This window comes from Pteropus medius, unplaced genomic scaffold (genome assembly GCF_902729225.1).
Source record: "Pteropus medius unplaced genomic scaffold, Ma_sr-lr_union100, whole genome shotgun sequence".
In the NCBI taxonomy this organism is placed as follows: Eukaryota; Metazoa; Chordata; class Mammalia; order Chiroptera; family Pteropodidae; genus Pteropus; species Pteropus medius.
In genome coordinates, this window is record NW_024342469.1 from 7,244,343 (window position 1) to 7,348,502 (window position 104,160).

Genomic DNA, 104,160 nt, shown 5'->3' on the forward strand with positions numbered 1-104,160 from the left:
TCCCCCTTTTTTTCAATTACAGTTGACATTCAATATTATTTTGTATTAGTTTCAGGTGAACAATGAATATTCTTTTTTTCTTTAAAAATATTTTTATTAAAATATAGCTAACATACAGTATTATTTTAATTCCAAGTGTACACCATAGTTATTCAACAAGGTGAATATTCTTAACACTACTGAATTGTACACTAAAAGATGGTTAAAATATTTAAAAGAAGGAACACTGACCTGGTGGGCAGGGTGGGGAATGGAGAATCTGAGCGTTGCCAACATTTCAGGCAACGTATTTAATGTCTCCTTAAATATAAAAATGGGAATAGAAATACTCATCACCCCAACATAGTAGGGGTGATGAGTAACACGGGGCCTGCAGCACCTCAAGTGACAGCACAGAACTATGAAAATTCCATGTTATGTTATTTTAAAAAGTCACATGACTTAAACATGTCTGGCTTGACTACACATGAGACTAGCTAACGTATACTGAGTGTGTACCACGTACTGGACATTTTACACAATATTAATTCCCCTAATCCTCACAACAACAATCCCATGAGGTCTGTCGTATTGCTGTCCCCCAGTTACAGAAGAAACTGAGGCAAAGGTTAAGTAACTGGCCCAGAGCCACCACATCAGTAAGTTGTGTAGTCGATTTGAACCTAGAGCTCACGCTGCTGGGAAGAAATAGTTTACAGGGATCCTAAGTAGCCTGCACCCTGACCTCATTCACCTTTCCTCTCTATTAAACACTAGACCATAAGCTTCTTGGGCATTTTGGCTCATTCACTGCTGTGTCCCCAGGGCCAGCAGTGTTTGATACACAGAGGTGGTGGTGGCAACCTGTAACCCAACTCACAGTCAAAACAGATTGGAACACAAAGACCCAGTAAGTCACTATTTCACTTCCAGACCCACTACCCTTCTTTGTGCGGGGAGGCGCCCCTGGGCCACAACCCACCCCAGTCCTACACTGCAAAGGCGGGTCTGCCGATCACCCTGAGTGGCTGAGGAGAAGCACAAGCCATTATGTAAGGCTCCTCCTCCTGCTTTCTCTCTTGCAGTTAAAAACAGCACCCTCCACCCGGTTGGCAAGCCTTCTGCCTCAGTTATCCTTCATTCTTCTCTTCTGCCAGCCTCAGCCAACTGGTCGCCAAGTCTCACTGCTGTACATGCTGTGTTTATGGGCGGCCACCCCACCACCTCAGTCCCTCGGTCTCATGTGGCCGGATTCACTGTCTCTAGTATCTCTCACCGGTTTATTCTCCACACTATCACTGCCATGATCCGTCTCCCACGTCATTCCCCCACTCACAAAGCTGTGATAGTCCCCTCACTATCAGATGTCACAACCTCAGTAGAGTATTCAATGTCCTTCCATACCTGGCCCCACTCAGCTCCAGCCATCTGCCTTACAGGTACGCCATTCTAGCCACACCAGACTCAAGTTTCCAGACTACAAAGTACAGCTTTCACCTCCACACTTGCTTGTTCTTGTCCAGCTGCCCAGTGAGCTTCTATTTTTCATTTGAGGTCTGCCTTTTTCTATAGCTACCTATGATTCTCCCTACCATCACCTACCCAAGGCAGCTAGGTTCTCATCTGTCTCTGAGCTCTGTACCTGGCCCTAACACAGAGCTGCCCACACTGGTGTTACTTCCCACTGATCTCTGCGTTAGATCGAGTCCCTTGATAAGCCACATCATTCATCTCTATCCCAGAGCCTACAGGAATGCCAGGAGTACACAGAGCTAAATGGCACTCACCAAGTACCACTCCAAGTGCTGCGTGTGCACTGTCTCATTTGATTCTCATAATAGCCTGAAGAGGTAGGTACTATTATCTCCATTTTACAAATGAAGAAAGAGGCTTGGAAAGGTTTAGTGATCTGCCCTAAATCCCACAGCTATTAGCAACAGGACCAGACAACGTCCTCTGACATCTGTACACTATACTTTGCTTTACAGATTGTGTTGTAACAGTGTAGTTATGTTGTGGGGAACGTGATCTGACCCACAAGATAACTAAATGCACTGAGGAATGAGCTGGCCTGGAACCGAAACGTTTTTCCTAACATTTTCATGTGTAAAATGCTCTATTTGAAATAAGATGGTGATAACAATCCTGTTCTGGAGGGCCTTGAAACACAATAAGGGAACATACTTCTGTTAATATGTCTATGGTTCCTCCACTGATTTCCAATGAAGGGTCTCCCTCTCTTGGTCCCCTGAATTGGAAATGAAACCTATAGGTACAAGGGTCTACCTACCTGAGGCTTCTTACTGCATCTGTGAGGTGGGGGTGGGAGAGAGTGGGAGTGTGTACAGAAGGCACCTCTGTCTTCTTTTCCTTGGAATTAGGATGGAGAGGATCCTAAATGATCCCCCCCAGTTTGCTGTGGAGGAAGACCAGGCCCTTTTCCAGCTGTCTCTCCCGGGCCTCAGGATCCTCTAGCTTCTGATTTTTCCGGAACTCACGACGGATGGAGGCAAGGTAGAAGTCCCGATCAGTGTAGCGAAGCTCTCGGCCTTGGCGCAGCAGAGCCCGGTAGAGACTCAGCACCGCCTCTCGGCTCCATGGGGCCATGGGGGACTGGCAGGGGCCGGGTGTCAAGCTATAAGCAGAAGGGAAAAAAAAAAAGAAGCTAGAATCAGAATTAGTGACAAAAGGGCCTATAAAGACTATCTAAAATTCTTATTCTAGGTCTCAGAGACCCCAGCCTCTTCATCGCCCCCCTTTCGAGAAAGTACAAGGGCCAGGGCTTAGAAGCTGTACTGCCTGGGCTTCGTTCCCACTTGCCTGCCATAATGACTTTGGGCAAAGTACTTATCCCTCTAAGCATCAGCTCCCTCACTTGTAAAATGGAGATATTCAGTTAACATTACCTACTACACAGGGTTATTTTGAGAACTGTGTGAGATGATGCACGTAAAGCACCTAAAACAGAATTTCCCCACAAGGGGTGGTCTAGAGTGGCTGACAGACAAAGACTCTCAGCCATATTCGAATCCTGGCAGCACCACTAATGAGCTGATTACCTTGGGCAAGTTTCTTAACCCCTCGGTGCTTACCTCAGTTTCTCATCTGTAAAATGAGGATTAAAACTGTATTCTGCTCATATGGTTGGCATAAGGATTAAATGAGTTAATGTATATGAACATGTTTAGAACAGCACTTGGCACATACTAAGCACTCTATCTGGAATAGGGCTTATTAGTGCCACCTAGCACGGTTTGTAAGTGCTCAATAAATATTAAATTTAGTTCCACATAAACTGCTACCATCCTCCTTTAGTAACAATAAACGCTTACACAAGTACAGAACCTACAAAGTGGTCAAGGCTCGTAAGAACAATACTGAACACTGTTTACAATATACCACGCAAGTCCCACATAACAACTCATCTCATTCCGTCGAAAATCTCAGTGCCATCATTAGCCCCCCTTTGGGAAGTCACTTGCCCATGTCACACAACTGTAAAGGAGGGCTGAACTCCTGACCCCAATTTTGACTGCCTCTGTAAGAATAGATACCACTTGCTGGGGCCTTACCATGTGTACGGCCACTTCTGGGTGCTCTACAAACTTTCCCAGCACAGCGCCTGTCAAATACCAGGAACTCAAAAAATAAGCTGAATGAAAAAGCGAATCCTCACGTCCTATCTGGAAGAAAAGATCACTCCGGTTTCAGAAATAAAGGAATGAGACTAAGTAGGGTAGGTACTGGACTGGTAAAGTGATCTGTACTGTGGGCCCGAAGTCAGCTAGTCATCAGCCTCTGGCCTTGCTAACTTCCTGTGCGAACTTGAGCAAGCCACTGTCCCTGTCCCTTTTTCCTCAATTGTATTACAGCTCCGCTCGGCCCCAAGGGCCTCCCGGAGTAGGAGAGATAAATCCGGAAAATTAACAGAAAAAGTGCTTTATGAGGTAGGAGGCGACTGTCACGCGAGGGCTGTTACTACAAGGTCTCTCGGTGAGTTGGCGGCTGAGCCCCGACGGGTCCCCAATTCCTCCCTGGACCCTGGGGGAGGCCGGGCCGAGTCGCGGTGGAGAGACCCCGAGCCTGGGACAGGTCAGCTCGGGGGCCCCGGGAGGCCTCTGGAGTCTGGGGCGGAGTCACGGAGCGGCCTTGCAAGAAAACGTCCAGGGTGGACTAGGGTGAGACCCCCGGCGGCCAGGCCGGTAGTTCCGGCCGGGAGCCCCGGGTCGGATGGCAGGCGCCGGCCGTAGCCCGGAGAGGAGGCTCAGTGAGCCCCAGCCCCCGGCCACAGGCCCTTATTCCTCCCCTCACTCACCCACGGACTGCGCGCTACCACTTCTTCGGATTCGCCTCTCGCCGGGTACCTATCCCGGGGTCACCCATCAACATGGCCCCTTCACTTCCGGGACATGACCTTGTGCGCGGAGTTAAGAGGAGGGACTGAAGGGAGCATGGAGGCGAGCGGAGGCGGGAGGACTTCCGGCCAAGGCCTCTCTTGGGGCGGGGCTACTAGCTTCGTGGGGCCACGCCCCCTCGAGCGGGCCCTGCCCACAGTCCTGAGCCCCGCCTCCGCAGTGACGTCACCTAGGAATGGTCCTTAAGAGAGCGTTCCGGCCCCGCCCCCTGGAGGGCTGAGGTGAGGTGAACACAAACCCGGAGAGTACGAGAACGCGGAGCGGGGCGTCGGCTGCCAGACCCGTGGCGGGGGGTCAAGCCAGACACCCTAGTCTGCTGATCTCGGGCTGGCGCCATGGGGTACCTGGGGTAACACTAACACTAGTAATATTCCCCACCGTGACTTTTCAAAACTCTTCCAAGCCCATTTTCTCAGATAGCTTTCTTTTCATTCTTTCATGCTGTTCCCGGTTCCCAAGCCTCTTGGCTTTTGGCAAACTCCTATTCTTCAAGGTCCACCCAAAATGTCGCCTCCTGAAGTCTTTTCCAGTCTCTTCCTTGCCCTTCATCCAACAAACTTAGGTGCCTCCTTTGGGCCCCACAGAAATATCTGCAAAGTGTTAAGACTCTTAAGCCAGTCGAAGATAAAACGTATTTATTGGCACCTGTTATTCGCCAGACACTGCTTTTAAATTTGTATACTGGTTTCTCTGTCTCTCACCAGATTTGAGGGCAGGAGCCATGTCTTACTGAGGCTGTAAGGTCCCCTCCCCCCTGCTCCTCACCGGGTGCCCAGCGTTGAGTGAAGCTAAGTAACATTGGGCTTTGGAGTCAGGCACAGTTGGCTCCCAATTTTAGTTCCACCACCTGAGGACAGCTGCCCTCTGGCAAGTTTCCTAATCTCTCTCAGTCTGGGACTGTTGTGAGGATTAAAATGTACCTAGCAAGAGTAGTGGGGATTTATGGAGTAGTCGCCCATCCATTCTACAAATCCTTGGATGCGACAAATCCTTGAAGGGCTCTAATGTGCAAAGCACTGCCATGGGCATTGCAGGGAACAGAGATCAAGTCTTAGTCTTCTGGTGGCTCTACCCCCAAATACTTCCAGGATCTGACCATTCCTCTCCTCACTGTCACCTCCCTGGTCTGAGCCCCTATCTGATTTTTTAGATGAGAAAAACAAGACCGAGAGAGGCTGGATAATTTCTCTAAGACATTGAGCTAGACAGCGGAGAAGCTTGCAGTGGAATCGGAGTGTATCTAACTCCAAAATGAAATGCGTTCCTGTCACTCTTCTAGGCTGCCCTACTTTGCTCTTTAAAGAAATAATTTCGTGACCCAAAAAAATCTAAATGGCGACATTTCTAGCCGGAAGCCCCGGTGACCTTTCGTATCCCTCTTGACCCTGCTGTTCTATAAAATATTATTTTTAGGAAGAAAGGAGGGAGGTCCCTTGGGGATCTGCCCTTCAGGTCAGCTCCCCCAGACTCTTCTTGCTTTCCAGGGTTTTCTCTTTACTTCCGGAATCACAAGGCTCCTCCTGCTTCCAATGCTTCAGTGGCAACGGGGGACAGAGGAGGAAAGGGCACTGGGGCAGGCATCTGGCTCCCACATGGATCAGCGGAGACTTTGTAGGCCCAGACCCCAGCAAAGGGCAGTGACCCAAAGCTCAAGGCTCTGCCGGGTTTGTCAAGACCAGGGGCCTTCTGGGATCTCTCTGATCGATGCTGCAGTTTTGACGTAATCCCTGGTCTCACATGTGGATGATGGCAATGGCTTCAAGGGTAAGAGGGAAGTACTTGTTCAACAGAACAGTGACTCATACATAGTAGGCATTAAATTATGGAGTTAATTAATTCATTAACATTTTCCAGAAAGATAGAGGGCTTGGGAGAAATGGATCATTTCCCCTGAGTCAGGCTGGTCAAGTCCAGTCTAATTTGAAAGGGGTCGTGGTAAGCTTAGGGTGAATGATTTAAGCTTTGGGTGCCTCGGTTTCTTCATCTGTGAATTACACAAAAATGGACAAAACATTTTTGCTGAATGACCCATGAGAACCAATACATCGTTCCCAATGTATTAACCAAGTAGTCAGTCACTCGTTCACTATTTCGCAAGCACCTAGTATGAGCCAGGACTAGAGGCAGAAATGGAGAAATAAAACACACAGTTCCTGTCCTCAAGAAGACCAGAGTCGAGGGAGGGGACAGACAAGTACACAGATAGGTTCTAGGAGAGAAGCCTTCGCAGGTGCTGTGGGAACCAGAAGAGCCTGTGACCCAGTGTAGGGCGGTGGGCACCACCCGGCTTTAGCACCGGCGTGGAGGCGCCAGGGTGAGACATGAGGCTGGACAGGCGAGCATCCTGAGGTAGCCCAGGGAGGAAGCGATAGCCAGCAAGGAGTGCTTCAGGCTAACGCACCGGCACCGTTAGTCTGGAGTCAGTCCTAGGTTTGAATTCCAGCTCTGCTTCCCGATGGCTGGAGGCTGGAGAACCTTCAACAAGGTTCTCAACCTCGCTGGGCCTTGGTTTCCATACTTGGAAATGGGGATTCATTAAAGTACCTAAGCAATCAGGCCTTGAAGTAGACTCATGCTCACTAACATGGAGGAGAGATAAGCAAGTCAAGTGGATTTCTGCAATGAGAATTATAACGATGGCTGAGGTCTTAGGGAGCTCACCAGGTGATGGAACAGGAGCAGGAGTAGTCTAAGCAGAGGATGGGGTCATGGCCCATTGAAGACTTCAAAGACTGGAGCCCAGAGAATTCAAGAAAAGAGGCCCATGAGGAGACTGGTGAGAAAGGCAGGGCCCAGCAGACCACAGCGGGGAATTTGGCCCTGATCCAACAGCAGCGGGAAGTCCCCGCTGTGATCAGACGTGCATCTTGGAAAGAGAAGCCAGACCGCTTTATAGGGACTAGACTGGCGAGCTGAGACTTGCAGGAGATCAGTCCCCGGGCCACTGCAGTATCCCTTGAGAGAGTCATCAGTGGACAGTAAGAGCTAAGACTCATTGAGCTCTTTATATGTGCCAGCACTCGCATATACCAGCCCCTGCCATCGCAGCCCTGTGAGGACAAGGATTGAAGAGTAAATGGGAAGTGGGAAGGAGACAGTGATTTTGCTGAGAAGAGAGAGGGCGAGATGAGAGGATATTTCGAGGGGAAAATAGTTTGAGGGATTGTGTTGGGTTGGGGTGGCTGGGGTTTGGGGATTGACTGGTACTTGTTCTAGCCCTGGGGAGGGGAAGGAAGGCGCCATCCCATGAGTGAGGTCACAGAAGAGATGGAGGGGAGAGTGAGAGAGTGGGCCAGGTGCCCCTTTATCTGTGAGGGAGAAGGGCAGGGAGGCCTGAGGCTGCCCTCCAGAAGGCAGAGAGGGCGAGTGCCCTGCGGTCTGCATTTTACCAGTCTCGTCCCCTTTACTTTGCCCAGTAGGATGCCCTATAAAATTGAGCCCCTCTATAAATGTTTGTTGCCCTGAATTAGAGGGAAATTGCTACCAGGTGACAAGACAGAAAGCTCAGTCCAGCCCACCTCCACCTCCCCAGCCCTCCCTGGGGAGGCCCCAAGTGGAATGAGAGTACAGACCCTATAATTACCCAGCTGATGGAGAAGTTGGCTGTAACCGGATCAGCCAAGCACTGGGATGTAAGCCGGCCAGGGATCTGGAAATCATTCTCAGAGGGAGGCGCCTCCCTCATAATGGGGCTTGCCGTAATCAGATGTATCGATCTTGTATTTGCCAGACTAAAATCTGATATCCCTGGACAGGCGTGAGATTTCAAGTGAGTGAAATCTTTGCTGCCCACGTCGTGCCAGGGGATGTTGAAAAGGAAGAAGGGAATGTAAGCTTGTTTGTTGAATACCCTTCCTTTGCCAGACAGCAGGAGTTGGGAGCCAAGGATTAGCAGATGTGCAGGCTCAGATGCCAGCATCTCCACTTCCCACCTGTGCAACCTCTGTGAGTTTCAGACTTAGAAGCGTAGGAAGGCTGAGCACAGTGCCCAGCCCAGAGTAATCGCTCAGTGACCGTTACTTGGTTTCCTCTCGCATTCTCTATCCTCATTGATTCCTACTACGATCCTGTGACGGCTGGGTATCAATGTACCCATTTTACAGATGAGGCAGCACCGTTCAGGCTGATAACAGCCTCCACCTCTTCATCCTCAAGGGACAAACTGGAGGACTACATGCTGGACTGGACCAAGAAGTGTTTTTCTTGCTCCATAAAGAGCTTTGTAAGTCCCAAACAATTAGGGGAAAAAAAAAACAGTTTTCAAGGCTCGCTTAGATGTTCAGAAGATCTGGCAGCGCTGGACTCTCCAACTATGCTGGGGAACAGCCACCACTTTTGGACAGAGCGCGAGCTCCCCAGCTCACCCCAGACCCCACCACCCCCTATTGTTTTATCCATGGGTTCTCGCTCCTTTCCATTACCTGTTGGGCTTCTGTAGTCTGCTGAGTCTGTCAGGTCTCGTGAGGGTTTCTCATCCTACACGGGAAGGAAAAGGAATCGAAGAGAAAGCCTGTCTGCTCACCAGAGTCACAATGAGTACGCTCTGTGACATATCGTCTCAGCTCCCATCACAAAGCACTGAACTTTAAAATATAGAAAGAAAACTAAAATAGCATAGCTCATGTTGGACTTGGACTCAAGTTCAAGGTAAAAACCGCCATAGCTCAGGAAAAACACTGAAGCCGAAGCCCTTGGTGCGATGCAGCCTGGGAGCTGGACTCTTGAGGGGGTGCTGGAACCTGCAGGGCTCCCAACCCATCTGCTTGAAGTTCCAGAAGAAAATAATGCAGGGATAAAGAGATGAGAGCTGACAATATTCCGGCCAAGGAGAAAGTGTTACAGGAAGCAAATGTAGGTATGGTGGGCTTAGGGTCCCTGGGCTTAGGGTCACGATGTAACGAATGGCAGCTGTCACGGCTGTTAGAGACCTGAGAGTTTATCCAGCTCAACCCCTCCCTGCCGGCCCCAGCTCATACACAGGCACACACACACTCCTGCTCAGAGAGAAAAAAGACCGGTCAAATTGTACTTTTTAAAATTTTTGTATCTTTGGTATATTCATCCGGACTTCACTTTTTGGTATAAGGAGTGAGAGAAGGATTGTAATCAGTCTTTTTTTTTCTAAATGGCTGTTGGATTTTTATGAAATAATCCTTTCTCCCAAAGCCACGTGAAGCCACTTTTACCACATATAATACCATGAAAAGCCACTTTTATCAAATACTGTATTTGAGGATCCCATCTTCGGGTCTTCAAAATATTGTGACTACTTTGAATTTGCTGACTTCTGGGTCAGTGTGACCACCCCCAAGGCACAGCTCTGAAAGGGTTACTTAGTTCATGGGTCAGAGCTCTGTCCCAAGGAGCCACTAAACCAGGTACTGGAAGCTGGTCTCTCGTGGCTGCTTCTCTATGCACCTGCTGCATTCACCCCCTTTCCAACTCTCTTCCTCTGATCGACCCAGCTCACCTCTTCAAACCGGGCCATGTCACGGACAGTGCTGACCACCTGGCAGGTGAATTTGCTGCCTTTGAGTCAGGTGTCTGTTCCAGTCCAAGGAGATGGCACAAGGTAGCATGATAGGGTGGCAGGGTGACTTAGCACTGTAGGTGATGGGGAGCCATAGACTATTTTAAAGTTGGGTAGTGATAGGATCAGAAGCAGCAGGTAGAGGCAGGGCTGCTGGGTGTGGTTGTTCACGTTGCACGCTGCACAAGGGCACCACAGCCAAGGGGCACCTTTCACATCACAGACTTTGTGGAGTTGTATGTTTCTTCTGACATTTCTGTGGTGGAAGGCAGAGCATGGCCTTGTTCTCATGAAACCGATACATTATGGAAATTTTCTAATAGGTGGAAGTAAAATGTCTTGAGGAAGAGGCGCCCCTGCCAACTTGCACAAAGGCCTGTATGGGCTTGGGCAGCCCCATAGGGGGTTGGTTGATGGGTTGGGGACGATGGGTTGGTTGGAGGAGAGGAGGAGGGACAAGGAAAAGCAAGGATTTCTGCATTTCCAGGTCAGGATCTGGCGTGCCTGACAACCAGTAATGAAGATAAGATATGGTCCAGAAGATGAGCAGAGCTGGGAAGGCCCCTGAGTGTGGTTTAGATGACAAGTTGTGATGTCTGTTCGTGTTCTTTGTCCTTCGAATCTTAAAACTTGATCCACCGATGCCCTCGTGCTCAGTTGCTAGCATAATAGCCTTCTCTCCCCTGGGCGTCCCGGCACCCCACAGGCCAGGTGCGGGCTGGAGAATGCAAGGAGCCCTCTCCTCTCCCACGGGCTCCGCAGTGGGAAAGCCATCTTCATGGCCTTCCCATGTTGGGTGGTCAGAGGAGGGATCGCCTAGTGAGCCAGAAGAGCGGGCAACAGGAAATAGGCCTAAGGCCCCTCTTATCAGATCAGCGAGGCAGAACCCAAAACTGTCTCTGACGTCGCTCAGTAACTTCTAAAGGTGTGGATGACACTGCCTGGCACAGCCTGCTACTGATGCACGAGCGGGTGAGCCTCTGCCCTCGGCGAGATGGAGGGGGTGAGTGGACCCCGGCGATGAAAGGTGGCTGCCCTGGTCTGGCAGGGCGCAGCGGTCTTTGGGACCCAACTGTTTGGGGACACGCTGGCGGGGTGGATATCCACATCTATTGCTACCACTAATAACACAGGTTGGAGGCCTGGGGACAAGTTGCCCAAGGAAGGGTGAGCTATTATGTGCACGTCATGTCAGTACCACGCAGCAGGATTCAGTGAGCGCTGCTGGTCCCTGGGCAGAGTGGCGGGGACACGAAACTGAGGAAGACACGCCCTGGCGACAAGACAGATGCGCCCGAAGTGCGCTCCGTCCGTGCTCACCTCAAAGCGCTGCCACCTCCCGTGCAGATTCGAGAAACTTCATTTCTTCATCCATCTGTAAAAGCGGAGAAGAGAACGTGCCCCTTTCCTCTGCGTGCCCTCAACACTTCGATGTTCCCCTGGCATCGCAGTCATCATTTCGTGTGTTTTCTGGGCTTGGTTTTCTTTTCTAACTAGAATTTTCCGTGATTCTAATTCTTGTCCATTTGCTTTTCCAATCTGCGGCATGCGTTTGTACAAGCTGCCTCAAGTCCGCTGTGGCACTCAGTGAGAAGAAAGACAGAGGGAGGAAAGGAGATGTGGGAAGCGCGGCTGCCGGTGGCCGACGTGCCTCGCCCTCCACGAGGAGGCAGTGCAGCACCGTGAGAAGGGTGGCGGAGACTCTGGTCCTAAATCCTGCCTGGGAGCTGTGTGCATTTGAGCAATTTCTCCCCTTAATCCCTCTAAATCCTAGTCTCCCCACCTCCAATCTCCCAGGCTGGAAAAGTGGGAGGAACCTCCCTTTCTCCCCAAATACCATTAAATTCCACAGGAGACAAGCTGAGCCTCCAATAACTACTACCATCTACCGTATAGGATTACAGGAGGTAATGTGTGCAAAGTGCCCAGCATGTACACAGTAGATGCTCAACAGTTGTGTATCCCTACTCCTGTGCTTCTTAACTTGGGTGATTTTGCACCCCAGGGGACATTTAGTAATGTCTGGAGACATGGCTGACTGCCACGCTTGGGGGAGCGGATGCTACTGGCTTCTAGTGGGTAGAGGCCAGGGATGCTGTTAAGCACCCTACGATGCATAGTACAGCCCCCCACCAAAGAATCATCTGGCCCCAACATCAGTAGCACCGAGGTAACCTCTAAGGGTATTGACGACACCGCCTGCCAGAGCCTGTCCTACTCTCAATCCATTTTGAGCTCCTAGGGGGCAGAAAATGTCTCGTCTGTTTCTACATCTTCCTCAGGCCTGTTGCCCAGTAGACAGTCAGTAATTGAGTGTAGGATTGAGTTGAAAGGCAAGTAGTGGCAAAAGGGGTGGCATGGATATGGTGGGTGGGACAGGTGCATGTCAGAACAGAAGGACTAATTGTCACCAGTTGGGGTCACGTGCTTAGCTGCATCAGCATGCGCGCTTCCTGAGAGACGAACTCTATTTACAAAAAACAAAATTGCTTCCTAAGCATCCTAATCAGATTGCTTTAAGTGCTGGCAATCAAGGGGACCCTTTAAGAGCTTTATAGAACTGAGCACCCCCAGAGCCTCTGCCCCAAGAAGTGGTCACGGTGAACTGGTAAACTGGAATTAGGAAATTCTCTGTCTCCTACAAATCACAAGAATGTTGTGTCTTCTTCCTACCGTCACCAACTGTATATAAAGTGCTTGGCACCTTCTGGGTGCCCAGGAGACATCAGCCCCTGCTGTCCACCAGCACTGTGGTTGCTCATTCCCGTCTGTCCTCAGCTTCCCTACACAGAGCCTGCACAGCCATACCACGGGGGACCAAGGCAAGTTCAAGCGCCCACTCCCACCATCTCTGAGACTCGCCTTAGAAAATATCCAGAACGTCCTCTTCCCAGGACAATGCCAGTATCCATGGGTCTCCAAGGAAGCCTCCGGGAAGCCCCCCACGTTCCAGGGCCCCAGGTGTCACCACGGCATAAGTCCAAAGTCAGCTCCACGGGAGAGAGATGACCATTGCTGGAGCCTGCCGTCCTCACCTGCCCCAGAGGGTTGGTGACAGGACCCGTGCTGTAAATCCAGGTCTAGCCCAACCCTGTTCTGCCATCAAATGGCTGTGTGACCTTAGGACATGACGGGTGCAGGGAGGAAACAACTGAGGCGGGCACGTTGGTCTCGATGCCCCAAGAGCACAGCTGTAGGAGAATTGCTCCCCTCGCGGCAGAGGCACCAAGGCCTTCATCTGGATCCCCAGGGAGCTTCCCGCCCGACTGGGGAGGATGGGTGTTGCCATTCCCATTCCCGCTTCTCCTTCCCCGGATGCCAGTCCAGTCCAGTACCTTCCCTTTCCAAGCACGTTTCCACCGGTGGGGGGGAAGGATGCCCCCTGGTGCTGGTGGAGGTAACTGCACCCCCTCCATACCAGCCCTCGGGTTGTGGGGAAGGTTGATACTCCATTGACCCAGCACTCGATAGTGAGGGTGGCTTGAGCAAGACCACAACCACTCACTCGCACCCCTCCATACCCCACCCCAGAGCACCCCAAATCAGTCACACACGCAAACCCTGCAGACTTTGTAGCTGTTTTTATTATTAATATTATCTTCTCCTTTAAGCATCCCTTTAAGGGTGAAATGAAATCCAACCATTTACAGAGAAAATGATTTCAGAATGTACATATTGATTTTCCCTTACAAAAAAAATAATACTATTATTATTGGTGTCCTTAAATTATACATTTCCCAGGGCCCTGCCTTCTGCTTGGGCAAGTCCTGTCTCCCACCTCAACTGTCACTTTGCCCCCAAAGCTCTCCCACGCCTGCCCCTGGGAACCGATGTGACCCGTGGGTAAGCTGGGCCTCCTTGAGTCTACAGGTCATAAGGCTGGTGTTCCCAGGAAAAGGAATCTGGATATGGTGACAGGGCCAGTGGTGCACCAGCATTCACATTCACAGTTTGGTTTACCTTCATATTGGGGGAGTGGCTCAGGGCTTCCATGCCCCCCCCCAAATTCCCAGTGTATGGTGTGATTATGTGAAACTCTTCAACTCCGTGCCTTGGCCCCCCCCACACCTCTGATAGCTGTCATCTCCACCCAATGGCCAGGCCTCCACTTGTCAGTGACCATGAACATGCCCTCCTGGGTGTGGGGCTTGGCAGGTCTGAGCTCCTGCCTTCTTCCTTCCCCCGCCCCTGAGCTGGTGAACTGGAGGCCAGCTTGGGAAGCAGCAGGAGGGTGCCAGGGGCATGAGGTAAGGAAGCCAGCAAGGACGGAGGCCCTGGGCTGGGCTCAGGCACAATTCAGGACCCCTCAGAGACTGCCCATCCAGGGATGAACAGTGGTGGCTGACCTCTTGAGCCACTTCTCAGCCCCAACAGGGACCAGAGAGGGGGGTTGCTATAACTCCAAGGGTGGGGTTCCCTTGGGGCACCCTCTAGACAGAGAATGGGGGCAATAGAGCGCCCTCAGCCTGCTTCATGCCTGCCCACCAGAGGCTGCTCCTCAGCCAGCTCCCCAGACAATGCCCACACCAGGCATTTGCCCAGACAGAGCTTGTGGCAAAGGGGACACCCTCCTCTTCTGGCCCATCAGGAGACACCCAGAGAAAGTCCCTGCTGAAGGCTGAAGGGCACAAGGTAGAAGGATATGTCTGGGAGGTAGTGGGCTCTCAGCTGTACAGCCCTCAGGTCAGGATTCTCATCCTTTGGACTGAAAGACAGACAGACAGATGGACCCCGCATCCCCATGAACCTTGCTTTCCAGGCTCCCCAAGGGCTTCCTGCCTCAGTCATTTTGGGGACGTGCAGAAGGTGTGGCCACAGGCTCTAGGTCCTGGGGAATGGGAGGCCTGGGCCCTGCTCCCACATCCACACACAAGCATCTATGTACAGGGACACAATGACACAGACATGTACAAGTACACACAAGCATGCACACATGCCCATAAATACACACACACGCACAAACATGTACCATTCTATAGGCAGCCTCTGCATCCTGGCATCACTGGGTGAGCATCCAATAGGGCCTCAGGGAGTGGGTATCTCACCCTTTGCATAACTGCAGGGTCTCACTGCACCCCAGCCCTGGGCTGGCAGAGAGCGGGCCAGAACAGGTTGTTTTCCAGCAGCTCCAAAGATGAGCGCAGGATCCTACAACTGCAACAGTCATTTCTACCATCTCTCCCTCCCCCTATGCCAGAGATGCTCCTCCTTGTCCCTGTACCCACCCTCTCTTTCTTCCTTTAATAAGAGAACTCCCGAGCTGGGCACGTGGCAGCTCAGCTTCCCTTGAGTTGCTTATGGCCATGTGACCAAGTCCTGGCTAGCAAGATACGATCAGAATGACTGTGTTATCTCTGGCTCATGCCCTTAACAGAAAAGGGTGTGTGCTCGCTTGCCCTTCGCTGCTTCCCCTAGGCTTGGATGCACATGTGATGGTGGGAGCTGGAGCAACCACTCTAACCAGAATTGGAAAGTGTGTAAGAGGAAAGCAGAGCTGCCCTACGCGATCCAGACCATCTCCCTCGAGACAATTAAGTTAGTAACAAGCTGTGTCTTGCTCAAACCACTGTATTCCGGGATCTCAATTACAGCAGCTTAAAATACATCTACTCTAATGAATACATCTCCTGCCCCCATGAGGCAAACTAAAAGGAATGAGATGACATACAACTGGCCCTAAAGTCCCTCTTGGGCTCAGGGCAGCCTTGTGTCCCCTTCCTGGCCCCTAGCCAGTACCAAAGAAGGGCACAAGGGTAACTCCACCTGAGACCATGGAGAGCTGGGGTTGTGGATCCCAGAGGGAAGGGGTGACGGGGTGCCCCCAGGTCTGACTACTAGGATGACCGATGGTTCCATCCCACCCTGAGAACTGGGCTCCTGGCCTTGCGGGGACTGAGTGGGCAGCCCACAAGATAGCAATATAAAAAGAAGGAAAATCAAGGCCAGGTTCAGAACTAAAAGGAAGACTCCCCAGGCTTCATTGGGCCCCCCACCTATGTCAGCTCAGGCGGGTCTGAGGAGCACAGGTATCCTGTGGGGCAGGTGAGTGGAGCTCTCAGCTTCCTCTGGCCCAGCACTTCTGAGGACACTGTGCTTCCTCCCAGCTGGATGCTGTTTTTCATTGCCTCCTATCTTAGTGTCCCCTCTTCCTCCTGGACCCAAAAGTATCTATTTACAGAGCCCCTGGACCTTGGCATGCCCCTTCCCGCTGCAGGTCCAAACCCCAGGAGGCCAATCAGTAGGCTTCTCCCCAGGGGGCCCCCAGCTCCCCATGGCCACTCTCTGGGGGTTCCTGCAGCTCCCTTCCCCACCCTGCCCGCCCCCCCCCTGCTACCCAGTAACCATCATGCACTCTCGCTGGCACCTCCTGGCCACAGCACTCATGGTGGGCGGAGGGGGCCAGGCTCCCCTCTCCTGACCAGGAAGGATATTTCTTGAGCTCACAGGCCTGACCCCACGATTCACAAAAGTTTGAGTGGGCAGGACTCCCCCACCCACCTACTCCTGGTCCTCTTAAGAACCCCCAGAGGGCAGAAGGAGGCAGGAAGGTAAGAGAAGGGGGCAGCCGCCCTGCGCTCTGCCGCTGGCCCTGTAAGATCACGCCGCCTCAGCCTTCCACCACCTCCAACTTGGCCCTGGTGGGTGGCCTCCCCTCAAGACCTTTGTTCCGCCGCCCACCTTCCGCCGTGCTCTTGGGCTCCTGGTAAGGGTTGTCCAGCAGGTAGCGGAACTGGTCGTAGTTCTGGAGCAGGTACTTAGGGGCATACATGTGTTCGCTGGGGTCGGCCGGCGGGTACTCCTGCTGTGTGCCGTCGAACCAGCCCCCGGTGCGGATCAAGCTCCGGATGTAGTTGAGGTCCCGCTTGTCCTCATAGTCACCCCAGCGGGGGAAGTCGCCATTCTGGGCGGACACGAGCTTGAAGTAGATGCCCTCGGGCGTGAAGCACCAGGAGCAGTGCCAGCCGGCGAAGTGCAGGGGGCTGCCCAGGGACCACTGCACCAGGATGTGGCCGGTGCGGTTCTCGTAGTGCCGGAAGTTGGGCATGGTGTAGTACTGGCGGCGGCGCAGGCGGATGCCGTCCAGCCCGTACACCGACTGCAGCATGTCCACCGTGCAGCCCGACACCACCTCCAGGGTGCCCGGCTGCTTCCAGAAGAAGCCGTAGAGCGACTTGCGCATGTGGAAGGCGAAGGGCTCGGTCCAGCCGTCGTAGAGCTTGAGGAAGAGCACGCCGTCGCGCGCGGGGATCTCGTCGGCGTCGTCGATGATGAAGACGTCGTCGGGCCGCAGGTTGCGCAGCCGCGCCACGCCGTCCTGCGTCAGGAAGGTGCGCAGGTAGTCGTCGGCGATCCAGCCGTCCTGCCGCCCGCCGGGGGGAAAGTGGTCCAGGAAGACGTAAAGCACCTTGTGCCGGATGTACTCGAACGTGCCGTTGGTCAGCATCTCCCGGAACTTGAGCGGCCGCGGCTCCCCGTAGGCCGTGAAGTTGGACTCGCACACCACGAAGGCGTCCACCACGTCGCCCAGCTCGTGGAAGCGCACGTCCAGCAAGTCGAACTCGTGGTTGATGTTGATGGCATTGATGACCCGCCGCGGCACCTCCCTGGGCACCAGGCGTTCCTTGGTGGGCAGGTTGGAGTACTGCACCACGGTGGGCACGCCGCAGCTGGGCCCGTGCCAGCCCGGGAGGCACACGCACTCCACCCACTTGCGCCGGGCGCCCCGGCCTCCGGAGCGCTCACGGTTGCTCAGCAGGTGCCGGGACGGGCCCCTGGCGGATGAGCCGTCGCCTGCATCTGCCTTCTCCTCTGGCCGCCCGGATGGGGGCTTCTCCAGCATCTTGGTACCTGGTTTGAAGCAGACACCACCTGCTTTGGTGCGGACGAAATACTCGGTGGTGTCCTCGGGCAACACAAAGTCCATCCGGTGGAGTTCTTCGGTGGCCTTGCTTGGTGACAGTGGCTGGAGCAGGGGCGAGTGGGAATAGAGTGGGGTACGCAACAGGTCGGGGCTCCCAGGCTCCGGGCTAGCCTGGGGGGTGACGGGGGCATTGTTCCAGAAGAAGCTGGACACGAGGTTAGGACTGAGGGAGGCCAGTTCTCGGGGGAAGGTGACATAGGACAGGGTCTTAAAGAAGTGCAGGAAGGAGATGAGGCACAGGCCGGCCATACAGAACATGAGAAAGAGCTTGTAGCGTCTCATCTTTATCCTGCAGGAAAGAGAGAGAGAGAGCAGAGTCAGGAGCCTGCATTCCTGCGTGAGGTGAGTCTGAGGCCCTTCTAGGACCTGAGAAGTCCTTTGCCGCCACCATGTTTGTGAACGTCCTGGCCAGTTGCTGGTGGCCCTGCATGAAGTCACCTCCTGCCCCATAGGAGCCAAGCCTCTGAGTCCAACTTGCTGTACCCAGTACCCCTGGAAGCTCCACCATCAAGGAAACTCCCCTCCTTGCTTAGAACCACCCATAGCCTTTCCCCGCAGAGACCGAGTCACCACACATTCCGCCTCTGCAGCCAGCTCCTCCACCTGGCCCACCCAATCCCGACCATACCAGCTGCATTGCTAGGCTTTGCTCCAGGAACAAAAAACATCTTGGGAAAAGCTCAACTTTGCAGTGCAGAACCTGCCCCAGGGGCTTAGAAGCTCCAAGGGATGGGGAGAGCAGGCTACAGATGTGAGGTCCCTTTCCGGTACTGCCCAGAGCGCTGTTCTTGTTCGTTCGTTTCTTCTTTCTGTCTACCTTTTTTGTGTATAGGGACACAAGATTTACGGATCTTTTGACTACGTTTTCACCGAAAAAATTCAATGAAAAAAATTTACAGGTCTCAAGAAATGACATTTAATTCTAACATAAAAAATAAAACTAAAAGTTTCCCTATTACCCTAAGCTTTGCACTTGACTGATCCAGGCGTAAACAGTTTGATCTGTTTGAGGTGTATCACTGGTTTTATATGCAATTTTTCTGTTCTTGGTTTAATACTTTTCATAAATATTATATTGGACACTAAGTCCAATCAAATTGTTTTTCTCAATCAATGCTAGATTAAAGAAATTTTCAGATTAGTAGAAATAAATCTACCATTTCTTTTTAAATCCCACACAATATTCCATGGTTATTTTGAATGGATCACTGTATTCATGAGTGATTCATGAATATAACCATTCTCTATTTTCTTACACGGTCTAATTTATCGGTTCATTTATGGCTGTGGAAAGCCTCACATTTTTTAAAAACAATTTAAATAGACTTTCTGTTTTAGGTAATTTGTAGTTTATCAGAAAAGTTGCAAAGACAGTACAAAGGGTTCCCTTGCACACCTCTCCCAGTCTCCCCCACTGTTCACGTCTTACATCACCATGGTACACTTGTCACAACTAGAAGCTGAAGTGGGCACATCACTATTCATCAAACTCCACGCTTTATTTGGATGCGCCGTTTGTCTCATGCGTGAACCTGTGCAGCAAGAGAGAGCAGTCTGACTGTAACCATTCTGCTCAGTTTGCCTTTGAGCGGAGGGAGGCAGATAGGCAGGCCAGGAAATTAGACCCATTTGGCTGAGTCGGACCAGTGACTTGCTTGGGGTCACCCACCAAGTCACAGGAAGAGCCGAGACGGAGACCTGGCATCTGGCATCTGGTGTCTTCGATTCCCTTTCCATGGATCCCTGTGAGTGGGGTACTGTTCTTCCACCCGGAACATTCTTTCCCTTAAATGTGCCTTCCTGGGGCTTCTCTTTACTTCTCTGGGTCATTTGAGTGCCCTCCTTCCATACTCTCCCTTTTCATTTCTAACTCTCAAGACAGCACGATACGGTGGAGAGATATATTCTTGGCTTCAAACTACTGCGAACTTAAGCAAGGCTCCTCACCATTCTGAACCCATTTCTATACGTGTGAAATGGGTACGGAGTTCTTGGTGTGCAGTGGGTGCTCAATAAACTTTCATCTGCTTCAGTGCTCAAGGCTGCAAGGCTCCAACCTACATGGTCGGAAGGCACAGAATCATGTTTGATCTAGAACAAATTTTAAGGGCCATTTCCTCCAACCCTTTCATTTTATAAAGGAGGAAATCAAGGGGCTTCAGGGACCTGCTCAAAGTTACAAAGCTGGGCCGTGAACCTGAGCGGCTTGCTACGTGCCCTTCCTGGCCTCACCTTGGCGAGGAGTCCTGAGCAAGCTAGCCAACAGCAGTTGTGTCACCAGCTCAGCCGGCTAGGGTGGTACTAATGCTATCAGGTCCAAGACGTTCTACGACTTTCAGTTCAAATGCCTGACCCTCCTGGAGCCTGCCCACAGGTGGCTATGCACAGCTGACTGCAGGCAGGCATGACAATCAGGAGTGGAGACCTGACCTCTGCTGAATGTCAGCTGTCCCAGGGCACAGGTGGGGCTGGTCTCCACTTGCATTTGGGAAGGTGGGAGAGAGAATCTGCTCCTTGGCAGCATTTTGAAGTGGGTCTTCTGGGCTCCACAGCGGATTCCAGCCCTGCTCTGGCAAAGCGAGACCAGGCAGACAGGCCAGCAAGGTGAGTGGAGGGGCCATAGGGCGAGGCCCTATAAAGGCAGGCGGGTAAGAATTGTTGCCATAGCAGGGGCCAGGCATAAGGCAATTGCAAACTGAGGTCAGCACGGCAGAAGCCTCCAGAGTGACCCACCTGAGGATTTCAGGCCCTGGTAAGGCAGCCCTGATTCCTCCGGCAGAACGTCTTTCCCTACTGGAACGTGTATCTGTGGGGCGCACTCCAAGCTTTGCCCTGGTTGGACTCAACTGGCCTGTGAGCTGCGGAGGGCAGGGCAGGACCAGGCCTGACGCTCAGACTAAATCCCCTGGCAGCAGCTGACAAAAGCCTTAGCAGGTAATGGAAACTCAAGGAGGTGAGTAAACATGCTGCTTGGCTCAAAGGGGCCCCTGTGACCCCGCTGTGGTCACAATGACGCAGTTGCCCCAGCCAGGCTGGCTTTCAGAATCTGGTTACATCCAGCCAGGTGTGCCCTTTGGAGGACAGACTCGCCAAGGCTTGAGAACTCCCTCTGACCCACTGGGGCATGAGGCCCCTTCATAAGGCCCCAGCCTGGCTTGCTGCTGAGAATTATGGAACTGAGCATGTGTCCCTCATCACTTGGGCTGCTAGGAAGCTCAAAAGTACATGGCGATTAGCACAGAATGAGTCAGTGCCTCACAAACCACATTTTCTGGGACACCTTCACTCATGGCCGCTGGTATTTTTTTTAAACTCATCTTCTTGGCCCGATTGCTTTTTATCTTATCTTCGCACATTTTGATAAGTGCTTCAAATAGACTTTTTGACTGAGAGGTATATAAATAGAAAACTGAATAAATAAGCATTGGCACGTGGGGTCTTATTTAAGTCTCGACCATTCTGGGAGGTCGTTATTACTGTTCCATTTTACAGATGGGGAAATCGAGGCTCAGAAAGATGATGAGACTTTTCCCAAAGGACGTTAAGAAGGCGGCCAGGTCAAGACTTGAATGTAAGTTCTGTTCCCGAGCCAGCCCGTCTCCCTCCTTACAGCTGAGACCCTTCCTAGCGCGGGTGGCCTGGCTATGAGCTAAAGCCCTAGAACCAAGTTGGGCCCCAGCTACCGGCATTCCTACCTCCATTATAAAGCTTCATGGAGAAACCGTCAGGTGGAACCACAAAGCTGACAGTCACTGACACAACCCAGCTACTTCCCTGAGCACATTACATGCATGACCTCACTCGAATCCTCCCAACATGAGGCAGGTACCGTTGTTACGCCCATTTCACAGATGAGGAGACTGAGGCCAGAGAGATGATGTAACTTGCCCAGTGTCACACAATTTGTAAGGGTCGGACTCAGCTCTGTGGGGTCAGTAGTGAGAGTTCATCCAGTGGTAAAGCTGTCCTGAGCCCCTTCCATCTGCCAAGTTCAACCTAAGTGGGGTGATGGGGCCCTACGAAGTGTCCAATGGTGACCAGTGAAGACAACTCGGTGGATGGAACAGCCACCATCACAGTTGACCCACACAACACCTTGCAGGGTGCTCACCCAGCCTTCATCTGCCATCACTCAGCAGCTACTTCTCGAAAGCCTGCTGTGTGCCAGGTGCTTTGCTAGGCCCGAGGAGCACAGGGGACCAGGCAGCAAGAAGCCCCGCCCCTGGGGAGTGTGCGTGGGGCGAGCGGGGCGAGGAATTGCGATACACTACACTGAACGAGCTGAGTAATATTGTACATTAGGAAGAGTCGTGTTCTGGGGAAAAATAAAGCAGGGTGAAGGAGAGGAGGGAGGCGGGGTGATGAACAGGGTGGTCGGGGCAGGCCTCGCTGAGAAACCTGAGACTTGAAGATGAGGGTGCAGGGGGAGAAGGTTCTAGCCAGAAGGAACAGCTGGCGCTCGGGAGGAATGATCTGCTGTGAGGGGAACTGCAGGGACGGCCAGGAGGGAGGTGGATGGGCCCGGATCGTGCAGGACCTGGGGCTGCGGCTGGAAATTCAGCTTCCACAGGAGGGTCCTGAGAAGAGGGACATGATCTGCCTCCGGTCTGAACAGGCTCACTTGGACTGCTCTGTTGAGACGAGATTGTTGCCTCAAGGGCAGAGCAGGCAAGAGACGGCGGGGGTGACTTTAAACCAGGGTGAGGAGGGTGTAGAAAGTGGTCAGATTCTGCTGGATTTGCTGACGACCTGGATGTAAAGTGTGAATGAAGAGTCAAATTTAGCAGCTCCACGACCTAGAATGCTGGAATAGCCTCTGACTGGGGCAGAGGCCGCCCCTAATAGCCTTCATGGAGATAGTTAACTGGCAGAGCTGGGCCTTGAGGCAGGCTCTGTCTCTGCAGGTCCTCATCTAACCACTGCTTCTCTCCCTGCAGACATGAACACTGAGGCTGAGTGGGCAAGGTCACAGCTGGCTAATGTCAGAGCCTGGCCATTGACCTTGGTCTGGCTGAGAATGAAGGGCATGGTCAAGGTCACAGTTGGCTAATGTCAGAGCCTGGCCATTGACCTTGGTCTCTGGATCCAAATCTCATGTCCTGACCATAGTAGGTTCAATCTAGAAGCTTCATAGTATGGATGGGGGTAGAGTGAGCAATGCTTTGGATCTGAGATCCCCCTGTGGGTTCTGGGAGTAGGACCTGGGGGAGCACTGTCCAGCCCAACACTCCCCACCCACAACTCCAGCTTCCCAAGATGCATTAGCTTGAGCTACAAGAACTCAAGACCCCGGGAGAGCACAGTAGTTAGGACCTGCCTGGAAAAGCAAGTTTAGTTGAGGAAGGACCTGGGGTCTCCCCAAGGCCCCGGCAGGCAACTCTCTGAAGACAAAGCCCATGTCTGGGTCCCTCCTGCTACCGTGGGTGATTCTGAGGCTGCTCAGAGGCCACACTTAGGCTCTTACTCAGGTCAATAAATTTCATCGAGTATTTTGGTGTCTGTCTGGTGCCAGGGCCCCCCTTGAAACTTCAGGCCAGACCCCATACTGAGCACTCCCAACCCTCTTCTTGACTGCTGGCATGAAACACTGTGGCCACCGTGAACCTGAGCCTCAGGGTCACTTGGCCTCCTTGAGTCTCAGCACCATCTATAAAATGGAATATAATCATTCTCTGCCCACTTCCAATGAGTCACTGAACCAGAGAGACCAGTCCACAAGAGAGAACTTTTGGGGGGCAGATGTAGTGGAACAAAGGCTTGGAGGTGAGCCCTGGCAGGGCCTGAGCCCCGGTGGGTGCTGTCCTGTCTCAGAGCAGAGAGGAACAGAGTGTGTGTGTGGGTGGCAGGGGGGGCTCAGCAAGCAGAGTCTGAAGCAGAGTCCAAGCAGAGCCTGAGCCTTATGGGGGATAGGCTGGGAAATGACGCCCAGCTCCCTGGGGCTCCAGGAAAAGGGAAGAACTGTGAGGCTCTCTGGAGGGACTCCCTACAGGGACTCCCACAGATTCCATGAGTTGCACCAAGCCCCAAGGGCCTGTGTCTCCTGTCTGAGTGGTGGGAGATGGGAAAGGTGCTTCCTAGTGGCCAGATAATCATGAATGAGGGAGGCTGAGGCTGACCTGACCCAGCATGGCAGCAGGACCAGCCCACCCTGAGCCTCCTCTCCCTGTGCTGACTAGCCCCTCGGCCAGTCATGGCCATACCCAGCCCCGAAGGTCCTAGCTGGGCAGGTTTTCTTCCTTCCCTCGCTCTCCCCACTTCTCCCTTCTCTTCTTTATGCCCTTTATCCTTGGGCTCTGCTTGGAAGGCTGATGGAGTGAGGGAGGGAAGCAGATGACCTAAGCCCTAAAACCCAGCCATGACCTCAGGGTTGGGGCTCAGGCTGAATCCAGTGGGGGCTCCTGGCCAGAGAGAAGACAGGTGCTCCCTGGGGGCTGCCAAGCTGTGTCTGTGGAGCTGACCAGGCGGGCAGCAGCCTCCGAGGTGCCGAGAACCCTGACAGCTGTCACTGGGTGATGGGAGGCTCCCGTGGAGCTCTCCGTGGTCCTGAGTTCTCTTGCGCTGACCAGGGTCCTAGCTCCACCCTGGGAGCGCCCTCCAGAGGCCTCACCCTGGCCCCTGCCAGCCTCTTCTGTGGTTCAGCGGCTCATGTCCTCACGGTCACTTTCCCTGTCCACCACCCTCTGGCCCCCTTCCTCGCTTGCCTCGTGACACTGATCCCTGTTGTCCTCAGTTCTGCGACAGCATTAGGGCACTCAACTCCTCCGACTGAGAGAAGGGGCCACCTGTAGTGTCTGTGTCCAGCAGAGAATAGGTCCAACACCTAGTAGATGCTCAGGGTACTCTTGGAATGTCAATTGGGGGAAATCGTGGAGGTCACCCATCCACCCCCAGTCTCCACTCCTGGGCGGGAATCTGCTCATCTAAAACCCCCAACCTCGGAGCACCTTCAGATGGACCCTCACCATCTCTGCAAGGGTTTGTTTGCTTGAAAGGGCATCTTGACTTTGAGCTGAAGTCGACCTCCCAGTGCTTACCTTCCACCCCATCTTAGTTCTGCCTATCTCTGTGAAGAAGGTAGGAGGTGCATCTTTGCAGACAACTCTGCCGGGCCCAGAGGCTCCTGAGACACAGGGTAGGCCAGTGGTTATGATGCTGGATCTGGACACTGCCTCTGACCTTAGCAAGTTCCTCCACCCCTCCATGCCTCAGTTCCCCCTCTCCATAAAACATAGCTATGACAGTCCCTGTCTCTTTGGGTTCTTGTGCAAATCAAATCCATGCCAAGGGCTTATAACCAGGCCTAAGCATATAGCAGGTGCTCAGTAAATACTGGCCTCCAGTATTGTTAGAAGTCAGGAGGATTTGGTTTGAATCCCAGTGCTGTAACTTACTAGCTGTGTGGACTTAAGCAATGACTTAGCCTCTCTGAGCCTCAGTCTTTAGATGTAGAAGGAAGACGTCATCCTGTCCCTTGCAGGCCTGTGAGAGATCTGCAAGAGCTGAGGAGTCAGAGCATCCTGCATTGAGCATGGCACTTGGTAGATGCTCTAAAAATACCTGTTCTTTTCCTTCCGTTTGGGTTTCCTGCCAGATGAGAAACACAGATGACCTGACCGAACACACCAGGCCTGGCTCCTGGCCGACTTTGTTGAACTGGGCCAGTTGTGGGAATATTTACCACTGACTGGCACCCGCCACCCTCCAGCTGACTCATCAGGCTTCTGAACCTGAGACCAGAAGGCTTCGGACTCCTCTCCCAGGGTCAGAAAGGCCCTCGAGTAAGAAGACTATCCAAACCTTTGCCCCATGTTCAATTCTTAGTGCTGCTCATTCCAAACCCTCTGGGCTGCTGGAAATTCTCCTTCTGCTGGCCTGAATCAGCCTTCCTGGAGCTTCTGCTATTGCTTCCGGGTCCTTCCTTGGGGTTACGCAGAGCAAGTCAGCATCTCAGGGATCAGAAGACAGCAGCCGTGACTTCTATACTCCCCCTAGCTCTGGCACTAAATAAGCATCCTTCCAGTGTGAGGTTCCATGATCCCACACGGAGAGACGGGCAGAGGAGGCGGCTAAGAACATGGCAGATTCTGGAGTTCTGGCAAGATGCAATGACACGACACTGTGTTTATTTCTTCACTTCTCATCGTTTTATTCGTTCCTTCAGCTCATATCCGTCAGTCTGGGCTCCGAAGGTCAAGTCTACATGCAGGGGTCACTCCACAGCCAGCACGTTATCGAGGCTACTGAGAGACATTTACTGAGACCTTGCTGGTTGCCAGGCACTGCTGCTGTTGCAAGGGCTGAAGAGAAATTAGGGGCCCATTCGTGGGGCCAGCTGGAGGAACAGACACATGTCTCCATTCGGTAGTCGAGGAAACGGAGGCTTCGAGAGCTTAGGCCATTAGCTTAATGGACTAGTGGGAAGGAAACAGATGGAAACCAAGACCAACCCTGCCCCCAGGCACCCTGCACTTGCTGATGGGTAGACCAGAGGCCCAGCAGAACTGTAGATTCTGGGGTCCTGCCCCAGGCTAAACACGAATGGCCTGGCTGAGGGAGAGTCTAATGTATCAGGACCCCTAGCCCCCAGGAATTCTGTGCCCCCTGCAATCCCCAGAGGAAGGGAGTCGGCTTGAAGGAGCAGCCCTGGTCAAGGACTCCATCTATTCCAGGTGACCAGAGTTCTGGCAAACCCTGTTCGCCGTGAGGCAGGTGGCACAGCCGCTGTTGCTCCCAGCCACAGACAAGGGAACCAAAGCTCAGAGGAGAGAGGCAGAGCTACACTGGGGGCCAGTCCTTGGACCAGCCAGGCAGTGCTGGAGGAAGACAGGGCACCCGTGCCATCGGAATATCCCACTGGCCTGGGCATGAGGGTCTGAGCCCCACTCACTCTGCTGGCTCAGCCCCAGGGTGGGAGCTGGCTGAATGCTCGGCCCATTGCCCAAGGCCAGAAGCTCTTTCCATGGAAAACCCCACCCCTCCCCCATTCCACAAGCCCCTGGGCGCCTTGGCCCTCTCCCTCCACCAAACCCCTCCCCACTTCACCTGATGCTAGCTCCTGCCAGTTGCCCGAGAATTTTCCCACAGGCGGTGAGAATGTGCCCGAGAAAGTTGGTTCCCAAGGCTGGGATGTGCCCTCAATCCCTGGGGCCTCCTCTTTCCCCACTGGTCACTGGCCCCTAGAGGCCCGGAGGCAGTGGAGATACAGAACATTTCCACCATCCTAGAATGTTCTATGGGCAGCACTAGAAGCTAAATAGGTCAGTCATCCTCAGACACTGGCCAAAGGGGTGACTGTGCTCAGAAGCCTGCAGTGGCTCCATCCAGCACTGAGGCTCAGGGCTGTTATGACCCCAGCATCTCTCCCCCGCCTTGCCTTATTCATGTTACTGTTATGGTCACTATCTTATGCTTAAACGTGTGCCATCTGTGGACTGCGGGTGTCAGGAGGACCTATGTTGGGAACCCCCAGTGTGGTACAGCAACGTGGGGGGTCCTGAGTCTGGTGAGGGGCACATGGGGTGGCAAGGACACTCTCCAAATCTCAGGGGCTGCTTACGCAGAAGCCTAGTCACCCCATCCCTGTCACCACCCTCTTGGGTCAGCAATCCTGGTGCACCTATGCCCTCTAGCTTGGCAGGGCCGGGAAGGGCTGGAGAGCAGTGGGCCTGGAACTTTCCTTCCCGGAGACAACACCTCCATCATCTCCGCCTTCTTCATGGCCGCTGGCACTCACTGAGTGCCCCTGGATGCCAGACACTGTGTGTATCTGCCTGAGACCCAGCTGGCAGTGGCAACCACACACTGGGGGTCCTCATCGAGGATTTCAGGCACAAGGTCTAGGCCGGGGCCTTCAGCCTTGCCCAGGGCAAGGGCCCCTCTCACAGGAGACTGTGGGCTTGCCTGGGCCTGCCTTTGCAGATGCCCTGGAGCCTCCCCTCTCTACTTGTGACTGTGAGCCCTCCGTACTCCCCACCCCCGCCCCCCGTGGTGCTCCATGAGGCCGGGCTGCAGTGACATCTCACAAACCCCAGAGTTCTTCCCTGAAATGCCGAGGGAACCCAGAGCCCTTTCCCATCACACCAGCTCCAACAGACACAAATCACCCTGGATGGGGTCCCATGTTGTGTCTCCATAGCTTGAAGCGGGGTGGGGAGGCAAGGTGGTCATGCCTAAAAAAACCAGAAAGCTCTGAGGTGAGGCCTGGACTTCAGGAAGCTCTGGAGGCCTGAAGCCTCTCAGGATACGTGGCTCCTGCTCCACCCTGCAGACACCTGCCCCGGGCTGCCCCTTGCCCATCTGTACAGCCATCTTGCCTACGCCCTCCAACTCCTCAGCTTCTATCCACCTCCTGCCTCACTGTTCTTCCCCCAGCCCTGCTGGCCTGGAACTCAGAGGAGAGGGAGGGTCCCACACCACCTGCGCCCACCACCCCAGGGGTTTCCGTTGACTTCCGGTTTGTCTGGTCCTGGCTGCATGGCTGGCGGGCACCCCAACCCCGAGCCCACATGGGGGAAAGGAAAAGGGCACACGTCAGAGCCGCCCTCGGCAGCGTGCACTGCTTGCTTCAGCTCCCTTCTCTAATTTTACTCTCAAATCAGCCTCCAAATGGCCTGGAGTCCGAAGGGCCCGGCTCACCCTGTAAATGGCGGTGTGTGTCCCACCCTGCCCTGGGGCTTCCCGCTCCCCACCACTCCACCCTGCCGCAGTCCCCACCTGGCCACTCCCTGGGTCCCTCCAGGCCCACTCTTCCCTCTCCTGACCTGGTACCTGCCTCGGGCCTCCTGGGGTAGCACACCACAGGTGAGGCAGTGTCCTGTCCCGGCTGGTGCTCCCGAGTCCTGCGCCTGGCCCTTATGGCTCGATGGCAGCTGTTTCCTCCCTGGAGGCTGTCCCCTGGCCCCCAGGCTCAGTGCAGGCAGCAGTTAGGTGGCTATGCGGGGAGCCGACCTTGGCCTGGCCTGGTGCCAGCTCTGCCCTTCACCTGGGCTGGTTTTCCGGCTCTGCCTCTTCCCGGCTAGGGTGCCTCACCTCTCTGGGCCTCAGTCTCCTCATTTGTACAAAAGGGTAACCAAGGAACAGTCGGAGGCGCCCCACCCCCCCGGAGCCACTCCTCCATGCCAAGGGCCGGGAGGTGGGAACGCTGGTGGTTTCCGCCTCCAGGTGAGGGCACGCCACTGCCCAGCGCTCGGCAAACCACCTGCCTATTTTCCCTTGGAGCTTCACCTGCTCTCTCTCTCTGGGCAGGTCACCATGAACTGTGCCTTGACTCCCAAGGGGCCGCTGGACATTTTCAGTGGGACACAGATGGGAAACAGAGGGGTGAGGTACCTAAGGAAGAGTTTGAGGTAAACCCTCTCCACCAGTGGGGCCCAGCGTCTCAAACAGAGGCCCGTGCTCAGCTCTGCGGGGTGGGTGCAGTCGGGGCTCTCAGAGCTGGGAACAGGCTGGACTGTGTATGGCTGGCCACAGATGAGAAATTGGGGGACCCCTCTAAAACAGCTCTCGCGCTACTTGGCTCTATGCCCAAGCCCACCATTAGCAAGATGTTCGTTCTCTGTGTTTGGAATTATTCTCTCCAGGCTCCTGCTCAGAGGCAGAGACACAAACCTGGCTCAGGAGAGGCTGGGGGGCAGAGCTGCCATCGCTCATGCTGCTATGCAGGCAGGGGAAGCAGCCTTTAAATACACTGTCCCGTCCTCCGGGGTCTCCTCCTGCCCTCCCGCACACCCCAGCTTAGCCTTTGACTCCCCTGAGGGCCGCCCTCAACCCAAGTCCACTCGGGAGCCCCCCACCAGCCTGGAGAGAAGCTCCCCGTCGGCCCCGCAGGCTGTGAACACCTGAGTCCTGCTCCCCGCGCCAGATGCATGGTGAATGTCGGTACGGCGCACACCCAGCGAATGGATGAAGGGCATGCCCTTGGGCAGGTCCCACTGCCCTCTGTGCCTCGGTGTCTCCATCTGTCGGATGGGATAATGCCCACCCGGCAGGGAGGCTGAAGGCCCAAGGGAGAAGAGCCGAGAGGACACCGGCGTGGGGGGACTCCCCGAGGGCACAGGGAGCACGCTCATCTCTGCAGGGAGAGCTTGGCTGGCGCCAGTAGCTGGTAGGGACAGAGGTGACTGTGGGGTGGTTGTGGGGAGGAGGAAGGAGAAAGAGAGACCACGGTTCAGCCAGCGCGGGGCCAAAGCAGCTGACGGGCAGCACGAGCCGGTAATAATTAATTGAGCAAGTAATCATTAACGAAGCTTCTAATTAGAGAAGAAGAACCCAACTTCTTCCCATTCACAGAAAGGAACATGCTGCCAGTCCCAGGACAAATGTTGACCGAGCCAGGCCCAATGCAGGCTTATCGCTTACATCCTTATGGAACCCAGAGGCCCCTGTACCTGGGGCTTGCCGCTCCAGCCACCTCCCAGCTGCTGGGCCTCCGGACCCGAATAACCTGCCTGCCCTGAGCGGGGAAGAGAAGGCGGCGAGCAGACAAGTCCCGGGGGGCAGGGGCTGACACCAGCTCGGCCATGCCTCAGTTTCCAAGTCTGTGAGATGGAGATCAGAACACCCACACCTCCCGGGCTCACTGCGAGGAACGGCGAGGCCAGCGAGGCCGGGGCTGGCCGCGTCCTGCCTCTCCAAGAGTGGAAACTCACTCTGGGGCCCAGGCTGTGCAAATGTCCCCAGCCCCACCCAGGAAGCGGAGGCGGGTGGGGTACTTTGACCGGGCAGCAGCTCCCTAGAATCTGGATCGAAGGGAGATGGATTCAAATCTTGCCCCTGCCCCTCCTCAACAGTTTGTGTGATCAGGTCATGTAATATCCCCAGGCCTCGGAGTCCCCATGTAGAATGCAGGACCAGCCCAGCCCCTCACCCTGCGAGGATCAAATGCGGTAACATGCAAAGCGCCTCGATGCAGACCAGTCCTCTGAGCCCTGAGCTGAGGCTCATGTCCCGCTCCCCACCGCCTCGCCACGGGCCTGGATGGGGCACTGCAAAGCACCTCCCGGGGCCTAACTGACCCTGCTGCTCCTCTACACGAGCCTCTCACCTGCTCTTTTTTTTAATCTATCTTAAAATTCTTAATTTTTGAACAAAGGGCCCTGGGCCGTACAAATTCTGTCACTGTCACTGTCCCCACTGGGCCACATCCCACTGCTCAATGACCCCCCCACCCCATGACCTTCCTCCCCCAACTCCCGCACTCAGAATAAATTCTAAATTCCTCTCCATGCCTACGGGGCCCACCAAGCGGGTCCCTGCCTCTCTGCTGACCTTGCCTCCCTGATCCACTTGGGTCCTGCCACAGTCCCTGCCTTTCTGTCCCTCCTAAACTCCGGGTCCACCTGCCTCAGGGTCCTCGCCCCGGCTCTTCCTTCCGATCTCCACATGCCTGCTACCTCCTCGGAGAGGCTCCTGACTAGCCAGCCAAAGCGGCCATCCCCTCCCCGGGTCATTTGCACACAGCTTCCTCACTGAGGAAGCTGTCAGTCTCCTTGTTTATGTGTTAGTGGTCTGTCTCTCCCGTCCACATCTTGCTCGTTGGCTTTGTTACTGGTCACCACTACTCCTCACCCCCTAGGACAAAGCCCGGCCTGGATAAGGAGCTCCATAAATAGCTGTTGAATGACAACGGAACTCTTAGGAGATGACGGATTCTGAGTGACAAGTATCGGATTCTGAGTGACAAGTACCGTCTGGTCTGGGGGTGTCTGGGGCAGTAGGCCTGGCCACACCTAGCAGGGCACATTCCCTGCTCCCCAAACCCTGCCGAGTTCAGCACGGTCCTGCCCAGGCAGCCCCGGCAGTGCCAGGCCCTCCCACCAGGCTCATCTGTCCTCCAGGGACAATATACAAAGGGCCACTTCAGTGCAAGCCTCAGCTCCATCTCCAACCCAGAAGGCGTGAGGGTTGGGGAAGGGAAGGGGGGGCGCACCCTACCCCTCCTCTGTCTTCATGGGGCCTCCCCTAGCACAGGGCAACAGGGCTACTGAAGAGGCTTGGTTCCACGTGCTGCTCCCCGGGGTGTAGGGGTGGGGGTGGCAGGGGTCGGTGCCTGCACACCTAGGCAGTAGAAGTGGAGCGGCACTCCCACAGACACCCCTGTATGTGTACGGGGCAGCAGGTGGTAGGCGCACCTGTGCTCTGGAGAGGCCCGAGTGCCAGCTGGGGTAAGGGAGAGAGGAGCAGACCCAGTGAGATCCAGGCCAGGCCACAGGGCGAGCGGGGACCTGGACTCTAGGGCCAGGTCCCATCCTGCCTGGGACCCTCCACCGCAAAATGAGGTGCTAAGAACCAGCTGAGACAGTTGCTCTAACACTCTGAGCCGATAAGCCATGACCTGAGCCCGGCACCGGGGGATGCTCGGACAACTTTGAGTATTCCCGACATTCCTCCTTCTAAGCCCCTTCAGAGACGTGACCATCCACTCAGCTGCCCGCACCACGAACACAGGAGCTGCCCTAACCCCGCCTCTCGCCGACCCCGCATACCTATCACCAAGCCCAGTCTATTCAGTGCTCGATACTTCTCAAATCCCAGCCCTCTCCCGGTGCCACTGTCCCACACTGGCTGTGCCGCCATCACCGCTCACCTGGACAATAGCAGCAGCCTCCCTTAGCGGCTCCCAGCCTCGTTCCTATGATCCACAGAAGAGCCACTTCAGACGCTGCCCCTCCCAGCTTGGAACCACTGCCCTGAGGATAAAGTCCAGATCCTCTAGGAGGCTTGAAGTCTGTGCATAATCTTACACCCTTGTCCCCATGCCTGTTTCAGGAGGGGGTGGCTGAACTGTACCTCTTCCCGAGCCCCTGGACCCCAGGCTTCGGAAAGACCCTCGCTTGCCCTCCAGGGCCTCTCACCTCACACGGGGCTATGCTTCCTGGCTCTCCTGGGTCCCCAGCCCCAGCCTGACACAAAGGAAGTGTCAGCCTCGGTTTGTTGAATGAATAAACGACCCTTCCCCAAATCCACACACCTGTACCTTTCAGTCAATGGCGCTGGGCTCTCAGGCCTGGTCTGGGGCTTGGCAACGTGGCCACAGGTCCTAGTCCTACCTGTACTGTGACCTGGGCTCATCTACATGAATTCTCAGGGTCCTTCCCGTGGGGTGGAGGCAGTAAAGAGGAGAGACAGGAAATGACTCCAGCCTTCAGAGTCCTCTGAGCAACATGACGGTCAATGGCAGGGAGGATGTACCGGAAGGAAGAGGGTGGAAAATGAAGCGACAGCTCCGAGTGGGTTAGGGGCTGCCCCACGGCAGCTGTGGGCCTGGCACACAGCAGGTGCTCAACAAGCCAATTCTGAGTGCGTAAAAGGGGAGGCTGCTAAGACCCGCCCGCAGAGTCCTCGCAGGGCTTTGGGGGAGGTGACGAAGCTACACCTGGCCCAGAGCCTGCAGCTCCTGGATCCTGGAACCAGAGTGCCACAATTAACTTTCCGCTGAAAGTGGCCGTGATGGAGCAGGTGCACAGCTAGTTGGCTCTGTGGCTCTGGGCACCTGGCGGGCCTCCACGAAGCTGGAACAATGGCCTCTTTCTCTTCCCCTCCCTAGTTACTCCCCGTCCACCCCTGCCTCCGCGGGCTACGGGACCTGACTCTCTCCACTGGGGACACTCGGTAAACCGTCACCAAGTGGCAGGGGACACCACGCGGGGCTGCAGGCACAGGGCCCTTGCTCCTTAATATTATGGGATCCACCAGTCTGTTCTGGTTCTGTTAATTACTTAGTCCTTCCCACTTGCTGGATCCAGAACGTTCCAAAACAGGTCTCGGGCTCAAACGTCTCACCAACTGTGTGGAAGGAGGGAGAGAACGAAGCCACAGCAGCAAAACCATCACCGCCAAGATCATTCCAGGAGTCAGGCGGCCAGGGGCCCGGTCTCAGCAATGCCGCTAACCTGGGAGGCCCTGCGCACCGAGAGCAGCAGCCCCTCAGCTCCATCTCGGTTCACCTTCACGACCCCATTTCACGGCTGAGGAAACTGAGGCTTGGAGAGGGGACACAGCTTGCTCAAGGTCAGGCAGCAGCAGGCTGTGGGGAGGGCTCTTGCCTCGGCCTGGCTCAGCAGAGACCACAAGAAGGCCCACTGCTGGTCACCAAGGCTCCCGACCTCCCCTCCCTCTGCACCTCAGGGGGCAGGGCCGTGCTCTTTGACTCTGGCTGACCTCAGCATTCTCTTTCCCAAAGGCTCCAGACCAGGTTTGCTGCTCCAATTCTCCCCTGAAGTTCTGTATCCCAGCTTCTCTGGTCTGAATCAAAGGGTTCTACTTTCTAGCGCTGTGTTCTGGTGTCTGGCCCGCCAGTTTTCCTTGCATAGAAAGTTTTGCAGCCGGCCCTTGGGTTCCATACTCTGTGTTTTCTGGCCAACACGCTTCCTCTTCAAGGCACTGTATTCTCCTCCCAGCCCCTAGCCGCGGGGCTCACAACCACCGCTCCACCAGCCTTCAGGGACATCTTAGAGCAGTGAAATCAGCCAGAAGAACCTGCCGGATTCTCAGGCCAGGGTCCCACGGTGTGGCAGAGACTACAACTGCCCTTCCCACCTTCTCCCCTGTCTCTCCTGCCATCCTGATCACCCCTGCTGGCCCCTGCCCTCATCAGTCTGCACTGCAGTGGACCCAAGGGATAGGCACTTCCCAAGGGCAGAGACCTTCAGGGTCAGGGCCCGGCACCTCCTTGGTGGGTGCTTGCTTATCGCTTGCTGAATTAACCAGGTACGCCCCAGGTACCAGTAAGATGACGCACGGGCACAGTCTAAGAGACACACGTTCATGTGAGATGGAGATGCTCAGCCATGTGCACATGCAGGGGATGTGCACGAGACATACACACAGAAACACAGACACAGTCACGCCCTGACATGGGCACATCTGTGCCCCTGGCATCGAGCCCAGCTCCTGGCACATAGTAGTCACTAATTGAAGAATTGCTGAATGAATGAATGAATAAGTGCTCTGAACCAGATAGAGCCAGGAGCCGTGTGGGAGACAGAGACTGAGTCCCAGTCCGGAGTCAGGGCTCAGCTGTGATCACAAACCCCAAGGGAGACTTGACCACTCTGTAAGAGGGCTGCCGGAAAAGGCGCTTCCAGGAGGAGTCGGTAAAGGAAGGCAGTCAACAGAGATGCACACCCACTCAGCACCAGGGACTGAAGTGAGGCCAGCAGCCCTGGGGCCACTGCTGGCTGGGAGCATTAGGTGGGAAGCCAAGGACCATGTGCAGAGAACAGCCATGGCCTCGAGGCTGGAATGTGGGGTGTGTGGGGAAGAGCAGCAAAGGTCAGATCAGTGCAATACCAAGAAGGTTAAAGGTCTGGACAGAATTCGAACAGCATCTCAGTAGCCCCAGGTCTGGACCCTCACTGACCCAATTTCCAGGGATGAGAGAAACACACGCTGTTTGCCATGGATACAGCTGTTCTGGGGGTACGCCAGAGGCCAGGTGACTCCCACTGGTGACTCCCAAAGGCTCTGGAGGTGGCCCACAAGCTGGGACCACAGAATTGAATAATAAATGGGGAGCCGGCTATTCTCAGAGCACCTTTTCTTACCTCTCTCCTTTAGAATATAACTTCATCTTTCTGGTGATGAAGGTTTGCCATAAACTCTAGAAAATCTGGAAATCACAGCGAAAGGCACAGGATGGTATCGCACACCACCCTGCCGCCCCCAGGCTAACATTTTGGCCTGAGCACTCACAGACTTTTTTTCCCCAGCACACCTTTTTGCTGGAATGAACTGTAGACATGGATTTCCTGCTAGCTTTTGGGCAACGTGCATTTTCTCTAAGAAACATTTTGTCCTCCACACTGGAGGATCAAAGTGCCAAGCTGAGCCCTGGGGACTTTGCTCTTTTTGGCTCTTTCTCACCCACCCCACCCAAGACCCAACCCTAGATCTCACTGAGAAATGCTCCAGCTTGGGCAGGAGCGGGTGCGGCCCCACAGCCCTGGGCTCTCCTCCACATCACGAACGGGACCCGCGGCACTCTGGGTCAGTCCCAAGTGCCCTGGGCCTCAGTGATCCCTTTGTGAAATGGGCGGGTTCAGCTGGCCACGTGGCCACAAAGCTTCCCAGCCTGGCCCCCTCTCTGGGCTGAGCTGACAGTCACCCGAGCTGGCCTGCACAGTACAGTTGCTTCTGGGAGCTGCACCAAGAGGCCCCTTGGTCTTTCCCAGAATTCCTGCCCTTTGTCATCTAGATAGGAGAAATGGCACAGGAAGTCCTCCCTCTTCACCCCACTGGCATGCCCTACCAGGCCCTCAACAGATCTGCTCTGCCCACAAGGTCCTCACCGTCCCATGGGGACAGAGAGAGAAACGCTGGCAAGGAGGCTCAGCCTTGCCCTTGGGACTGGGGTCAGGCGTGGCTTCCTAGGGGTCTTAAAGGATGAGCCAGGAGAGGAGGGGAAGGGCATTCCAGACAGGACAGCACCTGCGGAGGCCCAAGGGGAAGCCAGCACCTGGCTTTCTAGTCTGGGTGGGGGTGCGGGTACATCGCTCCTCCCCACATGCCACTGCCCGGAGGCAGCGAACTGGGTTTCTGTCACATTCCCCACAGTGGTGGTAAAAGGCCACTGCCCATGCTCCCATGTGACCCCAAACATTTCTGACAGCAGTGACACGCCAGTCTTCAGAACCAGCCTGAGGAGGCCTGGGCCCTGGAACCTCTGGAAGGGGTCCTGCCGGATGCCCTTTGGGGCCAGTCCCCCTGTTGTTTAGTGACTCCCCTAATGGCAGTCACTCTGCACAGCCAGAACCCTGACCTTCCCTGCAGTGGTAGAACCGTATGCCCTATGCTCTTCACCTTGGGTAAGTGGGATGTGACCTTGGACCAGTCACCCACACTCTGTAGGCCTTGGCTTAAAGGCTAAAGACCATCCTGGGCGGGTCCAGGGACCAGATGGGGGCCAAATCATGCGCTAGCCTGAACTCAGGCCTGGCTCTGCCTCATTGGTCACATGGGCTCCCCAACCCCTACCTATGTGTGCCACAGCCCCCAAACTCCGAACATCTGCCGCTTCGTTTGTTTCCCACCAGCCTAGGCAGAGGCGCTCCTCTCACTACCGCCCCCTACAGACGCAGGGCACCCTCGGGTGCAGATCTGACCCCAGAAGGGGCACAGGTGAGAGAGCCACAACTCGGAGCCACACGAGACGATGAATGTGAACGAGCTTTGTAAACAGCAGGCACCGCACAGGCTCATCCGTGCTTTCGTCTGTCGGGCAGGCTCTGCCCCACAGAACCTCCTGGCTATGTGACCCTGGCAAGTCACCTCCCCTGTCTAGGACTTGGTTTTCATCCAGTGAAAAGGGGATTACGTCGGCACCACTGCCCACGGCTCGTGAAATCCTGAAATGAAATCATGCAAGAAAGCACCAGCATCTCGTCGGAGAGGCATCTTCTCAGTCGCTCACCTAAACCAGCCAATCTGCTTCTTTTCCAGAAGTGGCCCTCACCTGCCACCCTCATAATTCACCATTCAACAAATATTGAAGAAACATTTATCGAATGCCTTCTCCATGTCAGGCGTGGTGCCAGCCCCCCGTGCGTGCCCGGGTACCAGGCCGGGGAGCCCAACCCTTCGCCTGTCATCGGCAGCTCCTCTACCCTTCTTCCCTGACCGCCGTCATTCACCAGCCACAATTCATCCAGGTAGCAAGAGGAAGGCAGCCACGAGGGATGAGGGATGAGGGATGTATCCAGAGCGTTAAGCAAGCTCTGGGGCGTCCACAGCCAGCAGGCACCTGTTTCTCAGAGGAGACGGCAGCAGCAACAGGTGCCTGGATACAAGTGACAGAGGCAGTGGTGAAGGGTAGCATGATGCGTGCAGAGCTGGGGGTGGGGGAGCAGAGGCCCAGAACATAGGCAGGGCTGGGTCCCAGGGATCTGGGTCCCAGGGGGTGGGGCCTCATAAGGCTGCCTGGACTCCACGGAGCGAGGCAGTGGTTCTTGGGGTCCACAGGCCTCTGAATCCCCAGGGTCAGCATTTTAACACCTGAGTTTTTACTGTTCCTCCCATGGTGGGATTCTGACTCAGGGGAGTGGGTGGGGCCTGGGAAATAAATACCTTCCCTAAAAGTGAGGCTGAGCAGAGCTTCCAGAGGCAGGGCCCCAGGAATACAGGGAGGAGGGCATGGCGCCAGAGCAATGAGGAGGGTCACTTGGAGGCCGAGGCACGGGTGAGGTGGCTGTCTCGCTCAGTCACCCAAGCCTCAGAGAGCGGTCTCCTCTGGGTGACCGAGGGAACCTACACAGGCAGCCCCCTCGGGCTCTGTGGTCCTTCGTGCTGGGTACAATCCCAGCCCTGCGCCCCGCGCCCTGCGCCCCGTGCCCCAGGTCCCCCTCGAACTGCCAAACGGGGATAAACAATAGTACCTACCTCTCGGGAAGTTAGGAGTTGACGCTGGGATAATGCAGACAAAGTGCTTGGCCCAATGCCCAGCACATAGCAAGTGCTCGATAAAGAGCAGCAAATTTGTAAGACTCAGAAGTCGAGCTGGGAAGAATAGTCTGAGAAGTCATCCGCCACGGGTGTCAGTCAGTCAGAATCCGGGAGCACACCTCTGCCTGTGCCTCCACCTCTCACTGCCCAGACCTCGGTCTGTGCTGTTCCTCCTGGGAAGTCCTCAGCCTGCCCCAAAGGACAGCTAGAGAGCAGGCTCTGAGGAGGGTCAGCAGAAGGTGGGAGGCCTCAGCGCCTGCCTTCCCCGCCCTCCCTCGACCCTGGGCTGCGGCAGCCATGGAGGCCCAGGTGCAGTCCCGTCCTGTCCTGGCTCTCCATCTGCCTCACCCTTCCTGAATGGATTCCCATTTCAGTGGGAACCAAAGTCTTGAGCCGAATAAGCTCTATGTTCATAAAACAACGGAGTAATTAGGTTTATGAAAGATTCCTATTGTTCCAGTTTTATTTTTATAGAAAAGATGAAAAAAAGTGAGGAATTTCCATTCCAACAAAGAAATTTCCATTTCAGGCAGTGCAAAGAAAAGTATTTGAGGATCTTGTTAACTTCCTGGACTATGATACGGCCCCCTTATCAGCCCCATTCTAGACCACAGGAAGGTGGTCCAGGACCCTCCCACCAGTCCCGCTTCTAGCCTCCGGGAGGCTCCCAGCCCCTCCCAAAGCCTTGCTTTCCCTTTTTGGGAGATGTGGACAAAACCAGTGCCTGTGACCGGCCGCTGCAGCCTGAGGCTGCCCTCTGGCGGGTTGGTCTCCTCCATCAGGGATGGAGAAGGGAGAAAAATGAACAGAAGAGCAGAGCTGATCCGGCAGGCTGAGAATCATTCATTCATTCACCCATTTATTCATTCCTTTGAGCTCCTATAGGCCTGCGGGGCTCACGGTCTATCGGGAACCATGTCATAATAAACAGGCTAAAGAAAAAGAGATGGCGCTCTGTGGGCCCGCGGTGAGGAGACCAGGCCTCGCACGGGCTTCCCTGCACAAACGACGCGCGAGCTGAGACGGAAGGATGGGTCAGCGCTAACAAGGCGCTGTGCCTCAACTTCCACATCTGCAAAGGGGTCACCTCTGTCACAGGTTGCTGCAGAGACACAATCAGTGTTAGCTATTAATATTTTATAGGCAGGCACATGAGAGGGGCTGTAAGATTGGAGGCAACGGCAGAAGGGGGAGAAGGGTCTTTGCAACGTGGGGTAGATGGCATCATGGAGGAGGCTTTTAATGGGTGACAGAGTTTCAGGGGACAGAGGAAGGGGTGGGTAGAAGAGACATTTAGGCAGAGGGAACAGCATAAACAAGGGAATAGAATTTGAGGTTTGGGAACTGTTTGGGTCACATCTCAGAGCTCTGTTACGCTAAATAAAGCAGGGCCATTCTGTGCAGAAACCCAAGGCCAGGCCAAGGTCAAGGGGAGTCCCTGGGAGACAAGGCTAAAGCAAGAGTGAGGCAGGGTCAGAGGTGAGTAGCTCCAGGAAAGTTGGACACCAGCCCTCAATTCCCTCTGCTCTCAGTCCTACTGTGGGTACTGACTCGGTGGTCTCTGGCCCAGCCTTCGCCCTGTCCAGCACCTAATCCTGCAAGCCTGTATGGCCTGGCAGCTCCTCAAGTCCTTCCCGACAGTCCCTAGTGCCTTTCTTCCTTGTTCAATCATTATTTATTAAGCACCTACTGGATGCCTGGTCCTGAAGCTGGCGGGTACCTGCTCCCATTATGAGACTATCAAGCTGTTGGCAGCTTGAAATGGGCACTGCTGGGAAGATTTACACCATGGAAATCTGCCAACACCACTCCTCAGAGCGCCAAGTGCCAGCATACCAGTGTCCCCACCCAAGCAATGGACAAAGAAAGCAGGCCCCAGCCGCAGGGACTCACAGACGGAAGGGGAAGACAACAGGGAGGTGGATAACACACGCATTGGGGCAGGCTGTCTAGTCTCCGAGAAGGCAGGGGTGGGAATCGGGAGATTCATCGTGGAAGGAGGGCAGTGAACGCCCAACCGGAAACGGGACCAGACTGTTCATATAGCAATAGTGTGCGTCATCACCATTTCAGAGACAAGGAAACTGAGGCACAGAGAGGCAGAGTCACTAGTTCACCGTCACGCAGTAAGAAATGGCAGGGTCAGGATTCGAACCTGGGCCACTGGATCTGGAATCCGTGCTTTTTAACTTCTGCATTTGACTGCCTTATGGTGCAATTATTGCGACTCTCCCCCTGCCCCCAAGCAGCCAGCACAGGGCTGGGTAGGCCATGGGTGTCTGGTGATATCTGCTGCCAAATCGGATTCTAACCTCCCAAGGGCAAGGCCTGCATCCTCTCCACCTGACTGCCCAGCACAGTGCCCCTCACAGGAAGACATCGTGTTCGTTGACCCGAATGTCTGAAGAAACTTCTAGAAGGGAGCTCTGGTCCCCATGTGGTAGGCTAGAGTGGGCTGGGAGGGGGTGCACCATGCAGTGCAGGGAACAAAGAGGCTTTGGCCTTGGGGAGCAGAGCAGGGTATCTTGAATGCCATGACTGGGGGCCGGAGTTGGGGTTGGGGCAGAGGGGCACCTGCGGGGTAGACACGGTTCTCCCAGCCTTCAGCTCCCTCCCTGTCCATCAAGCCCTCACATGATCCTCACTACCACCCAGTAGGTGAGCCAGCCAGCTGGCATCAGTGTCTCTGTTTTACAGGTAAAAATACCAATGCAGCAGCCAGCCATTTCCCAAATACTTCTCAGGTGCCAGGCACCCTACACGCATCATCTCACGCAGTCATCTCCACACCTGTGTGGAAGATTCCACTTGACAGTTGTGGAAACTGAGGCTCAGAAAGCCCACTGCTGGAGGTGGTCCAACTACCAAAGAAAAGGACATCGGCCCGGATCACCGGTGTGGGGTAAGCAGCCCTAACCACATCGGGGGCACTGGGCAGAACTTCAGAAGGGGGTCATTGAGCCAGCCAGTGCCACCGGCTGCCAGTCCTGTAGGACATAGTGCCAACTTCCTGGTGTGGCCCACCACCTGTCCACCTGTCTCCAGCTGGCCCTCCTTCCCTTTGGCCTTGGCTCCCCTCCCTTCGTCCGGCCTCTCATTTCGGCCACTCGCAGTGCTTGACCATCCCCCACCTCCATCTCTCAACACATACCAAGCACTCACATCTCTGAGCTTTGGGTTCATGCCATTCCCTGGACCAGAATACCCTTCCCACTTTCTCTACCACGTAAACGAACCCTTCCAGCTGCCCGTTATCACCCCTTCCAGAAGTTCTCTCTCCCCCTCAGGCTGGTGGCCCCTCTTTCAAACTTTCCCAGAGTCCTGTGCCTATCTTCCTAACATTCCAAAGCAGTAATAACTCCACGGAGCGGCCAGCTCCTGGGTGGGGAGGGGGTCGTCTTGCTCTTCCCTCCATCCTCACACTTGGCCCCTTGCCTGGATCTTTAGTAACTGCCCCCGGAGGTGACACACCAGCACCCACAACTCCCCCATCAATGGAGATCCTGACTGGTGTCCCAGGAGTGAAGAGGAGTGTTATGGGGATGTGGGGAATGCCAGTTCTGCGAGACCACGGTGGGGTCTCACCGGGTAGCGCGCCTGCCCACACCCCTTCTGGGGCATCTTCCAGAGCTAGGAGAGTCAATGGACCTCAGGCCACCAAGGTTGGCTGAGACCCATCTCTGCTTCTCCTGGCACCCCAGCTCAGGCACCACCTCGCCACCACTCCCCATACACCCAGCTTGCTCTCCTCCCCACCCTCAGTTCCAGAACTCACTATTTGCAGATATTTATAGCGCCCTCCCCCAGCCAGGTTCCCTCCCCCGCCCGGGGCAGTGCAGTGGAAAAGGCGGGAGCTTCCCCACTAAGGGTTGGGGATTCTCTCCCCACTCCCCTTTGCTTGGTCCCCACTGGCAGCCACAGTCCGGCCCCCGCACCCGCCCAGCACCCCGACTGCGCCTGGGCCTCCACGGCTGCCGCAGCCCAGGGTCGGGGGAGGGGGGGAAGGCGGGCGCTGAGGCCTCCCACCTTCCGCCCCGCGCCGCGCTGGAGGTTTGTGGGGGGCGCAGCGCACAAAGCACAGCTCGAGCCCCGGTCCTCGGGGACGCCCCCTGCCCGCGCCGGGAAAGGGGGGTCGGAGGGATGAGGCTCTGCCCTCCAGTGCCAGGGAAAGCTCGGATGAGGAGCCGATTGGGGGAGGGGGCACCATAGCCCTTGCCTCCTGTCCCCACCTCGGCCCCCCCCAGCCCCCCAGCCTAGTGCCCCCGCCCCTGGCCCCAGAGGTCACGCTCGGGGAGGGGGCGGTGGGAGCCGTGACGCGGGGCTCTGCGAGCGCGGAGGAGGCAGCGCGGAGATGGAGGCACAGGGCCGGTAGTGCGGGATGGAGGGGCTGCGGCGCAGGCCCCTAGGACGCCCGGGTCAACTTACCCATCGCCCGCTGGGTCTCAGCATTGGCGGCAGCAGAGGCGGCGGCGGCTCCGCGGCCCCCGGGGCCCCCGGCGGGGAGATGCTGGCGTCCGCCGCAGCCTCTCGCCCCATCCCGGGCTCCGGCGGCCGCGGCTGCGGCGGGCGCCCGGCATCGCAGGCGGCGTGGCCCCGGCCCGGCCCCGATCCCCGCCCCCCGCCCCCACCTCCACCCCGTCCCGCGGGGCCGGCGCGGCAGCCTGGCTGCGCCCCGGGGCCGCGGCTGGGGCCCGGCTAGCGGACGGCGCGGGGGAGGGCCCCGCGGGAGGCGCGCGGGGGGTGCGGAGGCGAGGCCCGAGCGCGGCGCGCAGAGGTGACCGCTCCCGCCCGGCTGGGGCGGCTCTGGCCCCCGCCCCGCCCCGCCCCCAGCGCGCCCCCTCCCCTCAGCCGCCAGCCGGGCTCCGCTCGCCCCGCCAGGCCAGGGGCGCCTGGGACCGCAGTCTCGGGCCGCTGCCGCTCCGTGCCTTCCTCCAGTGCGATCAAACGTGTGTGTGAGTGTGTGCGCGCCCCTGCCTGTGACTGTGCGTGCGCCGGCCCACGGCCCGGTGCGTTGCTTGTCGTGGTGTGTGTGCGCTGGGAGGCGGGGCGGGTCAGAGAGTGTGTGCGTCTGGCGTGTGCATGGGTCTGCGTGTCCGGTGTTGTGTGTAAGCGGATGTGTGCGTCTGTGTTTTACACGGTGCATGGGTCCGGGTCTGTTCCTGTGTGTGTGTGGCTGTGCACATCTGCGGGTACTTGGACCGTGATTGTGTGCACACATCTGTGACCGTGGGCAGAGAGGCCTCTAGGTCTTGTGTGCTTGCCTGGCTCTGGGCAGCTGTGATGACGTGTACATGCACCTGTGACGGTGCACAGAGGCCTGGTCTTATACTGTGGCGCGTGCATGGTGCGGGGCCTGTTACCGTGTCTACGCAAGTCTATGTGTCCACGCGGGTGGCCAGCAGACGCCACGCCGGTAGTCCCTCAGACTTCCCACGCCTGTATCCTTCCGACCCACTCCATCCATGCATCTATCCAAAGCCACTGTGCGCTTGCTTTCTCCCAGGCCTGACCTCAATGACTCCCAGGCTTAAACCTTCCCGCCTCCCGCTCCCCTCAGCAGTGACTGGAAGCCCTCCGGCCTTGCTCACCTGGAAACTCATCTCCTGCCACTCGTCCAGCAGCGGTTCTTCAAGCGCCTGCTTCACACTCTGGCTCCTGGTGTTCTTGCTCATGGCTCCCAAATGGCCTCCTGGTGCTTCCCGTCCTTCCAGCGTGACTTCTGCCCAAGTGCACAAGGCTTCCTGGGTATACACCAAGCACTACTGTGAAGGTGGATGGGAAAGGGCAGGGAGACGCCTTAAGGCTAGGTGTCAGCAGATGTCCTCAAAGGCAGCCTGGGCCTTTGCTGGCCTTTGTTGCTCTGGCAGTCTTCCTGCTCCAGGTGCCCACTGCCCACTTTCATCTATCCTCACCAAGCAGCCAGATTGACCCTTCTCCAACATTCTCCTCCCTGAATCCTTGATGGCTCCCCCTTCCTCAAACTCAGTGCCTGGGAGGGGCAGAAGGAGGCCCCGGTGACCATCCAATCCTCTCCAGCCTCCCCCCCACCCCGGGCCTTGCTTTCCTCTCCCTGGAGGCTCCCTCTAAGCCAAGAATGGACAAACTATTGTCTGTAAAGGACAGATTGTAAATAGTTTAGGCTTTGCTGTCCGTAGCGTCTCTGTTTCGACTACTCAACTGTGCAACCATAGCATAAAATCAACCACAGACAATATGTAAAGGAATGAGCATGGCTGCATTCCAATAAAACTTTATGTTATGGACATGGACACTAAAATGTGAATTTCATATCATTTTCACATGTCATAAAACATTATTCTTTCCCCCCACCCCACCCATTTGAAAATGTAAGAACCATTCCTAGCTGGTGGTATTGCTCTAAGCATATCCCTGTGCCTTTTGTACCATTCCTATGACTCACCTGTTTGAGGTACTCAGACACTCCCCCCAAATCCCATCCATTCTACTCCCAAAATGTTGGCCTCTTCTCTCCCACCTGCTTCTCCAGCTGACTCTTTCCACGCTCATTACTTCTCATAAATGCTCACTTCCACTTCTCCGTGCCTCTGCCTAGGGACTCCTGCCATCTGGAAAGGACCATCTCAGAGACACTTTCCTTGCCCCTGACTTTCCCCAGCCTCCTGCAGCAGCTCGGGCATTCCTTGGCTTCTGAGAGAAGCAGTTTCAGGTCTGGCTCTTCCAGTGGATTTGTTCTGGGCATCTCAGAAATCTCGATGCTGGCCCCTGAAGGGGTTTAGAATAAATGTCCCCAAAATGTACCACTTGGGCACACGGGTGATTTTGAGCAAGAGGTGATCAGGACCCAACAGACTCAGGAAAAACTTTTACCTCTTCCTTAATTACCCGAAAAGTAGATAGAGGGTAGATGAATGGAAGGAAGGAAAAGAAGGAAGGAAGGAAGGAAGGAAGGAAGGGAGGAAGAAGGGAGGGAGGAGGGAGGAGGGGAGGAGGAGGAGGAAGGAAAGAGGGAAGGAAGGAAGGAAGGAAGGAAGGAAGGAAGGAAGGAAGGAAGGAAGAAGGAAGGGAGGAGGAGGGAGGAGGAGGAGGGAGGAGAGGAAGGAAGGAAGGAAGGAAGGAAGGAAGGAAGGAAGGAAGGAAGGAAAGGAAGGAAGGAAGGAAGGAAGGAAGGAAAGATAGGGAACTTGGCCCAGAAAGGGAGATGACTTCGTATCTGAATGATCTTTCTGTACGGCTGGACAAATATCTAAATACCAAACATCTGCTCTTCTCATGTGAATTACTCTGCACCCCTTGGAAGCCCCTTCCTTAGCTCAGAATGGCATAATAAGCCTCAATTACCCCACTCCTCCTTGGGTCTCGTATTCCTATGGGGACCCCCGTATATACGTAATTAAATTTGTTTTTCTCCTGTTAATCTGTCTTATGTTGATTTGATGATTAGACCAGCCAAAGAACCTAGAAGTTTTCTTCTCCTATATTTCCAAGCACCAACCTGGGCACAAAATATCATATCCCTCAATAGTCCTAGTTCCCATCAAAGTGGAGGAAATGAATTGACATGCCTAAGGTAAAAAGACTAGGGAGCCCTCAAACCAGGACTCAAAGCCAGTTTTGTGGGGCTTTCTCTTCTTCGCTCTCCTTGTCAGATGCTTATAAGTGGGTGGTCTGTAGCGTTCGTCTGTCACCTAGCGTGTGCTCTTTTCATGTGTGATAAGCTCTGTGGCCCGCAAAACTATGAGCCCTGCAAGTCTGGATCAAGGCCTGAGCCACAAATATGCCTTTTGGTCCTTTGAAAATTGTTCATTGATTTGGGTGAATAGATAATGGCCACACATAGTACAAATGTGCAAATTATTGAAGGGTGTCCAGTAAGACCAGGAAGTAAGAATGTGAACTTCCCAGCCTCGGCCTCTGGCCACCTTTTTTCCTCTAAGTAAGGATTTTACCCTTATGACATTTTTGGATGCAGCCTGTTTGATGTGAAGCCATTTTGTTGTGACCTAAAAACCAGTCCATTACACTTATAGCTTGACTCCCTGTTGTTTTTTTATTAAGGTACCAAACAGATGTGCTCACCTGTTCTTGACCCTCCAGGCCCTGCCCATAGGGCGGAGTGAACTAAGGGCTTGTGGTAAATGGCTTCAATCTGGGTTTTTGTGCAAGTGGCTTAACTCAGTTTCCTCCTCTGTGAAATGGGAATAAGGACGGGTCCCCCATAAAGCTGCTCAGAGGGTGAAATGGATCCCCGTTTGTGAGGAGCCACGCTGGGGCCTGTCATCCGGTCTGTCTTAGCTGACGCCATGATTTCAGGGCAGTGCTTCCTGAGCCCTGAGTGCGGCGCTGGGCACACAGGAGACAATCAATAAATATTTGCTGGGGCAAAAAAAATGGATTAATGCTATCTGCACACATACTACCTGTCATTAAAAAACAGCGACTGGCCGTTTTGATCTGTCTGAAAATGGCTGTGTCCCCAAATTCCTGCTTCAGTTGACTATACCCTACATTCTTCACTAGGGCACCCCCACCTACATGCGGGTGCTTTTAGGTCCATCAGGGGAGGGATCCAAAGGCAGGCACCCCCTCCCGCACCCCAGGGCCGTTGTGTGGAGGAGCTAGAGTGAGATTGCCCTGCCCTGACCAGAGCTGGCCTCCAGTCTTTGTTTTCCCCACCTTTCCAGGTTCCCACGCTTGTTGGGAGGCCACAGGGGGGTCAGCCTTGGTTGGGGCCATACCAACATCGGCCTCCGTTTGCTCAGTGCACTCTCGCAGTGTGTCGGGGGCTGTGTGTGACAAATGCCTGTCCTCCCAGCCTGACAGAGATGACAAGTGACTTGCTCATACACCTGTACAGAGCCAGGCACACCAGGCCACCGCTCCAGCCTCCCTCCCAGGCCCTGCAGCACCAGGAGCCCACCTCAGAGAGAGCTGGCCAGGAGCGTAAACAACTCTCCATTCCTTCCTCCTACAGGCTTCCCGCTCAGCCTGTCCCCTCCAACATTTACAGAGGCCTGGCATACAGGCGCTTGACAGATGGAGAAGCTGGATCTTACCTTGATTAAGACCTGGGTTCGAATTCGGCCCCACTGAGTGTTCCAGTCTTTTCCGTGCCCTAAGCCCCACTTCCCTCATCTGGAGAGTGGGGAGAGTCACTGCCCTGACATCACAGTGCCATCGGTGGAATCCGGACCACTCCATCCTTTCCCTCCCCTTGGCTCACGTCACTCTCTCTTATCTCCATGCCATCAGAGGGGACGTGGGGGGCGAGCGGTCTTGGTAGGTGGTCCTTTTCCACCCCCACACCTGTCTGGAGCCAGGCTGCCTGACAAGGAGGCAGTGAGAGCCTGGAGCTGAGAAAAGCCCAGATACAAGATTAGGCAGCCCGAGGCGGGTGTCGCCTTACAGCTCTGCCATCTCCTTTCACCTGGGACAGATTTGGCTCTGGGAACAATTGCTAGGTCTGTTTATCCGTTTCCGCAGCTGCTGCCTGCCAGGGCGGGAGCCACATTCCACCCTCCCTGGGTTATCTCACCCCTGGCCCTGGGTCTCCCGGTGAGGAGTCCCCTGACCAGGTGCCATGGGCAAAGCGAGCTGGCTCAAAGCTTTGGCTTCTTTATCCACAGAATGGACAGGACGTGAGGGTGGCTTCCTGTCAGCTGGCAGTAGTGGTATTCAATTAATATTCCTCATCACCTGCTGGATGAAGTCACCCGACCGGCATGCTCTCCTACCCTCCTCATCATGCACTCCATTCATCCATTCATTCATTCTCTCATCCATTCATTCATTCATTACTGAGCCCCTCCCACAACCCTCTGAAATGCTTGCAGTTTCTTTAACTTTGCTCACCTCTGCACCTTGGATTATATAAGCCCTTCTGCCCAGAAAGCCTTTCTGGAAAAACTCCTACTCATCCTTTAAGACCTGACCTAGGTATCCCCTCCCTGACTTCTGGTTCTCAGAGGCCTTGCTCATGCCTCATTTGGATAGCTCCTACCTCAGGGCCTTTGTTGCTCCTGGACCGTGCCTACGATACCTCTCTCGGCTTCATCTCTTGTTCATTCTACCGTCACAGCCTTCAGGGTGCAGCTCAGATGCCTCTGCTCATGGAGTCTCTGACTTCCTCCTCCCGAATTTCACCTTTGTGGCTGGCCCCAGGTGTCTGGGGCCCTCTTAGGACCCTGAGCACTTCCTGTCTGGCGTCCAGGCCTCCTTGTGAGCTCTTTGGGCAAAAGGAGGAGAGAGGTTTCCCCTGGCACCTTGCTCAGTGCTGGGGGACAGAGGCCCTCTAAGGCAGGAACCTCCTGACGCTCCAGATTAGGTGTCTGAGCCAAGTCCTGCCGGTCAGACCCTCTCTAGGTGACTTTGGACAAGTCTCTTTCTCTCTGAGAGCCTCAGTTTCCACACTTGTCAAGTAGGGGAGATGGATTAGACAGGGATCCATTACTTGGAGGTTCTGGGGTCCAAGGATCTTCTAAAATTCCCTGTAGCATGGTGTTTGTGCGCGTGTGGAAAGTGCATGCTCATGTGTACTCGTACATGAATGTGTGAGTGTGTGCATGCGTGTGTGAATGTGTGTGAGCCTGTCTGTGCGTGCGGATGGGCACACACACACGTTTCTCTGGGAGAGGGTTCACAGCTGGTATTAGATTCTCAAAGGGTTCAGGAGCCGCGTGAGGGACTCCTGGCTCTCCTCCACTTTCAGAGGCCCCGCCCCCATTCCTCCATACTCCTCCCACAGCAGGGAACGCAGAGGGTTCTGGATCCACCCTCTCACCCCTCCGTGGCTCTCGCCTGTGTTCTTGCCGTGGCTTCCTCACCAGCGTTTCTGCTCCCGCTCCCGCCCCACAGAGTGGCCAGGGGGATCTGGGAATGAACAAGTCAGATCACCTCCCTCCTCTGCTCAAACCCCGCTGTGGCTCCCACCTCACCCAGAGTGGGGCCAGAGTCCTCCAGGGCAACGAGACGCCTCCCAGGCTGGCCTGGTGCCTCCCGGATCACCTCCCTCCACACTCCCCGTGCTCACCGACCTTTGTATTGACCGTTCCCTCTGTCTGCACTGCTTTTCCCCCGGGCACCACGTGGCTCCTCATCCTCCTAGCCTCGGCGGCAGTTAGGTCTCCCCAATCACCGTTTAGGTGCAGCTTCCCTGACCCCCTGCCACCCCCCCCTTCTTTCTTTCCTAGCGCTTTTCACCTTCTAGCGTACGAGCCGATTCCCCATGTCTCTTGTTCTTTGGCTCATCCCCACTCCTGCCCCTGTAGAACATAACTGTTCCCGAGGCAGGGGTCTTTGTCTGCCTTGACCTTGCTGTGGGCTCCCCAGCCTGACACATAGCAGCTGCTCAGTAAATACTGTTGCATAGGAAGGAGGCCTGGACAAGCGCCCATGTTGGCTTCCATGAGTGTGTTTGGGGACACGCCTCTCATCTGTAAGTGTCTTGTGCAGGGCGCGCGAGGGCTGGTGGGAGCCTAGAAAGAAAAGCCCCGGCCTCCCACGTGGGGAAAGACCTTCGGACGGGAAAAGACTGTGTGGCTGCAGCTGGATGTGACCCAGGAGGCGAACTGCCTTTTACACCACGAACTGCACACTTAGCCGGGCCCTGGCAACCGCCCCTAGAAACTCGGAGCCTGCTCTATCGCCACCCCACTGCCTTCCCCGGGCAGCCCCCACAGTCTCACACGCCTGCCTGGTCCCCAGGTGAGGAAAATAAAGCACAGCAGGAAGAGACTGGCCTGCTTCGTGGCTGAGTAGTCAGCCAGAAAGGGTGCAGGAGACACAGAGGGAGCTCCAAGGATGCCACAGATGCTGAGAGTTAGACTGAGTCACTAGGTGGAAGCTGAGCAAGAGACACGCGCTGTAGCCCATGACCAGCTCAGGAGGGTGGCCTGTGGGAGTGAGGTTTGGGGGGCTAGATCTCCCAGGGGAATGGGCTGGGTCACACCAGAGGTCATGCTGGCAGAGAGCAGTAGACATGCCCAGACCTGTGTGCACACATCTGGCACACGCACAAAGCGGATCCCCCATCTGCCAGCAGGTGTACCCACTGGGAGACCCCCACCCTCATGTCGCACACACATATTCTCTCTCATACTCACACAGGCACATCAAGCCTTTTACACATTAACCCACAGGCACACCCTATGTGCACACACAAAAGACACACCTCTCTGCACCCACAAAGCCCGGCTGGCACTCCCCACAAACTCACACAGCGACATTCCACAGAGCCACCACAGGGAGGGCAGGGCTGGGCACAGCCCACCCAGAGACCTCTCTCCTGTCTCCAACCCACAGTCTACTGGACTTTGGCAAAGGTACCTTGAAATCTCATAAACGGAGGTGAGGGCACAGCCAAGTGATGCCAACTCAGTCTGTCTACCCTATACCAGTTTAGTCCCTGGGGCCCATCAGCAAGGTTCCATCCTCACAGCTGCCAAGTCCTTGCTCACAGTCCTGCGGCCACATCTCCCAGGCCTGGAAGGCAATCTTTGGAACATCCAGTCTGTTTTCACTTGTCTGAGCCTGAAAGTCATGGGCTCGGAGGCAGCCCGCTAAGGGTCTCCGAGGTCCTGTGGGTCAGCAGGTTCTCTGGTCCTTTTGATGACCAGAAATTTAGTTAACAGGGTGCTGCTGGGAGTCCTGGTCAGGGCACTGGGCTGTCCAGCTGGAGCCAGGCTGATAGGTGGACCTTGAAAAAGAAAGAAAGTCACCCACAAAATGTGGGGTCAGCCTCAGAAAAAGGCCGCAGGGCTGGCTCTCTGCCTGGGGGCCTGAGTTGGAAGCAGGGGGCTCAGCCACTGACCTTTAACCCATGCACACTCTGAGGCTGTTGGGACTGTCCATACCTGTGAACTGGGGGCGGAGGCTCAAGGTCATCTCCACCCCCCATGCTGCTCTGATTACACGCCGCCTCTCGTGAAGTGACACTCACTCTCTGCCAATGCAGTTCTTAATCACGGGACAGCTTTGGATACTAGAAATCCTAGACCCCGCCACCTGGAACTGGTCGGAGCAAGTCAGTTTTCGCACGTCACCAGGGGCCTTCAGAAATTTGGCGAGAATCCCTCCGCCCTGCTCCCAGGTTCTTTAGCGACTACTCCTATGACAGGGTTTCCAGGACCTTCCATCCCAGCCAGTCTCCCATGTGCCGCCGCCCTCCCCCAGACACAGCCTGACGCACAGACGCACGCAGAGGGGCCTCCCCTCCCCCGCGACTGGCCCACCATCCAGTTCCCACGGCCTGCTTTTGCTGTAAGGTTTCTGGACACTATTGTGTATTTCCCGCAAGCTGCTACATGAAGTACAGGGACTTGGCACTTGGAAAAGCTCAGAGGCTCACGAAAGTTCTGGTTTCAAAAAGCCTCAGCCACATTATGGCATCGGGTTGTGGATTCGAACATGCATTAAGTAGGCAGGGTTCGAATTCTGCCTTCGCTGCGGCTTCGGGCCAGTCATTTAACTTCTCCGTGCTTCGGTTTTCTCCTTAGTAAAAAGGGAATCAGAATCGTACCTACTGCGCGGTTGTCGCAGGGATTAAGTTTATACTTCTTAAGTGCTTAGAACATAGAGTCATTATTACTGCAACTCCTAGGGGGTTGTATCCACAAACTCTGGCTGCTCCGAGTCCCCCTCGGTGACTTCTCCCCTTCTGGAAGTTTAGGGTCATAGAATCTTCTAGTTGGGAGGGAATTTGAAAGCCACTGAGTTCCAGCCTGCCTCCATTAGACCAGGGAGGAAGCCAGGCTCAGAGAGAGAGGCTGGGGCCTGCCCAGGGCCATAGAAAGCCGCTAGGACGAAACCCCATAACCGTGGCCTTCGACCTATGACAGCACACGTGGCTCCGAGGCCCCGAGACCCAGACCGCTCACCTAGGCTCTGCGCTGCCACTCTTCAGGAGGTTTGACCCCTACCTCCACCTGGACTGGGGCCGCAGAGGCCGGGGCCCTAGGGTCCGCACAGCTAACGAGTTGCAGAGCCAGCACTGAGCTCGAGGGCCTGTGCCGGTGACCACTGTGCAGTTCTTGAGGTCCTTGTGGGTGGAGGTGGGGTAAGGATTTGCACTGTTCCCTCCCCACCGACATCTGTGAACATCATTACCTGGGGACAACATCTTCTCAGAACCTGAGAGGCTGGGGCGGGGTTGGGGCGGGGAGGGCAGGGGGGGGGGCAGGGGGGGGGCAGGGGCGGGGCAGGGGCGGGGCTGGGGTGCCGCTGCAAGGAGGAAGTTTCTCACTCCCTGGGAGGTGCCGCGGGGCAGACCAGGTTGAGGGCAGTGGCGAGGGCAGTGGCGAGGGCAGTGGCCACAGCAGTGCTTCCTGTTAATGCGGCACCTCTAGCAAAGCCAAGGCAGGGCCCCTAGAGTGTTGTCACCAACGGGATGAGCAAGCCCGGCCTCATTCCCCTCTGGGGCTCAGCCACCTCACCCTCAGAGGGCAGGGAGCAGATGGGGCCTGGCCAGAGCCAGCCTATCCTTCTTGTCCCGCTGCAGCTGGGCTCCAGAGCTTCCTGGGCCCTCCCTCTCTGCATCCTTATAGGTCACCATCAACTCTTCCACCCCTTGTCATGCAGGAGCCTGTCAGCGGACAAAGGTCTGCTGTCAAGGCAGGCCCTCAGGTGGAAGGATGCCTGCCAAAATGCCCATAACGCATCCCCTTCCTGTGACATGGGCCACATGGCCCACTGTCTCCCTTCCCCTGGAGTCTGGGTGGCCCATGCGTGACTTGCTTTGACCAATAGGATGGGGAGGAAGTGACTGAGAGACTTCAGGCCTAGGCCTTAAGAGGCCTTGCAGCATCCAGTGTAGAAGCCAGAGGCCGCGTAAGGAAATCGGATTGCCCTGCTAGAGAGAGGCCACACAGGGGAGAAGCCCTAGAGACCACGAAGGGTCGAGAGAGGCCCGGCCGCTCCCGCTAGAGCACCAGACATGCAAGGGAGGCAAGTCGGTCCCCACCACTGACACTGCACATAGCAAAGACAAGTGGCCCAGTGTTCCCTGCCCAGCTCCACCCAAACAGCAGAATTCTGAGCAAATCCACACTGGCAGCTGCTTGTTACTCAGCAACAGATAGCCGATAACACTTCAATTCCTGAAATCTTAGTCCTGAAATTTCAGGCTCACAGCAGCATGACAGTTAGAGCAGGTTCCTGTCATGCTTCCACTGGTGGCCTGTGCAAGTCACATCACCCTCTGGACTGGATTCCCCTGCAAACAGAGCTGACAGCTCCGCATGGCTTGGGCTGAGGGTGCAGTGGGCAGTGTGGCAGCGGGGCACGGGCTGGCCCACAGGTTGTGTTCAGGAAATGGGAGCAGGGTCTGGAGGGCCAGCTGCTCCGTAGAGGGTTCCTGGGCCACAGCCATGCCCCATGGGGCAATGGTCTCTCTCTTCCTGACAGATAGTACCCGGTTGAGACCGCTGCTTCCACCCGGCCTGCTGAGGTGGGTGGAGTGGGGAGCAAATGGAGTCATTCTCCTCTTCCGCCTCAGGGAAGTCATCAGGCTCCTGGAACTTGGATCTTCTGAGTTAAAAAGTTCTCCAGGGCTGAGTCAGCAGACCCCTCCCCAGCTGGCCAGAGTCTCCAGGGACCTGGAGACACCAGGATCCTATCCAGGACCACTACCGCAGGGACCTACTAGGCGCCCTGCCTGCACGAAAACGACATCGCCCACTTGTGCACCATGTGACCCCAATTGACAGACCAGGTTGAGGCCGAGACAAAGTTGAGTTCCCTAAGGTCGCAGAGTTTGTGACTCTGACAGCTCCACACATGTTCCTCTGCCCCGCCCATCCCTTTCCTGCTCTGGGAATAATAGAGGTACGTCGGTGCCCACCAGCCAATTTGGTGGGTAACACAGGCCGTTCAGCACCTGCCATACCTCTGCCAGCCCACTAAGCAATGCTGCCTGCACGGCCCCACAGGAGACACTCTCATGGGGTGAGGTATGGAAGGGCTCACGGAGATGGCCCTGGGGAAGCCTTGAGTCCCAGAACCCAGAGAAGCAGGGCGGTGGGGAGGGCCGCCTGGGCCACACAGCAGGAGCCACACAGCAGGAGCGTGGCTGCCAGCCCACACGCTGTCCTTGCTGTCCTCTCTCAATGCATTCCTTCCCCTTCCCCCCCAGCTCATTTCCGGCTCTCTTGTTTGCGAAACTGCCAGAAACAGGGGCTCTTGCCTGCCCCCCCACCCCCCCCACGCACACACAGAGGGACTGTGGGACTAAATTTCTACACAGGAGGGGCTTGTGCAAGAGGGGGTCTTGAGGAAGAGAGGCTTGTCCTCGGCTGCTCTCAGCAGCACACATGCCAATGTTACCTAAATCGTATGTCTACTCGGGGCTGGTGGAGATCGGGGGTCAGCAAGACCCCCTGAAGACCGCATTCTGGCCCAGGGGAGGAGGCTGTTCGATACAGCTGGGTCCTGGGGCTGGCCCCGGGGGTGCCGGGGCATGAGCTGTCTTCGAGACCGGAGCGCAGAGGAAGCAGAGGCCCAGAGAGGGGGGCGGCCTGACCACACCGCAGCGGGAAAGAGACCCGGCTGAGTCTGGAATCCCACGGCCCCCGGCTCCCTCACGGAGTTTCTCAGCCGCTCACAGGGGACGGCTCCTCTGGGGCTGAGGGGAGGATGCGAGGTGGCCCCAGCGACATTTACCCTATTTCCAGTGACCACCACTCCTTTGCCGCCAAGATTATTACCAACTTAAAAAATGCTCGTTCCCAGGAGAGGGGGGTTTACCTTACCTCCATCTGCAACTACAGATCGGGAGGCACCGTCTCCGCTTTACAGATGGGGAAACTGAGGTTGGGAGAGGTTCGGAAGTCCCAGAGCCAGCAAGTGCAGGGCTGTCGGGGGGCTCCGGAGCCCCTGCTTTCTGATCCCACATCCTCCAGTGCCCAGCTCAGAGCAGGAAGTTCGCCCTGCTTGCCCACTGCACCTACCGTCACAGGCCTACTGCACTTGGGTCCTGGGGGCAAGAAGAGGCATCGAGGGTCATATAGCAGACCCTGAGGCTGCAGGAGGGGCATCTGCTACCTGGACCCCTGGCCCACAGGGAGATCTGGTGGGAGCTGGGCACAGGCCAGGCCTCTCACATTTACGAAGGCGAGAGTCTGGTGTCTCCAGCCCCAGAGCCAGGAGAGGGGCTGCTTTTCAATCAGGTCCAGATGACAATCACTCCTTTCTCTCCCTGGGCTGCCCCTCTCCAGCCTCCCAGGAGAATTCCCCGCTCTGCTGATTCCTGCTGTGCTCCTGCCCACCAACCCTGAGCCCGCCCTAGAGCGGAGAAGCTGAGGCTTCGGACCTGGCTGTGACATGCCCAAGATCACACAGCCATGCCATATAATGTGATGGCCAAGTGGGGTCAGAGACCTGGACCCCAGCCCCAGGAGCACTGTCCCCAGCCCTAGCTGTGTGACCTTAGTCAAGTCGCCCTCCCTGAGCCTCTCTGTTCCCACTGCTGCTGGAGCACTCACTGGGGCCGCTGGGGCTGCAGCCTTCCCACTCACAGCAGGCCTGTCTCAGCCTTCCAGAAGCAGCAGGCATGGGAGGTGGCGGGTGGGGTGGGGAGTGACGGGCCTCAGTCTGAGAGTGTCACAAGGACTCGTCCCTCGGATGCCTTTTGTTTTCCTTCTGGCAGCTGCCGCTTGCTGTCCGACGACATTCACATCATTTCCTGGTTTGTCATCGGCCTCTCCACTGAACATGGCTTTTACTCTGTTCCTCATCGGTGCAGTCCTAATCAGGCAGGCACTAGGCACTCAGTGCACACTTACCGGGTGAATCCGTGAATGCCTGCTGGACCGAGTGGGTCAGATGGAACCAGGCTGGCCGCTGGGTGGCCAGCCAGGCAGGCGTAGTGATGTAGGGCAGAAGTGATGGTGGCTGGATCGGGGGTGGGCGTGGGGGCGCTGGAGAGCAGAGCTGAGACCGTTAGGACTAGGTGCTGTCTGGGGTGCAGGGGAGGAAGAGGGAGTATGGGGCTGACTCCCTAGTGCGGTGTCTGATGGAGAAGGCTGTCCCCTTCCTTGGGCACCCAACCCTGAAAGCTGGGCTCAGGCTGGATCCCAGGTGTGACATTGCAGGGCAGAGCTTGGCTTGGTCTCTTTGCCCCCTCTCCTCCCCCTGAGCCCACCCTCACCCCATCTCCTACTCTTCACACTCCCTCTTCCAGGCCCGGGGTGCACAGCCTTCCCCGAAGGCTTCCCCGATCCTCCCCTCCATGCCGGCCCCCCCAGAATTCCTCCTTCCTCTCAAGCATTCATTCATGTACTCACTCACTCATGCACCCAGGGAACAATTCTGAGACTGGCCCTAGCGCCAACTTTGTGGGGACACAGAGACGACCGTGCCTCAGGGGAGACAGACCCAGAAGCCAAACCACAACATTACTTGAAGCCGACAATGCATGAACACTCTTTTAAAGACAAAGAGTTTCTCGTGGGCCCTGGGGTTGTCTCTAGCCATTTGTACCGCGGTGCTTCTTAACTACGCACCGATGCACGGCCAGGTGTAAACCTCTTGTGCCTACGCTCTCTTCCAACATTAAAACCAAAGCAGATTTACAAAACGGGTATAAAGAATATTAGCAGGACCAATGAGAATTCAAATTGGCAACAGGAAAGAACCTCGCCAGCTCTCACCACAGACGGGGTGGGTAGCAATTGAGGGGCTCAGAGAGGAGCTGGTCCTCAAGGGCTTGGTGGCCTTGACCTCAGTGATGGGTCTCACTCCTCCCTTTTCTGTTCACCTCCCACCTGCCCTGTGAGGCCCTGGCTGGGTCAGAGCCTGGACAGCACCTGGCCATCCTGGGCACCCAGGACTCAGTTGGGCACTAAGCCCACCCACTTCCCCTCATGAGCCACCAGTGACTATAAAGTTTCAACGGTCCTAGTCAGCGCAAACCCACACTGGTGGCGGGACTCATCTTTTTAATTGGGGTAAAATACACATAACATTACATTTACTATTTTGACCACTTTAAAGCGTGCAGTTCAGCGGCATTAAGTCCATTCGTACTTTTGTGCAACCGCCACCACCGTCCGTCTACAGAACTTCTCTGTCTTTCCAAACTGGAGCTCTGTCCCCATGAAACACTAACTCCCCATCCCCCTCCCTCGGGCCCAGCAACCAGCATTCCGCTTCTCTCTCTGAATCTGACACCTCTAGGTACCTCATCCGAGTGAAGCTCACGGCATTTGTCCTTTTGCGACTGGCTTATTTCGCTTAGTACAATGTCCTCAAGGTTCACATGGTGTAGCCTGTGTCAGAATTTCCTTCCTTTTTAAGGCCGAATAATATCCTAGTGTATGTACAGACCACATTTTGTGTGTCCATTCATCCACGATGGGCATTTCGTCCACTGAAGTTTGTCTTCGCCCTCCAGCTGCTGTGAATGATGGTGCTATGAACGCTGGTGTACAAATATCTGTTCGAGTCCCTGCTTTCAATTTTGGTGGGCATATGCTCAGAAGTGGGGTTGCTGGATCCTATAGCAATTCTGTGTTTAAGACCTTTTTATTCAGGCGATTGTTGCAACGATCCTAGATAGGGTTGCAGCCGATTTGTTTTTCATTTATTGACTCAAAACCCGCAGACTCTGAAGATTATTTCCTGAGATTCTAGTCTGAGACCTTCCAGAGCTGCACCGTCCAACGGGGTGGCCGTGGGCCACCAGTGTCTCTGAAGCACAGGAACGTGGCCAGTCCATATGGAGGTAGGTGTTCTGTGTGGGTAAAATGCACCCATATTTCACAGACTTAGTTTGAAAGAGAGATCTCAGTAATTTTGATATTGATTACATGCTGAAGTGATACTATTTTAGCTATATTAAGTAGAAAAAACGATAGCATTAAAATTAGTTTTGTTTCTTTTTCTTTTTAACATGTGATCACTGGAGAATCTAACATGGTGTTTGTGGCTCACATTACCTTTCTATTGAAAGCTTAACCTAGTGGTTTAATCCAGGTGCTTTCCGAGTATAAAGGAACCTCCTAGAGCCTGGAAGCTTCAGCTGGTGCTTTTATGTACTTATTTTTAGTGGAGGTGAAGTTCACATAACATACAATTAGCCATTTTGAAGCATACAATTCTAAGTGGCACTTTGTACATTCACAATGTTGTAGAACCACCGTCTCTCTCTAGTTTCAGACTTCCTCGCCACCCCAGAAACACACCCCGTATCCATTAAGTAATCACTCCCCATCCTCCCCTCCCCTGGCCCCTAACAACCACTAATCTGCTTTCTGTCTCAATGAATTTGCTTATTTGGGACATTTCATTTAAAAGGAATAATGCCACACGTGATCTTTTGTGTCTGGCTTCTCTCACTGAACAGAATGTCCTCAAGGTTCATTCATGTGGCAGCAAGTGCCAGAACCTCATCTCCTTTTATGGCTGAGTAATATTCCGTTGTATGGATATACCATGATCAGTGTATCCATTTATCCACTGATGGAAATTTGGGTTGTCTCCGCCTTTTGGCTATTATCAGTAATGCTGCTATGAAGATTTGTGTATAATTTCTATATAGACACATCTCTTCTCTTCCTGGGAGTAGAAATGCCTGGTTCTGTTTGTCTTTTCAACGTTCACCTTACTTATTTATCGACGTTCAAGGTACACATTGTCAAAGAGTCAACTGATTCCTCAGGGTGTGTTAGGACAGACCTTTGAGCTCCACTGAAGGGAGGTCTAGGGGCGCTGGTTGGGGATCCTCCCAATGTCAGAATTTTTAGGACTTTGTTCTTGGGAGCACCAGATTCTCCAAGGAGGACGCTTCAGCGTCCTGCCTGAAGCGGTAAAGACCCCGCTGACACTGGGGGCAGGGTGGGGGACAGGGCGGGGACCCCAGCCACAGGTACTCAGCCACATTTTGGGTATGATTCCCCTCTCCCTAGGCCAGGGACGCCTGGTTTCCCATTACCAGAGAAAGACTCTGGTTTTCTGCCACAATAAGGAGGGTGGCTGCCGGGCAGTCCTGGGAGGGGATTTTAGGGTCTGACTGATGGTCCTTTTGCCCCCACCTGTTACCCACACCTGGGGCTGCCAGCTCAGGCCGAGCCCTTGGCACTTTTGAGGGGTAAATCGTGCTGGTGCTCAGCTGCCACCCCGCTCACTTGGGCTGTGGCTTTTCTGTCCTTTAAACCAGTGTCATTCTACATTTACTTTTTAGCTTCAAAAATGGTGTGAATGTGGCCTCCTGTCTTTCTGGCCCATGACTGTGGGCTTATACCTTCGACAAGAAAAGGGAAGGGAAGAGCGAGGGAGGGAGAGGAAAGGGAAGGGAAGTCTTCACAGGGTTTTAGGAGGGGGATAAATTTGGCCCATGGGTTTAATCTGCCATCTTTAGCAAAATTTTCAGGTCAAGACTAGCCTAGAGATCTCAGATGCCCCTACCCTTCAGAAATATTCCGAGGCCTAGCGCCAAGTCCCCCACTCTGGGAAGCTTCCCAGAGCCCATCAGCCGAAAGGGCTGCCCCTCGGCCTGGGTCTCAGGGCCCGTTCGGACTGGAGCTCCGGGTGCCAGTTTATCTCCTCTCCAGGGCAGGAGTCTTAACGACTCACCTCTGACTCCCTCCTCTTCCTTCCCCCTCCTGCCCACAGCCCCCGAGCGTGGGATGCACACAGCCGGGGCTCAGCCTGCTCCGTTGCTACGCAGAGAAAAAAGAGGGAAGAGCACAGCATGCTGGGAAAGAAGATCCAGCCTGGGCAAAATAAATAAATAAATAACTGCTGATCGCCAGATGTTCTCATACCTGCTTGTGAACCCTTCTCAGATCGTCTTCCTGGGTCGGAGGCCCCCCCGGGGTGCTCGGAATTTCAGGAAGCCTGGGGCTGGGATCTCAGTTGCAGGCCGTCCCACCGAGGAAACCGGCGGACGCCCTGCTGGCCCCCACGTGGCAGGCACAGCAGACACAGAGCCCAGTACACTTTTATGGGTCCGTGGAAATAGTTTACTTTCTTTTAAATCGAAAGAACAAAATTGACTCTCAGTTCAAAGAAAATGTTTTAATATATAATAATCAATGTATTTGTCTGTATATCAATGCAATTGTAAAATACAATTTTAAATACCTTTTTGTGGGAGAAGAGGCTCACAAAGGTCACAATGTGTCCTTGTCCCTTTGCCTAGGGTCTGAGTGGGATCATAATTCTTCCCTCAGAGCAGCTGGGTCCAGCTCAGTTCAATGCCGTAAACACTGCCTTGGGCTGGGCCCTGGCACCCAGACTAAATGTTCATGAGTCCTCACGGGGAGCCCCGGCTTCATGGCAGACAAAGGGCAGTGATGCCCTTTGCTCGCAGGCGCCCAGGAGCCTGGGAGAGAGGTTGAGCAGGGGAAGGCATCCTTGGAGAGGGAGGTAATATTAGCTGGATCTTGAAGGATGAATAGTTATCACCCTGTGAAAAGGCCTCCCAGACAGCAGGGAGAGCATCGGCAAAGACACAGATGCACAGAAATGTCTGGTCCATTCCCAAGAGGGGGGCGGCCTGATCTGGCTCCAGGAGCGTGTAAGTCGGGGACAGGGCGGGCGAGGGCAGAGGGACCTGTTGGTGGCCCCACGGCCCCGTCAGAAAGTGCTTTTTTCTGGTGCCTGAAATTCCTGTCAACTTCGGATCCCTGCCCGAAAGTTATGGAAGCTTCTGGTGTGCACATCACTTCCCAGGCCCTGTTCTGGGGCTGGCTCTGCCAAGGCTCAGCACAGAGGTCGGGACCTCTTGCAAAGGCCTGGCGCCAGCAAGGCCCACACCGTCTCCACCGCTGACTCCCCCGCCCCCTGCCCACCTGCGCTGTCAGCCCAGGCTCATGCTCCCTGCTAAAAGCTCGCACTGTCTCCCCTGAGCCTTGGGAGAAAAGACAGCCTGACTCCCATGGCCTGCTCCCCCAGCACCCCTGAGGCCTTCAACACCCAGGCCCGTGCGCCTGCCGTCTGGTTACCCAGCCGACTCCTACTTCCCCTTCACCATACAACACCATTTCTTCAGACAACCTTCCAGGAGCCCCCAGATCTTGGTCAGGGATACCTCCACGTTGTGAGCTCCTTCAGGACAGGGTCAAGGGCCAAGTCTCATTGTTGGGAAAAGCTTGGTACCTCCTTTGCCCCCAATCCCAGTGGACAAGTCAGACCAGGTGACAAAATTCTAGTATGAGCTCAGATCCCAGAGGGCCCTGGGTGTGAAAGCTTTCTCCTACACCCAGGAAAGTCAGGATGTTCTAGCAGGTTAAATTGTCATTTTTGAGAGACTGCTGCCAAATCCCACCTTGCAGGCCTGGAAGGGCCTTTGAAAACCATGAGGTGACATCATGAGGCATAGAGAAAAGGCCCGAGTTCAAATTTCTTCTCCTGTGTGATCTTGGACAACTGACTTAACCTCTCTGAGTCTTGGTTTCCTTCTCTCTGTACTGGGATCATCGATATCTACTCCTTGCTGACTCGTTAACTGTTTTACGAGCTATTACGCGTCTGGCACATGGTTATTAATCTTCATTTGGACAGTTTATGGGCCTCATCCAAGGTCACCTGTGGACACAGAGGCGGGACTTACAGAAGCACCAAATCCTGGAAGGCCACACGTAGGCGACAGGATGACAGAAGCCAGTCAGCCAGGCCCTCCGTCAAGAACCTCCGGCGGCACGTGGTCTTGTTAGAGTCCACACTTATGGGCCTCCCTCTGGAGGGTCTGAGTTGCTATTCCAGGGTAGGGTCAAGGAATCTGTGTTTTTAACAATTCCTGTCTTCATTGTCACGCAGCTCTGCTGTGCGGCCAGGCTGGGGCTGCTGCTTGGTCCTCCCTTACCCCGTTGCATGCCAAGTGGGTGCTGATCTCGGGAGTTTAACACCTTGCAAGTTCCCACCTGGCGCCAGCCATTAGCAAGTTTTTGTCGGGTCACCTGGGTCTCTCAGCCTGCTGGGTTTCCTGTGATGTGCTGAGGTTTTCAGGCCTATAGGACTGACACAGTGTACTTTCCTGAAGCATCAATATAACTTGATAAGCAATTTTGAATGCTATTTTTTGAAATGCTGCTTTTGTATTAGAAAGAACATGGGATGTTATGGATTTGACTGCAAAATTCACCTCGATATGCAAAATACATTATGAGACATCCAATTTTTTATATACCCCAAAACTTTGGAGGAACTTGGGTACGAGTCGTTTTCTGTAGTGTAAAGATAATTCCTGTAGAAAAGTTCCAGAAGCTCTTCTCAGGGTACTTCATCTATCTGTGCTTCATGTTCATCTGACATTCCTCAGACCCTACCCAGGGGCTGGCCCTGGGCTATTGAGATGACTGGAGGAGGTCTGGGTGGAGGGGGTTGGCAGGGGTGGCTCAGGGCCAGGGGAGAGGAATGAGTGAGCACATGAACGATTCCGACACAGCAGGTGCCAGAAGGCAGGAGGCCGGAGATATGGAAGAGTCTTGGACTCAGCACTGTCTGGACCACAAGATGGCTTTGCTAAAGTGACAAGTATGGGAGCTTGATCACGGAGGATGTGGAAAGAGCCAGGGGCCTCTGGCCTTGAGGCAATGGGTGGAGCTCTGGGGCCCACCCCTCCCTGCCCTAGCCTACTCTGTGACCTGGGAGGACAAGGGCAAGAAGGGGCTGCACTGGACAACTGGTCCACACAGCCTGGGGACCTCTGAGTCCCCTGGGGGTTCTCAAAGGCAGGAATGGAGTTCATGAACTGGTGTCAATATTCCTCAAAGCTGGCTGCCAGACATTGTGTCTGTCCTCGAGGAGGCCGACCGGCTCATGGAAATGTCAAGTGCCTGTCTTTGCTCTGGGCTGACATCAGCTCCGCGTGGGAACAAAGCGCGTGCTCACGCCGGACCCGCCGGGGATGGCAGTGATCTGTCCCCTTGTGTGGTTTCACAACAGGGCGCCCAGAAGGAAGAATTGTGAAAGATGCCCTTGTTGGAAGAAATCTTTGGGGGCCCATCTGATAGCCTTCCTCTGGGCTTTGGCTGAGAAGAGGCACAAGGCATGACCGCTCAACGTCTGGGTTCCCCGAGGAAGCTGGGTTCCCATGGGAAGCTGCAAGTAGCACCTGCTACATGTGAGGCCCCAGGTGGAACCTTCATCATGCACGACTTTATACTGTGTGTGCGTGCGTGCGTGCGTGTGATGGTGGTGAAGGGGTAGAAATCTCAGCTCATGCTCTTATAACGTGCCCCAGGCCACTTCCGCATCTGTAGGACAGGGCAATTCTTACTTCCATGGCAGATCAGACATGCCAGGCCATTGTGTCAGATCCTCATTTTACAGATGAAGAAACTGAGGCTCAGCATGGTCAGGTAACTTGCCCGAGGTCACTCACTCACTTATTCATTCATTCAGCACACATGGGAAGGGTTGGTGCTGACTTGGGGGCTGGGACCCAGTGGGCTAAAGTAGAGTTAAGTCCCGTTCTCGCGGGGTGGGCATCACAGTGAGGGGGAAAGACACAAATAACTGAGCAAAAAATATTGAGTTTCTGTGAAGCAGATTAAACAGGGAGATGGGATGGACATGGCTGGGGTGAGGCCAGGGCAGACGTCTCTCAGGAGGTGCTGAAGCCTGAGTAACAGGAAGGAGCCAACCGAGTAAACAGCAAGATCAGGTGCTTTTCCTATGTCAATGTTACAGAAGCCTGAGTGACGCCAGACAGGTCGGTCCATGTACTGGTGGTGAGGATGCCCTGCCAACAAGGGCAAGGGCTGGGCTGTGAGAACTGGAGGTCCCGACGAGGGCTGGAAACACCAGCACAAACCTGAGTGAAGATGGCCCCGGGGTGTCCATGGAACTCCCAGCCCTGCCGGATGTCCCCCTCTGCCCACCTGCCTCTGGCCCCTGGACAAGCAGCAGCTTCCAAGGCCTGGCCCCAAATGGTCTGATCCAGGCCAGGGTCTGATCCAAGCCTGTGACCGAGTCCTGTCCTGTGGAGAACCAGAACTTGGTGTCTTCAAAGGGCAAGTGGACACAGGCAGCGGGTGGGGTTCTCCGGCTCCGCAGTCTCAGGGAGACCTGGGACTCTCCCCACTGAAGCCGCTGTGGGGAGGGGGTCAAAGGCTGAAGGGGCTCCAGCTGGCTCCTGGCTGGTGTCAGCAGTCTGTCCGCCTTGCGTGTCAGAGGGGGCGGCGACTGGCCCATGGCTGTCCGGCTTTGCCCGGCTCCCTTGGTTCTTTTCCTTGTCCTGCCCCTGGCCACTTTTTCAATCCTAAGACAGACTCCTCAGCTCCCTCTGAGCCACATCTTCCTCCACCAAAGGGAACTGGGAGGCTGAAACAGTGTCTCTCCTGGCCCCAGGGGGCAGGCAAGTGGAACTGAATGACACAGAGGCCAGGGGACAGGGGACACAGAGCCAACAGTGCAGTACCCCGCCCCACATGCCTAGGGCAAAGCAGGTGCTGGGAGAGGCCCTGGGGCCTAGGGGCCCGATGGCCATTTGTGTGCGCCATAGTCACTCATCTAACTGGCCCGCCCACCATGGCCCCCTTGGGGTGCTGGGCTGACACCAAGACTCTCGAAGGGCCCAGGGCCAGCAGTGGTCATCAGGGGCCATCAGGACCTCCTGGGACGATGGCTGGGAAAGCCGAGGGGGGCAGATCCCGAAGGGCAGTTCTGCTGGGGTGGGGGTGGGGGTGGCAGCAGGGGAAGCCCCCTCAGAGCCCCTCGCAGCAGGACGGAGCCCACCGCCCGAACGCCGAGCGTGGCTTCGTCCCTACGCCACGTGGTTTCACTTCGGTTTCAGTCGCAGCCGCTATGAGAGTGAGCGCCGAGCCCCAGAGCAGGAAGAGGCCCCTGATGAGCTGGTCTTTACGGAACACCCCCCAGCCGAGCAAACCAGCACAGCGAGGGGACCCCGACGCCCGCCAACTGCTGAGAGGGCAGGGGCTGTCCTGGCAACCCGAAGCTCTGCGGGCCACACCGCCCCTCCCGCTCGGGGAGAGTGGGGGCCGCAGCACAGCTCTGCCATGGCCGGCGGGCCTGGAGGACCCGGCCTGCAGCAGGAATCGGCATCCTCTCCAGATCCGCGGGGACCTGGGGGATGCCAGACAACCCCGCGCTCTCCCCAGGCTGAGGGCGGCAGTGCCGGGGCCCGTCGGGAGGCCAGCTCCCCTCCCGGTGCTGCCACCCCCAGCCTGGGGAGCTGGAGGACGAGAGGTGGCATCTACCTCCCAGGGCCACTGTGAGTCACACGAGCCAGGAGTAAAAGCACGACCAACACCACGACGGATGACACCCCATTTATCATTTCTTTACTGCGGTAAAAAAGTGCTTCTATTCCTAGAGACCACACAGCATCACTGAGACATTCTTGGGAGAGAAACCCTTTTGTTCCCAAGACTTTGTGGCTAATTTTAAATCCGTTCACCCGGAGAACAGAGATGGCTTCGTAGTGGAGGGGGTGACACTGTGCCGAGACGCGCTTTTCCTCGGCTCGTGCTGTGCCTCCCTAGGGAGCCGTATTCCGGGACCACACAGCGAGCGGGGCCTTGGAACTGGCTTCTGACTTTCCAGAGACCAAGCACACTGGAAGCTGGGCAGAGCGGCCGGTCCCTGGTGAGATGTCCAGGGCCTCATGGGGCAGGAGGCTGGGAACTGGGGAGGGGGCCGCAGAAGCTTTGGGGACCAACGGAAGGTCCAAGTTCTGCCCCACCACAGACCGGTGACGTGGGCAAGTCGGGAACCTCCTGGGCCTGCTTCCCCTCTGCTAATAGGAGGCAGAGAGCACACACCGAGCGCTCCACTCAGGGCCCAGGCCAGCCTGCCCCTCTGCAGCCATCCCAGGTCCCCAACACCTCCCTGGCCTTGCCCAATGTTTACCACTGAAAACAACCTGGGCAGGCCCAGGGACGGAGGCCAGGGACAAGTGCAGATGCCAACCGGGGTTCCACCCTGGTGGCTGGAGGAGGAGGGAACAACTGCTCAGTGGTCACAGGCCATTCCAGGAGACGTGGTGGCTGGAGGGAAGTGGCCTTGAGAAAGCAGTGGCTGCTGGGCCTGTGACATGCAGGGGCACAGCAGAGCCTCTTCACATGCTGCCCCACATGGTAGGCTTCCTGGGCGGCCCAGCTTCCACACTCATGCCCTTCGTCCTGAGAAATGGCGATGGTCCTGCCTGAGGCTGCCTGAGGGAGTGGCCTCCAGCCCCTGTGCAGTGACAAGGTATACCCAAGGGGTCCAGTCTGCACTGGCACTCTGAGAGAATATTCGTTACAGCACCAAGAGCTGGGGGGTGAGAGTGTGGTGCAGGCTGAGGACTGGGCACCCACTGGCCCCCATGGCATAAGTAACTGGCAGGAAAAAGCCCATCCTTTCCCAAAGGTGGGCCCCCTTGTCCCCAATGCAAGATCCTGCTAGGGCTGCACTCCCTGGCCTGGGCTACAGTGCCGTCGTCACACTCTGCTCGCCATGGTCCACGCTCCAGAGGCGGTAAAACTCAGCAAAGTCCACGTACGGCTCTACGCGGCCATCCTCGCCAGGCGGGAGGGAGTGGGGGGGCCGGGAGCGGAAGAGCCCCCCATCCGAGCTGGAGCTGCTGCTCTGAGTGTGCGTGTTGGTGGACTGCAAGGTCAGGGTTGGGCTCTGGCTGCAGGGACAAAAGGGGAGACAGTCAGTCAGGGGCCTTGGCTTCCGGCCTGGGAACAGAGGGGCCTCTGCCTCAGGGCACAGGCCTCTCTGACAAAGGTGACCACAAGTGCCAGCCCAGCCACATGTTCTTAGAAGGAGATGAAAAGTCGAATGGATTTCTCAAGCTCTAGCCATCTGGTTATTTGAATTAACTAGAATTAAAATGGACCATTCAGTTCCAGCACCCGATAACCACGTATGGCCACTGGCCACTGTGCAGGACCGGGCTCGTCTGCTTGCTCGGAGCAGCTCTGCGTTGGAGTCACCCACGCCAATCCCTCCGAATCCACCCTGACCCACAGCCCACTGGTCACAGGCCAGGGGCTCTTCTCCCAGAAAACCTGCCTTACCCGCTTCTTCTTCCCCTCTCGCTGGCCAGGTGGGGATGGGTCCCCCACGTTCTCAGAGCTCCCTCTCACAGGACACGTTAACAGCTGGGAATCACCAGCTAGTCCACGGTCCTGCAAACTTCCAGCACTGCCCAGTGCCCAGCACCCAGCACCGGGCCAGCCCACAGGGAGGCCCAACTAATGCTCAGATCCAGGCTGAGGGGAGGGGCTGCTTAGGGGCCCAGGGCCTTAGAGGCACAGGACAGCTGGTTCCCCTGCCTGGTCTGGGACCACTGCTGTCACGTTCCACCTTTGTGGACACAGCTGGTGGCTCCCTCTGGGCAGCCCTGCAGGGCTGGGGAGGCCGCCCATACCATGGTCCAGGGATGCCACTGCTCAGCTGCCCGACGGGCCCCTCCAGCCCATGGCAGGGGCGGTAGCAGAAGCCGCATGTGGGCGGGGAAGGGAGAGGCTCCCTCTAGGCAGAGGGAGACAGGACCACTCCCTTCCTTATGACCCTTCCAGTTGGCCACATCCTGAGTGGGCTGTGTGCGGCATCTCTATTGTTCTGTGCAGGGCTGGAATGTGGAGACCAGATCCTGGCCTCCCCATGCGGTGTGGTGAGGTGGGGGGCACATTCCACAGAAGCAAAGGGGGCAGAACACACACCAGACCTGCGGGTAGGTCTGCAGTGAGGAAGGGCCTGCCCAACCCACCCCCAGGCACCAGACCCCTGCTGCTTCCTTCCTTCCCCTGCCTTAAACCAGAGAACTCACTTCAAAACTAAAATCAGACCTTTTAGTCAGAGAGCCTGGCTCTGACAAGCCAGTACAAGCAAAACAATGGCCTTCAAGCATGGCTGCCATCAGGAAGGCCACCCTACATCACATGCTTACAGACGGGGGAAGACAGAATAAGAGTACCTTCCCATTCAATGAAAATACACGGGACCCAAAAGAAACCATGATCAGCAGGCTGTCAAAATGGCCGCCTGACCCTCCTGGCCTGCTTCACCCACTCCGCCCCAGACACCTGCGGCGCCCCCAGGTCCAGCTTCAGTGAGCTGCTGGAATCTGTTGGGCTTCCTTTTCCTGCCTCAGCATCTACGGAGGCCTCCCCAGGAAGGAAGGTGGGGGCTCTCAGAGGTACGAGACCCCCGGGCACCTCAGAGTATCTCACCCAAGATCACTTGGCCACAGGACTGGGCCCTGCGGCACTCCTGCTCAGACAGGGGCTACCCCCAGGGGGCGGGCCTGAGTGGCTGGGCTGGGGGACACGGCTTACTTGGTGAGGGTGGGAGTGGCTTCGTCCAGGGTGGAAGCACTGTGGGCCCCGTTGACCAGCTGGCCCTGCGAGGGCATGACAAGGGAGAGGGTCACGCTGGTCTTGCTGGTGCTCTGGGCGCTCGAGTAAGGCACAGACACCGGGCACACGCGTCCTCCTGTGGCCATGGGAGGGAGAGAGGGGTGGGTCACGGGAGCGGCTGGGTGGTGGGGACAGGACTGATGGGGGCGGCACCTGAGGGCTAAGAGGAGAGGCGGCCTAGCTCCCCAAGCTGCAGGCCCTCTGCCCCTTGGGACAGAGAGAGAGGGTCTTGTGGCGGAGACACTTCCAGGCTGGACAGGGGCCTCCACTCGGCAACACAGCGCTGCTGGTGTTCAAAGCAGGAGAACCAGGAAGGGTCACTGTCTGGCTTCCTGGGGTGACGCTTCACTCCTGAGCATGAGTGTGCTACTAGCTGAAGCAGGCCCAACAAAAACATGGCTGCACTAACGAGCTGGGGGACCTCCTAAGCCTGGTGCCCGTGGGAGAACAAATCCATGTGGGCACGCCTGAGTGCTAAGGCTTGTCTGAAAAGAGAAAAAGGAAATGCAGCCCAGGTCTGGACGTCGGGATGTGGGGACGCTAAGCGGCGCCAGGAGGGACTGCAGAAGGAACCGACCTGTCGCTTCCCCAGCAACTTGATTCCAGAACGAAAAACGCAGGAAGTAAAGTGTCCGCCCCCAGCCCGACATGGCCCAAGGACACGCCAGCCTTCGGGGACCTTCTGTCCACATGCCTAGCCTCACCAGGTCTCTGCCTTCTAGACCCTCAGTTTCCCTTTCTGTAAAGGGGGCGTCGTCTTTCTGAGGGCTGGTATGAGGACCACAGGAAACACACGGGCCAAGTGCTGGGCACAGAGCAGGGAGGCTCTCGGCCGGTGCGCGCCCTCCTCTCTATCGTGTGGCCTGGTGGCTCTGCCAGTACTCTGCACCCAGGTCTTTAAGAGGCGGCCAGGGCAAACGGCATTTCCTCATTCAACAGACACAAGGGAAAAACAAACAAAGGCAGCTCAGAGACCTTGAAAGTCAGAGTCCGGATTAGAACTGCTCAAAGCCAGGCCTCCTGACTCCACCTCCAATGCTGGCAGTGAGGCCGGGCCTCAGCCACTCTGCATCCAATCTGCACCCAACCGGGCCCCACTGGCCTCCTGGGGCGTCTCCCCTCCGCACCACACTCACCTGGGGCCGGGGATGCTGCGGGCTGGCTCATTTCGCCCAGCGGGTAGCCGAAGTTCCTCACCAGCAGGGTCATGTCCTCGTGCCTCGGGCAGAACTTGGCACGCTCCCCACCACTGGCAAAGGTGTCGCTGTGGATACGTTTCACCCGGTCCACCACAGCCTGGGCCACTGCGTCCAGGGAAGTCTGTTTGGCGAACTCGGTGTCAATCATGGCGGCGATCTCCTGGGGGAAAGGGGACGAAAACCTGATGAGCAACAAGGGGTCCCAGGGACTATGCGCCATGATGCCAGAGCCTAATCGGGTCACTTAGGGGTCACCAGCCAAGCAGGTGAAGGAAGTCTCCACCAGCCACATATGCAATTTGAGCTTTTCAAGGTTTTCAGGATAATCCTTCTGGAACTTTCTCATTAGAAAAAAATGGGACCTTGCGATCTGACTGTGGCTTCCACACCAATAAAATGGGGACGTATCCACTGCACTGGGTTATTATGAGGATTAAATAACACTATGGACGTGAGGGCACTCTGGGGACTACAAAAAGCCCAGTACAAATTGTCTTGATTATTAAGCCTTCTTTCCGGGAGTGAACTTATTGTAGGCAACAATATGCCAATTTTGTCAGAAAATGGGGATACAGAATGAAGACAGGGTCCCTACCCTCAGTGAAGTCCACTGTCCAGTGTATTCTAGAACCCAGTAGAAGCTACTGTATAATTCTATTGTGAAGATCAGAGAAGAGAAAAAGAAAAAGATCACGTTGATGGTAAAATCACAAACACAAACACAAACCCTTCCGCGTGCCGGCTGGCCAGAGTCTCTTAGAGGGAGGAGGCAGGGGCAGGTGACAGGAAATGACTTGGGGCTAGTCAGGGTGGGGTCAGCTCCCTCACTGATCAGCTATGTCACCTCAGGCCAGATCCTGCACTCTGTGAGCCCCCACGGGATGTGGCGGTGAGCCGCTGCCCCCTCTAGGGTCCAAGGCTACTGGGGGGGATGATAAAATAGGTGGAAACCTTGAACACAGGAATCGAGGAGAAGTTAAGCATATAAGACTTTCTCTTCATACTTTTTAATCAAGGGACGAAGCAGAAAAGGTTATGTTCCTACAATCGTCACAGATGGAAGGAGAAACAGGAACTGAACTTATCTGACCGACCCAGCAATCCAAGGTCGGGTAGAGGCAGCTTCCTCTCAAAGTCACCCCTGAAGTGACTGCTTCAGTGACAACTGTCTGACATGTTCTCCAAGGTGTAGGAGAAATAAGCAGCTGCCACTGGCTGAGGGCCTACGTTTGTCGCACCTGTCACCACAGTCCCACACAGGTGGATGTTACTGTCCCCATCTTAGAGACGAGAACAAACAGTAAACTGTCGCAGCTGAGAGAGGGCAGGGCAGGAAGTGGTGGAGTGGGACTCAGACGTGGCCAGCACAACTCCGTGGCCAGCACTCCTTATGCCAGGCGACACTTCTGCACTCTCCTCCTCAACCCAGGACCCTTCCACCACAGTCTCCAGAGCCACGCAGCCCATGGAAGTTCACGTCCACCTCACCGCTGCCCTTCAGGCTTACCCAGGGAAGCCTCGAGCCCAGAAAGAGCGAAGCTTTGGATGGGATGGGTGCTCTAGGGCTTCGAACCCAGAGAAGATGTCCGGTGAGGGCATGAGTGAATCAGAGCCCTGGCTGGGTCCCCAAGGGAGCCGCCGCTCCACATGCTGGTGGTCTGCGCTGCACCTGGGCCCAGCTCACCTGGTTGGCCTGCCCGGGCCCGTGGGCGGCCTCCAGGGCCTTGTACAGCCCCTCGGACATCAGCACCAGGAAGCCGGTGACCCCGTCCAGGGGCTGTGCGCCGTGGATTTCGGGCTCTGCGATGATCGGCTTGGACTTGGCAGTGCTGGGGGAAGAGAGTGGAGGGGAGAGCTGGGTGTGGAATGGCCTCCAAGGGACATTTATTCTAAGGGAAGACTCCACCCCAGCATGTGAAATAAAACGCATACCTGACAAGAGGAAAAGAGAGAGAGAAAAGAGAAAACCAGAAAAACAGACCTGTCTTCTGAGGGGAGCTACTAAAATCAAGCTCTGAGGGCCAGAAAAGCTAGTGGGCAGCTGGGGTCAGAGGGCAAAGGTCAAATGCCAAATTCTGGTTCCATGCTGCATCTCCCGTCCACGGAGCCCGGGCAGTGGCGGGGTGGGGGTGGGACAGCAGGAGGGTGGGATTCACTTTTAAAAGCCCACTTCTCTTGGTCTCCTCCAGAACAAGTGTCGAGCCAACTCAGACCACACCCACACTCTCCATCTGCACAGGGGTCATTTTCTGATGCACCACCAGAGCTATAAGCGTCAGAAAGTTCTTGTACGTGCACGTGCACACAGGCAAGTCTAAGACGCTCCTGGCAACAGTATTTGGACAGTCTGGAAATACTCCGCAGGTGAGTGCTGACACAGCCACACGCTGGAACCTTAGCCGCTGTCGCCAGGAATGCCACCGGCCTAACTTCCAGGTGTGCAGGAAGGGACGCATGGGCACCTAATGAAAAGTGAGGTGCAGGACACTGGAAAGCACATGCTGGCACTTGTGGGTGTTTTGAAAAGGATGCTCACCCCCACAGAAGCACACACACAGGTGTTACACGCATGCACAAAGAAACTTTGGGTGAGATACACAAAAAACTAGCAGCTTCTGGGGAACAAGTCTCGGCTTGGAGAGGAAGATACACTTCACACATATATCCCTGGCACTGTTTGAACTGTTTTAAACCACATATGTACTTTCCAATAAAGCAACAAAATCCCACAAATTGGAGACAAAAGGTTGCAAATTCAACTGCCTAAATCTTGTGAGAGTAAGGAGTTCTAACTCACGCTTCCTAAGACATGATGAAGCCTGCCCTCTGGTGACGGGGTCTCTGGCATACATCCATAGCTCTGGTTGTGACATTAAATGCCATAATGGACACCTTATGCACACGCACAAGCCTAATTTTCCGATCAACGTTAAAGACGCATGCTCAGAATTCAGGCTGCTTGGGTTCAAGTCCTGCCTCAGCTCACAGCTAGCCCTGTCACCAAGTAGGCAAATTAATGTCACCGTGTCTCAGTTTCCTCATACGAAAATACCTTTCAGGCAGGAATGGTACCCAGCGCCCAGCGCCTGCGTGAAGACTGCATAACAGAATGCATGTGCAGAGCTGTGCACGGGCTGGCACAACAAAGGACCACAATTACTACCACTGCCCATTGCTGCTATGAGCACTGGGCGGCAGCCAGAAGAGAGGTGTCCTCGGAGGGAACTATATGATTTGTCCTGTACCTCTGCCCTAGCCCTAGCCATGGACGGCACCAACTAACAGGCCTTAGGTCTGTCCCTATCCATGCCAGGCAGCTCAGACGCTCCTGGCAACAGCATTTGGACCGTCTGGAAATACTCTGAGGGTCCGTCAGTAGAGGTCAGCTCTCTTGCAGGCCTTAGGCACTGGTTGCTGCCCTTGGCTTTGGCCTAGCTCTCCACTTGATCCCTTGCCAGCCTGACTCCTGGCCTGCTGGTCTAGGTGCCATATCAACCTCTCCAGGAGGAAGAAGAGTCTCCTTGGGTTCTGAGCTACCTCAACTGCATCTTCTGTCTTTAGAGCTTAAAATCTGCTTCTGTCTCAGACAGGGGGCAGCTGGGCCAGCCACCTACCTGAGTAGGTCGATGTCAGTGTAGCTGTATTTGACCTTGTAATCCCCGATGCGCCTGGTACTCTCCTGCCCGCAGATGACCCCCACTTGCTTGATCTTTCCTGCATCCAAACCTGCCAGGGGAGAACAACACGACAATCCCAGATCTTGTTCATATTGAAGAACAAAAAGAAGGGGACATGCACACATCCATGAACAAGGTGCTGACGACCCAAAGAACAGGAAATGAAGTCACTTCAGGCACCTGGGAAAGCAGCTGACTGTCCCCCCCATGTCCTCGGTCTCCATCCCCATCAGAACACCCCCTCACTCGGAGCCCCTCCTCCACAGTCACCAGATCTGGCACCCCCAGCACAGCTGCCTGGGAAGGGAGGGAGCTGCTGTGGCAGTGGCTGATGTCAGGGCTTCTGTGGCCTCTCAGCCTCCACCAGTAACAGTGCGCATCCAGGAACTCTTGGAAGCAGTTTACACCCATTAATTAACTCCTTCGATGCTCACCACGTCCTGAGGTAGGTGTTACTATTATCTCATATGCAGATGGGGAAACTGAGGCATAGAAAACTTGGGTAAGTTCCAAACATCACCAACTAGTAAGCGGTGGAACTGGGAGTCAACCCAGACGGGCTGGTCCCAAGCCCAAAGTTACAGCCTGTCCACTTCACCCCTCTCTGCACGACCACCAGAAGAGGGCGAAGGTGAGCCACGGGGTCGCCCTCCCCTACTGAGCCCTTGGCACATGTCCCCCACTCACCCAGCTGTGAGAGGCGGAAGAGCTCATCCTCGTTCTCCGTGGTGTGGTCCACGTTCAGCTGTGTCACCTGCAGCCCATCTACCGTGGATTTGCATAAAAGGGCACGGTTGGTACCTGCAGCAGAATGTGAGCAGCTGAGCAGAGGGGGAGCGGAGGGAGGAAGAGACCATGTTGGGGTGGGGAAGGGGGCAGAGAGACAAGGCAGGCATCTCACATGTGGACAGCCCTGAAACTGGCAAAGAAAATAGGCTCGGACCACTGGGTGAGTCACCCGTCAAGGAGAGCTGACGATGTTAGGGAATCAGGTTAAGCTTTTCCAGTGCCATCTTAGGATGAGTATGGTTATGATTTTCATAAGAGATCTTTTCTCTAGGGAGACACACTAAAATATTTACAGATACCATGCCATGATGTCTGGGGTTTGCTTCCTCACAATGTGGGGACAAAGGGCTGTAGATTAAATGAGTCTGGCCACGAGGTGATAACTATTGGGGATGGGTAGACGGGAGTCATTAAATGCTGGTCACTCTAGTCCTATACATTTTTAATTTTTTCCACCATGAAATCTTTAGGAAAGAAGGAAGAGAAGAGGGAAATTATCAGTGGGGTCTCTGCAGAGCTCCTGCAGTAATCTGCACATCGGGGATACGGCCTTCTCAGGCTCCCAGATGGTTGCCTCTTGCCCACAAATCCCACGAAAATGTCCCCGTGGCCCCTCATCCTCTGGCCCACACCCAGCCATCTTATCACCCTTCATGGGATGCTGAGTGGGTCTTCCGCAGCTGGCATCATCTTTCAAAAGCAGCAGCCACTAAAGCAACACGGATAGAGGACAAAACTCCCCCAGGGCCACAAGCCAGTCGGGGGCGACACGGGGACTAAGGCCAGGGCGCGTACCTCCCGGCCAGTACTTCTAACTCCACACTGGGACCGAGACGCCCGTGGGGTAACAGAAACCCGTCCGATGGCCTCGGAAGACTTGGGCTGCGGGTCCTACGTGCCTGGACAGCAGATTGCCCAAAAGACTCCCAGATCCCCAAAGCTGACCTCTCCCAGCCCTCCCCACCCTGAGACGAACAGGTGGCTCACCTACGTTGGCGACGTAGAGCTTGTTGTTGAGAAGGACCGCCACGACGGCCATGGCCCCTCCTGAAATCTCCCTTTCCAACACCTTGAGTCTTTCGAGGATCTTCTGATACTGAGGAGGCAGCTGGTGCTGGGGGACACCCTACAAGCCATCACTGGGGGTCAGAGCAGGCCAAAAGCTGCACTGCAGCTCTAAGCAGGCTATTCCAGGAAGGTTAGCGGTAACCTAACTTGTCCTGTCGGCTCTGAAAATGCTGGTAGGTGATGTGGGTGGGTAGGTGACAAGGCTGCGGACAGATTCGAGGACTGACCTGGAAGGGCTTTACCTCATACCCCTCACTACCCACCCCATGATGAGCTGAAGGCTGCTGAGAGCAGGCTAGGGAGGCCCCTCGGAGGGTAAACTCATAGTCAGGGACTGTCTCCCTAACTCCTGCTGCTCTGGCCTGGGAGTGACATGGCAGACGAGTCCTTGTTCCTAGCAAAGCTGGCCTTGACGAGCTTCTCCCGGGAAGCAGGCTGGAGAGGTTACCTCTGGCAGCTGGGACTGGAGGCTCGCCTTCTCAGCCAAAGCATCGTCGATGGACTCCAAGAAGCTCCTTTCCACCACATCAAAGGCCTGGAGGCACAAAGAGGACAGAGAGGAACAGGTGTCAGGGCAAAGGCCAATTCAAAACACCACTGCCACTTGATGCTGAAACACCCCCTAGTAATAGCAACAAATCGTATTACGTGCAGGTCCTCATGTGACGGCACTGCAGAGACCAGAGAGGCTAAGGTTAAGAGCGCAGAGGTTAAGAGCACAGGTTTGGAACCAGGCCACCTGGGGATGAATTCCAGCTCTGCCACTTGCCAGCTGGCAGTCTCGGTCTCCTCATCTATGAACAGAGATAAGTGTTGTTCTGAGGGCGACTGAGCACTCAGCACCTGGCTCAGCGCAAGTCTAGATCGATGACCACTGGTGTCATTACTGTATCCTGCTGGCCCGTGGACACTGCTCACACTGCTGCCTTTCCCGGGGGGCCAGGCTGAGAATCCCTGGCCCAGAGCCCCGAGGCCGGGAGGGTGCTCTGGCCCTCAGGCGCTGAGGCAGGAGGACAGTTGGGAACACTACTGTCGAGGAACAGGAGTCCATCCTCCTCATCCAAACTAAGTGACCCCAGATGTACTTCCAAAAGGAGATGCCAGGAAGAAGCCTCCAAAAGAGCAGCAAGCAGAAGCACGGAGCTGGCAAAGGCCACTGGACAAAGAGAGGTGGCGAGGCCGGGGTGCTGGCGGCGACTAGAGGCCGAGCACCTGAGCCACGCCCGAAGGAAAGGGACCATCTCAAGTCACCCTAAATCAGCCCCCACTCTACCCCTTTGTCCAAGGGTCCGTCCCTACTTCCCTGTTCCCCAGGACCACCTCCCCAAAAACCAACCCTGCCAGGGGTGGGAAGGACCGCTGCTAGCTGCCAGTCTTAGACTCCCCGGAAGTGGGGTGCCCCTGCTGCTGGGAGAGGCTCCCAGAGCTGGGTTCTCTGCAGGACAGAAATGAGCTGGCAGGGTCTTAAGGCCAGCTCTGGCCAAGCCCGCCCTTCACAGTCGCAGGGCCAAGTTCCTGGGGGACACAGTCCACCCGGGTTGCCGTCGGCTGCCCGAGCACCAGTACCTGCAGCAGCACACGCCGCACGTCGGCCTCCACGTGCTCGGCGTTAAGCTGGCCCAGCAGGAGCTCTGCAGACAGCCGCTGGGCCACGAAGTTGGTCACCCGGTTGCCATCGTAGCCGTTGAAGACCCCATACAGGAAGCAATTGTTCTCACTCCTGGCAGAGAGAGAGGCAGGAGGTGACCTGAGACCAAGGGCTCACAGAAGTGATGCCAGTTATAGAGTGGAGAGGGAGGAGGGCAAGGAACTGGGGGAGACCAAAGATACAACAGCTGTGGCTTCAGGTGTCCACTTGGGTCCCCCCATTTCTGCCATCATTCCACTCTGGCCATGACCTTCAGGGATGCTCCCTGTCCCACTGTGGCAGGCCCTAAGCTGGTCTGAGGTCTGGACATGGAAGGGATAGCGGCAGACGCCACCTGCCATGGGCAACGCCCCACTGACAAGCCCCACGTGAGAGAGGTGCAAAACGACTTCCGGTGCCCGGAAGAGTGCTCCTGGCTCCTCACCTGAACTTGAGCCAGTTGTCCTCCAGCGGGTGGCTCTCAGTGCCCTTGCCATCGGCGGAGTAGCTACGGTTGGAGGCTGAGCCCACCCCAGAGAGGTGGCAGAGCGGCAGGTCGTCCGTCCAGCTTGGCTGCTGCTCCTGGGGAGGACAACGGGAAAGCGTGAAGTGTCACCTCCTCCAGGGCAGACCCCGCCTCGCCTATTTCTGCCCCAACAAAAACCCAGCAGGCCCAGAGCCCTACACGAGGTTCTACTTCCTTCTGGAAATCAATGACGCTGTGTGAACAGACACCACCAGAGGATCTGCTTTTTGTGGCTAATCCACAAACCTGTCCCCCAGGAAATCCAAAAAAGACCAGAATTCCCAAATGCAAGGTTCAGCAGTGGTTTCCAGGAGCGAGCTGTTCCACAACATGAACGAGACCCACACACAATAATTCTTGGTAAAAAACTCTTCGGTGGGTCCCCGCCTCTCACTATGGAGGCTCTGACTCCAGTCCCTTGGGCACTGGTTAAAACTGCAGCTTTCTAGGTCCCACAGCCAGAATGTCTGACCTGGAGGGGCCCTGGACGTCTGCACCATAGGCAGCCCCTCCCAGGTGACCGATTCAGGTAGCCCAGGACCATGCCTTGAGGAATCGACTCACGAGCCTGCCTTAGGCACGGTCACTGTCCCTGGCACTGGTGCCTCCACCCCTGGTCCCTGCTCCACTGTGTCCTCTCCCATCCGCTGCCCGCCACACCTTCTCCATCTGTACCAAAGGCTTTACCATCCCCTCCACGGTCCACTCTCGCCCTCCATGTGGCGCGCCCTCCTTGTCCTTTCTAGCAATTCTCCCCGCCCTTCCGGACTCTGGCGCCAGAGTCACCAGCTCTAGGAAGTCTTCCTTCAGGGAAGATCGTCCCCAGGCTTGGCTGACGGCCTTCCTGTGTACTCCTACTAACCCTGGCTCCCTCGCTCCTGCCTGCCTGTGTCTGGCTCCCATTCTACCCACCATCTCAAAGCAGGCCCTCAGTAAAATGACCACGACGGAGTTTTAACAACCCCTCCCCCCGCTCTCCTGTCCAGGCCCCAGCCCAGAATCTGAATTTCCCAAGTCTCCTTAGGGTGCACTCTGCTGCAAGGCCCAGACACGATCCACTGCCTCACACCCAGCCCCCACGCGACCCCCACCTGAGAACGGTGCCTGGTTCACAGGGGCGTCCCCAGGACCCCTGCGGGAACTGCAGCTAACGCAAACAACGGAGAATCAAAGTTCCATCGCAAGGAGAATAAAGCTGGGATTGAAAACTTTCTGAAATACGAATAAAGACCAGTGCCGGGCGTGACTTCTTACAAGTCAGCAGTAGCAACCTTCAAAAAAGGATGTGAAAATCACTGCAACGGGCTTCTGCAATCAAGATATGTAAAAAGCCTGTGGTTAGTTTCTGTGGCAAACTCCATCTTGTTTGCATACTGATCGGGGCGACCCGACGGCTCCTCTTCCGTCTTAATCGCGTCAATGCTGCGTGCACCCTTCCCCTCGGCTCTGTGCTGTGCTCCCTGGGGCGACTCCTGCAGGGGGTGGGAGTTTGTTTTCACTTCTGAATCAACACGTAGAGTAAAACTGAGTTTCTTTTTCAGTGTGCAGGTCTTCAAATTTTAACAATCAACACACAGAACAGCCCCATCATCCCAAACATGCCCTCCTGTTGCCCCTTTGTAGCCACGCCCTCCCCTGGCAACCACTGACCTGTGCTCCCTCACTATACCGTCTTTGCGAGAATGTCATAAATTAGGCAGTACACGACCGGTTTTTTTTATTGAGAAAAAACATATTACGTTAAATTTACCATCTTGAGTATACAGTCCCATGGTATTAAATACACGCCCACTGCTGTGCGAACATTACCACCGTCCACCCCTGGAGCTCTTCTCATCGTCTCAAACTGAAACTCTATACCCACGAAACACAAACTCCCATCCTCCCCTCCCCCGGCCCCTGGCGACTACCACTACACTCTAGGTCTTTAAGTACATAAGCTTTGAGACTGGCTTCTTTCACTCAGCATTGTGCCTCTGAGATTCATTCACGGTGTCACCGGCATCAACAGCTTGTCCTTTTATTGCAGAGCAGTGTCCCATCGCATGTATGTAGCACATTCATCCATTCATCCACTGAAGGACATCTGGACTGTTCCCAGTTTGGGGCAGTTATGAAGAGAGCTGCTATAAAGATTCACGAGCAAGTTTTCGTGTGAACACAATTTTTCATTTCTCTGGAGTAAATACTCAGGAGTGAGACCGTTTAACTTAGTAAGCAGCCGCCAAACTTTTGGCGTGGTGGACCATTTGCATTCCCAGCAGCACTGCAGAGGAGTTCCAGTGGCTCCACATCCTCATCACATGGTACCCTTTCTTTTTTAAATTTAGACATTGTAAGAGGTATGTGGTATTTCATTGTGGCTTTAATTGCATGTCCCTAACGGCAAATAATGATGCTGAGCATATCTTCATGTGCTTATTTGCCATCCACATTTCTTCTTTGGTGAAGGGTCTAAATCTTATGTCTATTTTTAGATCGGGTTGTTTGTTTTGTTGACTGTTGAGTATTGAGAATTCTTTATACATTTTGGATAAAAGTCTTTTGTTGGATATGTGATTTGCAAATATTTTCTCCAGTCTGCAACTTGTCATTTCACTCACTTAATAGTGTCTTTTGCATTGCAAAAGTTTTCAGTTTTGATGAAATCCATTTTATCAATTTTCTTCTTTCATGGTTCATGCTTTTGGTGTCATGTCTAAGAACTCTTTGCCCAGCTCCAGGTCACAGAGATATTCTATGTTTTCTTCTGAAAGTGTTAGCTTTCCATTTAGACCTGTGATTCATTTTAATTTCTGTATAAGGCAGAAGGTTTAGGTCCATGGGTTATGTCTTGGGGTTTGTTTGTTTGTTCGTTTTTTGCATATGGATGTTCGATTGTTTTAACACTGTTGAAAAGACTATCCTTTCTTCATTGAATTGCCTTTGTACCTCTGCCAAAAACTGGCCATACTTGTGTGCATCTATTTCTGGACTCTGTTCTATTCCATTGCTCTGTGGGTCAGATTCTTCCACTAATCCCATGCTCCTGATTACCGCAGCCTTATAGAAAGTCTGAAAATCGAGTTGGGGGGATGCCTCTGGCTTTATTCCTTTTCAAAATCATTCTGGCTATCCTAGTTCTTTTGCTTTTTTTGTATAAATTTTACAATCAGCTTGTCCATATCTACAAAAAATCTTGCTGGGATTTTCACTGAAACTATGTTAAATTTATAGATCAATTTGAGGAGATGTGACTTCTTTACTACATCGAATCTTGCAATCCGTCAACATGGTGAAGTCCCTAAACTTACTTATGTCTTCTTTATAGGATCTTTTTTTTAAATTCGTGACAAGAGCTGAAAAACTACTAATGCCTACTACAAACCTTTGAAAATAAAAGACATGACTGAAACCTACTAAGGGAAAAGAAACAGCGAAAAGGGCTGACATTCTGCTCAGCTCCTGGTGACACTAGCCGTTTAAAACCTTCAGGTCGAGCTACAGCAAAAAACTGCTTCGCAGTAACACGAAACCGTTTCTGGCTCCCATCTCGACTGTCTCATTTTAAAGCAATATAAATGTCTCTCTCAACATATGTGAACTTAAGCCTTTGGAGCCCACATATGATATTATGCAACTAGGGTATATTCAATTAATACATACATTCATTCAACAAAAATTTACTGAACATTTACGACAGGCTGGCATTATTTCAGGTACTGGGGACAGAGTGGAGAAAACACTGGGTCCTTGTTTGAAGCCTCCTCTCTAGGGACAGAGACTTTAAACATGTAATACAATAAACAAACAAGATAATTTTAGACAGGGATATGTGCCATGAAGAAGATACATCAGGGTAACTAACGGGACAGAGAGTAGCGGGGAGGGCTCTTCTGGATGAGGTGGTCAGAAGAGGCCTCTCTGGGGAGGTGACCTCTAAGCCAGACCTGAATCATTATGAAGCAGAACTACTTCAGAAAGTGGGGAAAGAACTTTCCAGACAGAAGGAGCAGCACTCAGGTAGAAAATAAAGTGTGTCAAGTTTAAGGACGTACGAGAAGGCCAACGTGTCCTCTGCAGTGAGCAGGGGCAAGTGGCTTGCTGTGTGTTCATACTCACGGATACGCACATTGTCTAGGTGGAGACAGTGTAAGGTCTCCCAGACCACAGAAAGGAGTTCATTGCCAAGGAGTTAATTATTTCTCAAGGAATTAATTTCTTGCCAATCATCTCCTAGGTCTTAGATCTGATCAGTGTACTTCCAACACCAAGGACCTCAGGAATGTCTCAGGCAACCTGGCAAATAAGTTTCAAAAAGAAGCTTCTTTTTCTAGGATCTGTCTCCTGCTCCAACTGGAATGAAATTAAGCATAAGATTAAGCAGAAGCACAAATGCATCTCCCCATTCAGGAGCATCCTGTGTCTTCCTCCAGAAAAGATGGGCCAAGAAGCCAAAATTCAGCACCCCTGATGTGGCCCAACTGTTTTAAAGCATGGGAGAAGACATTTATACTTTCTAGACTCTTGTTTGTGATTAAGTATCAGATTAAGATGGATTGAACTCATCCTCTAACGAGATGTACAAGACACACGTGTTGCCCACAATGTATATAACTTGTCATCCATGTAGCAATCACTGTGCTTGCGCTTCCATGATCTAACTCCTGCAAAGGACAGAGAAAGGCTTCCAGGGGCTTGAATCTTTGCAACAAAGTTATAATTTAGAGAAAAAAAAAATTACTCATGGGCCCACTCGACATTAAGGGATGCACTATAAAAGCCTGCTGAATTAGTCTTTCATAGCAAACGATCTCAAATGTACGACTGAGGAACGTGCCATGTAGGTGCATAGTGGCACAGGAATAATTCGCCTAAAAGCATTTCGCGATGGGCGCCCATGATGCTGCCATCAGGAGTGGGCTGACGCTGTCCTGACTGCTGCTGCCACTCTCAGGTGACGTGGGAATAACCAGTTCCCCCAAATTAGAAAAACTGTGTATATGACAGTGGTCAATTTACTTAACAATCATCTCGTTCTTCAGAAAGTATTTATGACTAGTGTCTGGATACTTCTACAACCTTAAATGCTTTATTCGAAATCTAATTATCGTAATGTTAAGCTAGTAATATTTCGGAAATACAATATTCTATTAACTAGTAATTGGTGTGCAGGTCAATGGGTATGGACTCCAGTGCTGTTGTTTATTTAAGGATAGTCTTTGTTCATTCTTGATAAAAAATACTCAAGAAAACAGTTATCAATGGATACTTTCTTAACAGGCCACTTGTAGGTATACTTCCATCAGTCCTTAGGCGAGCACCTTAGTTAGTGGGGAAGCACAAGAGGCATCTCATTAAGATCAGGAACACAGCAAGAATGCCTACTATCTCCATTACGAAGCACTGAACTGAAGGTGTCAGCCCATATAGTCGGACAAGAGAAAGCATAGGGAAAGTACAGGTATCTCTACTTGCAGCTGATATAACAGTACCTGGAAACCTTGAAGAATTAATGATAAAACTAACTCAAAGAAAAATCAGTAAGGTGGCAGGATAGAAAATCAACACACAAAAATCAATAACCATTGGATACTTAAAGATGGGCACATAGCCTCCACGTGAAAATTCCTGCTTACTGTCAACTTAAATAACAAGGTCATTTTGCTGTGAAGTTCTACCGAGTCAGTCTTCCCCAACCACATTCCTGTAAAGGATTTTTTAAAACCTAAGTTTCTATCGGTTTGATTATATCTGAAGGCTCCATCCCGACCTTCCAGCCTGTTGACATAGTTTTGAATCTCACCCTTTGACAGACTGACAATCTCACTCAGCTCTCTATCTTGTACTGATAAGGCCTTCTATATAGTGTTCCAAACGATTTCTAAAAAACTGTAGCCAGAACAGAAAGCGTGGGAAGCTAACCCACTTCTGGCAGGAGGTGTCAGCACCAAACACAGGATGAAGTGACACCTCGACCAGAGGTTTGCTCTGCTGAAAAGCCTAATGTATTTTAGGACCTCAAATGAAGAGGCCACTCACTGACCCTAGAGGTACAGGAACCAACACACACTTTAAAACAAACTATTTACAGCCACGAACGAACCTTGCTGAGCAAAGTGCTACCTGTTTCACATTGGCGCATTGAGTTCCTAGCCAATTTGACTTGACTTGCTGTTAAAATAAAGAAGAAATAAGAAAAAAATTATTCAAAGAACATATTAAAAAGTATCCATGATGAGGCAAGGCCACTCCCTTTCTGTTTTTCCAAGTCCTGTCCCCCTGAAGGCCCCGCTCAGACCTGAACGGTCCCAGGGGCCTGTTTCCCACACCACAGCCCTCCACTCGACATCTTCCAGAGATTACCCACTTCATTACTTTTTCTTTAAACCGCCACACTTTCTTTTACCCAAATGATGTAATTTTGAACGTAAGCTTTTTCAGTATTATAAGTGAAAAAGCAGTATTACTTGCCGTATCTCGAAGATAATAAAAAATGAAAAAAAAAATGAAGATATTAAATTGTAGTTGAACCTACTGCCTGCTGTGGGTTTGGAGCTGGAGCCTTGTTCTCTGTTAACAAAAAAGGGAGGCTGGTAAGAATCAGAAAGGTGTTAAGGACATACTTATACCAAACCGAATCTTTCTCTTGATATCATCAGAGTTTGAAAGAGAACTGAAAAGCAAGTCACCTCCTCAATATGTAGTGATGAGTTTTACATGGCACACACCAAACCACCTCACTGTGTGTGTCTCAGGCTCTGGAAAATATTGCCCAAGACCACGAAGCCCAAGACCATTTCTTCCCTGAGAAATCTATCCCTGTGGCCTCAGCATGCACATCAGGCACCCCGCTCACTGGCTCTTAACTATGTGGCCTTGTGGCAACTGTCATGCTGCAGCCTGGTATCATTTATCAGCTATCTTATTTCCTGATTCAAAGACATATTTTTAACAATTTAATACACCTAAAGTTGGTGTGTTACAAGTCATTTAGCAGTGTGTTTTCTCAGTAGTATGTAAAATGATGATGTGTCCTTATCATTAATGGTGTCTTAGATCCCATGACATGTGGGCGATTTCTCAGCTACCCCTAAGAACCCCTTTTGTGGAAGGCCCTGCCGAGAATGCAGCCCCACAGCACCTTAAACCTCCGACAACAGCTGGCCGGAGAACTGCAGGCGGAACCACCCACGTGGGAGTGGGAGAGCACGTGGCCTCCCTGACCCCAGCGGAGGCCCCACCATCGTTCCCACGCCGCTGCGTGTTCTCCCGCGCCTCCCGCCTCCACGGGCATCAGCCGTACCAAGCGGACACTGCTGACTCCATCACAACCCCCCAGGCTGCCAAGTCTCTCACTTCCTTCCTCCATGTTTCTGAACAATTTTCGGAAAGGTCACGGATTTTCTATTCACAAAAACCACCCACCTCTCCGCCCTTGCACACACTGATGCATACTTTCTCCCACGCCGCAAATGCCAGGCCCGCCAGCACCAGCAGCAAGTGGCGCCTCAGCCCCCAGAACGTGAGTGAGTCGTGGCTGGGAAAGAGCTGAGGAGGGGGCGTCTCACGCTCACACAGGCTCCTCACAGAGCCAAGTAAGTACCTACAACAGTGAGCACGGCCACTTTAACTCTCTGATGGCTTACAAACTAACTTCTCATGAGAAATCTAACAGAAAATACGGTAAGCAAGCAAGCTATTTCGAAAAGCCTAATTTTGACTTCATTGTGTGACACAGTTTCCAAAATTCATATTTCGGTATTAAAAGTTTCTACAGTGATCCAACTGTATTTAACCCACTGAGGGCGTTACAAACACCTTTTGTACATATATTTACGCATGAGCTCCCCACATACACATGTGAGTACGTCATATAAAAATAGTCCATTGAAGTCTCCACAGAGACTCATCTCAAACTCCTGGGTAGCAGAAGTAGACAAAGCATAGTTGCAAGTTCAGGCCACAGCTTGAATATCAAATTATAGTATGAAAAGGCCGAGTGTTTTTGTGGTGAAAGCACCCGAAATCCTTAGAGGCTAAAAGGAAGCTCAGAAAGAGAGAATAATGCCCCCAGGAAGATGGCTCAGGGTGGGGGGCAGCAGTTCTTTCTCTCCAAAAAGCTTCGAATGCCCCTTGCCTGCTGCTGTCTCTATCTTCCTGAATGACCCCCTTTTCCTTCCCTACTTCTCGGGGGCCAACTCCACCCTAGGGCCCCCGCCTCTCTCACTAGGCTTTTCATCAAAGGTTCTCTATGCTTCCGTTACAAATATAGTCCTAACACATTCTTAAAGGGGATACTAGTAATTGAGGAGCACTTACTGAGTCCTAGAGCAGCTGGCTACATTCTGCCAGCGTATGAGATGGTTATAGGTGACAGCCTGATGGGGACAGATTTATTTCAATGTACATTAGAAAAAAATATATGGCTAGTAATATAGTAAAATATATGGCTAGTAATATAGTGCCTGTAATTTTATAGACATAGTTGCTCAAGAAACGTCTCGGTTAAAAATTTTGATTTCAAGTTGATTTTTTAAATAATTAAGTAAATAATACTATAGGCAAAACCAAACTCTTGATTCTCCTGCCCCCAATGCACGCCTCTTCCAGGATTCCTCACTTCAATAAAGGGCACTGCTGTTGCTCCAACCAAACCCTTGCTGTCCTTCTCGATTCTTCTTCTTCTGTCACACACACCCCACATCCGATCCTTCAGCCCTTCCTCCAAAACACAGCCAGAACCCAGGACTTCTCACCACTCCTCTGCCACTGCTCTGACCGAGCCTGTCATCTCGCACCTGGACGACTGCGAGTGCCACACTCAGCAGGTCCCAGGCTTCTACTCTCGCCGCTCGAGCGCTTCTCGATGGAGGGCATTCTCCGATCACTGATCAGATCGCGTCATGCCCCTATCCAAAACCAGCTGAGTTTCACATCACAGTTGGAACAGAATCCAAAGTCCACACCAGGATCCACAAGGCTCCCTCGGACCTTGGCTACTACCACTTCCCCAAAGCACTCCGCTCCGGCCACACTGGCCGCCTCCACGCTCCCCAGGCGGGTAGGCCTTTGCATCCCTGCTCCCTCGGCAGGAAGACTCCCTCCCAAATTCCCCGCTTCACCTCAACAAATGTTGAGGTCTTCCCCTACCACTTGGTCTGAAGCGGCACCTCACCGTTCTGTGTGTGAATCCAGACAATTCTTCACAGCACCGCCTGATGAGATGTTATAGATATTATTATACCATCCATTATCCGCATCTGTTGTCTACTATGAGTCTCTCTCACTAGAGTAGATAGAACATAAGCTTCATGAGGGTAGTGTCCCCTGCACCTACACGGTGCCTGCCACATAGTGAGTGCTCAGAGACGTTTGAGGGACTGAACTGTAGGCATTCGCTCATAGCAGAACTGAAGGTGGAATGTCACGACTGGAGTGTGACCATGCCAGGCTAGGAGTGCAACATGTTAGTTCACTTATTACTCACGATACTTATGGAAGTCCTCTCAATTGGGGACACCAAGGTTTAGGAATGTTAAGTGACTTGCCCAAGGCTGTACAAGAGTCATACTGTTCTATCAGGCTGCAAAGAGCCTAGGTTCTTTTGAACATAACGAGCTATCTTTAAAAAAGCTCTCCTTTTCTTCGAAAGACTTTTTAAAGTACCACACTGCCTGGGGACGAAAGGTGAAACTCCTCAGGATGTCACTTCTGGCCCCAGCGCACCCTTCCAGAGCCTTGTCGGCAAATCCTCAACCCTTCCTGCAAGCCTCCACCGGCCTGGTCAAATCAGGCCATCCACAGCCCTTCAGCAAATCGACACCAGCATGCCTTACACACTGTGTGAGTGGTGTGCAGCTCCTTCTCCCAAGCTGGACCGCAGATGTAGCGAAGGTGGGCACATGCCTCGTTCCTCTTTCTATCTCCAGGCCTAGGAACCAAACTAAGAGCCCTCACAGCCATGAATGATGTTGTCCAAGCAGCTCTCACCAGACTAAGGACAGCAGAGGGCAGGACAAGAAACCCTGCACCTCGCCTGCACACTCAGACGCCCTGTGAGCAGAAATGTCTTGATCGACATTAGGATGGGAGGGGCCTTATGCAGAAGTCCCTGGCATCCCTTTGCCTTTTATCAAGATATTGCATGCTTAAAGTTAACCATCCTATCCATGTTTCAAAGATTCCACCGCCACCCAGGAAAACATTTTGGGGCGAGAAAAGTTCATCTTCCATCTAAACTGAGTCCCTTGGGCCCCATCACACCTAGAGGGGAAGGAAGCTGGCAGCGTCTCCTCGGCAAGCCAAGTCAACCTACGGCAGTTATCACTTTCAGCATGTGCCACAATCCAGCCAGTGTTTCTGGAATGTTTACTGTAATAGGGACATACACTGGGGCCCTGCCCTCTGGGAGCTTACAAAGCAGAAGGCCAGGACTACCTAATCAACTCCATGACAAGGCCAACCTGCTAAGCAGCAGTAAAAAAGGGGGGAGGGGCAGCCGAAGGCCTGGAGAGGAAGAAAGCTACCCTGGCCCAGAACTGGGAGTTGCTATTTTGGAAGCACAATTTCACAGTCTACACAAAGCCTGTCATTAATATGCAGCACTGAATGTCGCCCCTTATACTCTAATTCTGATGCTTCAAGACCCTCAAAGGGCAGGAAGGCCAATGTTGAGCACTGGACCGAGCTACAAATGCTTTCCTCATTATTTTACAAATATTTATTGAATGCCTGGCACCTCGTGATGGTAGGTACTGGTGACACTATTCACTGCAGATCCCAAGTTCAAGGAGTTTGCTTTCCTCATCTGTAAAACAGGAATAATCACAATATCTATCTCATGGGACTGCTATAAAAATTAAACTTACAAATGTAAAGCAACTGGCACAAAGCCTGGGATGTAGTAAGCGGTACACAAGTGGCTGTTGCTATGATTATCATCACCGCACGATCGCTCGGTGCCCGGGGTGGGCTCACCGGTGACCCATGCTCTCTCCGCAGCCGCGCGCCACGTTCCTTTCCGGCTCCAGAACGCTTCCACCCTCGATGCGTCCTTGACGCTCGGGGACTCTAGGACCCGGCATCCGAGGCCGGGCCGGCCGGGCGCGTCAGCGCGCACGCGCAGGCCTCCCGGGGCCGCACGCGCCCCCAGCCTAGGGAATGAGGGGGGCCGGCCCGGGAGAGGGGAGGGCGGCGGTCACACCCCGCCAGCGAGAAGTCGGCGTCCCAAGGCGAAGAGGGAGCCGCGCCTGCACCTGACAGCCGCCCCCCGCCGCCCCCCCGGGCTCCCAACCCCCTGCCCAGAGAGCGGGTCGGTGGCTCACACTCTGCAGCAGGCTCCTCCTCTGCGCCGCCATCTTGGAGGGACCCCCGCGGGCGCGCCCGCCTCCCAGCAGAGCAGGCGAGAAAGGCGGCTAGAGCGGCTTGAAGCCGGCCCGGAGGACCGCGCTGCCAGGGAGCATGCACGCAGCGCCACCTCACGGCCGAAGCGGGACGGGGCCGCAGGGGAGCGTGTGCGCAGGCGCGCTCTCCCTCCGTTTCTCTCGTGGGAAATAACAAGAAAGCTTGCTTACGTGATTCCCCCTCGCACCTCTTTGTTTGCATTCTTCCCCCCGGATGCCTTTCAGGTGGGACTCCCAAAGCCCCGCGAATAGCGTTCTTTATGGATACGGTGGGAGCAGCGGAGGGTGAATTATTCATTCACTCAATAGATATTCATCGGGTGATGGGGCCTGGCCCTTGAGGAGTGAAGCAGCAAGCAATACAGGCCCTCAAAAAGTTAGCAGTTTAATTGAGGTGGACAACATTTACACACATAAGTCTTTCTAGTGGTGCTAAATTCTAGGCAGAGAAGTTTATCGATGTGGCATGGAGTGTGGTGTTAACTAGCGACAGGGAAGGGACGGCCAAGTGAAGGGGACGCGAGTGCATGAGACCTGGGGAAAGGGAATGTGTGGGTTCAAGAAGTACGATGTTCCAGAAGACCGATGTGGCTGAAACGGATGGAGGGAGAGCGAGATAAAGAGAGTGTAAGGCAGGCTCTGACCATGCGGGGTCCAGACAGGACAGCGGAAAGCTGGGGACTTCGGAGCCAGCCATCGACTCGATCCCATTGGTAGAAAGATCCCTTTGACTGCTGTGTACAACACAGATTTTTACGGTTGTGGAGACGGGAAGACCAATGAGGGGACTGTTGTACTAGTTCTAGAAGAGGGATGAGAGTGTTTGAGCCAGGTGATGGCAGTGAGTGGATTTCATTTAGGAGATGAAACTATCAAGACTTGAACAAGGAAAAGAGATGTATCAAAGATTCTTCCAGATTTCTGGCAAGAACGGCTCGGTTTGGGGGTGGGGGAGAAGGGAATGACCATGAGTTCCATTTGGACACGTTGAGTTTGAGGTGCTTTTGAGACATACAAAAAATAAAGTCAAGTCCGTGCTTCGATGGGGAGGACTAGAGCTCAGAGCAGAGGCTAAACTGGCAAAGACACAGAACTACCAGCTGGAAAGGCAGGGGGAGCAGAGGCAGCACAGAACCCAAGATGAGGAGTGTCTAAGGAGGATGTGGGCAACTGCGTGGGATGCTTTCGAGAGGTCTAATTAGAAGGTAACTGAAGGAAGTTCATTAGGTGTAGCTGTCTTTAACTCATCCAGGCAATTTGGGTAGAATGGTAGGCAGGAAACCTAGATGCAGTGAATTGAGGAATGGCTGGGAAATGGACACATGGAGACCTTGAGAGTATCTGATTCTTCCCAATTGGTGGACTGGGAAAATAAAAAAGAAGGGAACATGGGATTGAGGGACGTTTTTTTCTTTTAGGCTGGAAGAAGCTTGAGCCTGTTTAAATGCTGAAAGAAAGGCTTAATAGAGAAGAGCTGATGATTTAGAAGGAGGAAGTGGGAGGCAGCCTAGGACTGGGATAATGACTTATCATCTTGCTCTCCTACCAACACAGCTCCATGTGGCCCAAGATGACTGCTTGAGCTCCAGCCATTTTGTCTTAGTTCAGCAAGCAGGAAGGAAAGAGGAAGGTAGGAAGATAGTAATTCTCTTCCTCTGTTTTTAATTAACAAACATTTATTCACGAGCAATCTCCCTTCTTTTTAAAGGAGACCTTTAGAAGTTCCGCGTGGCACTTTTCCTTCATCTCATTGGCTAAAACCTAACTTGTACCACATCGAGTTGAAAGGGAGATCAGGAAATGTAGTCTTTGGACTGAGCTACAATGTGCCCAACTACAAACAGTTTCTGTTCCTAAAGAAGGTTTGAGAAATGGATACCAGGAAGCTATGAGCAGTCTTTTCTGCCATGAAGGGGTTTGGGAGGGACCAAGTGGTTTGTCTGTTGAAGAAGAGTCTGGAAAGAATCAGGATTTGGAGCCCAACGCACTGCATTCTAATCTTTGCCCCATATCCTGTCACCTGTATGACCTTGAATAAGCTGCCTCCCCTCCCTGAGCCTCAGGAGCCTCCTCTGTATAATGGGAGTGAGAATCTACCCGGCAGAAAAACTGCAAATATTAAATGCGATGCCATGGAAATGCCTGAGCTGTGGTAGGCGCTGATGTTTGTTACATTCAGATCTCTTTTTTTTTTCCAAGATGATAAACACATTGAGCACCTACTGTATGCCGGACACTTGCTGGATGCTTCTTCACCATACACTTACTTATTTCTCACTCCAACCTGGTGAGATTGGTATTATAATTATCTTTATTTTATAAAGCAGGAAATTCCAGTTCGCGAAGTCACCCAACAAATAAATTTCGGGATTTGAACCTAGGTCTTCTGACTCTGTGATGCTGCGATGTAATAAGAAATATATATTTGGTCTTGGTCCCCGTTCCTGGCATAGAGCTTCTAAAAGGGTTTTGAAATTATCCAAGTGATAGAATGATAGAGCATCTTTTGTTATTCATAACATGCGCCTTTCAACTATCCTGCAGTTTATTTTAATGAGGTGACTGGTGGCTGATAGCCCCTGGATGACTTCAGGTTGGAGGCTGGTTGCCAGAGGAACCAACCACGTGATTAGAGGGGACTTTCAGCCTCCCCGCCACCCCCCCTCCCCCCACCACACACTCCCTTTCCCATCTCTGGAGAGGAGAGAGGAGCTGGGAATTGAGGTAATAACTAGTGGCCAGTGATTTAGTTAATCAATCGTGTCTTTGTAATGGAACCTCCATAAAAACCCTAAACGAAGGGGTTTGGAGAGCTTCTGCATTGGTGAACGCATCTATGTGCTGGGAGGGTGACACGCACCAAACTCCACAGGGACAGAAGCTCCTGCACTCTGTGGACCCTACCAGATCCTAGCCTATTACCTCTTCATCTGGCTGTTCTCGTGTATCCTTTGTAAGAACCTAGCAATATAAGTAAAGCGTTTTCCTGATTCCCGTGAGCCGTTACAGTGTGTTGCGGAATCTGAGGAGGGAATCATGGGAACCCCTGATTCGTGGCCAAACTGGGCAAGAGTGTGGGTGACCTGAGGACCTGCTAGCTGGGACTGGTGTCTGAAGAGGGGTGCAGTCTGGTGGGAATCTGCCCTTAGCCTGTGGGGTCTGTACTAACTCTGGGTGGTTAGCATTAGAATGACAAATTACAGGGCACGGCACCCAGTTGGTGTCTGCAGAGAACTGGAGAATGGCTTGCTGTGGGAAACCCACAAGTTCGGCGTCAGAGGTGTTCTGCCGTTGTAGGTAAAAACCCCTTAGTCGAAGACTCTAAGGCCTTTCCTGGCACCGCTGCGAGGGAAGCAGACCCTCCAAGTCCCCTCACAGCTCAGCCTCCTCGGAACCGTGGGAAGTGTCCCAAACAACTGCAGCGTTTCCTGCCTCTGGTTTTGCACCTCTTGTTCCCACACTCAACTACCTGCTGAACTTTTACTCCATCTTCAAGGCTCTTAGCAAGTGAAAGTCCTCAGACACTCCCCTTGATTCCCACCCCAAGAATGACTTCTCGATCATTTAAAACCACAGTTACTGTTGGCAGTGACCTTCCTGAGGGCGGGGACTGCAGCAGGTCATGGGCCCCAGGCGTTCTCAGATTGGTTGACAGTCAGATGGAGGTGAATGGACATTGGTAGATGAGGCCAGTCCCAAGGTCCTCAAACGACTTACAGGGGAGCTGGGAGACCAAGACTTGGAGCTTCTAGACCCCTCCCCACCCGTCTTTCCACACCTGACCCCCTAAACAGCGCACTATGGCAGGTCCTCCTTCCACAATTTCTCGGGTCTGGTTTTCAAGGCAGCAGGAAGACACTAGGCTCAGCACAGCACTTGAGAGAACAAGCATTAAGTTGGCGCCTCCTGTTTGCAGGCACTGAGTTCCCAGGGGGTTGGGGCAGAAACAAGGAACTCTGCTATGGACAGACTTCTTTCTCCCAGGGGAATAGCTGCCTGGGAACCAAGCTGTGAAGTGGATTTGTTTTCCCCAGGACAGCCCTACGGGTCACATGGGTTTACAATCAACCCAAGACAGGCTTCTGCCGGATGAACAAAGATACCACAACTATTGACCTTAAAATCGCTAAAACAGCCTGAGCAAGCTCCAGGCCCTATCACAGCCACGCAGAAGTGCACGCATCAGATAACTCCGTGCCACCATGACCTTTCCACACTCTAGCACCTGGAAGAATAGATAGCCGTGCAATGCCCTCAGCTGCCTTCTGGGAACTGCAAAGGGCTGTGCATGGGGGTTGGAACCGCCTGTTGTCTTAAGGTCTGTGCCTCCAACAGCTCCCCACGGGCCCAGCAGATTCCATCAATCCTTTGTTTGGCCTCACAGACAGCCACTGAGGCAACTCTGGTTGGCAGATAACAGCTTAGGAAGGTGGCAAAAGGACGCTGAAGGATATTTTGAAGAGGAATAACACATTCGCCCATCATCCCATTATCCTCATCCTCACTCGACGCCTTCTCCACACTGGCCGGGAACCCAGGCCGGTCTTTTGGCCTGATTAGCAACTGAGAGGACAGAGATCACCTTGAGCCAGGCTCTTTGCCTTCTTGGATTTTTCTCTGTCACAAGCATTTTCCCACGTGGCTGTGCGGCCCTCGTATTGGTGTGTGATAGTCCTTTGACTATCCCTCATTTTTTTAAAAAAATTTATTTAAATTAATTTCAAGTATACCATACATTGGTTAGACATCTATAGAGTTCATAAAACGATCCCCCAATTGCTCCCTCCCTCCCCTGGCCCTCCACCTAGCCATCATATTAATGCTGGCTGCATTCCTCATTTTAAAATGGTAGCTAATAAGCTCGTTTCCAGTTGGGGCTATTATATACGGCTCTACAACAGTCATTCATGGGTTTAAAAACTATTGAATGAATTTCTTGGAAAAGCACAATGAGAGATATAGGGAGGATGACTCGCTTTATAATACTTTAGCAAAAAATAAATTAAAAGGGGAGAGATGGAACCAATGGGACAAAGTCTTTGTAATCTGAGGTGATGAATGCATGGGTTTTCATGGTGCTATTCTCTCCCTTTTTAAAAAATATGTTTGAAATTTTTCATAATAGGAAATTAAAAACAGAAATATAAGCTCAGTCCCAGCCATCAGGGAGCTCACAGTCCGGCAAGGAAACAGACAAGGAACTGGGCCCTGGCAGAGCAGCATAACGAGGGCTGGGATGGGCCTAAGTGCATAAAATAATGTACCTAAGAACACAAGCCAATTGTATCGAAACACATTTATCAACATATATTTTTAAATTGGGCCACAAGGGTTCAAAGAAGGTATGAGACGCGTGGAGCAGAGCAGCCCGAGCCAAGGGGCCTGAAGCACCCAGCCCCACTCGGCCCCACTCAGCCGCAATTAGCTGAACCTTGCATGATCGTCGTTTTAAGCTTCTGAGTTCTGGAATTGTGTGTTACACAGCAAAGACTGTCTGATACAACGGGAGAGATTAACCTTCTAGCAGAAGGCATCACCTAAGCTTGTAGTTAAAGCTGGAGCAGAAATAGCAAATAAGCATACGAAAAGATGCCCCACATCATACGTCATTAGGGAACTGCAAATTGAACAAAAACGAGACGCCACTACACACCTATTAGAACGGCCGAAATCCCAAACACCGACGACACCAAATGCGGGCAAGGATGTGCGGCAACGAGAATTTTCTGTCATTGCTAGTGGGAATGCAAAATGGTTCGGCCACTTTGGAAGACAGTTCGCCAGTTACTTAAAAAGCTAAACAGTCTTATCATATGACCCAGCGATTGTTCCCCTTAGCATATTTATCCAAATGAGTTGAAACTTACATCCACACCAAAGCCTGCGCACAGATGTTTATAGCAGCTTTATTTATAATTGCCAAAACTGAAGCAACCAAGATGTCCTTCAGTCGGTGAGTGGATAAACAACTGTGGTTCATCTGGACGTTGGAGTATTATTAGAGAGAAAAAGAAACAAGCTATCAAGCCATAAAAAGATATAGAGGAACTTGAATTGCAACTTGCTAAGTAAAGAAGATAATCTGGAGAGGCTACATACTGTACAATTCCAAATTAATGACATTCTGGGAAAGGCAGAACTAGAGACATTAAAACATCGGTGGTTCCAGGTGTTCAGGAAGAGAGAAGAAGGGATGACTAGGTGAAGCACAAGAAATTTTTAGGGCAGTGTCAATACTCTGCATTATGCTGAAATGGTGGATACATGACATTATGCATTTGTGAAAACCCATAGAACTGTACAACATTAAGAGTAAACCCTGATGTAAACTCTGGACTTTAGTTAATAATAATGTATCATTTTTGGTGTTTCAATGGGAACAAATATTCTACACTAATGCAGGGTGTTAATAATAGGAAAAACTCTGGGGACAGGGAGACAGGAAGTATAATAGAATTCTCTATTTCCTGCTCAATTTTTAGGTAAACCTAAAACTGCTCTAAAAAATAAAGTGTTTCGAAACAAAAAAAGTTGGGCTATAGTTATAAATGTGCTTCTTATTAACGCCTTTAATAGCAAGCTCTAACGGGGCTAACGGGTGGAACGTTGATGCGATGAGTGTTCAAGAACTCTGCTGTGCCACAGATATTGCTAATTCTGTGGCTTGCTGCCTACATTCATAAGTGACAGAAGTGCTAAATGTCATGCAGAGGTCCCTGGAATGTTTTTGTCCCCCATTCAGGTTCACGGATCCTTGTATTACAGTAACCTTTCTTTGACCTTAGGATATACTCCTGGAAATGGTTTTGTTGGGTCATGGAGTGGGACCTCTGCCACACACACAAGATTTTCCTGCACAGAGCAGTCCAAAATCCATGTTGGGGAGTCTACGGCCATGCTACCCTGAACAAGCCCAATCCTTTCTGATCTTGGAAGCTAAGCAGGGTCGGGCCTGGTTAATACTTGGATGGGAGATCACCTAGGAAGACCAGGTGCTGTTGGTGTGAAAAATAAAAAGTAAGGGATTGTAAACTGACAAGGTCCTTGCAATCTGTGAGGTTGACCAAGGTTGCTCGTCAAAAAAAAAAAAAAAAAAAAAAAAAAAGCCAAATTAGCAGGGGGAAGTTCCTTACAGAACAAGTTTATACAACCGAATAGAAAACTTAACATCTTAGTCTAAAGCAGCTGGATTTGGGTTTCTGGAAGAGCAACCAGAGGCTTTTACTTCACAGCTACCTAACCAAGAAGGCCTCAAAGGTGTTCTTTCCAGAACAATCTAGAACAAAGAGAAGGTCTTCTCTGTAAACAGAATCCTTCTCCTGTCCTAGAATATAAAAGCTGTTTATAAACTTTAAAGTAGCAGTTTCTAGCATCCATCTGCAGTTGTAAACTGCATTCTTTCCTGGCACCCCATGGCACTGCTATTTTATTAAAACAAATGTCTGATAACTTGGCAGTTTAAAAATGAAACCTCGATTTGATTTAATTTTTATTTCTAGGATTACTAGGAAAATTGAAATTTCTTCCTATGTGAATTGTCCATTTAGATCACGAGCCCATATTTCTGTCTGCTAACATGTGGGAAATATTTTTCCCAGTTTTCCATTTGCATTTGCACTTTACTTATTTATATATATTTTTGACATGCTGAACATTTACATTTTTATGTAGCCAGATCTCTCAGAATTTTCCTTTATGGTCTCTGCTTTCTGCGTTATACAGAGAAAGACCTTCCCAACCACAGTTTCATATACATATTGACTTAAATGATCACGTTTACTCCCATTTGGAGTTTTAATGCACTAGAAGGGATCCAACTTGACTCTTTTCATATACATAGCCAATTTTATATTAAAGCCTTTATCGAATAATCTCTTCTTTCCCCCACTCCTTTGAAAGGCTACCTTTATTAATTTTGTAAATCTTATACACCAGTTCCTATGTTCTTAAAATTCCTGCCTCCCAGGGATGTCCTGATGACGAAACGAAGGAGTATCTTCAAAGCCTTTAGCAGGGGAGCCTAGAATCTGCTCCAGATATACTGGTTCTCTTCCCTTCTCTTTCTCTTTTTCAGACCCATTTCCCCCTCCTCATGCCATATGCTTCCACCATTTGACCTTGGGGTTCTGGGAACAGATCCAGGTACACAGAAGGTGCTTCCTAAGGCCTCACTGTTGGGTCCTCAAACTGCTTTTTTGGTCCGTTATTGCCTCAGCCCAAGTGACCTTGCTGGGTGAGCCTTCCCATCCACCCCGCCATGGTAATTACCCAAAAGTTGGGGTGGGGGAACAGGGAAGACTTCACAGGGGAGGGACCTTGGAACTCATCTAGGAAAAGAGAGGGATTGGGCAGGGAAAAAGGGCATTCCAGGCTGTATGTGTGTGTGTGTGTGTTGCGGGGAGGTGTCGGACAACGGCAGAAGTCAAGTGTGGCAGGAGGCTGGGGATGACACATCAGGAGGGTGTGGGTGCATGGGAAAGAGTAGAGATTCATTTAAGTAAGAGAGTCATGTGATCTTCTGTGTGTTTTAGGAAGATGACCTGGGACCAGGCAGCAGGGAGGGAGACCAGTATTAGGAGGCTGCCGAGATCACCCAGGTAAGATGGGTGATGGCCTGGACTAGGGTGGTGGCCATGAGGATGAAAGGAAATGGGCAATTTTCAGAAATATCCAGATAAGTAAGACAGAAAACCTGGCTGTGGATTGGAAGTGGGACAGAGGGGAGTTGAGGACGATTCCCAGATGCCTGGCTCAGGCAGCCAGGTTGATGGCGGCGGAGTTACAGAGGCAAAAGCGCTAGAGGAGGAGCAGGTTTGGACCTGGGCTGGGAGGACTTGGGGATCAATGCAGTGGGCTGGGGGCGGAGAGGACACTGAAAAATTCAAAATGTGCAAACTCCGTGTATTACCGTATGCGGTCTAGACATCTGTTACAGAAGGACAGAGCCAAGGAAGTGGCAGGATGGATGGCGGAAAATTGATGATTTGAAAACTATTTAGGAAGTTGAGTCGGTAAGACCTGGCGGATACTTGGAGTTTTGAAGAAAGGGACAAATCTCGGATAATTACCCTCAAGGATGATGGTGCCTTTACTCTAAGATGGTGGACACAGGGAAAGGAGGAGGTTTGGTGGGAAGATTAACTCAACGATTCCTAACTGAGTCCCTACCACGTACATGCCAGGCACTTTTGTATTTGGGATAGAGCAATGACGAAAGCCCCGCCCTCGTCATGCTTACACCTGGCGAAGAGAGCCAGACGATAAAGAAATGAACATATGTCACGTGGTAGAAGGTGGCACAGGAAAATAAAGTGAGGATGGGGGACTCGTTTTTAAAAGGCGTGACCGGGGATGGTCCCATTGAAAAGGTGTCACGTGGGCAGAGATCTGGAAGTGGGAAGAGCATTGCAGGCAGAGGAAGCAGCCGGTGCAAAGGCCCTGAGACAGGAGCGTAGTAGGTGTGTTCTAGGAACAGCAGGGAGGCCAGTGTGGCTGCAGTGAGGAGAGTGGCAGAACGTGGGATGGGAGAAGTAGCCGAGGCAGATCCCGCGGGGCCACGGAGGCCATTGCAAGGACTCTGAATTTTATGCTGAGAAGGGTAGGAAAGTTTTCTGGGAAGTTTGGAGCTCACTTGTATTTTCAAAGCTCCAGCGGCCAGCTCTCTGGGTTCTGACCTAGTTGGCGGCGACATGGCTAAACGCACCGAGAAGGTCGGAATCGGTCGGTGAATACGAGACCCGTTATGGCGCCTCCCTCAGGAAAATGGTGAAGAAAATTGAAATCGGCTGGCACACCAAGTACACTTGCTCCTTCTGTGTCAAAACCCAGATGAAGAGAAGAGCTGTGGGGGTCCGGCACTGTGCTTTCTGCATGAGAACAGTAGCTGCTGGTGCCTGGACCGAGCACCACTTCTGCCCTCAGCAGTGGAAAGTCTGCCATCAGAAGACTGAGGGAATTGAAAGGCCAGTAGAAGCGCCATAGTTTGAAACGTTGCTAGCCTATAATAAATGCGTTAATTCATGTAACAAAAATAAAAGCCCGGTGGCTCAGAATTCCTTGGTCTTCGGATCCCAATTCCACCACTCTCTAGCTGGGTGACCTTGGCCGAGTTGTTTAATTTCTCCGTGCCTCAGTTTCATCATCCATAAAATGGGGATAATCACAGTACTCACTTTGTATGGTTATTGTGAGGATTAAATAAAGTTAATGTAAAGAAAGCACTTAGAACAGTATCTGCCACATTCTCAGCACTATATAGTGGAATCAGTTATCGTGATAATAATTATTATGGCTGCTGGTGTCGAGGACAGAACATGTGATATGGGGAAGGGCAACGGGATACCTCAATATGAAGGCAGCTGAATATATAAGTGGCCCAAGCTGGGGACATACGCTCTCAGGAGTAGTCAGTATACAGTGGGTGTTTAAAGCCGTGAGACTAGAAGGACTCACCAGGAATGGGCCTGTGAGTCTGCCCTGTTGACAGTGAAGGCTCAACGGATGTCACCGCCCAATTGATGTCACTTTGGAAAAGCCTGCACACATTTGAAAATGCTTGAGGAAAAAGGCTTTTGGTTTTAGCAAAGCCCTCTCAAATGTTTGAAGTAGCATTTCTAGGACGTGTAATTGGGACAGGCTTAGGAAGACGCAGAGGTGGGTGAGCACAGAGGAGGATGGATGGGTAACCAAAGCTGAAGGCTTTGCTGATCTAGAAACATGCAGAGCCTGGGGAATTTTTGCATAAAGCAGGCTTTAAGGATCTGTCAGTTATCGAAAATGTGGAAAGATCATTTTTAGAAAGGCAGCACAGTGGCTAAGAGCATGAGTTTGAAGGTGGATGCACTATTGTTCTTCAGGCTCTGCCTGGTATGACCCTAGCTGTGCCACGCGCTCTTCTATGGCCGAGCCCCCCATCCGCAGAAGGGGGCGCAACTTAACGCCTCTACCACAGGCGTTGAAGGGAGTGAAACAGATCGTGCTAGCAAAGCGCTCAGCACAGCTCTGGTCCTTAAAGGGAAACACGCTGTCTTCTCCTCTATCGCTTGCACCAACACTTCTGACATGAAATACGTGGGTTTTCTCTCCCACATCAGCCAATTCTCTGACACCAGCTGGCCGCCCTGCAGTTCAGTTCTCTTCTGACAGTATCTACCTGGAGTTAGTGGGTGAAGGGCTCAGGCCCATCCGAGTGCCCTCACTTCAGATGCTAATCGTACGTCCTTATGGACCTACCCTCTATTGGTGACCCCCTCCTCAAGCCCGATAATTTGCTAGCACGGGTCACAGAACTCAGGAAAGTGCTTTCCTTACTGTTGCCTGTTTATTTTTAAAGGATACGACTCAGGAACAGCCAGATGGAAGAGATGCGTTGGGCAGGGTGCACGCAGGGCACGCAGAGCTCCCTGCCCTCTCTGGGCATTCTCACCCTCCCAGCAGCTTGACGTGTTCGCCAACCTAGCAGCTCTATGAACCCCTGGGGTCAGAACTTTTATGGAGGCTTCAGTGATTGATTAAATCATTGGCTGTTGGTGATTGAACTCAATTGCCAGCCCCCTCCCCTATGCCCACAACAAAAGGTGCCCCTCTTAACCATATGGTTCAGAAATTCCAAGCATTTTAGGAGCTCTGTGCCAGGAACAGGGGCTGGACTAAGACCAAATACATAGTTCTTATTACGGCACAGTATTCTAGGCCCACAACCAAGTGTAGCTGTCTAATTGACAAGGAGACTACGAGGAGAAGAAAAAGAAGCTTCAGAATAGGCTAAGGGGGACGTGGAGAGGGGACTGGAATCAGTGCTCTGGGCAGGGCTGGATCGTGGGCGTGCGACCTGTGCAGTCACACGGGGCGCCGCTCTCGGAATGGACTCAACTCTGGGTTTAATGCTCTGCTTTTGGCGTCTTGAAATTCTTCATATTTTCTCTTTGAACTTGGGTTTCGTGAGGGATAGCCAATGGGACGACGAAGCATTACGTGTGAGCACAGAAGATAAACCAGGTGGCAGCAAGAACGGCAGGCAGTGGGCAGCACGCGTGGCAAGCAGTTGGCCTGGCCACCTTGTGTGCACCCACATGGCTGGGCAGTCTGGGACACCGTGGGGCGGCACGGGGCTGGCAGGGCCAGGATCTGTGCCCAGACTGGCAGCAGCAGCAGATGGCCGCAGTCCACCAAGGCTGCGGTGAGAGAGAGCCCCATGTGGATAGCCCCTACGCAAATATAAACTCTGCAGCCTAAGTCTGGGGCAGGAACTGCCAGTACTCACGCAGGAAACTGTCAATAAGTTATTATAAAACCAAAGTATGCACGTGGATGTCGCGATAAAGCACACCCGAGAGTGAGACTTCTTCAGAGCTAGGTCTCTCTGGTTGTGGAAGCTGCTGCAGCCTTGCCGAGCAAATAAGTATTCCCAGGCTTTGAAACAGAAATTACAGATCGCATTCTACAGAAAAGAATTCTATCTTCATGTGAAGTTTCATTATTAATGAGGAAGGCAATTTTGAAGTTAACTCTTCCTTGTGTAACCAGAGATACAGCAATTAAGTCCATAAAGAGGTTATCAAAATTATATATAAATCGTGAAGTCACTTTCGGTTTCTCGTCCGACCTCCACAAATTACAGAAAAATGTTAGAGGAAATGTTATATTCCAAATATATTTCTATATAAAATTAAATTCCAACTTAAATGAAATTGATTTGTACGAAGAGTTAAATCTTTTTAGAAAAATTGTTCCATAAGAATCATCAGCTCTTGATACACGAATGTGAAAGCCTATGAAATATTCTTAACTTCGGTAAGTCTCATCAGCAGAAAGATCCTTCCCAAAATTAAAAATTTTGAAAGATTATTTGTGATCTTGCATTTGCCAGGAATTATTGTCATAGCTTTCAATGAGAGGCATACCTCGGAGATATGGTGGGTTCGGTTCCAGACCACTGTAGTAGTGTACTGCAATAAAGCAAGCCATGGTCTTTTCGCTGGTGGAGGGTCTTGCCTTCAGTTTGTAAAAAAACACCACATCTGTGAAGCTGAATAAAGCGAAATGCAATAAAACGAGGAATGCCTGTGTGTCAGTTGACATGCAGTTGGCGAAAGTACACATTTTGCTGAATAACATGCAGAAAAATCTAATGGTCAAGCAGATATCATATTGATAAGTTATTTACTGTATTATATAAAATTATGACAATGAAATATAGTTCTGCAATTTTAAGTTTATGGTATTAATGTAGGGAGGAGGCAAGAGAATTAAAAATGTTAATCAAGCCACATTCAGAGACTGCAATATACTGATCCAGGCCAGGAGGACACCTGCAGAACAAAGGAAGATTTCTGCTGGATTCTAACAGCCCATTCCCCACACCTGTGAAGGGGAACAGGCACCAAGAGTCCTTCCCTGTGGCTAAAACCATGGGGAACCTAAGGATTCAAGGCTGGGAACTGCCAGCAGGCCTTTCACTCCACAGTTCAACCTTCTCAGGCTGCGTACTCTTCCCCTTCCTCGCTGTATGTCCTTATCGAAGGACATGGGAACTAAAGAATGACAAACTGAATTCCCGGAACACTCGGGGTCCCTCTCGGTGCCTTTACTGTCTCACTGTCCCTCTTACCCTCTGCCTCTGAGAGGAGCCCACACTCTGTCTGTGGAGCGTTACTCCTTTTATAAACTTTCCTTTTGACTAACGTTGGCGCGTGTGTTGAATTCTTTCTACACCCTCCGCCAAAGACCCCTATTCTCTCAGTGCAGGGCTTGGTCCCCCGTCACCCGGAGAAATCTGCCCTGTCCTGCATCAGTATTACTCAATTATCCCTGTTACCCCATTGCATTTTATAAGAAAATATTTTGAAAGGAAAAAGCTTTATATTTTAGTACCCTTAACTGCACTTTTTTTTTTTTAACTGCTTTTTGAACAACGGGTCCTGCATTTTCCTTTTGAATTAGGTCCTCCGAATTATGTAGGAGCCCTGATTCTGAAAACAAATCGAATATCTCCAAATTGTCCTGACTCTGTTAAAATCCTTTTAGGCTTTTACTGACAGCCTTCCAGTCCAATGAACGGCCATCACATAATTTTTTAAAGTGTGGATGGCTGGTCATCTCGAAAGGCTGATCCTGTCCGCTGTGATGTCCTTCTTATCCGTTTCTGAAAGCCATCTTCTTGACTCGAGACACATTCTTCTGAATGCCTCCCACAGACACGCACCACAGGGGGGCATATGGAGTCCTTCAAATGCAGATGTCACTTTTTGAAGTCCTTCGTAAGTGACAAGTCCTTTGGTAACGGTGAAGAGTAACTACCTGAATTATGCTGAGAACAGAAAATGCAAATGGAGGGCAGTGTGACTGTTAGGCGATCACAGTCCCATTGACCTTGAAGACTGGGGGAAGGGCCCATGCAGGTGAGGCCCAGGTTGAGCAGGGTGAGAGGCTGGACCGGAAGTCGGAGCCCAGCCCTACAGTGCCAGGGGTCTGCTTCCTCCAGCGGGCAGCTGCCTCGGGGCGCGGAGGGCTTCCAGGGGTGCTCCGGCTCTTTTGATTGCAAGCAGTTGCAGCCCTCAGGCCTCCTTAAGGCAGAGGTGGGTAGAACCTGGGTGGGTACATTGGAAACTGCCACTCTCCACTTTCTCTCTGAACCCTGACCTCTTTTAGAGTCTCCACCCACCTCCCTAATCAATCAACCAATCCCTCCTCCCCATCGTGAAAGGCGGCCATCTGATAGGTGTAGTCAAGGGAGGCGGGGCATGAAAAACGGCAGGTATTCGCGCCTGTCCAATCAGAGGCCTAGTGGCACTTAGCAAACCCGGAGTAAGGTTGGACTTGCCATGAACAGGGGCTTGGGCGTGGCCGGCACCGTGACTGACAGGCTCATACTGAGGCCAGAGCTGGCCTGCCCCTCCCTGCCAGCGCTTCTTCTACGTGAGAATGATTCTCACATGTACTTCAACTCGCTTGACTCAGTCCATCATTTACTGATTGGCTCTTTCCTCAAATATGTCTTGACTTTTTCTACTCTTCTCATTGCCATGGCGACCTTCCTGTCCGAATAATGGGCAGCAACCTTTTGATTGCCATCTGACCACCAGAGTGGTCTTTTTAAAACACACACTGGCGTGGTCACCGGCCCTTCCAGGGGTTCCACGTCACTTAGTAAGAACCATACCTCCTATGGAGGCCCCAAGGCCCTGGCTGTGGGACCCGAGTGCCCTCTGGCCCGCCCCTCCTCATTCTCTCTCCCTTGTATGTGTCACTGTACCTGCCTTCCGCCATTCCCAAGCTCTGTCCCTGCTGGGGACCTCATGTTTCAGTTCCTCTCTCCAGAATG

At 53.4% G+C, this 104,160-nt stretch overlaps 3 protein-coding genes, 2 long non-coding RNA genes and 2 pseudogenes across 7 annotated transcripts in view; 3 read left to right on the plus strand and 4 right to left on the minus strand.

The window, feature by feature from the left end:
• The window catches only part of MIEF1 (mitochondrial elongation factor 1), a 10,025-nt gene extending 7,459 nt beyond the window's left edge, over positions 1-2,566 (minus strand). The window contains exon 1 of one of the 3 annotated variants that reach the window (XM_039863410.1): positions 2,270-2,566. The gene's annotated coding sequence lies outside the window, so the exon portion shown is untranslated. The remainder of the gene's footprint in view (positions 1-2,269) is intronic. The other 2 variants (XM_039863412.1, XM_039863411.1) reach the window with 2 other exon arrangements.
• Positions 2,567-2,575: 9 nt separating this feature from the next.
• Positions 2,576-4,480, minus strand: LOC120602998 (uncharacterized). The gene is made up of 3 exons (XR_005652934.1): positions 4,295-4,480; positions 3,552-3,662; positions 2,576-2,614 (listed from the first exon to the last, which is right to left on the minus strand). It is a non-coding gene; the product is annotated as an uncharacterized LOC120602998 (long non-coding RNA).
• Positions 4,481-16,208: 11,728 nt separating this feature from the next.
• MGAT3 (beta-1,4-mannosyl-glycoprotein 4-beta-N-acetylglucosaminyltransferase) lies at positions 16,209-43,223 on the minus strand. The gene is made up of 2 exons (XM_039863415.1): positions 42,707-43,223; positions 16,209-18,134 (listed from the first exon to the last, which is right to left on the minus strand). The coding sequence occupies exon 2, from the start codon at positions 18,125-18,127 to the stop codon at positions 16,532-16,534; it is 1,596 nt and encodes a 531-aa protein (XP_039719349.1). The 5' UTR covers positions 18,128-18,134; positions 42,707-43,223; the 3' UTR covers positions 16,209-16,531.
• Positions 43,224-65,472: 22,249 nt separating this feature from the next.
• TAB1 (TGF-beta activated kinase 1 (MAP3K7) binding protein 1) lies at positions 65,473-88,881 on the minus strand. The gene is made up of 11 exons (XM_039863416.1): positions 88,761-88,881; positions 77,374-77,510; positions 76,868-77,021; positions 75,750-75,836; positions 75,221-75,359; positions 74,132-74,245; positions 73,382-73,493; positions 71,452-71,596; positions 69,705-69,927; positions 68,488-68,644; positions 65,473-66,833 (listed from the first exon to the last, which is right to left on the minus strand). The coding sequence occupies exons 1-11, from the start codon at positions 88,791-88,793 to the stop codon at positions 66,626-66,628; spliced, it is 1,509 nt and encodes a 502-aa protein (XP_039719350.1). The 5' UTR covers positions 88,794-88,881; the 3' UTR covers positions 65,473-66,625.
• Positions 88,288-91,218, plus strand: LOC120603002 (uncharacterized). The gene is made up of 2 exons (XR_005652935.1): positions 88,288-89,063; positions 90,393-91,218. It is a non-coding gene; the product is annotated as an uncharacterized LOC120603002 (long non-coding RNA).
• A 4,505-nt stretch (positions 91,219-95,723) lies between these two features.
• LOC120603088 (uncharacterized) lies at positions 95,724-95,842 on the plus strand (annotated as a pseudogene).
• Positions 95,843-98,527: 2,685 nt separating this feature from the next.
• On the plus strand, positions 98,528-99,008 carry LOC120603001 (60S ribosomal protein L37a-like; annotated as a pseudogene).
• Positions 99,009-104,160: the final 5,152 nt, after the last annotated feature.

Bases quoted from the DNA above. Each gene is read 5' to 3' on its own strand.
- MGAT3 (XM_039863415.1), bottom strand. From the start codon at position 18,127: ATGAGACGCTACAAGCTCTTTCTCATGTTCTGTATGGCCGGCCTGTGC.
- TAB1 (XM_039863416.1), bottom strand. From the start codon at position 88,793: ATGGCGGCGCAGAGGAGGAGCCTGCTGCAGAGT. The intron at 75,837-76,867 runs GTACTGGTGCTC...TTGTGCCTCCAG, and splicing joins TGCGGCGTGTGCTGCTGCAG to GCCTTTGATGTGGTGGAAAG. The intron at 68,645-69,704 runs GTGAGTGTGGTG...CCATGGCCACAG, and splicing joins CGCAGCATCCCCGGCCCCAG to GAGGACGCGTGTGCCCGGTG.